Source organism: Ovis aries, chromosome 20, assembly GCF_016772045.2.
Source record: "Ovis aries strain OAR_USU_Benz2616 breed Rambouillet chromosome 20, ARS-UI_Ramb_v3.0, whole genome shotgun sequence".
Taxonomy (NCBI): domain Eukaryota; kingdom Metazoa; phylum Chordata; class Mammalia; order Artiodactyla; family Bovidae; genus Ovis; species Ovis aries.
In genome coordinates, this window is record NC_056073.1 from 8492746 (window position 1) to 8636924 (window position 144179).

Below are 144179 nucleotides of genomic sequence, written 5' to 3' on the forward strand. Positions count from 1 at the left end.
CGTGCATCTTCAAAACACTGTTTCAGCCCTCCCTGACTCCACAGGAGAGCACCTCTGGGTGTGGCTCACCTCTGTTTCCTCACGCCCCTTAGAACATCTGCTGCGGACTCCCTGGCACTGACCCCCTCTGCCTGTCCAGGCTTCATTTCATTCCTCACTTGAATTCCCGCAACAGCAAATTTTCCATGGGCCTACCTCTGATCTCTGGGGCAACTCTCAAGAATCCAGCAGAGGAGGGAGGGGGGATCAAAATGAGACTGATGAAAAGGATTCAAGGAAAACTTCTAGAAAGAAGAGACCAGACATTAAGCAGGGATGTGTGAGAAATACTGGTTTTTATTGATTGGCACAATATTACAACCTACAATTCCAATGCCCTTCCCTCCCACACAGTTCAAGTGGAAAGAAAACTGATTAACACATAGAAAGGAACAGCACACTCACAGGTTAAAGCATTTGTTTTTACAAAAGGAGTGGAATGGAGGGTGGGATTTTAGGGTTAATACCAGGGCTCCATCTAGACTATGGGGGAGGGTTTGCTGTCCTCTGCTGCCAGCATTACATGGGGAATACTTTAGTAAGGGGGCGATTACACATGGCTGGCTGGTTATTACAGGGGGGAAGTGGGACTTGAATCTCAGAGTACCTGTCTTGTACTTTCTTCTTAGCCTTCCTCCACAACTGCCTGCACCCACAGGAAATAGGTGTGAAGGAAGCCGAAGAACAGCCTCCGCGAGAAAGGGAAGCAGGCAAACTCAGTTTCCTTCCGCCTTCTCTGGACTGTCCCCCTCCCCTCGGCCCCTAGGAGCACTGAGAAGGCCTTCCTCGTGAACGCTGTGGAGAGACTGAGAGGCGGCCATATCTGGCCTGGTAGCTCTGAGCAGGTAGAGAGGAAACGTGATTTTCCATACAATACCAAGCAAGGTTGTTTTGGAAATGAAAAAAAATGGAAAACAAGACCATCCCCCGTGGGTTGAGAGCACCGAGGTCCCAGAGCGCACTGGGATTGCAGTAAGGGCAATATTCCCAAAGCCCATTCCACAACGAAGCGCCAGGCTCCTGGAGGTTAAGGGACCATAACCAACCTCTCCTCCCAAACAGGCACCTTTCCTTGGATTCCCCGGTTCTCTTGAGCTCATTCAAGATTATGCTGCCACCTTTCCCCAGAATGTGAGGGCTCAGCTCATTGGTCCTTCCGCTTTCTAACCCCTTCTACAAATACTCAGCACACTCCTCAATAGGTGACCCATTCTCCCTCTGCAGAATGGCCACTGAGGAACCAGCGATCACCGGGAAGGCTAAGCTGTCTGCTTTTCTGTGTGGTCCTGATGGAAGGAGACAAAAGCAGACTTCTGGTGGGGTCAGAACAGTCTGGTTTGGGTGTGTGGGTCCCTGGCTCTCTGTCTCAGTTCTGGAGCCTTGGTCATTTAAACTTCAGACAAAACATATAAGCATGACTGGGGAGGGACAAATACTTTGTCCTTCAGAAAAAGTTAAACTCAACATATCTTGGCTACTTTGCCTCCATCCAAGGGGTTCCTTGGAAATACCTGTTGAACTTGGCCAAAGGGAGACCGCACCTGGACCTGGACCTAGGCTGCAACAGAACACTCGCAGCGAAAGGGGATCAAGAGTGGAGTGGAGGCAGGCATGGCTAGGAAAACCCTCAAACAGGCCTTATGCTGCTTGAGACCACGCTCTGCAGCTCAGAGAACAGGGCTGGGGCCTCACTGCTTCCTCAGAGCCAGGGCCCAATGCCAGGGCCAATGGGCAGGATGCGAGGAAGGTCCCTGAACTGAAGACTGGGCTCTTTACACAGAAGCAAGCATAAAGATGCTACTGACTGGCAGCCAGAGATGCCTGCTTTTCTGTGACAACATCCTTAAATGCCGCTGCCTCCCCAAACACATGGCAAACTGCCTTCCCTTTCTCAAGACAGACGCACTGGCATTTTACTTATTCTGACCACCAACCTTTCGTCCAATCATAAACCAGTCTGAATGCTTTCAGACTATGAAACAATAAAAGCAGACCTGGCGTGTGCACAGCCGCACCCCACTCTGTCTCTTTCACAAGAGTGGACCCACTGGTTTTCTAGCTACGAAACACAGCACCACGCGGCTGCTGGGCCCTGAGTGACCTTGCGCGCCTGTGCCCTGGGCAGCACGCCTGCGCCCGTGCACAGGCGAGTGATAGGGACAGGTTCTCAGAGGCTAACAGAACAGCAGAGGATCCGGCTAACGGAGGATTTTGGAGAAAGTCCCTTTGGGTTCTGAGCAAAAAATGCTCTCAGTCATGTGGGAGGCCGAAGGGCAAGTGTGGGTCTGTGCACGTGGCTCAGACACCTGCCACTCCCTCCTGTATCCAAGCTGTGTGCTGGCCGAGGGAGGGCCCTCAAAGTCCTCCCCTCCCCTCAGAGTTCTGGAAGCTCCCCACGACTCTAACGTCAGCCAGGCCCTTGTGGGGACCCTAGGTGGAGCAGGCCAACCTGTTCTGGTTCTGGGCTTCTCCACAGTCAGCCTGTACCTTCCCTGGCATAAGTCATATCTGTTATGCAAGATCAAGCCTTAACCCTGAAACGCTGTTTTCTACCCAATGGGACAGAAATGAGGTGCAAGAGGCTACATGGATCGACTGCTGCTCTAATTAGCACAAGGTGTTCAGAAGGCCAGGCTCGTATTGGTATCACTTCCTGCAGGCATCTACAGTCAACCTCAATGGAGAAATGACTTCCTAAAGGTGAGCCACTTACCCCACTCTACAGACAGGAGAGTCCCATCTCAAGGCCCAGCATTGGGACTGGGGTATCTTGCTTTTTTCCTGAGGAGTTCCAAAGCCTTAAGGTTTTGATCTTAATGCCTGCCTGGGACCTCAAGCCTGCAAGAGCAATGTTACTGTATTGTTGGAAAGTTCCTTGAAAAGTTCATCTCACAGATAACACAGTCCACAGACAGTGAGCCGTTTAGTAGGTAAGTGTTCCAGACCAGAATTTATGTTTCCCAACTCGAGGATTAATAGAATCTTCACCTCTGGCCTGGTGGCAGTAGGGGTGGGAGGATGGGTAGCACACTGAAATGGAGATGAACCTGGAAAATGACAAGACTGCTTCCTTTTAGAGCCTATCTCCAGGGGGTTAAATGCCTTTTTTGCTGTTCTAGTGGCCCCTGTTTGGGGTTAAGAACTGGGAATGTAAACCGAAGGAAACCTACTTGACTAAACACCCGGTCAGAGGAACAGAAGCAGTGGCTCGCCACCTCCTAGACATTACCCTTGAGCACTTCCCTCTCCTGCAGAGGCCCTCCTGAGGCGCTCAGTTCCGAGCCAAGGCGGCTTTCCTGTGCACTCCCCGTGCCAGGTGGACAGTCCCATTCTCTAAGACAAGCTCAGGCTCACAAATCATCACGACGAACAAAGCTTCAGGGGAGGGACACGCCTTTTCACTCCGAAAGCTTCATGCTGCAGAGACACATGAGATCCATCATGTGACTGCTGGCCTCAGCTCAAGTAGTCTGTTAGATCAACACCAAATGGGATTCTTTCTTTCTGTATTTATTAATTTTTAAGGGGATTAGGAGGACAACAATTTGATTAATCTGAAGGTGAGACGTATCATTTTTTCAGATGGCCTGACTAGGCATTTCCCATCCTGAAAGGTTATCAAGCTAATGCAAAAACACTGTCAGAGTGTGAAGCTGCCCTTCCAGAGGCAGAAGTGGAAGGCTCCTGGCCTCCCAAGGAGAGTCTGCCTAAAATCTCCAGGTTCCCGTGACTTGTGATGACCTCACAGGATGTAGTATAGTCTAAAGATTGCAGTATTTGGCAGTTCACAATTTACCTGAAAATCCAGAATGTCTCATTGCTTCAGGTGACATCTAAGGTGACCCGGAAAACACAGCTCTTGGTGATGGTGTGGACTCTGCTTCAAGCTCACCCTGAGCACCGAGACTGACTCTGGGGTACTTTCCCACCTACTCTAGGTGAAGGGGGTGCCCTGATGGGAGCAAGGCTGGGACCACTAAGTCAAAGGCTGCACAGCCTTGTGGAAACAGGCTCCAACCCATCAGGGCTCAGAAGGAACAACTCCCACCCCAACTGGGCAGGACACACCACACAGCCTCAGGACTGACCTCTTTTAAAGTCTTCAAGAACAAGAACCCGAGGAGCCACCTGCATCATTGAATCCCCAACAATCTCCTATCCCTAGAACTGCTTGAGCTGACTGTCCTGCATGTCTCCTATTTTTTGAAAAGATATGGATGTGCCTGTATTTGGGGGTCAAGATGAAGCTACACTATCTAACTCCTGCTTCTCTCGAAGCAAAAATTTACCCCATGTGGAGATTTCTCCAGGTTATTTTAGTTCTTATTCCACTGTTAACTAGGATGGGCTTAGAGAACACTTCGGAAATATTAAAAAATCATACAGTTGAGGCAAAAATCACATTATGGTTATTAAATCCTTTTCGTAAACTAAACTAAACTAAAACAAAAAAACATGGCTCAGGCTAAGCTGTTTAAGAAAAAAAGATCAGGTGGGGAGATGAACAGAGGTGTTAATATATCCTGGATGGGAATGACAAACATGTTAAGTGTGCGATGCACACCTAGGTTCAGCAGAAGACCCGTCTGGCTGAGGACATTTAGAGCAGCCGCCAAAGAGGCACTGTACGAGGTGAAAAGAAAGGGGAAGAGGAAGCGTGGTTTTGTGGGGAACTTTTCCTTCTACAATTCAGGTGACTTCCTCTAAGCGAGTCTGAGAGACTTTACACGGGCTGACTCCTAACATCGAAACCGCACTATTTCTCTGCCATGAAGCAACCTGACTATGTAGCAACAAGAGTACAAAAAACTGCAAACACTCTCAAAGGGCAGTGACCCTCTCTCCTCACCAAGGCCGCCGGCAGCAAGGACTCTAGGGCCTCCCTTTGAGTAGCTCTCACAACGCAATGCTGGGGGCGGAAGCCCTGTGGCCAAGCCACCTCCCAGGCCTTGCTGCGCCTCCAGCAGGTAATACTTCCCCACCTCTGATCCCTCCAGATGACCTCAGCTCAGACCCGGCGGTGCGGGAGCCCTCTTCACACAGGGCAGATAGGGCAGCAGACATTTGTAAAAACCACAGTCAACCCTGCAACTTTTCCATCCTGTGATGTTTGCTGTGAGAAAAATCAAGACTTCTGTTTCATGGGCTGCACTGTCCTAGAGGCTGCAAAAAACCCAGTGTAGCTGACCCCTGGTAGTCCTTCTCTTTCTAACACACACACAGATACACACACACACACACAGTCCTGTTCCAAAAAAAAAAAAAAAAAGTCATGATCTCACTGATGTTTCCCCAAGGGATTCCAATTATAAACAAATTTAAATTTAAAAAATTCTATTGCTATCTTTCTCCATCTTGAGTATGGTGGATTCCAATGGACTCTCCAGTAATAGCCGGACTCTAAGACATGTCCATTCACTGTAAGAAAGAGACTATGTCTGCCCTGAACACAGGAAGGAATCTGTTTCTGCCAAGCCTGAAGAAGGTGAGTACTTGCAGAATTAATGGCAAATCAGTGTTGCCGGAACATTCTGCAAGTAAGGTAAGCCTGGTGCTTTTCTCTGTTTTCTTTGAGGGAGACAGAAAGGCTACTGCGACCATGCGTCCAAGTAATTTATCACAACAGGGCTGTAACTACACATCAGGAGACAGCCATGGTGTTGATGGTGCCAGGGAGGGAAAAACACCAAGCCCTGATCATCAGAATCCCAGTGCAACAGACAAAAGCACCAGTTTCAACAATTCTGGTGTTGGACAAAGCCTCCTTTTGTCAGCTGAGGAAGCAGCAGCACGATCTCTCCAGTTAACTGCATTAATGGGATCTATTCACGACTGAAAAATACTTCTTGGCACAGTTCCTGACCCAAAGACACCAACAACAATCCAAACTGGATTTTGTAGGGTAGTGTATTATTATACCAGCCCAGTGAAAACGTCAGATCACTAAAAATGCACAAATTATTATTAACACTAACACTGCAGTTCCTATTTCAGGAGTACTAATTGTTTTCCTGCAAAGCACTTTCTGTATCATAAAGGCAGAATTTATTTGGAAGACTGGGTTTTGGGGATTCCATTTAGTGATTAGTTGAATTTATGTTACAGTCCCTTTAATTTATTTGGACAGATCCCCAGAATGCTCTAAATCAGGCGATAAGCAGCAGTGTGTTCATTTCAAGCAGAACACGTGGACAGTGAGTTGGCATTTAGACTCAAATCCCATGGTGCTTTCTATCCACTGGGACCCTTCCGTGGGGACGGGATTCCTTTCCCAGAGGTAGAGTGGTGCTAAGGAAACTGCCAGCCCCGCTTTTTGGCGCTGTGTTTTAAGATTGGGATCAGATGCAAACAGACTTGATAGCAAATTAAAGTCCAACTGACGTTCCCCAAAACGCTGAACATTAAATGACCAGGCCTACCAGATACACACATTTCTTTTAGCGGGAGGGAAGAACAAAAGTTTTTCAAAGTTTGAGTATTTATTAGACTTTTTAAATAAAGAGAACTACGATTCTAATTTCACATCTCAGCTGTGTTTTGACAAAGGAGATGCCACTAACAGTTTAGCAATAAACTCCTGTCCCAAAGCCAGGGGTTGATCAGGGTCCCCCCGCCCCACCCCCAGTCTCTAGACCCTTTTCTGAGCATTTGTCTGCTAAACAACACAATTGGCAAATGAAGCCAGCATCCAGCCATCAGTCTGCAGTGAGCCAATGCATTATGTAGCCGTTCTAGTAAGTGATTAAGCATTCTCCCATACCACTTCTCAGCAGACGATGGACCATTCACATCCTGGTGGGAGACAAATTTAATATTTCTGAGCATGCTCCATGGTGCAATTACAAGTGCTATAACATTACAAAGACAAGCAAACATCTGAATTTTCCTCCTGTGTACTTTTCAGGAACGTAACATGGTTACCCAGAATGGGACAGGGCTGTGCAGCTGCGCCTGCCAAGCACAGCTGGATGCTTCGGGCACAAGGACCATGTCGAGCTCCGCGCGGTGTAAGGCATGGACGCACAGGGAGACAGGCCGCTGTCGGCGATAAGTAGCATTATGGAAAAAACTCCAAACCAGCAGGAGAGAAACAGTGCTCGACGCTCCAGTTTTTTTGATAGTAATCCCAAGAATCCAGTTCAAATCCCTATTGTCAACATGTAGGGAGGAATTCAATTTCTAGCATTGTTTCTCCAGATCTGAGCTGAGGCCATTTGCTCCTGGCTTGGTAATAAGAAAGAAAATAGGTTTCTTCCTGTTTCTTTCTTGGCGTGGAAACACAGCTCGAGAAGAGAAGGCGTGAGTCCTGGGAGACTGAAGGAGCTGAACCCTTCCCGGACCCTATGTACTACACCAGCAACTGGGGAGAGGGGAGGGCGGGGAAGCTCACCTAGCCACTAGCATCAGAGACGAGAAAGCAAATGAACTGTGAGGCTCTCCACTTCAGAAACACCCCGAATTTGAAAAATGAAACCTTGAAAAATTAAAACAAATGCCTTTTCTAAAAGTCATTTATTTACATATTATATGTCCAGTATATAATGTGTAGATAAACGCATCCTACGGTGAAAGTGACCAGCCTACTGGACTGAACAGCACATCATGGGACAAATTCTTGAAAGGTTTCATCTCATAATGGATATCTTTTAATTAAAAAAAAAAAAAATCTGGCCAGGGCTGGGATGAGACAAACAGGAACACTTCAGAATCCAAGGCAGAGGGAAGGCTGTTTGCCTCTTTAGAGAGTTGAAGGGGTGTGAAAAGGGAGAGACAGATCATGCACAAAAGTACTTACAAATTACATACCCAACCCCCACCCCCTCAATAAAAAGAGAAGAAAAAGCCCCATCACTTAACACCAAACAGCAACATTATCAATAAACCCTTTCTCTGCTGCCCATCATGCCTTATTTGAAAGAGGAGGCCTGTGAGGAGAGGTGAAAGAGCAAGGGTGAGAGGGAAGACCTGCACTTCAGTCTCGTTTCCAATTTTCACTTCTCTTACAGGAAATCTTCAGTCATCTGATGCCCGGCATCGAGCTCTGAGCAACTGCGTATGTGGGGGCCACAAGCGGGGTGCCGTTGTTGGCGGAGTAGCCTTGCCTCAACGTTTCAAAATACGACGCCTGCACCGGCTTGTGGCACTGCAGCACTTTTACGGCGTCTTCTATTCTAAACCATTCCCGCTTCCTTCCTGTGGAGGCAGAGAGCGAAAGAAATTAGTGCAAAAGGGAAGCAGCAGCAGGTTCCTGATCCTGTAACTTTTCAGAAAACGCAGGGAGAAACCCACAGAAACTACTGTCATTAACGTTTTTCTTTTCTTTCTAAAAAGTTATTTATTTATTTATGGTTGCACTGGGTCTCGCTGCTGCGCGAGGGCTGTCTCCAGTTGCAGACAGTGGGGGCGATACTCTACTGCAGCGCGCAGGCTTCTCGTTGTGGCCGGTTCTCTTGCTGCAGGGGCTCCAAGGCATGCATGCTTCAGTAGCTATTCCAAGGCATGTGGAGTGTTCCTGGACCAGGGATCAAACTCACTGCCAGAACACCAGCAAAGTCCTCCTTTGCTTCTTTAAACTGAAGTATAAACGACCCACAGCACAGCCTATTGAGTTCCAGGTACACAACACAATGATTCCATGTTTCTGTTTTTGTTCTTGTTGTTCAGGTGCTAAGTCATGTACAACTCTTTGTGACCCCAAGGACTGCAGCATGCCAGGCTTCTCTGTACTTCACTATTTCCTGGAGTTTGCTCAAACTCATGTCCATTAAGTCGGTGACACCATCCAACCATATCTCATCCTGTTGCTCCCTTCTCCCTGTGCCTTCGATCTTCCCCAGTAGCAGGGTCATTTCCAATGAGTTAGCTCTTCTCATCAGGTGACCTCCATCATAGCTCAGTCAGTAAAGAATCTGCCTGCAATGCAGGACACTCGGGATCGATTCCTGGGTCTGGAAGATCCCCTGGAGAAGGAAATGGCAATCTACTCCAGTATTCTTGCCTGGAAAATCCCATGGACAGAGGAGCCTGGCGGGCTACAGTCCACGGAGTCACAAGAGTCGGACACGACTTAGCAACTCAACCACCACCAACCACCACACCATTATTAGGTGGCTGCAGTACTGGAGTTTTGGCTTCAACTTCAGTCCTTCCCATGAATATTTAGTGTTCATCTTCTTTATCATTGACTGATATTTCTACATAGTACAAAAGAGCCAGAATGATTATCAACATTTAATAAATACATTTTTCCTATTTTCTTTTCTAACAAGGGTGATGGAAGCACACTTTGTATGTGTCAAATACTATACAAATGCCTAATGCAGAAAATAGGTAAGAAATCTGAAAACTGAAGAACTGAGAGTCACAGTGTGAAACTCGTACTCTGGAAAGAACCACTGCCAGCTGTTTCTTCTCCAGCTTCTGGGCCTCTGGCCTTCCGTGGCTGACACATGCGTGCCTGGAGCCCAGCCAGCATTCCCATCTCCCATGAAAGCAGACATGAAGCTGATGCAGCTCCCAGAATTACTGGGATGGCTGACCTGTAACCAGGTATTTATTTTAAAAGTCCTATCTAAGAGTGATATATCTGGGATTTCTGTGATTGTTTACTGGTTAAGAATCCACCTTGCAATGCAAGGGACACGAGTTTGATCCCTGATAGGGTATCTAAGATCCCACGCGCCAAGGAGCAACTGAGCCCAAGAACCACAACTAGAGAGCCTGTGAGCCACAATAAAGATCCCACACGATGCAACTAAGACCCGGCACAGCCAAATATAAATAACTAAAAAAAAAAAAAAAAGATTCTACATGCTGCAAAGCAACTAAGCCTGTGAGCCATGGCTACTGAGCCTGTGTGCTGCCACCAGTGGAGCGCGAGTGCCTGGAGCCCGTGCTGCACAAGAGAAGACACCACGGTGAGACGCCCAAGCACAGCATCGAAGCGAAGCCCCCGCTCGCTGCAACCAGAAAAAGCCTGGGCGCAGCAGTGAACACCCAGCGCAGCCAAAAATAAATAAAAAGAATGATGTATCTATAGTAAAGAAGATATTTTCTTAAAAAGAGGAAAATATAATTTCAACACAATCACTATTTTCAGTGTATTTCAAAAATTTTTTCAAATGCAAGTTTTAAAATTCTTTATTATTTTTTCTCTGACAAAGCTACCAAAAGATCATTGGCTAAAACTGGGAAAAACAGAAGCAAGCATAAAGAACAAGATAATTACCTGTAATCTTACAAACTAGAAGTAACTACTCTTAATACCTTAGTGCATTTGCTTATCTTTCACCTTATTTGAAAAAGACACAGCTATCTCAACAATTATAATTGGGATCACGCTTTAAGGTTCTCCAAATTCCTCGGAGGCCCTGAGAGAGTGCTGCTGTTGGGAACATGGACGCTGATGCTAATCTGCTGGGCTCCAGTCACATCAAAGGCTCTAATCAGCCACGCAGGCTTGGGCAAGTTACTGAACCTCTCTGTGCCCCTCTTTCCTCTTCTATAAAACAGAGATAATCAACAGTACTTATCTCTCAAATCTGCTGAGGGGTAATACGTCAAGCATTCGGACAATGCCTGGCACACAGTACGTGCTGTAAGACAACGCGCTGTTACTGTTGTTGCTTCTTTCTCACTTCACACTGCTTCTTAAGCATTCTTCTCAGCATGACACGTAGCGGTTGTGTTACACTGTCTAGCATGGATGTAACGTCATTCACTTAACTATTTTTCCGCCACTGGACATCAATAGCCTGCTATTTTAATTATTATAAAGAATGCTACAGTTTTAAAGATCTGAACCTTATACGGCTAGTGACATGCACTGCCAAGCAGCCTTCCAGGAAGGATGTGCTGATCCCCAGTCCCGCTTCTGTGCTGGAATGTCAGTCCCACCACACTCCTGCCGGCACTGTGAACTGCTGTTTGTCACTGCCAGTTCTTCAGGTGAAAACCAGTACCTCATCTTTGTTTTCATTTCAAATTCCTATTTTGATGTAGTCTTAAATAGTATACATATAATTCTACACCCTGTTTTCATTCACCTACTCAGTCTCATAAGCACTTCTCCGTGGTACACAGCTTTAGTAAGTATGTGTGTAACAGCTGCCTAACATTCCATCAGATGAATGGACCCTGGATCACTTGTCATTCACTGACCTGTATATTTTAAGACCCAATTTTTCACCTGAAAATGGCTTATGTGAAAAGGCTAACAGGCTTATTCCCTGTTAGCTATCTAAAACATATTTTAGATAGTTTCATTAGGGTCAATTCTCAGCAGGAGTACAAGTGACAGGCTTGTCTGGATGTTAACAGAGCAATGGTGCCTTAAAAATCAGTATCACAAGTGTACAACTCTGACCCAGCAGAATAGTCTGAGGACAGGGCCTGCCACACCACACTCATCTCTGGCCCCAGCACCAGCTATCAAAGAGTCTATTTTTAATACCCCCTCACCAAATTTATTTATACTTAAGCTTACTGCATTCTTATCAAATACAAAGCAACTAAAACCTGAAAGGCCCTGAAATGTCCACATCAGCAGTGCTGAGAGGCACGACGGCGAAGCACGTACTAACAATCGAGAGGTTCTGATAAGAAAGTCCTATTTGCCAAATTTATAACAGAAATTAAATCAATTTTACGTTTTCCTATGCTTTTCCTTCAGAGCTCAAAGATTAAAACCATGAACCAATCATTAAATCACCTCACTTTTTAGGTCAAAAGATATATATACACACAACTGATCTGGGATCACTGAAAATGGCTCCTTAGGAGAAAAGGCGAGTTCACCTCAAGGGTAACATGAATGTAAGCGGTAGTTTCCAGTTACTCCCACCACTCTGCACCTACTACACAGCTCTGGAGGGAGGGCTCACACCGCTGAAGTCACAGTTTCCTCCAACAATGTGAATAAGCATCGCAAGAACAGCTGCAGTCCTGCTCTCACTGGGGGTCAGCGGCCAGCAGCAAGCCTAGCAATGTAGAGGCCACGATTAATATCTGCTTGGGAGGATCCAATTTGGTTTTAGAAAAATCCAATTCTGGTTTTATTTTTATGGGCCTTGTCTCTAATTGTTCACTATGCATCCAACTTCAGCTTCCTTTTAAACATTTAAAAATATAATAGTACTTTTCACAAGTTCAAAAACAGACATGCTTATTTAAACACATCCTTCTGTTATTTCTTTTCTTTATCAGGCTCTCGCCTGTGGTTCTGGGTAAAGAGCTGCAGTGTGGCCAAGGCTGGTTGTGAGAGCTCTTGGGAGGCCATCTGGGGACAACTTACCAATGCTGACTGAGTCTTCCCAGTCTTCCAGCACTTCTGTGACAATGAGCACATAGACATACGTTCTATGCTTCCTCTCCTGGTTCTGAAGGGCAGAAAGAGAGGGACAGAGAGTTTCTCCTTAGAGAGCTGAGATTACGTAAATGAAACAGAATCCACTGCATATGTCCAGAGAGCTCAGATCCAAGGACTCCTTTTACTTTTGTCGTCCAACAATCAGAGATGGAATAGCGACAGCTAGCCCACTGAAAACATGCCACGCTTGAATCAGAGGGTGAGCTCTTTGGCTGGGCTTGCAAAGCCAAGGCTTTACCCTGGTTTTTCCTTCTTCTTCCCTAAAAAGCAACTTTTCAAAAATACTGAGAAAAGGATTGGGGACCTCTTGAGAAAAGGTATGAAGCACATTTAACTAGTTATCACAGCAGAAAAATAAGAGACTGTGATGGGTGGAGGGCCCATTCAGGCAAGCAAGCTGATTACCTCACACATGGCCCCTCCTCCTATCAGCCCTGCTCATCTTTATCCTCTGATTTCCGACTTTCTCCAAATCCCTACTCCAGTAAGTGCTTGTTAGTCTCTTCTGCTGCAGTTGCTCACCTCCTCTTCCTCCTGTCTCCTCCTCATTTATCTACCCCTTCTCACATCTTGGGAGGAGAGGAAGAGAGGCAGAGATGGGAAAAACAATTCTTACAAATAATTCTAGCTGTACGGAGGAGATTAATGGGATTTTAAAAGAGGAGACTCTGAACTCCCCGTGCAGGGAGTACAGGCTCGATCCCTGATCAGGGAACTAAGATCCCACATGGCCAAAAGAAAATTAAAACAAAAAAAAGACAGCAATGGACAGTGTTTATGTCCCCGCTAGAAAGCAAAGCGAAGTTGCTCAGTCGTGTCCGACTCTTTGCAATCCCGTGGACTGTAGCCTACCACGCTCCTCCGTCCATGGAATTTTCCAGGCAAGAGTACTAGAGTGGGTTGCCATTTCCTTCTCCAGGGGATCTTCCCAACCCAGGGGTTGAACCTGGGTCTTCCACATTGCAGGCAGATGCTTTACCATCTGAGCCAACCCCGCTAACCCCACCCCAATTTCATGTTGAGATCCTAACCCCCAAGGTAATGGTATTGGGAAGTGGGGACAGTGGGAGGTGATTGGGTTATGACAGATGACCCTCATGAATGGAATTAGTGTTCTTATAAAACAGACCCTAGAGATGTTTGGTCCCGTCTCTGCTTTGCGAGAACACAGAGAAACAGCTGTCTATGAACCAGGAAGGGGGTCCTCACCAGACACTGAATCTGCTTGCACCTTTAATTGGACTTCCTAGGAATCAGTTTCTATTGTTTATAAGCCACCCAATTTCTGGCATCTTTGTTACAGAAGTCTGAATGGTCTAAGGTCAAGATATATATGGTTATTAATATAATACCAATTGCACCAAAGATTTTAACAGATTTACCTCAAAAATTCCAACTAATCTTCCCAATGTCCCTTTTACTCCAGCCTGAAAAAGAAAAAAGAAAAACGTGTGCATTGACATTGCTTGCAGTGCTGGTCTCATTCTGAATCTTCTAGACTAACCTGTAAAACAGAAGTAAATTGTAAAACAGAAGCAAAAAGCAAGAGGACACAGGTCAGGTGGACCCCAGGTCTGTGGGAGCGGTAACAGTGTGTTCTCGGGGTCACAGACTGGAAAGGGCAGGGTATGCTCTGGGGAGAAAGTCCTCCTCTCCTCTCCACGTCTCTCACCACTGCAAACTGGCCAAACAGAGCACAACAAGCAAGGCCACAGCCATACCAAAGATATGCTGAGGTAGGAATTACTTAGGTCATTTACCCATTCATTCACCAATATAAACGGAATGCCTAATCTGAGCCAAACAGTGGTGCAGATGCCAGAGGTACAGTGATGAATACACTAGAACTCAAGTTGCATGAGAATAAGACCCTTATCTGACTTGTTCTTGGCTGTCTGTACACTGTACATCCAGAACAGAGCTCAGCACCCAGCAGGAACACAGCAAAGCGGTCAAGTTAACAAAAACACAGTCCGGGTAATTCTGCTAAATCACCAGTTTCATGACAGGAATGCACAGAGCATGTGATAGACAGAGAATGATGGGGAGAGGGCAACTTTACACAGGGGTTAGGCTTCTGTAGTAAATACAATATTTATCCCATCAGTCTTTTTTTTTTTTTTACTCTGTGTCTTTCTGATGCATTATATGCGAACTTTTCTGTATATTCCAATTTACTAATTTACTTTTCAACCATATCCCGGATAAAGCTATCCATTTCTAGTCCATTTTTTATTTGATATTTTCCATATCTATGTATATCTACCTGTTTCCATTAAGGATACCTTTGTTTCCATGATTTTGTTGTTGTTGTTCTTTTAAAATAGAAGTTATTCCTTTACTTTTTTGAGCATCCTGAACATGTTTGCGTTCTTTATCAGGTCATGCTATAACATTCATTCCATCTGAAGTTAATAAACAATTCACGTTCCAGCTGGTGAAGGGCTTATCTGTGCTGCTGCAGTCAGGGGCTCTCCAGAGTGGCACTTTAGGGCTCCTGCTCCGAGGGGATACAGAGAGCCCTGCAGAGCCGCCCCATCCTGCATGGCATGCTGTGCTGTGCCCTCTCCCTTCCCGGGCCCACACCTTGCCCAGTCTCAGCTCCTGGTGTCCTTTCCATCAGGCCCCTGACCTCCCCCTCACTCCAAGGGCTTCAACCACCAGCCAACCAAGGCCACGCAGGCTGCGACTTTCCTCTGCTCTTCCGCAGGTCTGCTCTGTTTCTGATCTATGGAGGCATCCACTTTGCTTTTGGATCAGGCTATGTCTTTTCAGCTTTTTGGAAATGCATCTAGTAACTTGTTTTTTACTACAACTGCCATATTATTTTGTACAATACATTAAAAGAAATAGGCAAATATACTTTCTAAACACAACAGGTGCTCAGTATGTTTGTACAGAATGAACAAAAATTTTAAATAAGTTCTCCAAACGTTCTTTAGAGATATTTAATAATAGAAACAATAGAAGCCAATTCAAAGGCCTAGATTCCTGGGTGAGCTATATTTTGAAATTAATTTTTGCTAATTATCTGTCAACAAATTATTTTCCTTTCTCTTGCCAACATGCTGGTTTCTTTCTCCATTCTTTTCCCCATGTGGCTTTTGGTCTACTTGAATGCAAATATGTACCTTTTCTTATTTAAACTGCTTTTCTACATTTTCAGAAATAACTGCACTCCACAGCCAGCTAAGACTAGCTAGGCAGGACTGCATGAATTAACCAATGAAGCTGCCTGGACAAGTGGGACGAGCTGGCAGGCTATGCTCATCTGGAAAGCCAGCTCTGGTCTCTGGTCCGAGGCCGGCCAAACGCGCTCAGATCGGCTCCTGAGGAGTCACCTGTGCCTGCCACAGGCCGCCTCTGTCAGGGCCCGGGAGCAGAGCTGCCAGGCTGCAGGCCCAAGGCAGGCTGGGAGAGGGGGCAGCACGAGGACGACTGCTGGAGGCTCACAGAACATCGTTCACATTTCTCTTCTGCAAAGTGGAAAAGAGGTCTCTTCAGCAGTCACTGTTCAATTATTTATTCTTCTTAATGAAAACAAAGTACAGAAAAGGAAATACTCTCCAAATTTTAAGGGCATAAATCATCTTAATATTATGACAATACATATAATTTATTTAAAACTTTTAATTATAGTACTTTATGCATTCAACACCAATATGTTTCTATGATTTACTCTGTGTTAGAGGCAGTTAGGAAACATAAAAGCATTTTTTTCTTAATGAAATAGATGTATTTTTATAGTCTAATGTAAATCAAATAATGCTGTCATCTGCACACTGAAATTCAGTGGCATACATTTTCACTTCTAATTAGTCTAATTAATTACTTCAAATCAACAATAGTTTTATTTGTTCCTTAAGTGTTTCTTTCAAGTTTTATTCTAATACTCAGGAGATCTACTTGGGGGAATTCTATCTAAGGTGATTCTACCTTATCTACAGTACTATCTACATTAAAAGCAAAGAAATGTTCCTATATTTATCAGTTTTTAAAATTTGGCTTTAGCAGTTTTCTCAAGAGGCGGCTCTTCTTTTCTAAGAATAGGATTTTGGTTCTTAAATAAAACCACAGTGCTAGTAAGAGGACGATTCCTCAGAGGCCAAGGTTCTTCGAGACAGCGTTCACTGTAACCACTTTACTTTTTCACAGCCTTCCACAGTCCCACTTTCATATCCTAGCTCTCTCTCTAATGCTGCCACAGGCAACTGGACAGAGATATTTTTATCTCTCACATGATTCTTGCACGCAGGTCAGGATAGGTGTCAGGATCACATTTGACAGATACTTGGCTCAGACATTTGGGGCTAAGACTTGAGTCGGAGTATATGTAATCTTGGTCCAGTCACAGAGCTGGTATACCTGTTTTCCTCATAACCATATGAAAGCAGTTACAATTTCAGTCAGTACTGTCAAAGCCCCCAATCCAGAGAAGTCTTTATTTAAAAGCCGATCTTAGCCAGCAGTAAGAATTTCAAATAAAGTAGCCACGGCCTCTCGTTATTCAACCACATGCAGGCGAGTAGTCTCTCAAACTTCAAAGTTTACAATATCAATTCTAAAACTTTTGAGATCTGGTTAACATAAATAAATTGAGCAACTGTCTACATTTTAAAAAGGAAAAAAATGCAAATGTCTTTTCTCCTTGGCAGTGTTTTACTGGGATTGGAAGTACTTACTGGAAAGGGCTGGAATGACAAGGGACACCCCAGTGTCTCGCCCTTCCCTCCGTTTCCAGGGGCTGTACCTGAGGTCCAGGCAGAGGAACTGATGTGTCAGGCCTCTGAAGCGAACGCTCTGCATGCGCACACTCAGTCGTGACCGACTCTGTGTGACTCCCTGACTGCAGCCCTCCAGGCTTCTCTGTCCATGGGACTCTCGAGGCAAGAATACTGGAGTGGGTTGCCACTTCCTCCTCCAGGGGATTTTCCCGACCCAGAGATCGAACCGGCCTCTCCTGTGTCTCCTGTGTGGTAGGTGGATTCTTTGCCACGGAGCCATTGGGAAGCTCCCCTTGATGGGCCTTTGAACCTCCCCTAAAATGGTGGCCCACCACAAAGATTCCTGGCTTTGTGCTTAAGTTTGGATGGGCAAAGTGTACCATCACCTTCTGAAACCAATTTTTCACTCAGGTGGACGCTGCGGCAGACAGATGGCCACCTAGCCCACAAGCATTCTCCCTTCCTCCCTACTACCAGTAAGACCCAGATTCTGTTCAGGTGAGAACTCTGGCACACCTGAACCACTTCCTTTGGAAGAAAAGTTATGACCAACCTAGATAGTATATTCAAAAGCAGAGACATTACTTTGCCGACTAAGGTCCGTCTAGTCAAGGCTATGGTTTTTCCTGTGGTCATGTATGGATGTGACAGTTGGACTGTGAAGAAGGCTGAGCGGCAAAGAATTGATGCTTTTGAAGTGTGGTGCTGGAGAAGACTCTTGAGTCCCTTGGACTGCAAGGAGATCAACCCTGGGATTTCTTTGGAAGGAATGATGCTAAAGCTGAAACTCCAGTACTTTGGCCACCTCATGCGAAGAGTTGACTCACTGGAAAAGACTGTGATGCTGGGAGGGATTGGGGGCAGGAGGAGAAGGGGACGACCGAGGATGAGATGGCTGGATGGCGTCACTGACTTGCACATGAGTTTGGGTGAACTCCGGGAGTTGGTGATGGACAGGGAGGCCTGGCGTGCTGCGATTCACGGGGTCACAAAGAGTTGGACGCGACTGAACTGAACCACTAAGGGAGGTCTGCTGCCCTCTGCAGTGACAGGTTTAGGGGTACTGTGTGTGACCCAATTCTGGGTCAATGGTTCCCGAAAGAATGTTTCTCAGAGGCATCTGGGAAAGATTTCCCATCATGATAAGAAGAGCTGTACAAAAAGAAACCCTATACCTCCCTGCTTCTCAGGTGGGGATTTGAAACTTGGAGCTGCAACCATCATCTTGTCATTGTAAAGGAAAGGCCTAGAAAATCAATGAGAAGTGAACCAAAGTCCTGACCTCTGAGCCGCTGGAGCAACAGGGTAATGGCCAACCCCTAGACCTCTTACGTCAGGAAAATAACTGCTGCTGTTAAAGCCACTTTTAGTTAGGTGTGCTGGAACCTGTATCTGAAAGCGTTCTGCTACTCTCCTTGATTTCAAAGGCAGCTCTCTGAGGAAAACTCCATATTCCCAAAGAAAAATTCTGAACTCTCAGGGAGCTGTAATATAAAATCTTCCTCTATCAAAAGCAATAAGCCCAGGCCTAAAAGGAGTTCAGGGCAACAACTCTAATGCAAATGTCTGTATGAGGAAACCTATGAAAAAAATAGATGGTCTTCAATACATATAACTTTCTGGTATCCACCAGACTTAGCAAGTACAGAAGGAAAGAAACACAGTGAAGACAGATGAAGTAGATGAGAAGCCAGGGTAAGTCCAGTGAAATTTCAACCCATTTTTTAATTTTGCTTTTTAAATGAAATACTTCAAGCATCAAAAAAGTAAAGAAAATAATGAAACAAACACTCAGGTAGTTGTACCTTTATTCTTCTACATAAATTTCAAAAATCAGTTTCTTAGATCTTTTGAAAACTTCTTGGGGGATATTTATTTTTATTTTTGGATTAATTTGAGAAAAACACACCTTTACAATACTTAGTTTCTTCATTCAAGAATAGACAATCTCTATCCATTTATTCGTGTCTTTTAAAAACCTTTAACGAAGTTTATTATTTTTATTGTAAAGAGCCTGCACTCTATCAGCAAGGTATTTCAGTTTTAGTATAGTTCTGTTGCTATTGTGAATAATACATATCTTTACAAGCTACATATTTTCCAGTTGATTACCACTTGTTTAAAGAAATGCTGCTGGTTTCTGCATGTTGATCTTTGGTCTTGAAACTTTTTTTTTTGGGGGGGTGGTTCTACCTGTTTATTGCTACCAGCCCCCTCATGCATGCGTGCTCAGTCTTGTGACCCTACGGACTGCAGCCCACCAGGCTCTTCTGTCCAAGGAATTTTCCAGGCAAAAATACTGGAATGGGTTGCCATTTCTTCCTCCCGTCTTGAAACTTTTAAAAATGCTTTTATTAGTTCTACTAGTTTCTGTTCTGTTTCTTTGGTTTTTCATAATTAATGATCAGACCATCTGCAAATAATGGTAATTTGCTTCTTCCTTTTGACTCTCTATTTTTGTCTTAACTGAAGTGGCTAGGACCACAGATCAATAATAAATGGCAGAATGATAGCAATCATAAATGTCTTATTCCTATCTGCCATGGGGGATGCTTTGAAAATTTCAAAAATATGATGTTTGTGGGAGGTTTTATTAGATACTCTATCAAGTTAAGGAAATTCCTTTTATGTTTGCTTACAGCTTTTAAGATGAAAGGGTACTGAATTTTAATAAACAATTTTTCTTCATTGACTGATATGGTGATTTTAATTTTAATCTCAATGAAATAAATTACATAAACATATTTCCCAAGACTGAACTATCCTTATACTCTTGGGATAACCGAGTTGTGTGATACTTTGACAAAGCATAAGATTCTATCTGCAGTTATTTCACTTAGGATTTTCGCATCCATGTTCATAGGTGAGAACTGACTCTTATTTCCAAGTATCAAGATCAGGAGTCCAGTTCCAGTTCAGTCGCTCAGTCGTGTTCTACTCTTTGCAACCCCATGAACCACAGCATGCCAGGCCTCCCTGTTCATCGCCAACTGCTGGAGTCTACCCAAACCCACATCCATCGAGTCAGTGATGCCATCCAACCATCTCATCCTCTGTCGTCCCCTTCTCCTCTCGCCTTCACTCTTTCCCACCAGCATCAGGGTCTTTTCAAATGAGTCAGCTCTCCACATCAGGTGGCCAAAGTATTGGAGTTTCAGCTTCAACATCAGTCCTTCCAATGAACACCCAGGACCAGTCTCCTTTAGGATGGACTGGTTGGATCTCCTTGTAGTCCAAGGGACTCTCAAGAGTCTTCTCCAACACCTCAGTTCAAAAGCATCAATTCTTCGGCACTCAGCTTTCTTTACAGTCCAACTCTCACATCCATACATGACCACTGGAAAAACCGTAGCTGTGACTAGATGGACCTTTGTTGACAAAGTTGTCTCTGCTTTTTAATATGCTGTCTAAGTTGGTCATAATTTTCCTCAGTCCATAGCAAACTATGGCCCACAGTCCAAATCTGTCCTACCACTGGTTTCTGTAAATTAACTTTTACTGGAACATAGCCATGGCTAATTCATTTAAGTACTGCCTATGAGAGTGTTCACATTATAACGGCAGAGCCATATTTGTGAGAGAGACCATATGGCTTCTATATCTGAAGTAGTTACTATCTGCCCCTTATAGAAAAAGTGTGCTGTTTGCTGAAATAAGATTATACTGACCTTACAAGAAGTGTGTAGTTATCCTTTCTCTAAAACAGTTCAAGATAAGAATATATATTTTTGGAAATTTCAGTAAAATCCATCTAGTCTAATCTTGGGATCTTTCTGTTGGACAGAGGGGGTGATTACTGCTTAATTTCTGTAAGCATTAATGATCTACATATAGGCTTTCTAATTTTTCTTAAGTAAATTTGAGCTGTTTTTCCTAGAAAATTTTTATTAAGGTTTTCAAAATTTTTTGTTTGCAGCTTTTCATGGCTCTCTTAATTTAAAAGTCTCTGTTATATCTGTGGTTATTTTCTTTTTTATTCCTTATATATTTGTTGTCTTCTCTCTTGTATCCTTGATGGGTTCAGTGAGAGGTTGGTCTATTTTTTTAGATAAATAAAAATGACCCACTTTTGGTCTGTTGGTCATTGTTCTTTTCCCCTACTGATTTCTGCCCTTCCCCTGTTATTTTCATCCTTTTACTTTGAGAGCACTAGTTGTCGTTCTGCTAGTTGCTGTTTGTTGTTGTTTCTGCTAGTTTCCTGAACTGACTGCTTAGCTTATTTAATATCTATTTTGTTTTCTAATAAAATCGTCTAGGGCATCTCATCTGCTGTTTTTCTGCTAGTTTCTTGAACTGACTGCTTAGCTTATTTAATGTCTATTTTGTTTTCTAATAAAATCGTCTAGGGCTCAAAGTGAATGAGCTACACCCTGTAAGTAATGATAGGAAGTACTTTCATAACTGACTAGCTCTATTTGCTTACTAGCTTTGAACTATGATTTGTGCTTTAACTCAAGGATTATTTAGGACATTTTTTTTTCCTGTTTCCAAATGTTTCTCTCTGTTAAGCTGGCTCTGTTGTTGATTTCTAATTTTACTGCACTGTATCACAGCACGTACAGTCTGTATTATTGATGTTGTGGGGTTTTCAACACTATTTTTTATGCCTTAACATAAGGGGTTTTTTAAAATAATTCTTTCACATTTGCTTAAAAACTTACATACTCCTTGTTGGATACAAGGTTATTACTCAATATATGGCATTTGATCAACCTTGTTAACTGTGTTACTCAATCCTTTTTTTGGTTGCTTTTTCTATCAGTTTCTAAACGAGATGTTTTAAAGTCTTCAATATGGCTATAGACGTGCAGCTTTTCCTTATAACTGTCAATTCTGCTTTATGCAGATGAAGAGTTTACCAGGTGCACACAAGTTCATGATCCCTATCTTGTCTTGATAAATTGTTCCTTTCATTATTAAAGGTTCTTCTTGTCCCTTTAATGTTTTTCACCTAAATTCTATTTTGTCTGATATTACAATTACTATCCCAGTTTTCTTTTGGTTAGTATTTGCCTAATATACCTTTTTCCAGCCTTTCATTCTTAGTCATTCAGTATCACTATGTTTGAAAACAACATATGGCAAGTGTTATTTTCTTTTTAATTGAAGTATGTGTCTATTAATGTATCTATTAAGTTACATTTATTGTGATTTATGGAGAAGGAAATGGCAACCCACTCCAGCACTCTTGCCTGGAGAGTCCCATGGACGGAGGAGCCTGCTGGGCTACAATGCAGGGGCTTGTGAAGAGTGAGGCATGACTGAGCGACTTCACTTTTACTTTTCACTTTCATGCACTAGAAAAGGAAATGGCAACCCACTCCAGTGTTCTTGCCTGGAGAATCCCAGGGATGGGGGAGCCTGGTGGGCTACTGTCTATGGGATTACACAGGGTTGGACATGACTGAAGTGACTTAGCAGCAGCAGCATTGTGATTTAACCTGGAAATTTAGCTTTAATACTGAGCCACATGGGGTCTCTTGGAGATGAGTTAGAATCTTTAAATTTACCTCCTATGTAGTAATGTAGAATCTTTAAATTTACTTCCTCTGCATTAGGCAGTTTGCATTTGTTAAGTTCACTGAATTAAGAGGAAGCTGTTAAGTGGCAATTTAGTCAGATAAGTCAGACCTGTCCAGGTCTGGTGGCTGTTCATAGTTTAAAGACTGCTGAGTCTCTAGAGGCAAGGATTGCATTTAGTATTTGCTGAAGCCGCTGTGAATTGTATTGGAGTCAACGGTACATACTTCCTAATGACTAAAAATCCTTTCCTGGAATGTGGAGCTGGATGGGAAAGCAAATACAACTGTTTTGGAAGAGTCATCTGGAATTAATTCATTGAGCAGAAGGGAACTGGCTCCTATCCCAGTAATTCAGTCTCCATTGAGGTTCCAACACAGACCTGCTCAAATACAGTGCTATGTTCTCTAACTTGGCAGATTCTAATCTCTACATTAAACCACTGAATTAACTATTCATCAATGAGTAGCATTCAATTATGTGTGACAATGTAGATAGATAAATTGAGTAAAAAGATATATATTTTTTAATTCCAATTTTTAAAAACAATGGTTGGAGGATAATTTAGGAGTAGTTATTAGCAGTAAGAGAGCTAACCTTTACATCAGGCTCTCCTAGTAAGCCTAAAAAAATAAATAATAGATAAAATGTCAATTCCTTGATTAAAAAGTGATTCTATAAAAAAGCTGCTAGTGTTTAATATAAATTATAAATAAACCCACTTCTTACCAAAGGGTTCACCAAATAGGAGATATTTCTGAGTTCCAACAATAAGGAGCAAAGTTTTCAAGTGTTTACATGGGAGGAATATTTTTGTGATACTGGGCTGCCGTCTATCGGGTTGCACAGAGTCGGACACGACTGAACCAATTTAGCAGCAGCAGCAGCAGGCCTTTCCTCTGTAACACCCAACACCTAAGTCAAGAGTCTTGAGGAAAAGGATTATTCAAGGAGTCTAATAATTTCTTAACCATTCATGTGTGAAGAAAAAAATTTTTTTCAAACATGTAATCACTGTTGTACTTTTCTTATAAATAATTACCCATTGGTTGCCTACAGTCTTCATTATAACTCACCACCAAAGGTAAAAGACTGAACTGAAACATTTGGTAGGTGTTATAGAAACAAATGATACTTTCATTTTTTGAAAGCTCAAGTTTGCTCTCAGTCTTTGCAAGGGCAAAGGCAGACAAGAAACCAGGTCTCAAAGCATGCTCTGGAGCACTGTCACTGGCCAATAAGTAGTCAGTCAACCAATAACACATGAGAAAAAAAGACACAAGAAAGAATACATTTATGGTGGGGTGGGGAGAGAAAGGGAAAATACTGCTCTGACTAATGAAAGCAATAAAAATTACTGGTCTTAAATGTAAATATTGTTGATATAATGAAAGTTAGTCATACAGCCGTGACCGACTCTGTGATCCCATGGACTATAGCCACCAGGCTCCTCCATCCATGGAATTCTCCAGGCAAGAGTACTGGAGTGGGTTGCCATTTCCTTCTCCAGGGGTATCTTCCCAACCCAGGGATCAAAACCGGGTCTCTTGCACTGAAGGCAGATTCTTTACCATCTGAGCTACTAGGGAAGCCCCTAACAAATGATAACTTTTTGTATTTTCAAGGACAATATCTTATCAATAATGATAACCTATACATAAAGCTACAAATTGAAACAAATGAGAATCGGGCAGTAAGAGGATATACATTTTAGATTGGGGTATGTGTGTGTTGAGCAGACTGTTTTGTTTGGTTGGAAAAATAAGTATCTGTTCTAATGTGTTATTTAAAAGTAAAGGAGACTTCTAGTTTCTGGTCCAGCATATATAAGGAGCCTAGAAAGTCCCATGCTGTCATAACAGCAAATAAAAAGCCGAACAAACGCTTCTTAGGTTTATTAGAAAAGTGAAGCCACAGGGCAAGTCACTGCCCGCAAATCAGAGAGACAGACAGATCAGAGAATCTCAACTTACCAGAGCAGAAACCACCAAGGAAGCGAGAGAGGGTAGGGTGGAAGAAACCTGGACGGTAGCTGATGAACCAATGAAGGTTCAAGGACAAGCCTAAAATCTGGCCGGTGGTGGGTGGGGGTGGGGTTGCAGGGAGAAGGAGGTGGGGGGCGACCACGCATTTGTGATTTTAACTCTAGGAGCTCTACCCAGTTTTCATAGTGAACACTGGAAAAAAATCCCCTCCTGCTTCTGGAGAGAAGAAAAATAGCCAATTTTAAATTGTAACATTCTGTTCTTCTTAACAAAGACTACCTTCCCAGAGAAACTATTTTATGTAATACACTGGGGTTTCATCAGAGTCTATCCAACCTGGGAGAAGTGAAATACTCAATTCCAGTTCCTTCACCATCCTGTCTCATTTTAAGAGGGGGTGGGGGGCAAGGAGCTGGAACTACTGAGAAGCACTTGCGAAGTTCATAGCCCGGGCACACAGGCTCACTGAAAGACTGAGGCCTAATCATACGACTGTAGAATGCACATCTCACATCTACAGTTCCTAGTATCCAGTCATCATGCTCAGCTTTCAACAAAAAATTAATCTTACTAAAAGAAAAAAACATTTTGAAAACACATAAAAGCATTACAAGCAGACTTTGATATGGCAGGGATGCTAAAATTATCAGACCATGAAAAAACAACCATGATTAATACGCCAAAGATTCTAATGGAAAAAGTAAGAAACAATGGGTAACACAAGTAGAGAGGCAGAAATTCTAAGAATGAATAAAAAAGCAATGTTCTAGATCAAACACACTGTCAATAGAGAGGACGAATATCACTGATGGGCTCATTAGCAGACTAGACATGGCTGAGAAAAGAAACCTTGAACTTGAGGATATGTCCATAGAAACTTTCAAAACTGAAATGCAAAGAGAAAAAATACTGGGGAAGAAAGCACACGGAACAGAGAGAATATCCAAGAACTGTGGGATATCTATAAAGCACGTAACACTTATAATGGAAACACCAGAAGAAGAAAGATACAGGAACAAAAGCAATATTTGAGGCAATAAGGACTGAGAATTTCCTGAAATTACTGTCAGACACAAAACCAGAGAACTAGAAAACAAGTATACAAAAAGCTATACCTAGCTGGACATATTATATATACAAAGGAGAAAAAGTCTCAAAAGAAGCCAGAGGAGAATGGGAAACAGCTTACCTATAAAGGAACAAAATTAAGAATTATTTCAACTTCTCAGAAACCATGCAAATGTGAGAGAGGAGTGAAATATTTAACACGTTGAAAGGGAAAAATACCATCAACCTAGGTATGGTAGACCTTAAAGTGAAGGCAAAATAAAGGGTTTCCCAAACAAACCAAAGTTGAATTTGTTGCCACCAGGCATGCCTTGAAAGAAATGTTAAAAGGAGTTCTTTGGCAAGAAGGAAAATGACCGAGATCAGAAAGTCTAATCAACATAAAGAAAGGAAGAATATTACACAGAATAAGCAAAATGAAATCTTTATTTTTCTTACTCAATTGAGCTAGCATTGTTGTAACATACTGTACTCAACATGTATGCACATGCAAAAGGGCAAGAGAGATGGGGACAGCAACGACAGGACGGGGAAGGAGGCCTCTTCCACGCGCCTGCACAACATCAACGGTGCTACAGTGCTATCTGAAGGTGGACGTGGGGGACTTCCCCGGTGGCCCAGTAAAATCCACCTTCCAATGCAGGGGACACGGGGTTTGATCCCTGGTCAGGGAACTTAGACTTTAGGTGCTGCAGAGCAGCTAGGCCCATGCGCCACCACTACAGAGCCCGGTGCTGCAACTCCCGAGCCCACGCGCTCTAGAGGCCGTGGCCCGCCACAGGAGAAGTCCAGGTACCACAGCAAAGACCCAGTGAGCCAAACCAAAATAGAAGGAAGAAAAGAAAGTGGACCTGGATTAGTGGTGTATTGCAAGCTCTAGGGCAATCCACTAAAAAAGAAGCATAACTGTTATGCTAGGAAAGAAGTGAAAATGGAATAAGATAAAGGGGTCAATTCTTCAAGAATAGGGCAGAACGATCCTTAAAGTACATGGGTATAACAATAAAGCATCAAAATATGCAAGGCAGAAACTGACAGTACTGCCAGAAGCAGATGAATCCATCATTACTGTTGGGAGGCTTCAATACTCCTCTTCCAGAAATGGACAGATCAGCAGGCAGAGGGGCAACCAGATATAATTGATACTTACAGACCACTTAATCCAATAATTGCAAAACACATTCTTCTAAATTTAATACAGTACATTACCAAGATAGACAACATTATGGACCATAATTGACATCTTAACAAATTAAAAAGTATGTAAATTATACAAGGTATGCTTTCAGATCACAATAGGATTATATGAGAAATCAGTAACAGGAAAGACTGTCAGAAAATCCAAAATGCTTGGAGGTTAAACAATACGACTCTAAGTAACACACAGGTCAAAGAAGAAATCACAAGGAAATTTTTAAAAACTCTGAATTAAATGAAGATACACCCACAACTTATAAAAATCTGTGGGATGCAACAAGAGCAGTGCATACAGGGTACTTTATAGCACTGTGTGTATTAGATCTAAAACCAATAATCTAAGCTTTCACTTTAGGAACTAGAAAGTGAAGCTGCTCAGTCGTGTCTGACTCTTTGCCACCCCACGGACTATAGCCTACCAGGCTCCTCCATCCATGGGACTCTCCAGGCAAGAATATTGGAGTGGGTTGCCATTTCCTTCTCCTGGGGACCTTCCCGACCCATGGAACCCGGGTCTCTTGCATTGTGGGCAGAGGTTTTACCCTCAGCCACCAGGGAAGCTTTCACTTTAGGAACTAGAAAATGAAGGGCAAATAAAATCCAAATAAAGCAAAAGAAAATAAGCAACAGAATTAGAGCAGAATTTTAAAACAGAAGATCAATGGAGAAAAAAACAACAAAACTAAAAGCTCAATCTTTGGAAAGATCAATACAAACAACAAGTTTCTAACAGGGGTAACCAAGGAAAAAGAAGACAAATAACTAATATCAAAAATTAAATTGAGGACACCACTACAAATCCCATGGACATCAAAAGGATAATAAAGGAATAAATCAAGAAATACTATATCCACAATTTAATAACCTACATGAAATAGACCATTTCCTTGAAAGACATAATCTGCCAAAACTCACACAACAGATGACCTACCAAGGCCTATAAGAGAAACTGAATAATCAATAACCGTTCAACACAGAAAGCATCAGGCCCAGATGGATACACTGAAGAATTTTACCAAACATTTAAGGAGGAAATCATTATCAATTCTCTTCCAGAAGACAGAAGCAGAGAAAATACTTCCAAAACTCATTCTATGAAGCCATCACTACCCTAATAACAAAACCAAAGACATTACAAGAAAAGAATATAGGCGACAGGCAATATCTCTCATGAACACAGGTGTAATAAAAACCCTCTAAATATTAGAAACTGGTATCTAACAATTTTTTTTTTAAAAAGTACACACCACAAGCAACTGGGATTTACCCCATGTATGCAGGGCTTGTTCCATATAAAAATCAATTAATGTAATCCATCACATCAACATGCTAAAGGAAGAAAAATCACATCATCTTATCGACAGATGCAGAAAAACCACATGGAAGAGTTCACCTATTTATGATTTAAAAATCTCTCAGTAAATGAACTTGACAAAACTTGATAAAGAACATCTAAAAAAAATCTACACTTAATATCAAAATGAATGAGAAACTAAAAGTCTTCCAACTAAGATCAGCAACAAGGCAAGGACGCTCCCTTCCACCATCCCTCTTCAAAATTTTATTGGAAGTACTGGAATAAAGTCCAGAATAATGAAAAATTAGAATCAAACTAAATGCTCACATATATTATATATCATCTTTCAGTAATTATTCACATGTATATCTATTACCACACACAAAAAAAATGTCCACAATATAATGAGCTAATGAAATGGGTAAATTCCAATACCATTTTTAAAAAGATAAACACATATTTATAGATGTGTAAGCATGTACAAAAAATTATTAAGACGTTAACAAAGGCTATCTTTAGGTGATGGAAATATAAATGACCTTTTGTTGTTTTGTACTGGTTATTTGTTAAGGTTTCAATAACAGAAAAAAGTTATGTGACAAAGCAAGTACGGTGCTACTGGTCAGTCAGTCAGTCCAGCTGCTCCGTCGTGTCCAACTCTTTGTGACTCCATGGGCTGCAGCGCACCAGGCCTCCCTGTCCATCACCAACTCCGGAAGCCTACTCAAACTCATCCCGTAGGTGATGCCATCCAACCATCTCATCCTCTGTCGTACCCTTTTCTTCCCGCCTTCAATCTTTCCCAGCATCAGGCTCTTTTCCAATGAGCTGGTTCTTCGCATCAGGCAGCCAAAGTATTGGAGTTTCAGCTTCAACATCAGTCCTTCCAGTGAATATTCAGGACTGATTTCCTTTAGGATTGACTGGTTGGATCTCCATGCAGCCCAAGGGACTCTCAAGAGTCTTCTCCAACACCACAGTTCAAAACCATCAATTCTTCAGCGCTCAGTTTTATGTTCCAACTCTCACATCCATACATGACTACTGGAAAAACCATAGCCTAGACTATGGTTTTTGTTGGCACTTTGTTCAAAGTAACGTCTCTGCTTTTTAATACGCTGTCTAGGTTTGTCATAGATTTTCTTCCAAGGAGCAAGCGTCTTTTAATTTCATGGCTGCAGTCACCATCTGCAGTGATTTTGGAGCCCCCCAAAAATAAAGTTTGTCACTGTTTCCACTGTTTCCCCATCTATTTGCCATGAAGTGATGGGACTGGATGCCATGATCTTTGTTTTCTGAAGGTTGAGTTTTAAGCCAACTTTTTCACTCTCCTCTTTCACTTTCATCAAGAGGTTCTTTAGTTCCTCTTCACTTTCTGCCATAAGGGTGGTGTCATCTACATATCTGAGGTTATTGATATTTCTCTTGGCAATCTTGATTCCAGCTTATGCTTCATACAGCCCGACATTTCTCATGATGTACTCTGCATATAAGTTAAATAAGCAGGGTGACAATATACAGCCTTGACATACTCCTTTCCTGATCTGGAATCAGTCTGTTGTTGCACGTCCAGTTCTAACTGTTGCTTCCTGACCTGCATACAGACTTCTCAAGAGACAGGTCAGGTGGTCTGGTATTTCCATCTTTAAGAATTTTCTAGAGTTTGTTGTGATCCACACGGTCAAAGGCTTTAGCTTAGTCAAAAAAGCAAAAGTAGATGTTTTTCTGAAACTCTCTTGCTTTTTCAATGATCCAGCGGATGTTGGCAGTTTGATCTCTGGTTTCTCTGCCTTTTTTAAATCCAGCTTGAACATCTGAAAGTTCATGGTTCATGTACTGTTGAAGTCTGGCTTGGAGAATTTTGAGCATTACTTTACTAGCGTGTGAGATGAGTGCAACTGTGCGACAGTCTGAGCATTCTTTGGCACTGCCTTTCTTTGGGATTAGAATGAAAACTGACCTTTTCCAGTCCTGTGGCCACTGCTGAGTTTTCCAAATTTGCTGGCATATTGAGTGCAGCACTTTCACAGCATCATCTTTCAGGATTTGAAATAGCTCAATAGGAATTCCATCACCTCCACTAGCTTTGTTCTCAGTGATGCTTCCTAAGGCCCATTTGACTTCACATTCCAGGATATCTGGCTCTAGGTGAGTAATCACACCATTGTGGCTATTTGGGTCATTAAGATCTTTTTTGTACAGATCTTCTGTGTATTTTTGCCACCTCTTCATAATATCTTCTGCTTCTGTTAGGTCTATACCATTTCTGTCCTTTATTGTGCTCATCTTTGCATGAAATGTTCCCTTGGTTATCTCCAATTTTCTTGAAGAGATCTCTAGTCTTTCCCATTGTGTTGTTTTCCTCTATTTCTTTGCATTGATCACTGAGGAAGGCTTTCTTATCTCTCCTTGCTATTCTTTGGAACTCTGCATTCAAACGGGTATATCTTTCCTTTTCTCCTTTGCCTTTAGCTTCTCTTCTTTTCATAGCTATTTGTAAGGACTCCTCAGACAGCCATTTTGCCTTTCTGCATTTCTTTTCCTTGGGGATGGCCTTGATCACTGTCTCCTGTACAACGTCACAAACCTCTGTCCATAGTTCTTCAGGCACTGTGTCTATTAGATCTAACCCCTTGAATCTACTTGTCACTTCCACTGTATAATCATAGGGATTTGATTAGGTCATACACGAATGGTCCACTGGTTTTCCCTACTTTCTTCTATTCAAGTCTAAATTTGGCAATAAGGAGTTCATGATCTGAGCCACAGTCAGCTCCCAGTCTTGTTTTTGCTAACTGTATAGAGCTTCTCTATATTTGGCTGCAAATAATATAATCAATCTGATTTCAGTATTGACCATCTGGTGATGTCCACGTGTAGAGTCTCCTCTTGTTTTGTTGAAGATGGTGCTTGCTACGACCAGTGCGTTCTCTTAGCAAAATCCATTAGCCCTTGACCTGCTTCGTCTTGTACTCCAAGGCCAAATTTGCCTGTCACTCCAGGTGTTTCTTGACTTCCTACTTTTGCATTCCAGTCCCCTATAATCTTTTTTGGATGTTAGTTCTAGAAGTTCTTGTAGGTCTTCATAGAACCGTTCAGCTTCCTCAGCATTACTGGTCAGGGCATAGGCCTGGATTACTGTGAGACTGAATGATTTGCCTTGGAAACAAACAGAGATCATTCTGTCACTTTTGAGATTGCATCCAAGTAGCATGTTGTAGTGAGTATATCAGTTCAGTTCAGTCGCTCAGTCGTGTCCGACTCTTTGCAACTCCATGGACTGCAGCACACCAGGCCTCCCTGTCCATTACCAAGTCCAGAGTTTACGCAAACTCATGTCCATTGAGTCGGGGATGCCATCCAACCATCTCATACTATTGTCGTCCCCCTTTCCTCCCACCTTCAATCTTTCCCAGCATCAGGGTCTTTTCAAATGAGTCAGTTCTTCGCATCAGGTGGCCAAACTATTGGAGTTTCAGCTTCAACATCAGTCCTTCCAATGAACCCTCAGAACTGATCTCCTTTAGGATGGACTGGTTGGATCTCCATGCATTCCAGGGACTCTAAAGAATCTTCTCCAACACCATAGTTCAAAAGCATCAATTCTTCTGCGCTCAGCTTTCTTTACAGTCCAACTCTCACATCTATACATGACTACTGGAAAAATCATAGCCTTGACTAGATAGATCTTCAGCATAGGTAATAAAGCAGAAATAGATGTTTTTCTCAAACTCTCTTGCTTTTTTGATGATCCAGTGGATGTTGGCAATTTGATCTCTGGTTCCTTTGCCTTTTCTAAAACCAGCTTGAACATCTGGAAGTTCACAGTTCACGTACTGCTGTACTGCTGAAGTCTGGCTTGGAGAATTTTGAGCATTACTTTATTAGCGTGTGAATGAGTGCAATTGTGCGATAGTTTGAGCATTCTTTAGCAATACCTTTCTTTGGAATTGGAATATGGATGCTTACAATAAAATTCTTTCTGTGGCAATACGTTATAATAAAATAGTGGAGGGACTTCCCTGGTGGTCCAGAGGATAAGAATCTGCCTAATGCAGGTGACACACATTTGATCCTTAGTCTGGGAAGATTCCGTATGCCTTGGGGCCACTAAGCCCATAAACCACAACCTCTGAGCCCAAGCTCCACAAGGAGAACCCCATAATAAGAAGCTGGAGCACCTCAATGAAAGTTCACATGCAGCAGTGAATACCCAGCATAGCCATAAATAAATTTAAAAGTGATAAATAAAATTGAAAAATAAAACACCCCCCTTTCTGCTTTGATCTGACACCTCAAAAAACATAGAAAACTCCATATTTTCAATCAGGTGAGCACTTTTAAAAAAGCAACAACAAACCCAATGCCAAAAATATAAATCAAGTTTCTTTCCTAAATATATATTTAAAGCAATCTAAAATGCTCATACAGTTCAATTACCTCACTAGCATCCTCCCAGTGAGGGCAACGGGAGAGGGAGGGGAAGAGATGAGGACTTTAATATGGGTGGTGCGTGCACGGGCTTTGGAATCCAACACTTCTGAGTGGTCAGGTTATGCTCGTGTGTGTGTGTGTGTGTGTCTGTGTGCGTGTGTGTGTGTGTATATGTGTGTGTGTTAGTTGCTTAGTCATATCTGACTCTTTGCAACCCCATGGACTGTAGCCTACCAGGCTCCTCCATCCATGTAATTTTCCAGGCAAGAGTACTGGGTGGGTTTCCATTTCCTTCTCCTGCTCTTTTGTGTGATTCAGGTCAAATCACTCGTCTTTCCCAGTAATAATAATAAGACCTAGTATTTGAGTTCTTACTTAAATGTCTATCTATGAAGTAGGTATTATCATGCTTCCTATGTTCCAGAAAAGAAATCTGATGATTAGAGATGATAAACAATTTGCCAATGCCATGCAGTTAAGCAGCAGCACCAGGATTTGGATGTAAATGTCTTTGACTCCACAGTCCATACACCCACCATACTAATGCCCTCCTCATCTCTACCGCTGAGAGAATAAATTAGGACACCTTTTGGAGGGCAGGCAAGATAAATGGGATCTTGAGTTACTTTTTGTTTTGCAATAGCTGAGGTGTTTTACATAAATCTGCCCTCTAAACTACCTGAGTATCTTTGGGGGGCGGGGGGGGGGGCGGGCAGCGGAAACAGTGTAAGGACTGGCTTTAAAAAGGAGAGGGTTAAGAAAAGCTGGTCTAGCAATTTTAAGTGATCCTTTGCCTGACACCTCAATTTTCTTAACCGTAATCTAGGTTTTAAAGGTAGAAGTGGCAATTTCAGTTTGAAATCACACAAAAAACTTCATGTTTCCAAGTATCACTATAAAAGGGATCTTCTCTTCCTGAAACATTTAAAACTACATATATTTAATTGACTCAACAGAGATGAACAGTTTATTTGAAAGCAGCGAGAAACCACAACTGCATTTCTTACTCTCAATCTACTGCTGAAATGGCATACATTTTAAAATTTTAGCCATTCTAATAGGTGTATAGTAGTTAATTCATTGTTGGATGGCATTAAAGGTAAATTTAGATAAAGTACAAGACTCAGTATCTTTTAGATAAAGTTACAAGAGTTAGTATCTTTCAAAAACACATTAAAAAAAAAAATGAAGGCTTGAAAGGTGTAAAGGCTTAGTTCTGTTTCACCAAAAGTGCGTATTTAAACCAGATAACCTCTTGATGTTCTTTTCAACAATGTGATTCTATAATCCTATAAAAATAAACTCCACTTAACATCATAGTCCCTACATAGACAGGCCCACTTGCAACCTAAAGACCTTCTCAGCGAGGTCCTCGTTCAGTCTCACACCCAGAACTTTGCTGGTCATGGAGCCATAAATAGTTGATCATCTTTCTTTCAGCTCTCATAAATCTCAGTGAAAGTATGTCACGGAGGAACTCTCTTGGTTGAAAATAATACTCTTTCCTTCTTTAACTGCCTTACTCTCCATTCTAAAAAACCACTTCAAAAGTTCAGCCCTTTTCACTGATTTTATGACTTACTTTGAAACCAAAACCATATCTGTTCTGGGGCCTGCCACAGAGCCCTTTAGCTCTTGAGTGATAAAGGAGGCTGTTCAGATGGCATCCTAAGTCTGCCCACTTATGTCCTCAAGTCACTCCTCAACCCTGAAACAAGAGTAAAGAAAAAGGAAAACCAAGCCAAATGAAATGAGTCACTGCCACTCTGTCTAAACGACAGGACTGTTTAGTATGGAAGAGCTCTAAATGAGCATTATGGCAGGTAGACTGATGGGAAAAATATTTCATTTGGCACAGATATAAATGTATAGACCTGCTGGTTAAGTACAAACACATTATAGCTGGTTTTGAAACTGTTACTCTCCCATCTTCAATACTATGGCATTTCTTCACCAACAGAAGGCCATTGCTATATAAACCATTGGGAAGGGAAAAACCAGGAGGATGGATCTCTCTCCTCCCGATTCACTGTCTAAGAATGTGCAGGTGTGCATGCTGATGAGGCAGGGGGAACAGCAAGTCTGCTGCCAGAGGAGCAGCGAGGGCGCTGTGGCGAGGCGTGAAGCAAGTGGGCAAGAGAGAGGAGTGGAGATGAAGTGCCAGAGGAGCCAGGCCACAGGCCACTCTAGGCTTCAGCTTGAAAGGCCTTCAAGTGACATCACCTGACCAGGTTTTTAAAACAGAATCATTTTGTATGCTGTACTGAAAATAAACTTACAAGGGTAAGAGTACAGGGGGGAGAAGAGGAACTGAGGTGACAGGTGATGGTGGCTTGGACGAAGGTGGTAGAGAGACAGATGGCCGAGAAGTGGCAGGATTCTGTATATTTGTATTTTGAAGGTAGGGCCAACAGAATTGACTAATGAACTAAATATTGGGTGTGAGAAAAAGAAATCAAGGATGACTCTTAGTTTTTCTTGAGTTAGGCAACTAGGAGGAGATGAAGTGGACATTTACTGAGATAGAGAAGATAACTGGCTTATAGGTTTGGTTTTATACATCTTGAGTTTCAGATGCCTATTGGACATCCCAATGGAAATGCCAAGTAGGCAGATTAACAATGCTTAGGGATAAATGGGTCATCCATCCACCTACCAACCTAACCACCCACTAACCCAATCACTCACCTACTGTATTTAAATCCTTGAGACTGGATAAGATCAACAAGAAGTAGATCAAAGAAAGAAAAGGAAGAACTTCAGGACATTCAACCTTCAGGAAGGATCAGCAGACACTCAGATGGAGGACAAAAGTCAGAAAACAGTGGTGTTCTGGAAGCCTAACAGAAAAAGTTATTTAAGCTTTTTTTCCCAATAGTGTTCTGTTCCTAGTCTTTTGATTCTTCCTGCTGAGGCGCCAGATACCATGGATAAGTCACCCCTGTTGCACTTTGTCTGAATTCACGTCTCATGGAAACTATGAGATAACATGATTATTGTTTTAAGTTTTGTGAAGCAGCAATGTAACAGTTTCTAAGTATACAACTGTGTCAGCATCACCAAAAAAAAGAGTTCACATAAATCTACCCAGTTGCGATACTCTCAAGACTAGCGCATTTGATGATTCTTCATGGATTACTTCTAGCCATACTCCTTTAAGAATTAACTGAGTCATCTGGAAACAGTAAATGGTCTTGATGATCTCCATATGAACCATCCCTTGGCCCAATAACGTTACCTTCACCATCATTCTAATTTAAAAAATTCTTCAAATGCTAAGAGCGTTTCAAAGCTAAAAATAAGCCTGCATCAAAAGTGAAAATAAAAACAAAAAATGTAACTGAAGCCTTGCCATTTGCCCCCCAGAAATGGCTTTGCTTTCATTTCCTTGGACTCAAGGAGAAGACAGTACAGAACAAAATTTCAGCAGTTCTAACTTTAATCTTTCTGAGCCCTTAGAATTCCTTGGGGGATCATAGCTATGCCGTTAAGCACTTTAAAAACTGACTTTTACAACTATTTGATCTGTTCACATTTCTCCCCAGACTCTGGGGTTGTAAAAAAACTAAAATTAAAAAACAAGAGAGTGAGTGAGTTAGACAAAAGAAAATTTCCAGGGGCTTCCCCTCAGTTCAATTTCCTTCCCCAACAGTTATTTATTTTCTTATATGGTCATCCTCTCTCCAGTGATTTTATTTATTTTTTTTGGCACACCATGCAGCATGCAAGGACTTCCTGACCAGGGATCAAACCCATGCTCCCTGCAGTGGAAGCATGAAGTCTCAACCACTGGACCATCACGAAGTCCCCACCCCAAAGTAACTAAAACTTCATTTAACTAAGCATCTCAGAGGACTTGCCAAGTTGGGATATACAGATTTCCTTTATCTTCTTTAAACTGCTGCTGGATAATACATAATACGAACTGCCACGACTGATATAATCATTCTCCTACTGATGGACATTTAGACTGTTTCCACTTTTTGCTATTATACAAAAGGCTACAATGAACATTTAGTACACGCTTCTTTGCACTCGTGAATAAGCATTCCTTTACATATACTTAGAAGTCAACACGCTTGGCTCAGATATATACCAAGAGGCACAGAAAGTTGTAAGACTTGGTCAAGGCTTCTAAGCCTGTGGTAAGAGAAGAGGAAGAAGGGCTGGGATAACCAAAAATGACAGAGAAGAGAAAAGTTAGAAAACTCTTTGATTTTTTTTAATTAAAAAAATTTTTAAACCTTCCAGTTCACTTTCACGTCTGATATTTGAGGATACCACTGAGAAGCCTATAATCAAGCAGGAAAGCTGACAGAAAATACACCAAAATGTTACTAACAGAGAATATGAACATTTACAATTTTGTTCTTTTTATTTATTTTTCTGTTTTTCAAAATGTCCACATTGAGAATATATGGGGAAAATATACTTAAAACTTATAATGGAAAAAACATTTATAGAAGTCATGAAAGCATTCATAAAATGTAGTAGCCGAGCAGAGAACTCAAAGAGATGTGCCCAGGTAGCAAGGGGACAGGGCAGATTCTCCAGCTGGAGGAAACCATATGCACTGTCAGGTCTGTGGCATGTCCTGAAATGGAAAGCAGCTGGAATGACTGGTGTACAGTTTCCAAATAGTACAGACAGACATTTTTAAGACTCTTAAAATATACTGCCTATTCCTTAATCACCATCAATAGAATAAAATTTCAAAATCTTGTCGAACTTGATAAGATCAAGACATTGGGTTATTTTAATTTTTTTTCTGGTTTATTTTAATTTGCACTTATTTGATGACCAGCGAGATATTTCCCTCGCTCACTGTAGTAAAGCCAAGGGAAGAACAACAGTCAGTTTCTTCCCATCTCTGTTCCAGGAGTCCACGTCACTGAGCTGCACTCCATGCTCGCCGAGGCACCCAGGTCCTATAGCCTCCCCAACTCTGAGTGCCTCTCCACCAGGCTGTCAAGGGCCTCTGCCATCCTGCTATGGTCACAGTCTGCTTTTTCCCTTTACTCCATCTGTGGTGTTCAGGACACCAGTCCCAAAGCTAACCAGACCGATAGTGAGAGGCTGACCAACAGTTACCAATTAAGAATGAGTAAGAAACTAGCATCTGGGGGTGGCAGGGACAAAAGAACTTCCAGACCATTCAAAGTAAGAGTCCCTCCACAAATATAACGGCCCCCAGGGGCACTATGGAGACGAATGAGGACATTTTTGCTTGTCACAGTGATGGACGAGCACAAGTGGCACCAACAGGAAGAAAGCAGGAGAGCTAGATGCCGCGTAACAGGAAGACTGATCTCGCCCAAGAGCTGCCCTACGTGACTTTTCAAAGTCTTGCCACACAATTATGTGGCTGGGAAATCTCATTTTAACTATTTGGACCTAGAATTCAATTCCTTTCTTGTCTATGAACATTAATAGAGAAGACACAGACACACAGAAACATACATAAGTAGGAAAATACTCATCTACTATAGAAAGGAAGTGTTGAGCCTGACAAGGTTGAGAACCACTCTGATTTAAGCGGTCATTTGAAAATGTACAAAGAGAGTTAGAAAATGGTTACCTGTCCATATAAGGGGCCACCCATATAATGCCTACACTGACCCACACAATAAAGGGCTAAAATAAACAGGCCAAAGATTACACAGAAGCAACATGAAAACCTCCCTATCCAGTTCTTCGGTTATGTTTCTTAATTCATTTTACTAATTCCATGTCTGAAAGTGGTTTCCCAAAACAGGGTAAAGAAAAAGTACATTACGTACACTGTAAATCAAACTATAATCTAGGTTTACAAAGAAAAAATAAGTAACACTCTCTTGCTGGTGCCAATTACTTCCTCTTTAATATGGTCTTTACGAATGGTCTTGTCATTCATTTACCACCAAATCAAATCAACAGAGTCAATCCCTAAATAATCCAAATTGTACCAAGAGCTATTCTATTCTACCCATACCAGTACTCTTCCTGAAACCAGAAGGTTCACATTATACAGCTTAGAATACATTCTCAGTCTCTATAAAGCTTCTCCTGATAATATCAATAATGCAACTGACAGTCACATTATTTATAATAATGATAAAGCTTGATGAAAGTGAAAGAAGAGAGTGAAAAAGTTGGCCTAAAGCTCAACATTCAGAAAACGAAGATCATGGCATCTGGTCACATCACTTCATAGGAAATAGATGGGCAAACAGTGGAAACAGTGGCAGACTTTATCACTGCAGATGGTGACTGCAGCCATGAAATTAAAAGACACTTACTCCTTGGAATAAAAGTTATGACCAACCTAGATAGCATATGCAAAAGCAGAGACATTACTTTGCCGACTAAGGTCCATCTAGTCAGGGCTATGGTTTTTCCAGTGGTCACGTATGGATGTGAGAGTTGAACTGTGAAGAAAGCTGAGCGCCGAAGAATTGATGCTTTTGAACTGTGGTGTTGGAGAAGACTCTTGAGAGTCCCTTGGACTGCAAGGAGACCCAACCAGTCCATTCTAAAGGAGATCAGCCCTGGGATTTCTTTTGGAAGGAATGATGCTAAAGCTGAAACTCCAGTACTTTGGCCACCTCATGCGAAGAGTTGACTCATTGGAAAAGACTGTGATGCTGGGAGAGATTGCGGGCAGGAGGAGAAGGGGACGACAGAGGATGAGATGGCTGGATGGCATCACGGACTCGATGGACGTGAACCTGAGTGAACTCCGGGAGTTGGTGATGGACAGGGAGGCCTGGCGTGCTGCGATTCATGGAGTCACAAAGAGTTGGACATGACTGAGCGACTGAACTGAACTGAAAACAAATAATGTTATTAGAAACCAATAACAATGTTATCAGAATGCTGTTAAGAAACAGTATCTTAAGGGAAAAGATACACAAATATTAGGGAAAAAGTTGTTAAATTTGAAATGTAAATTATGATTCTTTTAAAATATGTTTTTTTATTACTATCTACTAAAAGAGCCTAGCAGCAATGACACCCTAGTAGCAGTGAACAAACCCAGCACCGTAACCTTGGTTTCTAAACAACATTCTCCACTAAAAGGGAATTCTCTGGAGAAATGGCTGACAAGCCTGGGACAGGAAAATTCAAGGTGAGCCTGGAAGAATAAAAACAAAATAGAATTTAAAAGTCCCCTAAACAACAAATAACAACAACAACAAAAAGGTGAGCCTGGAATACCTTATTGCATTACAGGGCAAGAAGTACTCAAACAATGAAAGGGCTGTGTCAAAAGTACACAGGAGGCTACCTGAAAGGGTAAACACTGGTCAAATTTGGGATAATTAAAGCAAAGAGAATAAAGACAGTAACTGCTTGTAATATAATAGGAAAAAAAAATAGGAAAATCTATTAGTTCAGTGGGGTTATTTAAAATAAGGGAAAAGGGGGGAGGGAGGAAGAAGAGAACTTTCCTTTAAAGAATTTCATCTTAGAAAAAAAAGAGTTAGAAAACCACTGTTCTTCAGTCTCCGCTATATCATCTGATTTGGTAAGGTTCAGCTGCTGTTGCTGCAAAGTCGCTTCAGTCGTGTCCAACTCTTTGCGACCCCATGGACTGCAGCCCACCAGGCTCCTCCATCCACGGGATTTTCTAGGCAAGAGTACTGGAGTGGGCTGCCATCGCCTTCTGCAAGGCTCAGCAGTAGATGCTAAAACTATTATCTGAAAGATTGTTGGGCTGTTGGGAGACAGAGTACATTCATATAGCCTGGAAGAATTGTTCAACAGATTACTTACCAGTTTTGCTGCATAAGGAGAAATCTACTTCTACAACAAACTGTCAATTATTACCTGATCAAACATTTTATCATTAATGGCAAGGCAGCCTGAGATGATGTGCCTCCTGACTTAAGCATTAGGAAGCACATGACATCACCTACGTGGCAACTCGTCAAAAACGCTTCTCCTCAATCTCATCAAGCCTCTATCTGTGTGCTGTTTAACATGGTGGCCATGATCCACATGTAGCTCCTGAAGTGGAAACGTGCGTGTGACTAAGGAATTGAATTTTAATTTTTATTGGTTTACACAGACATATATGGCTAGTGGCTACCACACTGAACATTGCAGACATGGATCACTTCAGAAAATTTTACCAGATAACACTGCTTTAAGTAAGTTGCTTGAAATACAGAAGAAAAGGAAATAAATTAAAAGACACCTGAAAGAAACAATCAAACAAAACCAGAATGTGAGACATTCTATTAGACAATGTTGCTAGACTGTTAAAAAGTCACCATTACGGTGAGCAGGGTGTGGAAAGGCTTAGTGTATGGTTCTATTTATGGTATAAATATATCTCTATCATAGCACAGAGCCTGAAAAGGCATACCACCAACTGCAATGTGTGAGAAAACAAACAGGTATAATAGACTTTTCATGATAACTGGGGACATTCGAATATGGAGTAAATATTAGATGACATTATGGAATTATTATGAATTCTCAGGTGCAACAATGGTATGTAGTAATGTGAGGGACTGGCCTTAAAGAGATGCATGCTAAATAAAGAACAGAATTCTGAGGTAATGTGCCATGACAGCTACAATTTATTTTCAAATGGCATACTCAAAAAAAGGGTATGGATATAAACACAGAGAGATAAGGCAATATGCAACAAGTCAACAGATATTATATCTAGAAGAAGGGATACACTGTTTGTTTCACTATTTTAAAATTATACTTCAGTTCAGTTCAGTCGCTCAGTCGTGTCTGACTCTTTGCGACCCCATGAATGGCAGCACGCCAGGCCTCCCTGTCCATCACCAACTCCTGGAGTTCACTCAAACTCATGTCTATCGAGTTGGTGATGTCATCCAGCCATCTCATCTTCTGTCATCCCCTTCTCCTCCTGGTCCCAATCCCTCCCAGCATCAGAGTCTTTTCCAGTGAGTCAACTCTTCGCATGAGGTGGCCAAAGTACTGGAGTTTCAGCGTCAGCATCAGTCCTTCCAATGAACACCCAGGACTGATCTCCTCTAGGATGGACTGGATGGATCTCCTCGCAGTCCAAGGGACTCTCAAGAGCCCTCTCCAACACCACAGTTCAAAAGCATCAACTTACATGTATGTAAAATTTCATAATTAAACAGCTGGAGAAAAAAAAATCAGCCACAGAACTAAAGCAACATACTGTCATTTTTGTACTTACAGGTTTTTCATTCTGCTAGGAACATGTATTACTTTTAAAATGAGAAAAATAGGAAGCTGAAGTGGTCACCAAGCTCAATTACTAAATCAAGTAAACCGGCTACACTAATAGCACCACAGAATGTGAGAGGGTGCACTTAAAAGCCCCCATAACAAGAGTCCAGTTCAGATTATACTGTTTCTATTCCTAAGATTAAAATGTCTACAAATCATTCTAATGGAAATTTCTAGTCAAAAGCATCTGTGTATTTAACACAGTCACTAACAAAAAAATGTAATACTGAATCTATTTTCATAAAGTCAAGAGTATCTATTAAATAGCTTTACAAACGCCAAACTGACAGTCACTAAAAATTCTCAACCGTTTTAAGGCTGACTCCAGAAATCATTATGGAAGTAACCTAGGAGTAGCCATTGACTATTTCTTAGCTGCCTGGGAGCAGAGAGGCGCCCTCCTCTGAAAGGAGAGAGAGGCCTTCCTTGCTCTGGGGCCAGAGCTGAATTCGACTCCTGGTCATGTGAGCACAGAGCAAAAACTGAGCAGAGGGATTATCACAGCTGCCTCAGCCAAGCCCTGCACTGGAGGCGGTGTCGATGCCAAGGTCTCCTTTCATCCCTGAACTGTAACTGAGAGGAAAGGCCCTTTCTAAGTTCTCAGCTGCCAGAAACAGGAGATTCAACACGGATTTACTTAAGGGCCTTTGCCAGAGATCTGCGGGATTCAATCTGCCCTCTAACATAAAACAGCTTCAACCCAGCTTCCATCTAAGACATGGTATGTTTTCTCTGTTCGTTTTATATATTCTAAATGATTTTTTCTAAGGAAAAGCTCTTAACTTCTTTCGCTCTTAACTCTTGTGCGTATGATTTTCTAGGAGGGCAGAATAAATATGCTCCCAAACACAAACACGTATGCATGTGTCAGGTGAACAAAGGCTTCCTTGAAACGTTTTATCACTGAACCATATTTCCCACTAAATTCTTGGAGAAGAATAAATGATAAGATAATTATATACAATGTATTAATAGACATGATTCTTACATTTTATAATGCTTTGACCAAAGAAGCTAAAAATAACTACCTTCTTACAAAGTAAAAACAAAGATATGGTAGTACTTATAAAAACATATATTTTCTTGGGGAAAGTGACATCCATCATATTGTTGTACTTCATGGTTTCCTCCTGAAGCTTCTGAGTATAGCTGGCAAATGATATATATGTCTACTTTGTTCCTAACTTTTTATTTTTAAAAATTTCAAACATATAGAAAGATCTTTTGCTATTTTTTAATCTATTTATTTAATTTTGGCCACATGGCTTGTGGGATCCTAGCTCCCAGACCAGGGACTGAACCTGGGCCCTCTGCAGTGGAACTGTGGTATCTGAACCACTGGACTGCCAGGGAATTCCCTTAAATCAATTTTAAAGATAAATCTATAGGTGCACATAGCCATACACTGGAGGAGGGCATGGCAACCCATTCCAGTGTTCTTGCCTGGAGAATCCCATGGACAGAGGAGCCTGGTGGGCTACAGTCTATAGGGTCACAGAGTCGTACACGACTGAGGTGACTTAGCTCACATAGCACATAGCCATACAAGTACATTATTATTGGGAAGTTCCCCTGGAGAAGAGACAGGTTACCCACTCCAGTATTCTTGGGCTTCCCTGGTGGCTCAGACGGTAAAGCATCTGCTTGCAATGTGGGAGACCTGGGTTTGATCCCTGGGTTGGGAAGATCTCCTAGAGGAGGGCATGGCAACCCACTCCAGTGTTCTTGCCTGGAGAATCCCAGGGAGAGAGGAGCCTGGCAGGCTGCAGTCCACAGGGCTGCAAAGAGTCGGACACGACCGAGTGACTAAGCACAGCACACAGAACATTGTTATCAGTATCTCATATTCATGTGATTTGGAGTTCCTTAAAAATTAAGTGACAGAAATTCAGAAAATGCTATCTAAACAAAGCCTGATTTTCAACAAATAAACAGGGTTGGTTTGTGATCGCTCTTGAGATTTACAGTAACTTACATCTGGATGCAGTTTCTCGTGCTGACACTCCTATTAAACAGTGCAATGCTCCCAAGGTTAAAAGCCTTTATTTGCCTTCATTCATCATGCTGTTGTTCCTGTTGTTCAGTTATTCAGTTGTGTCCGACTCTTTTGCGACCCCATAGACTGTAGCCTGCCAGGCTCCTCTGTCCATGGGATTTTCCAGGTAACATTAGTGGAGTGGGTTGTCATTTTCTTCTCCACGTCATTCATCATGTAGGAGACTGAAAAATAAAACTATCTTCTTCCAAAAGTTTGGAGGCTTACCAGTTTACAGTTTAAACTAAAGTAAAAATCTGTAACACAGATCATACACCTAATTAAGAACATGCCTTTTGGCTGGTTTCCGTTATGAGCCTTTCAGCACTATCACTGTTGCTTTAATCTGCTATGCGTATATTAGGGCTTCCCTGGCGGCTCAGAGGGTAAAGCGTCTGCCTGCAGTGCGGGAGACGTGGGTTCGATTCCTGGGTCGGGAAGATCCCCTAGAGAAGAAAATGGCGACCCACTCCAGTATTCTTGCCTGGAGAACCCCATGGATGGAGGAGCCTGGTGGGCTACAGTCCACAGGGTCGCAGAGTCGGACACGACTGAGCAACTCCACTTTCACTATGGATATATTATTTGATTAACACTTTAAAAACAATTTTTAATTTCAATGTCTACATTGAAAGATCAGGAGATCTCACTTAAGAATCCAGTTTTCATGCTTCTCTTAAAATAGCAGAGTCACACTGGGTCTTAATTGCCACATGAATACTGGCTGGGCCTGAGAGAAGCTGCCTCTGGCCTAGGGTGGGCTCTCCCCACTTTATCAGAGCTATACCCACGGTCAAGCACCTGTCTGCTTCCCTACGGGCTTATGAGCTAGAGATCCCTTTACTCTGTTTTATTTACCATGCTGAAATGACTGAAAATATTCTTAGTATGTTATGATACATATTTTATGGTTAAAGTCCTGACACTTTAAAAAAAATTAATGCTATCTCCCTAATAGATTGTATGATACCATATGCCCACTTTCCCTTCACAACTGTTTAGGCTGGGGCCAGAAGTAGAGATGAAACACAGCACAGTCATATAGAGCCTTCACTTTTCTCTCCACTCCACAAAGTCAAACACTATGAGCCAATAAAAGTTGAAAAAACAGCATTTCAAATTATTTCCCAGTAGTCACAGGCTTTTCAAATGTTCTGCTTGTATATAACAAGAAACAGGAAACACCGCTTCTCTATCGAACAGTTCTGAGATACCATAGGGAGCCTTCTGGTTGCTATGTTACATATGTAAGAGCATACAACCTTTTTTTTTTGGAAGGACAGGGAACACAATACAGGAATTAGGATAGAAAGACACAGATTCTTAAAATAAAGTTCACTGTTTCATTTTCCATGTTTTTATCTCAAAATAAAACAAGATCAAGAAGGATTACAATAAATTCTTGATGGGTTTGACTTAAGGCTGAGATAATCAAGAAACAGCTTTGCAACCATGATCCTTGGTACCACATTAAGACATCTAGATGTTCAAAACACTATCTTAAATGAAGGTGAATAAAATCAAATATGCTGTTGAAAGGTTGTTGTTGAATCACGACGCCAGGATTCTTGGCCCCCGGGGGAGAAGAATTCAATCCGGGGCCAGAGACGAGGCTTGATCGCTCAGAGCTTTTGTGTAATAAAGTTTTATTAAAGTATAAAGGAGATAGAGAAAGCTTCTGACATAGGCATCAGAAGGGGGTAGAAAGAGTACCCCCTTGTTAGTATTAGCAATGAGTTTATATACAATCCAATGAATCCAAAGAATGTCTGGAGGTTGTAAAGACCTCACCAGACCTACTCCCATAATTTACATTTTAAGATAACAGAATTAGCCAGAAGGTTTAATCCAGAGACTGTCCTCAGGCATAACACACTGTTGTTACATAATCCTAAGGAATGTAGAGAAGGAAAAAAAACGTTTGTCCTTTCTTCCTCCTTGAGAATTCCAGTCCTCTCTCTCCTTGGGGACCCCTAGACTTATCAACCTGCCTAGGAAATGACTCTCTCACTGTGAAATGTCTATATAAGACAGTGTATCAAAAAATGTGAGGGAATTCTATCCTGGTGATCCAGGGGTTAAAACCGTACATTCAGTGCAGGAGGTATGGGTTCGATCCCTGGCTGGGGAACTGAGATATCACAAGCTGCACGGGGAGCACAGGCCAAAACAAAAGCCTGAAGAATTGCAGCAAGGTACAAGGAGGTTTAAAGTGACATCACTAAGAATCTCCCAAGATTGTGCGTTTGTGTGGCGGAACAACAGATGGCCAGAGCCTGAAGGCGCAGAGGAGAAGCGAGGTGTAAGGACACAGGCGATGAGGTCCGAGAACAGGTTTTTTTTTTTTAAAGCTAGGTCTGTGCCAAAGGTTAATACCTACAGAAACTTTATAGATTATATGCTAGAAATGGAGATGGATATGGACCTTGCCCAGACATGAGGCAGCAGACAGAAGGAACTGGCATTTGACCACACTCTGTCGCCGGCCACATTTCTCTAAAGGCAGAAGGTACCCATCTCTGTCACCCTTGAAGAGAATACAGCTGCAGCTATGCACATAATTTTTCCGTTTCTGTTTTCAGATGTTCTATATCTTTGTGATAACACTCTTGGTTTGCCTGAGGTGACAATGGGTGAAAGAGATGGAAATTTAACAGCTGCACAGAAGACAGAACAGTTTCAGATCCAGCTTCTCTTTCTTCCCTGTCAGCCAGCAGTTTCACCTTTCCCATTGAATTAACAAGAAAGAATAGCTCTGAAAATCACACAAAGAACTGCTTTTCCTTTTTATTCCAGAGAGAACATCACATGGCTGGCTCACACAAGCCTCTACTAGAGATGCACTGGGACCAAGGCCCGTGGCCAGCCCTGGGACAAAGCCTCGTCCTTCCAGCCCTTTGAGGGATCACTCCAGCAGGACTTTTAAGAAAACTGAAAAATGAAGGCAAGTTGCCAAAAGGGAAGCGTTCAGTCCTTTAAAATGTGGTGATTGGTAATGACTCAAGTGCTACAGATTGATCTGTTTCTGAGATTCAGGCAATATGCTAAAAATTTTAAGCTGGGTTGAACCAAGTTTCAGAGCAGGTTGAGTTTTACCGTACCTAAGACTGACTTAATAACCTCATTACATTCACGTTTATTCAGAAAGTTTTCCTAGGAACAAATATATGTTTGATGCAGAAAACTTGATAATCTAAGAGCTAACCCAGTGATAACCACTGTGAACATCTGGTGGACATTCTTTCAAGGCATTATGAGTATGGGTGCTAAGACTACATGTTTTGGATTCAAATTTCACATTGAGCACATCTAGCCGGGCACAGTTAGTTTGCACAAATTACTCAATCTCACTTTTTTCTCACCTATAAAATGTAGATGATAATAGTTACTACCTCATCAGGTATGGTGAAAAAAATGAGGCAACAAATGCGAAATGCTTAAACAGAGCTTGGCACCTGCAATGTTGTTCTCTCTACACAAGTAAATACATATTTATTCTTCACTAAGTGGTTTTCTATCATAAACACTGATTCATAACCTACTTTAATCTCTAGGGAATTTGCTGCAAATATTTCCCTGTGTTAATAAATGTATTATTACACACACAGAACCGCTGGTCCAGTTGCTGCAGGCACTACTTAAGCACAGGCTGCAATGCTTTTAAAGCACATGACCTTGCCATTCTGAGCTCAGTTAGAGGAATAAGAAATCAGTCATCTTCAAATGGCTAGAAATGGATGTGACCTGGCAACTACGCCTGAAGATTGTAACCAATCAAGTCCTCTTCTCAGGAAAGCTGAGTGTGAGACACACAGAGTGAGTCAACAGACAGGTCAGTGGCACACAAGGTAGGGAAAGCAGCGAACAAGAAGTGGCAAGCAGGGCCAAGCCTGGGAGGAGCTCAGGACGGCAGCGCCTCCACAGCGGAAGAGAGGGGTGGCGACCAGGCTCGAGAGCTGCCCTGCGCCCCCACCGTCCATCCAGCCACTGTGAGAAGGCCTGCCTGGGCATCAGGACCTAAGTTTCCAGCTCTGCACAGTCTGACTGGGCAGCGGCTGTGATACTGTCATATTCTTGTCTCTCAGCTAACCGAGGGACCTGCAGATATATGCCTACTCCTGGCCATCCAAAAGGGCCTACCTCAACCACATTTATGCGGCTGCTCGAGTGGTCACCCCCAAAACTGTAGCACTTCCTTTCTTAAGCATTTGTTATGTGTTAAGCACTGGGGATTAAACAGTGACTGAAAAGGAATAGAATCTGGCTACTCAGAATGTAAAGTCTAGCACAGAAGACACCTAGACAAGTGACATGAATAAAACATGATAAAGATGATGCTGGATAGGGTCTTCCCGGTGGTCCGGCAGTTAAGACTCCGTCTTCCAGTGCAGGGCACAGGTTTGATCCCTGGTCAGGGAACTAAGATTCCACATGCTGCATGGTGAGGGAAAAAAAAAAAATGCTAGAAATACACTGCAATGGAAACACACAGGGAGAACAAGACAGAATCACAAAGACTGCAGGGAAGAAGACCTTCAGGGCGAAGCACAAAATCAGCCCGGTGTGCCGGATACTTCAGATGGCTCACTCAATACCCACCACCGCCCAGGTGGACTGCACGTGACCATTCATCTTTGCTTAATTACAGCCCTTCTATTTTTTGGCATGTAGAATCCTAGTTTCCTGACCAGGGCTCAAACCCATGTCCCCTGCAGTGTCTTAACCACAGAGCCACCAGGGAAGTCCAGTGAAGTGGCAGTCCTGACCGAGCTATAGTAACTGGACCAGCTTTTCCTTTCAGGACACTCTGAATCCTGGCCTCATTTAACAGGAAAGGTGAAGGAGGCCAGACCTATTTTATGATTTTATAATGTTTAAAATGATTCGGCTTATTTGATGGTAACCTCAACTATGAAAGTATAATTGAATACCTTATTTCTGACTGGTAATTTTAAGTTGAAAATCTTAGTAAATTTATGTATACTATGGCAGTGGTCCCCAACCTTTCTGGCATCAGGGACTGTTTTCATGGAAGACAATTTTCCATGAACCAGGAGCAGGGGAATTAGGGGGGTGGGGGGCGGGTTGGGATGGTTTAAGAACATAACATTTATTACACACTTTATTTCCATCATTATTACATCAGCTCCACCTCAGATTATCAGGCATTACATACATCCCAGAGGTTAGGGACCTCCGCACTGTGGCACTATTTAAGACTCATCTTAGCTATAAGTTTAACACACGACATCCACAGGACTTTACTGATAAGGAGCCTCATAACATTTTCATTTTTTTTCAGTCGGACAACTAAAGTTCTTTAAAAAGCAATCCAGTTAATTAAATTTATAAATGCAATCTGAAACATCTGAAAGTCTTCAATGAACTGGCCTAGGTATTATCCAAAGGTCCCTTAAAAATGACTAGTAAAATCTCCTGTGCTTATAATACAGCCATCAGATGTATAAGCATTAGGATAAGAACTAAGTTTTTGAATGTCTGCTTTTACAAAGTTATGACATTTTGAAAACTAAATAAATCCCTGAATAGTGATTTCTGCTTACAAAACTACCCTTCAAGAACAATCAAAAACATCTACCTACATCCTCACTGATTCCAAGTTTTATTCTCTGTTAGCAGTCATAGAATTGGAAAAGTCAGCCCCCACATTTTATTTTGATGTAAGCCACTGAAATGCTTGCCTCTACCTACCGAAGGCTGGTATGCCATTCCCAGGAAGCAAAAGGGTGACTGCACATCCTTTCCAGCTCCCTCACTGCAGTCCCTTTTGCAAGCATCTAGTTTTCTACACTTTAGCTGCACTTGCATAGCCGAGGGACATTTCCACCGTGGTACTCAAAACAATCATAGTAGCAGCTGACACAACCTTTCCTGAGAAAGATGCCAAATCCAGATGTGCTCTACAGAGGTAAAGCTGTCAGCTCGTCTCCCCACAACTTCTAAAACCAAGTAGCAAGGTTTGCCCAAGGTCTCGGAATTTTTTCCTTCCTCTCTATTCTAGAACCATCAGTCTATTTCAGGTCTTCCAACAACCTGTGAATCTAAAGAGCTGCAATAACTCTGTCAAACATCACTTTTGCCTTGGGTGCCCGGGAACCCACAGGAGCCAACTGGATTGAAATCGAAACTATGCAGCTTAGGTCCACCAGCTGGCCCTACCACACTTAGCCGAACCTTTGAGATCCTCCAGAAAGAGCTCTGGTAATTTTCAACTGGGGTATTTCTTCAGGATTTTTATGTTCCATTTATCATAGAAGCTTGTATTAATTACTTTCTATTCACCCAGCTGTGTAGTAGGCACAAGAAGGGAGGATTTAAAATAGGAAACATAATCTTAGTCCTCAGAGGTTACAATATAGTTATAGATACTCAAATATATGATAAAATAATAGTGTCACAAGCCAACATAACTGCAGGACTTCAGAGCAAGGAAAGAATTCCTTGGGTATTCTAAAGTGAAATTAGTCTAAGAAGACTTCAGCAAGGGCTAGACCCAAAAGAAAGGCAGAACTCAGACCTTTTCTAAGCTCTGTTTCGTATGTTCTTAGAATCAGTCTTAAGTCCCTTCTGGAACAAGGAGATGGACCTATAAAAAGCACTATGTGGCCAAGGCAAGCAAATGGGGCTGGTGAAACTTACACTACTGAGTCAGGACTCCTAGACGAGATAACATAAGCAGAGCAGAGCGTGGTGTTGCCACAAGAGGCTATGGAGAAACATTAGTTCCTTCCTCCTGGTTTTGAACTGCAATTTGTTTCTCAGTTTCACCAACAAAACTATAAGCCCTTGAAGGAAGAGCACCAAGATCTGACTTCTGACTGTTAATTTTAGAGTATCCAGTAACATACACTGGGCATGGCCCAAGAACTCAAAACATACATGGTATCATGTTACCAAATAAAAAAGAAGATACTGCTGTCTCTCAAGCTGCACCTTTAACAGCTTCTAGCAAACTGAACTTCTGCTTTAGCCACTGCTCTACTGCCAGGACCCAGGGAGCAAAGGAGAACAAACGCTACCTTCGTCTCAAGCAAAGATTAACGAGAATAAGCTGCTTATATCAATACTGCCTACTTCTCTTATTTCTTAGGGCTGATGAACTATCTGATTTTCAATCTTCTGCCACAGGTAACAGAGGCAGAACAGGCAGCGACCCAAGGGCAATCGGAAAGTGCTGTCTGGTGTAACTGCGCATAGTCACTACTATGATCACCCCTTGCAGAGAGAGCCTGGTGAATACCACCATGTCACAACCTCATCGCCTCTCTGATCAAGGAGGCATGCGGTGAGTGCTAAGCGCTTCCTCTCTGCGCCCCTGAGTCTGTTCACGCAGTGAGTGGTGATAAAGTAAAGAACTACAGGGCCATGATGGATGCACGGTGCAGCCACACTGTTCTCAGCGCGTACCTCCTCACAGACTTCTCGGACTGCGGCCACGCCCGGCTCCTCCTCCGGCTCCATGCCCCCTCCAGGGACGATCCACCGGTCTGGATGACGACTGCTGCTCACAAGTAGCACCTGAAAGTCAAAGGTCACGTGGGCCATTAAAACTCAAAAAGCCACACTCACACAAATTTAGAGTTTAAACGCCACACAAATAAAAGTACCTAGGACCCATTCTTTGTTGATAGCTCTCCAAATCACTTTAAGGTAGCTTCCATTTCTGTTTGAAAAAGCAGACACTGTGTCTAGTAACAGCAGAAGGGCATCTGACCCAGTGGCCATTAGGTGTACCCCTCAGATTCTCAGTCACTTGCCCTGTAGACCCTTTCCTTTGTTCCCTTCTCTTTAGCCCTCTGAACACGCAACTGACAAAAACACTCAAAACAAACAAAACAGAGACTTTCACTGATGCACTGATGAGCTTGTGAGCACTGTGAAGAGCTGGCCCTGGCCCCACAGTCCCAACCTTCCCTCCAAGGTTCTCAGTCCTGTGTTTCCCAGTTCCCGATTCGTCTGACGGCCATAGGCTGACACTATTCACAACCCAAAGCTCTAAGCGTGTGCTGAGAACCTGATGCTCTCACCAACATGAGGACTAGGAAGATTTCTTGTTGTCATGCTTTCAGCTGAGGTAAAACTGGAATTCTTTTACTAGGAACCTTTTTATCAAGAAATGACACTTAATGGCCATCGCTAAAACGTATATAAACAGGGCTTCCTTGCTGGCTCAGTGGTAAAGAGACCTGGGTTTGATCCCCGATCTGGGAAGATCCCACATGCCAAGGAGCAACTAAGCCCATGCGGCCACAACTACTGAAGCCCTTGCGCTCTAGAGCACGTGCCCGGCACCAAGAGAAGTCGCTGCAATGAGAAGTCTGCACACCACAACCAGAGAGGAGCCCCTGCGCTCTGCAACTAGAGAAAAGACTATATGCAGCAACAAAGGCCTAGCGCAACCAAAAAAATTTTTAATAATAAATAACTAAATGCTGAAGAAGATGTGGAGAAAAGGGAGCTCTCCTACACAATCGGTGGGAATGTAAATTAGGGCAGCCACTAGGGAAAAGAGTATGGAGGCACCTTAAAAAACTAAAACCAGTGTTGCCATGTGATAATCCAGCAATCCCACTCTTGGCATGCACTCAGACAAAACTACACCTCGAAAAGACACACGCACCCCTATGCGCACAGCAGCACTATTTACACTAGCCAAGACACGGAAGCAACCTAAACGCCCATCCACAGAGGAATGGACAAAGAGGACGCAGGGTGTGTGCGCGCGTGTGTATACATTTACACGCAGACAGTGGTATGGTATTCAGTCCTAAAAGAAGAATGAAATAATGCCATTCGTGTGACATGGACGGACCCAAGATTATCACACTAAGCGAAATACGTCAGAGAAAGGAAGACAGATACCATATGGTATCACTTGTATGTGGAACCTAAAATATGACAAAAATGAACCTATCAGAAGCAGACTCACAGATACAGAAAATAGACTTGTGGTTGTGTGGGGTGGGGGCGGGGGGTCATCGGTGTTGGAGGGGAGGATTAGGAGTTTGGGATTAGCAAATGCAAACTCTTATATATAGGGTGGATAAACAACAAGGTCCTACTGTAGAGCACAGGAAACTATATTCAATATCCTGTGATAAACCATAACGGAGAAGAATATGCATCTGTGTAACTGAGCCACTTTGCTGCACAGCAGAAACTAACACAACGCTGTAAGCGAAATTAATTTTCAAAAAAGAAGTGAAAAGAACCAAACAAACGCAAATACTGATACAGAACATAGGTTACTAATTCAAACTTACGCAGAATTCCAGTCATGGTTAAAATAAAATCTAGAACTTCCCTAGTTCCTTTTCCTTAACCCTCTCTAGGACAGATGTTAAACAAAGTTAGCTTTACTCCTCATTTGGAGATGGAGTTGAGTTGGTATTATTTCCAGAACTAAAGGAATCTTCAACTGCTCCCTAAACAATCTCTTTCTGGTGATGTCTTCTGAGCCTCAGGCCCTATTCCAAACTATATCCTCCATCTGCCCTGCCAGGCCCCAGCACTCACCTCCTACTCTGCTGCCACCTCTGCTGCCTGAAAGAAACCACTCCTTCCTCTCTGGCCCTCCTGGGCCCCGAGACCGACTGCCAGGTAACTCCTCCAGTCATTCCCTCTCTCCCATTTAAGCTCTCTGCAACCATCAGCCCTTGGAAACGACCTTTTTCTTCATCTTTAATCCCTTTCCTCCGGTCATGATAAGATTCTCCTGATGCTGCTCTACAAAATCTGTGATCTGCAGACAGAGGGGATCACAAGCTATAAGAGGGAAATCCATGAATCCGTATACAGTCACAGCCCATGGACTGAGAAAATACTGTCTTAAATTCACAAGCACTATTTTTTTTTTAATGTATATAAACTCTACTTTAAGTAAAACAACATGGAATAACTTAAAATAATATAAAATTGGGACTTCTCTGGCAGTCCAGTTGTTAAGACTCTGCACTTCCACTGCAAGGGACACAGGTTTGATCCCTAGTTGGGGAATTAAGATCCCAAGAGCCACAAGGAACAGCCAAAAGAAAAAGAAAAAAGAAAAGAAAACCCGTAATAGTTCTTGGTTGGTGTGTATGTATGTTTAATCAAAGGAAGTTAAAAGTACAACGTGAGGGAATTCCCTGGTGGCGCAGTGGTTAGGGCTCAGGTTCAATCCCTGGTCAGGTAATAAAGATTCTGCAAGCCTTGCAGCATGGCCAAAAGAAGAACGGTAGTACGAGAGGATGGGAGGAGGGAGGGCGGAAGGGAGGAAGTACCATGTGGCAGTTTACAAAATTATGCTTTTAAATGAGTCCTCACTGGACACTTACTTCACATTATATACAAAAATTAACTCCAAATGGACCAACACCCTAAACCCAAGAGCTAAACCTACAAACAGGGATAAAGCTTAATGATCCTGGCTTTGCTAAGACAGGCCAAATCCTTAAGACATGACAACAAAAACCTGAGATACAAAACAAAAAATGGATGAGCTGTACGTCATCAAAATTACAATCTTCTGTGCATCAAAGGACATTATCAAGAAGGTGAAAAGATGATCTACAGAATGGGAGAAAATTCATGGAAATTATCTGATAAGGGTCCGGTATCCAAAATATACAAGCAACTCTTACAACTCAAGGAAAAAATGACCAACAGCATTTCTCCAAAGAAGATATACAAAGAGCCAACAAGCACGTGAAAAGATGTGATCAACATCATTAGTCGCTAGAGAAGTACAAAGTAAACTCATCAGGAGACACCACTTTACACCCACTAGTATGGTTATAATTTTTAAAGTAACAAGTACTGACAAGGATGCAGAGGACTGGAATCTTCATACACTGCTGGTAGGAATGTCACAGTTTAGGCGCTGCGGAAAACGGGTGGTTTCTCCAAAAGTTAACCATGAAATTACCATCTCATCTAGCAATTCCGCTCCCAGGTATATACCACACCCCAAAGAACGGAAAATAGGTGCTCTAACCCTCAGACACAAATGCTCATGGCAGTATTATTCATAATAACTGAACAGTAGAAATAACTCAAATGTCCATCAATGCATGAGTGGATAAACAAAATGTGGCATGTACATAAAAAGATTAGTTTCCAGTCATAAAGAGGAATAACATTCTGATAAACGTTACACAGTGGATGAACCTTGACAACATTATGGTTAAGTGAAAGCCAAACTCAAAAAAAAGTCACATCATGTATAATTCCATTTATATAAAATATGCAGAATAGGTAAATACACAGAGACAGAAAGCAGACTGGTGGATGCAAATCACAGCAATTTTTTAAAAGCTTAAATAGTGCCACCACTATCTTGATCAGAGTCTACACTCCAGAGGAATGGCCTTCCAGAAGGCTATCCTTAGTTTCATTATTATATCAAAGCATTCCCATAAAAGAAAAAGGGGATCACTGCCATACCCATTCTCCTCAAAAACTGTGGCCAATCATACATTTTGAAAAATTTGATTAAAAAATAAACCCAAATATAAGCACATTTATTAATTCAAGCCAAAAGTTAAAAAAAAAAAGTCCTCCAAAGACTCTTTAGATAATGTCATAACTATTTAATCTGCAAGGGAGATTTCAGAAGGAAAAGTAGAAAAAAGGGTTAATCCTTCACTGATTTGGTATATAAATAACATGTAGTCTTTCTTCCTACAGTTCTCCCACTTCTTGGCAAAGTGTTTACCAGCCATTCTAAACCTAATCTTTTGTTTCAAAGGCTGACTAGGGCCATCCAATTAGGTTTCAGTTGAAATGAAAGAACTTTATAGAGACATTTCAAAGTTAAAGCAATGAAAAAGAAACTACCACAGAGTATAATTTAATTTCTAAATATCAATCAACGTGAAATATTAGCTAGTAAATCCAGCCAGTGTGATTGCTTTTTACATTCAAAGCACGACTCTATGAGGTAAGACTACATGTAACACTGAGGCTGGAGAAAGCCAGCCACATTACTTTGTAGTTATTCTTCAAAGCAAACACTATTACCAGCAAATAGTTCTTCTCCTCAGAAAGTTTCCTTGACAACCCATTGAAAATTTATTGCAAAAACTGAAAACAAAATATCCTTTATTTTCGCTAGAGACTTTACTTCTTCCTGCCTTACAATAAGTGGTGTTTTGCTCAGTAAATTCTTATTCTGAAGCTTGACTTTTAAATACAAATTATCTAAAATGAAATTAAATGGCAAAGCTCCTAAAAGATTCTGAAAATGACGCTCTAAGGAAAAAAAAAATTGCCATTTATTCAACAAATATTCATTAAGCACTGTAAGGAGCCAGGAACTGGAGATGCAGATTAGAACCTCTGCAATTCTGAGGCAGATCAAAGTGGGGAACTGGCCAACCAAGTATCAGACCTTTTGCGAAGCTCTCTGCATGGAGACAAGTGATATTCAGGCAGAAATGGATAAACAAACCCACAGAACACACCCACCCATATATGAATTCTTGGATTCATGACAACTTAGTATCCTCAAGGACACAGAAAAAAATCAGTGTTGATTAGGGTCAAGTGTGCAGTGAAAAAATATAGAAATGGGTGGGAATGATAAACCTAATCTGGAGAGATTTACATAAAGGGCTGCAGCTAAAAAAACAGTAATGTTTTATTTCTTAAGTTTTAAATTGCTTAATAGAAATTTCCAAAAGAATATAATACAGTGAGAGGAGTGCTTTGGTTGAGGTATGCAGAGAAAATCACAACCACACTGAAGTCAGGTTGCAGGGAGATGGTAGGAGGTGGTAAGGGGAAGATTCTTAAAGGAAGTGATCTGAGTTGAATTCAAGTTGAAGAAGGACACTTGGGGCTTCCCTGGTGGCTCAGTGGTAAAGGATCCACCCGCCAACACGGGAGACATGGGCTTGATCCCCAATCTGGAAAGATCCCGCGGAGCAGCTAAGCCCAGCACCACAGCTACTGAGGTTGTGCTCGAGAGCCCAGCAGCCACAACTGCTGCAGCCCCAGACCCCCTGCTCCACAATAAGAGCTACAACGAGAAGCCCACCCAAGGCAATTACAGAAAAACTTGTGCAGCAACCAAGATCCAGGAGAACCAAAACTAAATAAAACAAACAAATCTGGAAAAAAAAGGACACTCATTCAACAACAACAAAAACCACCAGAAGCCTACCATACGGCTTTGTGCTTAGGATACAAAGCAAGGCAGATACAGGTCCAGCTCTTGAGAAATTTGAAGGTCAACACGAAGTCAGGTGACTGATTACATTTCAGTGACTACACATCATAACGCTCAGTAAATATTTCACGCTCTTGCCTACAGTATCCAGCCTCCTTTTGCTGTTAGGTGGGACCATCTGACTAGTTTTGCATAATAAAATACGAGCAGAAAAGACATGTGTCACTTTTGGGCTGGGACAGGGAGAAGCCAGTGCAGTATCTCTCCTCCTCTGTCACAGTGTTCAAGAATGTGGTGAGTTCCAGTCGGTGTAGATGCAAGCCTGAGCCCCTTGAACAGGAGAGAGTTCCTGTGTGGAGCAGAGCCTTTGAAAGCCCATGGCTGACAGGCAACATAATCTAGTAGATCCTGATTAATGGTATGAAAGGTCAGGGAAAGGTCTAAGGACCGGTGCAGTTGATTGCCTCACACCCAATCCTAAAGTACAGCCCCTGATCCACATATAGAGGTGGCCAAAAAATGTCTGATGAGCAAATGAAAGAATGGACCAGTAACTAAGGAAACAAACAACTGCTTTTAAAAAAAAGGAATGCAGAGAGCATATAGATGAGGTTAGAGAGGTTGAACAAAAAGGCAGGGTCTAGTTATAAAGAGTTTGGACTGAAACCTGAAGATAATAAGTAAGTCACTGAGGCCCTTAGAACAAGGAAATGACATAATCCAATTTGGGTTTTAGAAAGATCACTCTGACTTGGGCTGGATATGGGCAAACCTGGTAAGAGAATTCACTTCTGCAGTTAATTCAGGCTGAGAAAGAAGGAGGATCAAAGTGGGGGTTGAAAGGAAGTGACACATTTCCAGAAATACAGAAGGAAGAGTCCACAGGGCCAGTGACTGACAGGATGTGGGCCAGAGAATGTGAAACGTGGGGTGGAGGCAGGAACCACACGGAAACTGTCCTCTGAACATGAATTTGAGGGTTCAATGAGACATCTAATGGATAATTCGAGAGGAAAATCATATAAGTGTTGGACTGGAGCTAAAAAAGAGGGAAAGAGAGATTTGAGAAACAATGTTCTCAGTCTTTTCCAGCCAGGATGAGACTAACGCCAGGCAGCTCTAGCTGGAGAAGCTATCCATATTCCCTCCATCGTCCACTCCCTTTGGCCTCTGCTAAGTTTCCTTTCGCACAGCCAATAACATAGCAGGGGTAGATTTGTGTTAGGTTCAGTTCAGTTCAGCCGCTCAGTCGTGTCCGACTCTCTGCGATCCCATGGACTGCAGCACACCAGGCTTCCCTGTCTATCAACAACTCCCAGAGCTTACTCTAACTCATGTCCATTGAGTTAGTGATGCCATCGAATCATCTCACCCTCTGTCGTCCCCTTCTCCTCCAGCTTCCAATCCCTCCCAGCATCAGGGTCTTTTCCAATGAGTCAGTTCTTCGCATCAGGTGGCCAAAGTATTGGAGTTTCAGCTTTAGCATCAATCCTTCCAATGAATATTCAGGACTGATTTCCTTTAGGATGGACTGGTTGGACCTCCTCGCAATCCAAAGGACTCTCAAGAGTCTTCTCCAACACCACAGTTCAAAAGCATCAATTCTTCGGCGCTCAGCCTTCTTCACGGTCCAACTCTCACATCCATACATGACCACTGGAAAAACCATAGCCTTGACTAGACGGACCTTAGTCGGCAAAGTAATGTCTCTGCTTTTTAATATGCTGTCTAGGTTGGTCATAACTTTTCTTTCAAGGAGTAAGCGTCTTTTAATTTCATGGCTGCAGTCACCATCTGCAGTGATTTTGAAACCCCAAAACATAAAGTCTCTCACTGTTTCCATTGTGTCCCCATCTATTTGCCATGAAGTGTTGGGACTGGATGCCATGATCTTACTTTTCTGAATGTTGAGTTTTAAGTCAACTTTTTCACTCTCCTCTTTCACTTTCATCAAGAGGCTCTTTAGTTCTTCTTCATTTTGCCATAAGAGTGGTGTCATCTGCATATCTGAGGTTATTGATATTTCTCCTGGCAATCTTGATTCCAGCTTGTGCTTCATCCAGCCTGGCATTTTGCATAATGTACTCTGCATAAAAGTTAAATAAGCAGGATGACAATATACAGCCTTGATGTACTCCTTTTCCAAACTGGAGCTAGTCTGTTTACTCCATGTCCAGTTCTAACTGTTGCTTTTTGACTTGCATACAGATTTCTCAGGGTGCAGGTAAGGTGGTCTGGTATTCCCATCTCTTTCAGAATTTTCCATAGTTTGTTGTGATCCACAGAGCCAAAGGCTTTGGCATAATCAATAAAACAGAAGTAGATTTTTTCTGGAACTCTCATGTTTTTTCAATGATCCAGTGGATGTTGGCTATTTGCTCTCTGGTGGTTCTGCCTTTTCTAAATCCTATTCCATGTTAAAGTTCTAGAAACTTTTTTTTTTTTTTTTGGCCACACTGCATGGCTTCTGGGATCTTAGTTCCCCGACCAAGAATGAAACCCGGGTTTTCAACAATGGAAAAAGCACTCTATATGCTCCGTAAAAGCAGAATCCTAACCGTTACTGGACTGCCAGGGAATTCCCTGGAAATAATTTTCTTAAAAAAAAAAAAAATCAATTATCTATGGTGATAATCTACAACATGGAAAATCCTGATTGGCAAGCTATATATTTTAGATGTATTACTAATTTCCAGAAAACTGCAGGCAATAATGCACTTAATATAATTTCCAACAACGTGATGCCCCTGGCATTTGACAGCCCCTCAACGTCATTACTACCAGACAGCTCTGCTGGTTGCCCAGATGGCACAAGGGCTGCACCCTATCAAATCCGTGACATGCCATGCAAACTGCTTCTACAGTCAAGCCCATTCTAACCATTCATGTGTCCCTTCATAAAAATAAGATCAACATAATAGTGAATGTATATCATGAGAAACACTGGGCTGAAGGAAGCACAGGCTGGAATCAAGATTGCTGGGAGAAATATCAATAACCTCAGATATGCAGACGACACCACCCTTATAGCATAAAGTGAAGAAGAACTAAAGAGCCTCTTGATGAAGGTGGAAGAGGAGAGTGAAAAGGTTGGCTTAAAACTCAACATTCAGAAAACTAGATCATGGCATCTAGTCCCAACACTTCATGGCAAATAAATAGGGAAACAGTGGCTGACTTTTATTTTTCTGGGCTCCAAAATCACTGCAGATGGTGACTGCAGCCATGATATTAAAAGACGCTTGGTCCTTGAAAGGAAAGTTATGACCAACCTAGATAGCGTATTAAAAAGCAGAGACATTATTTTGCCTACAAAGGTCCGTCTAGTCAAGGCTATGGTTTTCCAGTGGTCATGTACGGATGTGAGAGTTGGACTGTGAAGAAAGCTGAGGGCCGAAGAATTGATGCTTTTATAAGCTGTGGTGTTGGAGAAGACTCTTGAGAGTCCCTTGGACTGCAAGGAGATCCAACCAGTCCATCCGAAAGGAGAGATCAGTCCTGGGTGTTCATTGGAAGGACTCATGCTGAAGCTGAAACTCCAATACTTTGGCCACCTGATGCAAACAGCTGACTCATTTGAAAAGACCCTGATGATGGGAAAGATTGAAGGCAGGAGGAAAAGGGGACAACAGAGGATGAGATGGTTGGATGGCATCACTGACTCAATGGACACGGGTTTGGGTGAACTCCAGGAGCTGGTGATGGACAGGGAGGCCTAGCGTGCTGTAGTTCATGGGGTCACAAAGAGTCAGACATGACTGAACGACTGAACTGAACTGAATAGTGAATGTTATCTGCACTTGGATTCCAGATAAATTTACTGTTTTTTTACAGAATGTTTTAAAGAACAGCTACACAAATTATTGGACACAAGGACCCTATAAAATGTTTAAAAGATGAGTAAAGCTGAGTATGAGGTGAAATGACTTGTTCAAATTAAGTCAACAAATTACCATGAGGCCAAGCACTAGTAGCTTCAGTTCTTTGAGTTTTACAGTCATTTACCCTTAAGCTCATTTTTTTTTCCTGCACAGCTCAAAATACTGCCAAAAAGGAACAACAAATAAAGAGAAACAGTTTTCAAAATCCCTTCATTTTCTAGCTAACCAGGTTGTTTATTTAACAAAAGAGGAAATTCCCTGCCAAGTACAAGGACTGTGCTATGAACAGATATTCTACAGTTTTTACTTCTGTAGGAACAAGGTATTTTAAGAACAGATATCACGCCTTAGTATGCATCCCAGGGATGAAGTATACTGCTCGAGTTCTAAGTGACTGAGTGGCCTGCCCTGCCTTTCCAAATGAATGTCCAAATGTTAACACACTGCACTGTATATTACCTGGTTTTCAATGACTTTTTTTAATTTTGAAAAAGATGACTAAAGAAACCCAGTTAACTTGGCTGTATTTACAGGTTATATAAAGAAGACTTAAAGTTGCTGGATCACACTGTACGAACATAACCTACCAGAATGTTTGAGTTGTTCCTGTAAACCTGAACTCCTCCCCATAACTCTTAGAAATATTGAAAAGCTGCAGGAAGTGAAGGGAGACTAACACTAGGGGGAATAAATAAAAACAACAGCAGGTAGTATTTATTCTGTGCCCATTTTGTGTTCAGTTCATTCAGTTCAGTTCAGTCGCTCAGTCGTGTCCCACTCTGCGACCCCATGAATTGCAGCACGCCAGGCCTCACTGTCCATCACCAACTCCCAGAGCTTACTCAAACTCACGTCCATAGAGTCGGTGATGCCATCTAGCCATCTCATCCTCTGTCGTCCCTGTCTCCTCCTGCTCCCAATCCCTCCCAGCATCAGAGTCTTTTCCAATGAGTCAACTCTTCACATGAGGTGTCAGAAGTACTGGAGCTTCAGCTTTAGCATCATTCCTTCCAAAGAACACCCAGGACTGATCTTCAGAATGGACTGGTTGGATCTCCTTGCAGTCCAAGGGACTCTCAAGAGTCTTCCCCAAAAAAAAAAAAAAAAAAAAAAAGAGTCTTCTCCAACACCACAGTTCAAAAGCAGCAATTCTTCAGCGCTCAGCCTTCTTCACAGTCCAACTCTCACATCCATACAGGACCACAGGGAAAACCATAGTCTTGACTAGACGGACCTTAGTCGGCAAAGTAATGTCTCTGCTTTTGAATATGCTATCTAGGTTGGTCATAACTTTTCTTCCAAGGAGTAAGCGTCTTTTAATTTCATGGCTGCAGTCACCATCTGCAGTGATTTTGGAGCCCAAAAAAATAAAGTCTCTCACTGTTTCCACTGTTTCCCCATCTATTTCCCATGAAGTGATGGGACCGGATGCCATGATCTTCGTTTTCTGAATGTTGAGCTTTAGGCCAACTTTTTCACTCTCCTCTTTCATCAAGAGGCTTTTTAGTTCCTCTTCACTTTCTGCCATAAGGGTGGTGTCATCTGCATATCTGAGGTTATTGATATTTCTCCCGGCATTCTAGATTCCAGCTTGTATTTCTTCCAGTCCAGCGTGTCTCATGATGTACTCTGCATAGAAGTTAAATAAGCAGGGTGACAATATACAGCCTGGACGTACTCCTTTTCCTATTTGGAACCAGCCTGTTGTTCCCTGTTCACTTCTAACTGTTGCTTCCTGACATGCATATAGGTTTCTCAACAGGCAGGTCAGGTGGTCTGGTATTCCCATCTCTTTCAGAATTTTCCACAGTTTATTGCGATCCACACAGTCAAAGGCTTTGGCACAGTCAATAAAGCAGAAATAGATGTTTTTCTGGAACTCTCTTGCTTTTTCCATGATCCAGCGGATGTTGGCAATTTGATCTCTGGTTCCTCTGCCTTTTTAAAACCAGCTTGAACATCAGCAAGTTCACGGTTCATGTATTGCTGAAGTCTGGCTTGGAGAATTTTGAGCATTACTTTATTAGCATGTGAGATGAGCGCAACTGTGCGGTAGTTTGAGCATTCTTTGGCATTGTCTTTCTTTGGGATTGGAATGAAAACTGACCTTTTCCAGTCCTGTGGCCACTGCTGAGTTTTCCAAATTTGCTGGCATATGGAGTGCAGCACTTTCACAGCATCATCTTTCAGGATTTGAAATAGCTCAATAGGAATTCCATCACCTCCACTAGCTTTGTTTGGTGGGATGCTTTCTAAAGGCCCACTTGACTTCACATTCCAGGATGTCTGGCTCTATATGAGTGATCACACCATCGTGATTATCTGGGTCGTGAAGATCTTTTTTGTACAGTTCTTCTGTGTATTCCTGCCACGTCTTCTTAATATCTTCTGCTTCTGTTAGGTCCATACCATTTCTGTCCTTTATCGAGTCCATCTTTGCATGAAATGTTCCCTTGGTATCTCTAATTTTGTGTTAGGTGCTACCATTTTACATTCTACTTTTAATGTACTATCCCTAATTTTGAAACCACCATACAAGTCAGGCATTATGTAATTTTTACCATTACAGTGATGAGGAAACCAAGTTTTAGGTGATTTGGTAATGTGGTGAGGGGTACAAAAGGGTGAGCACTGAGCCAGGATTCAAACCAGTATATATGCCTGACTCTGACTGCCAGATGACTGAGTAGTCCTCCCAGAGATCACATGACCCACAAAGCCAAAAATATTTAGTATCTAGTCCTTTATGGAAAAAGTTTGCCAACCCTTGATCTAACAAAGGGCCCAAGCAGCCACAGCATCATGTTGGTAAGTACTATTACAACGGAAAGAAGATTCTGAGATGATTCCAGAATACTTCTCAAGGGCGAACATTCGAGCTGAACCTAGAGGAGAAATTTACTGAGCCCAGAAAGGAGAGGTTTCCAGGCAATGGGCACTGCAATCACACAGCCACACATGCAGGAAACAGTATATTATAGCCAGAGAATGCTGAGAAATTCAGGCAGTTTAATATGGTGAAGGGTGCAAGATGGGAAGGAGGAAGAGGGCAACAGAGGAAGCTGATAAATTAACTGAGACTAGTATAAAAAGTTCATACAGGAAGCACATCAAAGAGTTACAGTAACTGAACGCAACTGGGAATCCTTGGTTTTTGAGGAGGGAGACGGCAATCTCACTTGTGTTTCAGAAGCTTGAATCTGGAAGCTGGTAGGAGAAACAGTCTGAGATATTACAGGAAAAGTTAAGCTTCCTACACTCTCTATATATTATGGGAACTTCTAAAAGCTCAACTTAAACATTGATTTGAAAGAATTCACCTGAGAAACAATGGCTGCCTCTGTACAGTACACTTGGCGACACTGAGGAGGAGGAGGCATTGCACATTAAAACCTTGTGTATAGCTTGAATATTTTAGAACAAGCATTTCAGATTTTTATAACTGGACAAAAAGAATGCCAAGCATTATTCCCAAGGAAATTTCTGACAGCCAAATGGAGTGAATGAAATATTTAGAATGCCTGAGTTTCTTGAGTTCATTAAAAATAAATAGAGCTACAGGAACAGCATTTCTGATATCCATAAACTACATTATTTTCCCACACAGGCTCAGGACTATATGAACACAGTGTGAAAAAGCAGGTACTATGTCCCCAAAGTAGCATCAACATATTAATCAAATTTCCACCTAATATAAAAAGTTGAAGTTTAAAACACAGTTATACGCTGTCTACTTTTTAGAGGAGGACAGTAAGGAGACACGGATCACAGGTATGCCTTATACCAATTAGCCACACAACTGGGGGAAAAAAAGCTATACTTCATCTTTCTCAGTTTTAAAATGAGGTACTCCAGTTAATTCCTAAACCACTTCCAGCATTAATATTCTATTATTCTAAATGTACACAGTTGTGTGTCTAAAATTATAGTTTTCAATTCCACTTTTCTTCAATGATACACACTGCACAAGCTAAAAAAAAAAAAGTACAAGAGGACAGACAGTTGAGAAGCAAGTCTTCTCTTTCATCTCCCACCTTCTCTCCCACCTCTGTCTCCTAATTGCTTCCTAATGAAACTTTCTTGAATATTTTCCTCCCTCGTTATTAACACAGATAGTAACTCATCATCAGAGTTCCACCTTTTTTCACATACACCATGGAGATCATTTCATCACTACATACCAAAGAGCCTCCTTTTTTTTAATGACCACGTGGTATTTTAAAAAACTTATTTTAGCCTTTTCATGAAGATGGTGCCAAAGGCGAAGAAGGAAGCCCCTGCCCCTCCTAAAGCTGAAGCCAAAGCAAAAGCTTTGAAGGCCAAGAAAGCAGTGTTGAAAGGTGTCCACAGCCACAAGAAAAAGAAGATCCGGACGTCACCCACCTTCCGCGGCCCAAAACGCTGTGGCTCAGGAGGCAGCCCAAATATCCTCGGAAGAGTGCCCCTAGGAGAAACAAACTTGACCACTATGCTATCATCAAATTCCCCCTCACCACCGAGTCAGCCATGCAGAATATAGAAGACAACAACACACTGGTGTTCATTGTGGATGTCAAGGCCAGCAAACACCAAGTCAAACAGGCTGTGAAGAAGCTCTATGACATTGACATGGCCAAGGTCAATACTCTGATCAGGCCTGATGGAGAGAAGAAGGCATATGTTCGACTGGCTCCTGACTATGATGCTTTGGATGTTGCCAACAAAATTGGGATCATCTAAACTGAGTCCAGCTGGCTAATTTCAAATATAAAAGTTTTCACTATAAAAAAATAAAAATAAAAAATAAATAAATAAAAACTTATTTTAGAAAATTCCAAACATACACAAAAGTAGAGAAAAAATACAACGAACCTCCAAGTATCCACTGTTTGCATGCTCAGTCACTCAATCATGTCCAACTCTTTGCAACCCTATGGACTGCAGTCCATCAGGCTACTCTGTCCATGGGACTTTCCAGGCAAGAATAATGAAGTGGGTTTCCATTTCCGTCTCCAAGGGATCTTCCTGACTCAGGGACAGAATCTGCGTCTCCTGCATTGGCAGGTGGATTCTTCACCCTGAGCCACAACCCAGGAAGCAATATAATAAATACTGATGATAAAATTTACACAAACAAAAGCTTTTGGGGGGACCTTCAGTAATGTTTAAGAGTGTAAAAGGATTCAGAGATTTAAAAAAAAAAAAGCTTGAGAACTGATGCAAAGGCTAGGAGAGTTTCCAGGTCACGATGGTAAATAACAAGTATGGAGGATGTAGGGCTTTAAAAAAATATACCACAACATCACTATTATACCCAGCAAAATTAATAATTTATTATAATCATCTAATGAACAGGCCATATTCAACTATTTCCAATTGCTTCAAAAATGCTATTTTACAACTGGCTTATTTAAATGAAGACCCAAACTAGGTTCATACACTGCATTTGTCTTCTAGGTCTTCACAGAACTGTTCAACTTCAGCTTCTTTAGCATTAGTGGTTGGGGCACAGACTTGGATGACTTGAGATGCTGAATAGTCTGCCTTGGAAACGAACAGAGATCATGCTGTCGTTTTTGAGACTGCACCCAAGTACTGCATTTTGGACCCTTTTGTTGACTATGAGGTCTAATCCATTTCTTTTAAGGAATTCTTGCCCACAGTAGTAAATGTAACGGTCACTGAGTTAAAGTCACCCATTCCAGGCCATTTAGTTCACTGATTCCTAAAATGCTGATGTTCACTCTTGCCATCTCCTGTTTGACCACTTCCAAATTTATCTTGATTCATGGACCTAACACTGCAGGTTCCTATGCAATACTGTTCTTCACCAACATCAGACTTTACTTTCACCACCAGACACATCTACAACTGGGCGTTGCTTCCACTTTCACTCAGCCTCTTCATCTCTTCTGGAGGTACTGCTCTGCTCTTCTCTGGTAGCATATTGAGCGTCTACTGACCTGGGGAGTTTATCTTTCAGTGTCATATCCATTTGCCTTTTCATACGGTTCATGGGGTTCTTAAGGCAAGAATGCTGACGTGGTTTGCCATTCCCTTCTCAGGTGGACCACGTTTTGTCAGAACTCTCTACCATAACTGGTCCATCTTGGGTGGCCCTACGTGGCATGGCTCATAGTTTCATTGAGTCAGACAAGGATGTGATCTATGTGATCAATTTGGTTAATTTTCTGTGATTGTGGCTTTCATTCTGTCTGCCCTCTGATGGATGAGGATAAGAGGCTTGTGGAAGCCTCCCTGTGGGAAAGGCTGGCTGTGACTAAAACTGGGTCTTGCTCTGCTCTGGTGGGCAAGGCCACGGTCAGTAAATCTTTAACCTAATTTTCTGCTGATGGGTGGGGGTGTGTTCCCTCCCTACAGTGGCCTTACATGTAAGATGGCAGAGTAGGACAGGCGCCATCTTCTCCTGCGAGAACACCAAGATCCACAACTAGCTGCTGAACAACCATCGACAGGAGAATGTTGGATCCCAGCAAAAAAAGATACTCGGCATCCAAGGGCAAAGGAGAAGCCCCAACAAGATGGTAGGAGGGGCAAAATAGCACTTAGTACTTCATTATAAAAGTTTTTAAACATACAACTCAGTTCAAAGAATTATATGGTAATCACTTATGTGCCCACCACTAAGATTCTACCAGTAATTTTTACAAATTTTATCTCATATCTTTTTGACATAAATCTTTAATCTCAGTTTTCTTGCTTTTTGTCATTGTAAAGTATCTCAGGCTCGTGTTAAGTTATTTCTTGTTCCAGATCTGAATTCAGCTATTTCTCTAAGAAGCCTTGGCTCCTTTTAGTGGGAAATAATACTTAGAGACCTTGATATGAGTAATGGCTGCCACTGTGTTGTCACTGTTCCTTAACATCACTGTCACTTTTTCAATAACAGACAGGAAATATGTATTATTAGAGAAAAAAAAAAAGAATAATAATTGAAAAGAAAAATAAGTTACAGGTCATATGAATATTTCCATTTCATATTTAAAGCCTCAGTTCAGTTGCTCAGACACGTCCGACTCTTCGCAACTCCATGGACTGCAGCACACCAGGCTTCCTTGTCCATCACCAACTGCCGAAGCTTACTCAAACTCAAGTCCATCAAGTCGGTGATGCCATCCAACCATCTCACCCTCTGTCGTCCCTCTCTCCTCCTGCCTTCAATTTTTCCCAGCATCAGGGTCTTTTCCAATGAGTCAGTTCTTCGCATCAGGTGGCCAAAATATTGGAATTTCAACTTCAGCATCAGTCCTTCCAATGACTATTGAAGATTGATTTCCTTTAGGATGGACTGGTTGGATCTCCTTGCAGTCCAAGGGACTCTCAAGAGTCTTCTCCAACACCACAGTTCAAAAGCACCAATTCTTTGGCGCTCAGCTTTCTTTATAGTCCAACTCTCACATCCATACATGACCACTGGAAAAACCATAGCTTTGACAAGAGGGACCTTTGTTGGCAAAGTAATGTCTCTGCTTTTTAATATGCTGTCTAGGTTGGTCACAGCTTTTCTTCCAAGGTGCAAGCATCTTTTAATTTCATGGCTGCAGTCAACATCTGCAATGATTTTGGAGTCCAAAAAAAAAAAATTTTGAAGCCCCCCAAAATTAAAGCCTACTAAGCTTTTTAAAGGACTTCCCAAGTGGTGCTAGTGGTAAAGAACTCACCTGCCAATGACCTAAGAGACATGGGTTTAACCTCTGGGTCAGGAAGATCCCCTGGAGGAGGAAATGGCAACCCACTCCAGTATCTTTGTCTGGGAAATCCCACGGACAGAGGAGCCTGGTAGGCACCAGTTCATGGGGTTGCAGAGAGTCAGACATGACTGATTTTAACTTCTTGTATTTTATGCTGAAAATAATAAGATAATTATCTATTTGAGTTGTCCTATAATAGTTTCAAATTAACAGTACCATTAACCATAAAACAACTAAGTACAATTTAAGATTTCTCTGAAGTCACATGAAAGATTTATTTTTCTGTAAAATGATGCCACTAATTGATAAGACAGTCAAATTCATATTTCTGTCATTTTGATTATTAACACTGTGTGTTTTGTTGTAAGACATATAATTCATGCACACTGGAATGTATAGATCATCAGAGTACTGACTCTGATGACTCTGATTCATACAAGACTTGAACCCACACACCTACTAAGATGCATGTTTCCATCTCCCCAGAAAGTTCCATGTGCCTCTTTCCTGTCTATATCCCTGACTCAAAGACAGTCACTGTTGTGAATTATACTATCACAGACAGCTTTGTTTGTTCTGGTCCTTCACGTAAATGATATCTCACAGGAGCCACTGGAGAATTTTATAGTATACAGATGTACCATAATCTATTTAACCAGCTCTCCTGATAGACAGTTTGGGCATTCCCAGTTTCTGCTGCTAAAACTATGCTACAGGGCTTCCCTGGTGGGCTCAGTGGTAAAGCATCCACCTGCCAACGCAAGAGGCGCGGGTCCTGGCTCCCGATCTGGGACTATCCCACACGCCGCGGAGTAACTAAGCCCGTGCACCAGGACTGCTGAGCCTGTGTTCTGGGGTCTGGAGCCGCAACTATGGAAGGCCATGTGCCCTGGAACCGGTGCTCCTCAACAGGAGAAGCCACCGCAGTGAGAAGCCCGTGCCCCACATAACCCCTACTTGCCACAACTAAAGGAGAGCCAGTGCAGCAACGAACACCCAGCACAGTCATAAACAAATAAAATCATTTTTAAAATGCTACAATGAATAGCCCTATACAGGAACCATTTTCCATATGTGAATACACAGGTAGAATTCATACACTCCTCTACTTTCATTCAATGAATATTCACTTAATACCTACTTGGTGCCGATCACTGAGGCACTGTGGGTAGAGCAATGAGCAAAACAAAGACCCTGCTTCTGCGGAACATACAATCCAATAGATTAATCTGGGGAGAACTGTAATGTCTTCTACTCTGTAACTAAGGTGTAGCTTTCCACATACACAGTTCCTTCAAATGGTTCCTTGTATGGCTTGAATCAGATAGCATAATTGAAAGGTCCGAGCCCAGTCCAAGACTGCAGCGAAATTATCTCATGCTTTCTTCTAGTGATTTATGGTCTTTTAAATGTGACACTTCCTATCTATAATGGAAATTATCCTGACAGTGAAAAATCCAATTTTATTTTTTTCTAGATGACTGGTTGTTCCTACATTCTGTTCTGTTGATTTGTCTATCTACTCATGATCTAGTTCAACAGTTTTATATATATATATATTTTTTTAAATTTGGCTGCACCAGGTCTGAGTTGGGGCACATAAGATCTTCAATCTTCACTATAGCATGTGGGATCTTATACTTTCAGCATATAGGATCCATTTCCCTGACCTGCAATGCAGGAGAGACCTGGGTTTGATCCCTGGGTTGGGAAGATCCTCTGAAAAAGGGCATAGCAACCTACTCTGGTATTCTGGCCTGGAGAATTCCACGGACAGAGGAACCTGGCAGGCTACAGTCCATGGGGTCACAAAGAGTCAGACATGACTAGGCAACTTTCACTTTCCCTGACGTGGGTCCCCCTGTGCTGGGAGCTCGGAGTCTTAGCCATACACCATCAGGGAAGTCCTAGCATTCTATTTAACTATTATAACTTTGCAATTTGGTTAAATGGACTAGACATCACCACTCTCAAACTTTACTTTTTTTTTTTTTTTTCAGAATTTTACTGGCTATTCCTCTATGTTTGCTTATCCATTTGAACTTTAGAAATTGCTCTTGTGGTTTAAAGAAAACTGCTAGTAATTTCTAAAAAAATCAAGTCCTATTCATAGATTAACTCACCAAGAATTTACATCTTATGGTATTGAACCTTCCTACTTAAGAATATTTATTCAAATCCTCTCAATAACACTTTTATTTTCTTTGCACAGATCCTGCCCATTTCTAAAGGTTATTCTTTCCTGTTATTGATATAACTCTATCCTATTGCTTAGGCTTCCTAAGCGGCTCAGTTCAGTTCAGTTGCTCAGTCGTGTCCGACTCTTTGCGACCCCATGAATGGCAGCACGCCAGGGCTCCCTGTCCATCACCAACTCCTGGAGTTCACTCAGACTCACATCCATCGAGTCAGCGATGCCATCCAGCCATCTCATCCTCTGTCATCCCCTTCTCCTCCTGCCCCCAATCCCTCCCAGCATCAGAGTCTTTTCCAATGAGTCAGCTCTTCGCATGAAGTGGCCAAAGTACTAGAGTTTCAACTTCAGCATCATTCCTTCCAAAGAAATCCCAGGGCTGACCTCCTTCAGAATGGACTGGTTGGATCTCCTTGCAGCCCCAGGGACTCTCAAGGGTCTTCTCCAACACCACAGTTCAAAATCATCAATTCTTTGGCGTGATGCAGAAGATGTAGGTTCAATCCCTAGGTCAAGAAGATTCTCTGGAGAAGGGAATGGCAATCCACTCCAGTATTCTTGCCTGGAGAATCCCATGGACAGAGGAGCCTGGCGGGCTACAGCCCATGGTGTCACAAGAGTCGGACATGACTGAGTGAGCATGCATATTTATTGCTTACTATTTTTAAAAAAGTCAAACTTTTACCGGTTGGTTACTACTAAAATAATATTAATTCCACACATAAACACAATTATAGGACTAAGAAGAAATTTTTAAAAACAAGAAAGAAATGTTTACTTTACACTAATTATTGTAAACCAGGATGGTTCATTCAATTGCCGTATCTTGCCCAGCTAAACCATACTGCCCAGATAGAGACATGAACAGATGGACAGGAAAGACACGCCTTACAGCGGGTTCAGAGGAGCAATAAGCAGGGGCAGGCAGGTCACAACAACTGTTCTTTTGCAACTGTGACTACATATGTGTGTATTTTAACTTATCATTCTTACCAAAATGAGAACAACAAAAAAAAAACGGGCCAGATATACATGGTGCACCAGGAACAAAACAAACATTTAACTATACCAAAGTTAAGATGGAAAGACAATTTTTAAAAAGAAAACAGTTTTACATAATTTCACATACTATATTTCACCAAGTTTTATGTTCCTGACTGAACTAAATTTAACTGTTAAACTTTCATTTTACTACAGCTTACACTTTATTTACTCTATTTAGGAAGATCAGGGAGTTATCACTAGAAACCACAGAGGAAAACGATGCAGCAGCTTCACTGAGACAGAACGCTCAGCTAAGAGTCCTTTACTTGAAGACAATCCAATGCTTTAAAACTCAGAATAAACAGAAGTAAATGTGGAGAGAAGGGGTTCACTACAGACCCAAGATGTTTTAATTACTCCAAATCTATAGAAAATGAGTATAAATAAATCTTACATAATCAAACATCTACTCTAAGAGTCATAAGAAACTGATAACACAGGTTGTCTTATGAGGAAAGAAACTGAGTACCTGGGGGATAAGTATAGAAGGATGAGTTTCACTGTATCCCACTTACACCTTCTGAATTTTAAACCATGTAAATATACTACCTTATTCAAAAATAAATTTAACTTAAGAGCTCCTTAAACATTATAAAATGACCAAATGAAGAGCCACTCTGAGTCTTCTACAAACCACATTTAAAGGCATTGCCATTATACACTCACAATTCCTACGTATGATAATTGGCTCTATAAACGCATCTTAAAATGTAATGTCAGGAAAAATCTATTTCTGTATGAACTTACATGTATTCTTTTATCAGTCATTAAAAAGCCATTACTCCTACCACCTCTTTTTTTTTTAAGCTAGCCCATAAAAGAGCTGGATTTACCAGCCAACTGCCCATTCTTGGAACATCTCTTCCAGAGATCTTTTTTTTTTTTTACTTACTAGACTACTGATTTATTATAAAAGGATATAACTCAGGGACAACCAGATGAAAGAGACAGCATACAGTAAGCTATGGGAAAAGGGCACAAGCTTCCACATCAGTCTGGAAGTTTTCTGAACCCTCTCTTTTGGGGTGTTTATGGAGGCTGCATTACATAGACATGATGGAGTAAATCACTAGCTGTTGGTGACTGAACTCACTCTCCAGCATCTCTCCTCCCCAAAGATGAGGTCAGAGATTTTTTCTTAATTTTTAACTGCCCTGTTTCACATATTTTTTAATTTAAAAAAATTACTTTTTTGGTCATATTCAGGATCTCAGTTCCCCAACCAGGGACTGAACCCATGCCCCCTGCAGTAGAAGCTCAAGTCTTAACTGCTGGACCACCAGGGAAGTCTCTGTTCCATATATTTTTAAGGAAAGTTCTCTTAAATCTAAAGAATTCTCTTAAACACAAAGCAAATCAAAATTATAAATTAATCTTGACATTCCTTTTTTCAACCATCAAAAAAAGGCCAAGTCAAAAATTACTCTGCCCAACTTTGGAAAATCATCATTCCTAAACAACTAATCTGGCCACATTTCTACAGTGCCTCTAAAACTTTTACTTTAACAATCTGATCCTAAATGTGTCTCTCAGTTAGACTTCAAAGCATCTGAAGAATGAAATGGCCTCCAAACACCCACCCAATGAAGTATGTAGAAAACAAAGTCTTTTTATTCATGAAATCATAATGAATTATCATTCATTTGCTATTTAAAACAGACAACTCTAAATTTTTTAAGAGAAAACTTAAAAAAATTACTACAGTCTTAAAACTAGTGTTTAAAAAACTGAAGTACATGTAACAAAATTAACCATTTTAAAGTGAACAATTAGGTGGCATTTAGTATATTTACAATGTTGTGAAACCATGACCTCTAGCTCCAAAACATTCTTGTCACCCCAAAATAAAACCTCATAAGTACTAAAAAGTACTAACAGCATAAACATTAACATCACCAACTCAATGGACATGAGTGTGAGCAAGTTCCTGGAGTTGGTGATGGACAGGGAAGCCTGGCGTGCTGCAGTCCATGGGGCCACAAAGAGTCAGACATAACTGAGTGACTGAACTGAACTGAAGCATTAACAAGTCACTCTTCACTCCAGACCCCAGACCTTCAGCTTCTGTTAACCATCAATCTGCTTTCTGCATCTATGGATTTGCCTATTTTGCATATTTCATATAAATGGCACCATACAATATGCAATCAGAGGTCTGGCTTCATTTACTTAGTGTGAGTCTGAGGTTCATCCTCAACGTAGCGAGTGTCAGTACTTCATTCCTTTCCGTAGTTACTAACAGCCCATTGTATGCATACACTACTACTGAATTATCCATTCACTGATGGACATTTGGTTGTTTCTGCCTTCGGCTATCGTGAATAGTGTTGAACATCTGTGTAGAAATATTTGAGAACCTGTTTTCAGTGTTTTGGGTGTATACTAGCAGTGGAATTGCAGGGTCAAACATAATTTTGTTTAGCTTTCAAGAACCACCAAACTGTTTCCATAGTGACTGAACTATTTTACATTTCCATCAACAATATACAGGTATCCAATTTATCCACATCCTCATTAACATTTGCTATTTTCCATTTTTCAAAGTGATGAGGTGGCAAACTAGTTTTAAGAAGGTCCTGAAGAGTTGACTCATTGGAAAACACTCTGATGCTGGGAGGGATTGGGGGCAGGAGGAGAAGGGGACGACAGAGGATGAGATGGCTGGATGGCATCACTGACTCGATGGACGTGAGTCTGAGTAAATTCCGGGAGTTGGTGATGGACAGGGAGGCCTGGCGTGCTTCGGTTCATGGGGTCGCAGAAAGTCGGACACGACTGAGCGACTGAACTGAACTGAACTGAACTGAACTGAATAATTACCTAACTTCTGAAGGAAGGCAGAACACCCGGCCAGTAAGAGTGGGAAGCGGTAAACTCACTCCCACCACCGCCCCCCAAGAAAACCCTCAACCAACCACACTCTTTCCCCCAGGAAATAAGTAAAAAAGGATTGGGCGTCAGGAGAATGACAAGACAAGGTGCAGACTGGGAGATAACATCTGCAAAAGACTTATTTGATAAAGAACCTATGCAAAATATACAAAGAACTCTTAAAATAAGGAAAAGAGCAACCTAATTAAAACATGTGTAAAAGACCTGAACAGTCATCTCACCAAAGAAGATACACAGATAAGAAATAAAACATGATAGATGCTCAACCTCATCTGTCATTAGGAAACTGCAAATTAAAATAAAAAAAAATTAGATACCATGACCCACCTATTACAAGAGCCAAAATCCAGAATAGTGAAAACACCAAAGGCTGGTGAGAATGGCGAGCAAACCACCGGAATTCTCATTCAATGCTGGTGGGAATGCAAACTGTGCAGCCACTCTGGAAGACAGTTTGGTGGTTTCTTAAAAAACTTAGCATACTCTTACCAAAGGATTCACCAGTCATGCTCCTTTGTGTCTTCCCAAAGGGGCTGAAAACTTGTGAACACAAGGTTGTAAGTACGTGGGGGCAGAGGGTGTATGGGTACGCTGTACTTTCCATTTGACTTTGCTGTGAACCTAAACCTGCTTTAAAAAATAAAGTCTATTAGAAAAAGTGTGAGAGACTTCCCTGGCAGCCCAGGGGTCAACACTCCACGCCTCCACCGCAGGGGCACAGGTCTGACCCCTGGTCAGGGAGCTAAGAGGCAACACGCTGCACAGCGCGTCGGTGCTGCCCTGACAGTACCTCCCCCCACAAAAAAAATCAGTGTTAAAATATTTTTCAAGGTATTAGATACATTTTAAAATGCTATTGCTGGATTCCTTTAAAGTACCAGTTAAAGCTCAACTTGAACTCACAGAACTATTAGTAATAGTCGTAACAAATATTTCTATTGTAATTTAGACTGTCTCAAGTGCTATGAATGCAAATATAATACAACGCACATCTCACAATGACCCAAGGAATGAGATGATGTTAGTGGACATATTTCTATTTTACACTTGAATGCACTGTGGTAATTCAGACATGAACTACAGATGTGACTCTAAAACCATGTTCTTTCCTCCACACCCAACTCCGTCTGACTGCCATAGCGCCATCCACCATTAGCGCACATCCATGAAAGTTCGGCAAGTCTGCAGCTGAATGAGGGGCGAACTACACTTGCTGCAGTTTCACTTCTAGAGCAAGTGGTTTAAGTGTGCAAAACAAGCTCAACATACACAGGAACAATCACAACACTCAGAATCAGCAAAAATATCACCTTCCTCTCCACTCTTTTGGGTAACTGGAAGCCAACAGATGTTGATAACCCGTTTATGGTCTGTGAGCCTGCATTATATAGCAGCAGGTGTGCCAAGGTTCATTCGATGCCAAGGCAGCCTGGCCCAGGAGTCCGCCAGATCCACACACTTACCTCAAGAAGGGGAAGGGGTTACCTGGGCCCCTTTGCAAGCTAACAAATACTGGCATTTAGTCACTTCCACTAGAGGAAGGTAGCTATGCAAGATACCTTTGCAAAAGTGACAAACAGACAAAGGGAAATAAAAAGACAAAGGGCAGACATAACTCCTCATTCACTCACAGCACTGATAAAGAACCGAAGTTTTATCCTAGCCCATTAAAAGGAGGGACAGAGGGCAGCAGGCTAGTCACGTAAGGGTAAGCAGCAAACTCAGCAGTTGTGGGAGATTAGAGTCTTGGCAGTGGGAAGTGGGCCCAAAATAGATGCATTAAACACAACGAGGTGAGCGTTCTGACCAGCACATATTTTTAGTAATTGCACATTTATAACTTTCACGTGTCCAGTTCAAAATTAGTCTAGCTATCAGTCTCTTGAAAGGCCAGTAAAATGATCCCTATCCCACAATCACCCTCACAAATAAATAAAAAATAATGCAGTCAAAGGCCAGCACCAATTCTGCGCTGCACTGGATGGAACCCTACAACTCATCTTGATACTTACAGCTGTCACACTCGCCTTCACTCACCCTACACCCACGCCTCCAGGCAAAAGGAACTTGCTTCACACTCTCTGCTTGATTTGTGGGTGGTGGTAAGGGGGTGGCAGTCCAGAGAAAGCAGGAAGGGAAATGTGGCAGAGATTCCTGACTGTCTCCCAATATCTCTTTCCAGCTTCATCCTTGGGAAGCTACATAAGGATCCATTTGCTAACTAACCAGATGGAGTCAAGTTCTCAAGAAAGACTAAACTTCACCACACCTTGTTTCAGCTCACTAATGTCTCTGCTGGTATTTTCTACTGCTGTCAAATTACTATATTACCAAGGATGATTTTATCTATCTCTGTTGGACATCAATTAACAAGTTTAGATGACTGTAAAAACTCAGAAAACATGTAAAAATTCAGAAAACAAGACTGGCATAGGAAACTGTAATAGCTCTTAAGTTGTCTTAATTGTCAGTCATTGCAAATATAACTGAATTTAAATGAACTAAGGTTTTGCTCAAAATTCTCCAAGCCAGGCTTCAGTAACACATGAACCATGAACTTCCTGATGTTCAAGCTGGTTTTAGAAAAGGCAGAGGAACCAGAGATCAAATTGCCAACATCCACTGGATCATCGAAAAAGCAAGAGAGTTCCAGAAAAACATCTATTTCTGCTTTATTGACTATGCCAAAGCCTTTGACTGTGCAGATCACAATAAACTGTGGAAAATTCTGAAAGAGATGGGAATACCAGACCACCTCACCTGCCTCTTGAGAAACCTGTATGCAGGTGAGGAAGCAACAGTTAGAACTGGACACGGAACAACAGGCTGGTTCCAAATAGGAAAAGGAGTACATCAAGGCTGTATATTGTCACCCTGCTTATTTAACTTCTATGCAGAGTACATCATGAGAAACGCTGGGCTGGAAGAAGCACAAGCTGGAATCAAAAATGCCGGGAGAAATATCAATCACCTCAGATATGCAGATGACACCACCCTTATGGCAGAAAGTGAAGAGGAACTCAAAAGCCTCTTGATGAAAGTGAAAGAGGAGAGTGAAAAAGTTGGCTTAAAGCTCAACATTCAGAAAACGAAGATCATGGCATCTGGTCCTATCACTTCATGGGAAATAGATGGGCAAACAGTGGAAACAGTGTCAGACTTTATTTTTTGGGTTCCAAAATCACTGCAGATGGCGACTGCAGCCATGAAATTAAAAGACACTCCTTGGAAGGAAAGTTATGACCAACCTAGATAGAGTATTCAAATCAAAAGCAGAGATATTACTTTGCCAACAAAGGTCCGTCTAGTCAAGGCTATGGTTTTTCCAGTGGTCATGTATGGGTGTGAGAGTTGGACTGTTAAGAAAGCTGAGCGCCGAAGAATTGATGCTTTTGAACTGTGGTGTTGGAGAAGACTCTTGAGAGTCCCTTGGACTGCGAGGGGATCCAACCAGTCCATCCTAAAGGAGATCAGTCCTGGGTGTTCTTTGGAAGGAATGATGCTAAAGCTGAAACTCCAGTACTTTGGCCACCTCATGCGAAGAGCTGACTCATTGGAAAAGACTCTGATGCTGGGAGGGATTGGGGGCAGGAGGAGAAGGGGATGACAGAGGATGAAATGGCTGGATGGCATCACCAACTCGATGGACATGTGTTTGAGTGAACTCCAGGAGTTGGTGATGGACAGGGAGGCCTAGCATGCTGCAATTCATGGGGTCGCAAAGAGTCGGACACGACTAAGCGACTGAACTGAACTGAAGGTTTTGCTCTCACCCAGAAGCTCAGGCCTTGTTCTCCAGCACTGAAAAAAACTCCTGCATAATTTTCAATATTTCCAACAAAAGTTTAACCTGTTCTTTCCCTTCTGTAGCAGCTTTTAAAAACATAAGTACTCATATTTTAAAATATGTATTTTTACTAATAACAATATCAAAATTGCTGACAGTGTATAAATCTAATTAACAAAAAATCAATATGTAAGTCTAACCCATTGTTTGAGATCCTATCCATCAACACAAATGACTACCATGTCACACCCTGTAATAGATCACTAGCTGAATACAGGATAGAGAAGGAATACCAGTATAAAAATATAAGTTTACAAGGAACATAGGCATATCTCTGCAGATTTATTTCAAAATTATTTCTACCTGGACTTCCCTGGTGGTCCAGTGGTTAGGAATCCACCTGCCAATGTAGGGGACACGGGTTTGATCTCTGGTCCAGGAAGATGCCACAAGACACAGGGCAACTAAGCCCATGCGCCACAACCACTGAGCCTACGCTCTAGAGTCCACGCTCCACAAGAGATGCCCGGGCACCGCAAGCAGAGAGCAGCCCCCACTCACTGCAGCGAGAGAAAGCCCACACAAAGCAGCGGGGACTCAGAGCAGTCACTAATAAATAAGTTTAAAAAATTATTTCTATCAGATTTGCACATTGCATTCAGCTGATGAAAATCTGTATGTAACATGTTGTCCCCACACTTCAAAAGCTCATATTCAAATATTGAAGGTGTAAACACTCTAAGTATTCAGTAAGCCACTGCTTTGTTTTTACAAAACCTCTATCTTTTAATGGGTGATACCTCAAGAGTTTTGAAAACAAAACTGTTGTATTTGCTTTCACTATATTTTAAATATTCAGAAGTAAACTACCATGACTGCCACCAAAAAAAGCTAATAGCAAAAAGAAAAATATGATGAATGATAATAAAAAATGATAAATCAAGTTCCATCTTAACTTTTTATTAGTGGGAATGAAAGGTTACTCATATCTTCAATGTTATATACTGAAAGACACTTGCAGAAAGTATCCTGAAATCTACTGACTTTCATCACTTAGAAATAAAATTGCTCTAAAATAATGAAATAAACCAGTAGTTTTTAAAAATTTTCCCAAACATCATGCCATATAAGCAAGTTTTGTGTTATTTCGTAAAACATAATGCATAGTTACATCTCATTGTGCATTTTAATATGCACTGGTATCAAACTATTTATTTGTTGACAAATCATGGTTTTCTTAGGCAATTACTTAAAACTATGTGAATTATCTGGTAAATGAAAGAAAGGTGGAAATATATACTGACATTCACTGAGTCATTAAAAAACTCTCTCTTGAGAATGGGTGTGTCAGACTCCTGTCCAGGCGCTGGGCCACACTGTGAGCGAGAGAGCGGAGACAGCTGCCCGCAGGGCCTCTGTGTTAAGGGCGGGAGCCGTGTAAAGGGGAGCATGGTGACATTAGACAGCAAGAGGTGCTAGGAAGAAGAGGACAGAGCGTGGTGTGACAGCATGCGACTCGGAGAGCTGCGTTAAAGGGAGCCAGGGAAGACCTCTCTGAGAAAAACCAATGAACTGATCTAAAGTGATTCATCTTTTTTACTTAAAATATTTAACACATGCCACCTCAGAATGGTGGAGAAGGCAATGGCACCCCACTCCAGTACTCTTGCCTGGAAAATCTCATGGACGGAGGAGCCTGGTGGGCTGCAGTCTGTGGAGTCACTGAAAGTGGACACGACTGAGCAACTTCACTTTCACTTTTCACTTTCCTCATTGGAGAAGGAAATGGCAACCCACTCCAGTGTTCTTGCCTGGAGAATCCCAGGGACGGGGGAGCCTGGTGGGCTGCTGTCTCTGGGGTCGCACAGAGTCGGACACGAATGAAGCGACTTAGCTTAGCAGCAGACCTCAGAATAGTAAAGAGATTATTTTAATTTCTAAAGATGATTACAGCTAGCCATGAATTGGGCAGAGGCCCAGAGGGTCTTCTCAGGCAAGTGTAAGCAGCATCAAGCAGCTAGCTGGTAGAGGATCCAAAGATAGGAGACTAATCCTGACTTATTCCTGGAAGGACTAACTCACACGCCTGTGCTAAGATACATAATACTCATAATCTCAGAGGCAAATCCAAGATTTCCTAGAGGCAGTTTATTGTAAGTCTTTTACCTGCAAGATTAAAAAGAAAAGGAATAATGATTGAATAAGGCCCCAAAACAATATTTAGAAAGAATTATATATTTTTTCTAGTTTATTTTAAAGAATTGGTGACTCCTCCAAGAACATGGCAAGTGTTACTCAAAGTCCAAAGAAAATGCTTCTCGCTGCCTATGCCTGTCCATTAGGACAGACTTTGCTGCCTTCTTGGCACCACTGTACGGGACATCTTCAGGACATTCTTTGAACCCAAACATGACTATACCCTTTGCTCTGAAGAAGGGATAAGAGAGCACATTTCAAATTCAGCCTAGTTCTTTGGCCTCAGGGTGAGAAGCCATGCTGTCATTTAGCCTGCGGAAAGCCACAAAGTCTGCGGAGCTGGTAGGAGAGCAAAACTGGTAGCCTTCCTTCTTCCCATGTGGTCTTCACACTGTGGAACCACCAACCATTCTTCCAGTTCAGGATCCTTCAGGCATCCTAGGTTCAAGTCAGAAACCTAGAAGTCATGAGAGCCAACTTCTCCGTCTCAGTCACCGCTCACATCTGACCTGTCACTAGGTCTGGGGTCTTCCTCTCTGCATCTCTGAACTCTATCCACCTTTCTCAGCTCCTCTAAGTTGACTCCAGGCCTTTACTTGGACAGTTCTATAGTAACTGCCTAACTCATCTCCCAACATGTGTACTCTTCCTGTCCAATCTGCTCCCTCTTCTGCAGTCCAAATCATCTTTTAAAACAAAATCTAGTCAAGCTTCCCACCTACCTCTGCTCTTATTAAACCCCTTCAAATGCCTTCTATTACTTTTAAAATTACAACTATAATCAGAAAGGTGAAACTATAGATGAAACAGGATTGACCAAGTACTGATGAAAGCTAGGTAGGTACACCGAGTGTCTCTCTTCTGTGTATATTTGAAATTTTCCACAATAAAGTTAAAAAATAATTAACAACCTAAAAAAAAAAAGAAACAAAGACAGACCATGGCTGACAAAGATTCCATGGTGTGGCCCCCCGATCTCACTTCGCCCTTGTGCTCTGCACCTGGGAAGCACTGGCTTAATTTTGTTCTTCAACTGCTCCATGGGCCCTCTCACTACAGAGTGCTCTCACATGCTTCTCCCTCAATCTGGAATGCCCTCATCAACTCCAACTCAAAGATAAGGGTAACCTTCCTAAGTCATCCCTGCCCACCATTCCCACATCAAGGCCTTTTGTCAAATGGTGCCCGCTAACTGATGGCCTTTTCCTAGACAATGACACCAAGTCTGCAGTCAAACATTTCTGAACGTGACTGACTATATATTTCATTAGAGTGGAGTCCATATTTCTGCTTATCAAGTGGACACTAAGCATTCTGTACAGCACCTGGCAGGAAGCCAGCATTTTAAAAGTGGTTGTTGAATGATTACTATCTGAGACTACCAGGGGAATTGTTTTCAAATTCTTATAATAAAACACATAATAAATTTAAAAGAAAACTGTTTATTATTTTAGTCTCAATTTCCTGCAAGTTGCTACACAGAAATCATTCTTATTTATTCCCTTTTAGAGAGTCTTTCCTTTGAGATAGTGGAGTACTCAACATTCCCATGATAGAAGTATCATGATTACCAACCAAAAATAACAGCATAAATCCACTCCCTGGTCCTGTCTCATTCTTCTTTAATGGCTGCTTCTCCTCTTGCCTCCCGCAAATCAGCATCAAAGGACTGGAAGACACTTGGGGATAAAGTCCCTGCCAAACCCCAGGAACCCGCTTTCCATTCCCGCTCCAGATGGCAGGCCAGTGGGCGTCTATCAGGGATGCCTCAGCAGAGGCCCCAGGGCTTCGCTCCATTCTGCTTCCCTGGTGATCACCACAAGCAGCCCTTCTGCAACGCGCTCCGCCACCATCACAGGGCCATTCACTGTGCCCTGCGGCAAACTGACACTAAAAGAGCTCGTCTTTTTATTTTATCGAAGCTTCTCGGTGACAGGCATAAAGCAGAAGCTGGAAATTAAATCTGATTGAAATGACAGTGTTTATCATTCAGTGTAACAATTCATGTAACTAGAAAGTGACATCATTCAGTATTTCTTAGAACGTCATTAAGACCCTAAGAAACAAATGGCCAGCAAGGAGACTAAATTTATCAAAATATCTTCTAAACAAAAAAGCACATGAAGCACTTGGCATGGGCTTCATGAATTATTCAGACATCATTAATCCAAGTTTATAACTGAGGAGCCAAGTAAAAGTTAACTTTTATTCTATGCCCTGCTAAGTAAATCAACAGTAGAGTTAAAACAAAACAGAATAAAAACAGTGAACACCCTCAAGCACTTGTTCATAGGAAAATAATCTGTGTTAACTACAGTTCACTTTTGCCAGGTAAAGCCAAACAGGGAGGACCCCCCCACCCTGCCAGGAAATACTCTAATGCTGTATAAATATGTACCTGTGAATCAAGAAAGCCCCATGATATGTTGTTCCAACTGATAACTGGCATCATTACTGGCAGATAAGCCTGAATTGCAGAGAAGGCAATGGCACCCCACTCCAGTACTCTTGCCTGGAAAGTCCCATGGACGGAGGAGCCTGGTAGGCTACAGTCCATGGGGTCGCACAGAGTCGGACACGACTGAAGCGACTTAGCAGCAAGCCTGAATTAAGAAGGTTCTTCTTAAGGAAAAAAAAAAAAAAGAGGTCCTACTATACTTTTAAATCATATTTTTAAACATAAAATTGGCCACTAACACCAGAGCAGGAAAGTAAACAAATTTTAGAATTCCTTTTAAGGAATTTCTTTGCAGTAACTATTCTTCAGAATTACTAAAATCATAAGAATAAGACTATCTACTCAAAAGCTGAATAAGGCACTGAAATTGCCAAGTTCAACTAAAGAAAAGATTTAACAGGAATTATTTTTTAATCTAGTAAAGCAAGTACTTAAGACTACTTTATCATTTGCTAATTATAAAACCAGGGCTAGAGGGGAGACTTTCTGAACACTAGATCATTCTCTACCTGCGGGAAAGGCTGCAATTCAGTTTTAGACAGCTGGAGCCCATCTTTAAGGAAAGACTTGATAGCCTATTACAGTGTTTATTTGCCAACTGTCACTGGTGTCAGATGTTTGCCCTTGTATTTAACTAATTCCCCTGCTACCATTAGCCCCATTCTGGTGTATCGAATGCTGAGCAACCTGCCTACATACACCAGACCACTCATTACGTAATCCCTCTTCTGTGGCTCTTTACCTGGTAGTAACTAGAAGACTTGAGGTGGCACCCTGTACTGTCAATTAATCATATGCACGGTGACACTGACCAAATGTGTAAATAGGTCACTCGGTGTGTCTTACACTAGCCTCAAGTATCACAGCCCTTGAGAAGGCTTTCATGTCTATCATTCCACACAGCTAACTTTCCTTTGGTAGAGATCTTGGTGTCAAATTCGTTGTATGATTTGCCTGCCAATATCTTAAAATGTGTATAGACTTTTTTTTTTACATCGGTCATCTACTTCTTTATCTGTCAGCATATGGCCTATAAGTGGAATTAAGTGACACCTTCCAGTTCTTCTGTACTCCCAGGGAAAAGCTTTGCTTATACATGTGGCTCTTCTGGTAAAGTCTAAGCTTTAACCCCAGCCATCTTCAGAATTATTAGTCCAAAATGCAGTGCCAATTCTGCAAAATGGGCTGTGATCTTCCTGTGCACAACCAAGACAACTGCCATTACCAGGAAGTTCCATTACCAACCCAGGATGCAAAAGGAACACCCTAAGGACACTAGAACTCAACCTACAAGAGTCTAAGAGCTGGGACAGGCAGGGAAGCAACTGCGACAGCGAGCTGACTGGTCTGACCACTCCAGCAGGGCTAGGCAGCTCCTTCTGAGCGCGGTCACTGCCTGCCTCTAAGAGGTGACACCACCAGGACGAGCGCCACAAATCCCGACTCAGCCATGCAGGAAAGCTCTCTCCATGTGAGAGAGAGAAGGGGTCATCACCTATGTACCATCTTTTCAAACTGACCCATGAAATAAGACCAGCAAACTGAGGCACTCTGCTGAACAGCAGAAACCCAACACTGTGAAGCAACTGTAAGTAAGTAGTAAGTGAGGTCGCTCAGGCGTGTCCAACTCTTTGCGACCCCATGGACTGTAGCCTACCAGGCTTCTCCATCCATGGGATTCTCCAGGCAAGAATACTGGAGTGGGGTACCATTTCCTTCTCCAGGGGATCTTCCCGACCTAGGGGAGGACCCGCATTGGAGGCAGACCCTTTAACCTCTGAGCCACCAGGGAAGATGCAAAGCAACTATACTCCAATAAAATTAAAAACAAAAACACAAGTCTACAGCACCATTTGCAAACATAAAAAAACCATGACGATGTATGTACGGCATGCTGAGGATCAAGGGCAAAGAAAGAACTGCAAAAGCGTGGATGATGTGGAATTGGTTTCTGTCGTATTTTATTGCTTCTCCTAAAGTTAACTGTTTGAAGGCTTTTGCATTGATTACACTCTAATAATGGAGATAAATTAGGGTTTCATTCAAAAGAGTAAATATTAAGTAACATAATTTCAAATGTATTAAAAAAAAAATCATGGATTAGGCAAAGTCCTGAAACAGTTGCAGGAATGGATGACTTGACAAAAACGTGAGTTATGAATCTGTCTGCATTTCTTCCTTATTAGCAATCATTTGAGGGAGTTCCCTGGTGTTCTAGTGGTTAGTATTCAGGGCTTTCACTGCTATGACTCAGGTTCAATTCCTGGTCAGGAACTGAGATTCTACAAGCTGCACAGCTCAGCCAAAAAAAAGAAAGAAATTATTTCATCTTTTACAGATTCGCATTTTATATCCAAGTTAAAAAACACATTTTATATAATTGATGGTTGCTGATTTCATTAGTGTTATCAGCATATAAAACGCTTCATGTAATCAACTGGTTTTCAGTTCAGTTCAGTCGCTCAGTCGTGTCCGACTCTTTGCGACCCCATGAATCGCAGCACGCCATGTCACCCTGTCCATCACCATCTCCCGGAGCTCACTCAGACTCACGTCCATCAAGTCCATGATGCCATCCAGCCATCTCATGCTTGGTCGTCCCCTTCTCCTCCTGCCCCCAATCCCTCCCAGCATCAGAGTCTTTTCCAATGAGTCAACTCTTCGCATGAGGTGGCCAAAGTACTGGAGTTTCAGCTTTAGCATCAGTCCTTCCAATGAACACCCAGGGCTGATCTCCTTTAGAATGGATTGGTTGGATCTCCTTGCAGGCCAAGGGACTCTCAAGAGTCTTCTCCAACACCACAGTTCAAAAACATCAATTCTTCGGTGCTCAGCCTTCTTCACAGTCCAACTCTCACATCCATACAGGACCACAGGGAAAACCATAGCCTTGACTAGACGGACCTTAGTCAGCAAAGTAATGTCTCTGCTTTTGAATATGCTATCTAGGTTGCTCATAACTTTTCTTCCAAGGAGTAAGCGTCTTTTAATTTCATGGCTGCAGTCACCATCTGCAGTGATTTTGGAGCCCCAAAAAATAAAGTCTGACACTGTTTCCACTGTTTGCCCATCTATTTCCCATGAAGTGATAGGACCAGATGCCATGATCTTTGTTTTCTGAATGTTGAGCTTTAAGCCAACTTTTTCACTCTCCTCTTTCACTGTCATCAAGAGGCTTTTGAGTTCCTCTTCACTTTCTGCCATAAGGGTGGTGTCATCTGCATATCTGAGGTGATTGATATTACTCCCGGCATTCTTGATTCCAGCTTGTGTTTCTTCCAGCCCAGCGTTTCTCATGATGTACTCTGCATAGAAATTAAATAAGCAGGGTGACAATATACAGCCTTGACTCACTCCTTTTCCTATTTGGAACAAGTCTGTTGTTCCGTGTCCAGTTCTAACTGTGGCTTCCTGACCTGCATGCAGGTTTCTCAAGAGGCAGGTCAGGTGGTCTGGTATTCCCATCTCTTTCAGAATTTTCCACAGTTTATTACGATCCACATAGTGAAACGCTTTGGCATAGTCAATAAAGCAGAAATAGATGTTTTTCTGGAACTCTCTTGCTTTTTTGATGATCCAGCGGATGTTGGCAATTTGATCTCTGGTTCCTCTGCCTTTTCTAAAACCAGCTTGAACATCAGGGAGTTCACGGTTCACGTATTGCTGAAGCCTGGGTTGGAGAATTTTGAGCATTATTTTACTAGCGTGTGAGATGAGTGCAATTGTGCGGTAGTTTGAGCATTCTTTGGCACTGCCTTTCTTTGGGATTGGGATGAAAACTGACCTTTTCCAGTCCTGTGGCCACTGCTGAGTTTTCCAAATTTGCTGCCATATTGAGTGCAGCACTTTCACAGCATCATCTTTCAGGATTTGAAATAGCTCCACTGGAATTCCATCACCTCCACTAGCTTTATTCGTAGTGATGCTTTCTAAGGCCCACTTGACTTCACATTCCAAGATGTCTGGCTCTAGATTAGTGATCACATCATCATGATTATCTGGGTCATGAAGCTCTTTTTTGTACAGTTCTTCTGTGTATTCTTGCCACCTCTTCTTAATGTCTTCTGCTTCTGTTAGGTCCATACCATTCCTGTCCTTTATCGTGCCCATCTTTGCATGACATGTTCCCTTGGTATCTCTAATTTTCTTGAAGAGACCTCTAGTCTTTCCCATTCTGTTGTTTTCCTCTATTTCTTTGCCTTTCGATTTCCTGTTAATAAAATTTTCTAATACCTTTAAACATTACTTAAAAAATTAAAAAACCTGTATGGTATAATATGACCATTAAAACAAGGATAATTCTAAGGTAAAACTGTCGTGAAACCTAATCATTCCAGCACATATAAAACATCACACCCTAATCAGAGAGTACATTTAAAGATGCTCCTTAACATGGAGGATGCTGCTGCTGCTGCTAAGTCACTTCAGTTGTGTCCGACTCTGTGCAACCCCATGGACGGCAGCCTACCAGGCTCCCCCAGCCCTGGGATTCTCCGGGCAAGAACACTGGAGTGGGTTGCCATTTCCTTCTCCAATGGGTGAAAGTGAAAAGTGAAAGTGAAATCGCTCAGTCGTGTCTGACTCTTTGCGACCCCATGGACTGCAGCCTACCAGGCTCCTCCATCCACGGGATTCTCCAGCCAAGAGTACTGGAGTGGGTTGCCATTTCCTTTTCCACATGGAGGATAAGAGGTTATAAATTTAAATAAACTTGAAGAAACTTAAGTATATCTCATTCACTGAGAATCCTGAACAAAAATGGAAGCTCTGTAATGATTAACCTTAGAATTCACTTGAGATAACCAAATGTGAAAGTCATAAGGAGCCTGTATTACATTAGCCCAGACTGTCCCTTTGCAGCTTCTCTGCCATTTCACAACTATAAATGACATTGTGTGTTATCCTTAAATACACAACCCTCAATCTCTTGACATGTTTTGCTGGGAATACAGAACATCCACGTGTTTCCATCCCTACGTTCACCTACCTACCAGCATCCATGCCCATGCGCCCTGCCTCTCCTCCTGGTCTACAGAGGCAATGTCTGCACTCCAGCCCCTTCATCTGAGCGTGAGATCTCTGTGCCCTACTTAAGAACACTGCTCCAACAATTCTCCCCATTCTCTTCTGCGTCATATTTTACTTCTCTCCCAGATCAGATCATTTCCATCAGCATAAAACATGCTTTAATTTCTCCCTTAAGAAAAAATAAAACAAAACCCTCCCTTGACTCTACATCCCTCGTCTATCTACTGGTCCTCTTTATAGCAAAATTATTCAACAAAATTGTCTATAATAACTGGTATATTTTTTTACCCACTCTCCCCTTGAACCCACCATAAACAGAACTTCATTCCCTTATCACGGTCACCAATTAACGTCAGCTGTCAGTCTTCACTCCACAGGCATCATCGGTAGCCCTGTCACGGCCACACCGGCAGCCCTGTCACGGCCACACCGGCAGCCCTGTCACGGCAACACTGGCAGCCCTGTCACGGCAACACTGGCTCTGCACTGAATCACTCTTTCCTGGCTTTCGGAACACATTCTCTTCTGATTTTCTTGCTCCCTTGCTTGCTACTCTTTCCATAACTCCTCGCCTCGATCATGCAGTGCTGCTGGACTCGGTCCTCAAGTTGTCTTCTCTTTTATACCTACACTCACTCTCTTTGTGATCTTGCCCAGCACTGATTTAAAACACAACAGATAGGCTGACAACTTCTAAATTTGTATCTCAACCCATACTCCTCCTCTGAACACCAATTTCTACCTTGATCTGATCTTCTCCCCATCCCAAACCTGCTCCTTCAGTAATATTCTCCATCTCAAGAAAGGTACCTCCACCCTTCCAGTTACTCTGGTCAAAAACCTCAGAGCCATCCTTGACCCAACTCAGATCTCACACTCAACCAATTAACAAAATCTCACTTTCAAATATAATCCAATTGTGACCTCATACCACCTCCACTGCCCACATCCCGATCTAAGCAATCCTGAGCTCTTACTTTGATTAAAGCAACAGCTCTGAACTGGTCTCCCTGCTCCCATCACTGCCACTTTGCCCACATAAAGCTATTCCCAACACAGAAACAAGGGGTGCCCCCCTTTAAACTCAGACCATATCCTTCCTCTGCTCAAAACCCTCCAATAATTTCCCACTTGACTCCAGATCCAAATCCTCATATTTCATGGCCAAAGTCCTTACAAAGACCTGGTTAAATGATATTGTATCTTGTAAAGCTCCTAACACAACACTTGGCTAAAAAAGCCCCCGACTAATAACAATGCCCTTCCTAAAGCCACCGGAGCTTCACACCAGGCTACATTTAGAATCACTGACAGCAGCAGTTCTCAAAGACTCCTGAAGGGCCACAGGCCTCTGAGGAGCCATCACTATTTTCATATCAACACTAGGATGTTGTCTGCCTTTCCACTCTTATTCTCTCATGTGTACACAGTGGAGTTTTCCAGAGGCTACATGACTGGCAAAGATGCCATCACTCTGACAACTAATGGCAAGTGTACTTGTACAGTCTTGTGTTATCTGGAATTTTCTAAGATAACAGGTTAAGGGTAGAAATACGGTTTTCAGAGATTAGCTCAGTTTAATCTCAGTTTTCCAGTCTTATCAGCTATCATCACTTACACATACTATAATTCCTATAAAGTGAATAACATATCATTAATTTCAAATTCAGAAGCTTTGCTTATACCTACACAAAAACACAAGTACATTTTGTTGTTTTCTTTTGCAATGTTTTTAAATTTTTTAAACTTTTATAAATTTTAAAATTTTATCTAGAACTGCTAACACTTTATGCCTGCAACATTTTATTCCAAAACAGAGAAAATGTATCTATAGTAACTTTTCTAGATTAAAGGATGAATTGTTTTCTTAAAAAAGGAAGGTTGAAAGACTCAATTTCTCAACCCACAGCTGTACCATTCATGTCTAAAGATGCTGAAAAAGATGAAACTGACCATATCAGGGAGTTGTCTGATTCATGAAAGAGAAATCTATGCCAAGAAAACTGGATGAAACTGAAATAAGAAACAAAAATACGATGTTTTGATAGATATTAATTACTTATCTTATTGTGTCTTATACAACAAGACATTTTCTAGTATTACTACTGAGGAAACATTCTGGGACTGATCATTCAAAGTGTTTATTTAAAAAAATAGTATTTTACACACCATGATCGAGTGGGATTTATTCCAAGGATGCAAGGATAGCATAACATCTGCATATCAATCAATGTGATATACCACATTAACAAAATGAAGGGCAAAAATCTATATGATCATCTCAACAGATGAAGAAAACACACTTGACAAAATTCAACATCTATTTATGATAAAAAGTCTCAACAAAGTGGGTATAGAGGGAATGTACCTCAACATAATAAAGGCATATACGACAAACCCACGGCTAACATCATACTGAATGCCAAAAAACTGAAAGCTTATCTTCTAAGAACAGAAACAAGAGAAGAATGCCTACTCTCACCACTTGTATTCAAGATACTACTGGGAGTCTCTTAGGCAATTAAGCAAGAAAAAGAAATAAAAGGTATCCATGTCAGAAAGAAGTAAAACTGTGACTATTTGCATTCTAAACACTATACTCTATGAAAGTTCTATAAAGTTCTAGAACTCTAAAAACACCACTAAACAAATTCAGTAAAATTGTAAAGTACAAAATCAATATATAAAAATCATTTGCGTTTCTATACAATTGCGTAACAATCAGAAACACCATTTACAATTGCATCAAAAAGAATACCTAGGAATAAATTTAACTAAGGAGGTGAAAGATCTGAACACGGAAAACTGTAAGAAACTGAAGAAGACCCAAATAAATGGACAGTTATCCCATGTTCATGGATTAGAAGAACACTGCTAAAATGTCCATTCTACCCAAGCAATCTACAGATTCAATGCAATGTCTATTAAAATTCCAATGGCATTTTTCATAGAAATAGAAAACAACAATCCTAAAATGTACATGAAATCACAGGAGACTCCAAATAGCCAAAGCAATCTTGAGAAAGGAGAACAAAACTGAAGGCATCAAGCTTCCATTTTCAAACTATATTACAAAGCTACAGTGATCAAAAGAGTATGGTACAGGCATCAAAAGAGACACAGATCAACAGGAAAGAAAGTCCAAAAATAAATCCATGCATTTATGGCCAATTAATTTATGACAAAGGAGCCAAGACCATAAAATGGGGAAAGGACAGTCTCTTCAATAAATGGTGCTGGGAAACTGGACAGCCTCATGCAAAAGAATAAAACTGAGACACCATCTTATCCCATACATGAAAATCAACTCAAAACAGATTAAAAATCTGAAACCATGAAACTCCTCAAAGAAAACACAGAAGACAGCTCCTTGGCATCGATCTTAGTGATGAGTTTTTAAATCTGATATCAAAAGCAAAGGCAACAAATGCAAAAATAAACAAATAGAACTATATCAAACTAAAAAGCTTCTGCTCTGCAAAGAAAATCAATAAAATGAAAAGGCAGTCTATTCAATGGGAGAAAATATTTAAAATCATGTATCTGATAAGCGGTGATATACAAAATACATAAAGAACTCATACAACTCAACACCAATAAAAAATCTGATTTTTAAAAACAAGCAAAAGAAACATTTTTTTTCAAGATGACATCCAAATGGCTAGCAGGTACAGGAAAAGGTGCTAATCATCAATAAATGTCACTAATCAGGAAAACACAAATCATGAGACATCAGTTCAGATCTGTTAGAATGGCTGTCATTAAACAGACAAGACATAACAAGTATTGGATGTGGAGAAAAGGGGAATCTGAGCACTGTCTGGGAATACAAATGGTTTAGCCACTAAGGAAAACAGTATGAAGGTTCCTCACAAAATTAAAGATAAAACCACCATATGATCCACCAATCGCACTTCTGGGTATTTATCCCAAGTAACCAAAATCACTATCTTGAAGAGATACCTGCACACCTGTGTTCAATGCAGCACTGTGTACAATGGCCAAGACACAGAAACAACCCGAGAGTCCACGAGTGGATGGACAGGGAAAAGGTGACACGCGCACACACAGGAAGGCCATTCAGCCATAAACAGCAAACCCTGCTCTTTGTGAAGCCAGTCTGAGACAAATACTGTATGATTCCACTTACATGTGAAATCTGAAAAAGCTGAGCTCGTAAAAACAGAACAGATTGGTGGCTGACAGAGGTGGGGGTGGAGTGTGACTATGGCCAAAAGGCACAAATTTTCAGTTTTTTGTTTTAGGGGTTTTTTTTGGCCACACCACATGGCTCGTGGGATCTCAGTTCCCCAACCTGTCACTGAACCTGGGCCATGGCAATGAAAGCCTGGAATTCTAACCACGAGGCTATCAGGGAACTCCATAAACTTTCTGTTTTAAGACAAATTCTAGGGATGTCATGTACAGGATGGTATAATATTGTATTATATATTGGAAAGTTTCTGAGAGAGTAAATCTTAAAAGTTCTCATTACAAGAAAAACCAAGTATGACTATGTTACAGTGGAGAAACCAGAAAGACCTCACCATTATCAGGTCATCAATAACATCAATACTGATGTCCACCAGTACTAAGACACATGGACATCAAGGACCCTTTCATATGCTGCAATGACCAGGGCACATGACTTCTGTGATATTGCTGCCAAAAATGCATGACCTCAATCTAATCAGGAGAAACCACCATCAGACCCAAGTGAAGGGACATTGTGCAAAATAACTGACTACATACTCTATGTGAGACTCAGTTTTCTTCAGATACTTCAAAACAAAACACTGAAAGAGTCTGAACACAGAAGCAGTAATGAAAACCCAGCTATCTTCCATTTATCCAGACACTAAAGGGATTCGTAAAATACCACCACTCTTTTCACTAAATCTCATATTTGCTTCTCATTAGTGAGCACTGGGGGAAGAGGTGGTAAACGGAGGACGGTCGTCGTTTAAGATGGTTAGCTGCCATATTCTAAAAAAAATGTCTTCAAGAGAATGGAGAAAGACAGCCCAATCATTACTGTGGTTGACAATACTACCTTTTACGATCTAAAGTGTCATTTACAACAACAGAGCCACATTTAAATAACTTTTCCATCCCCTCAATGGGTATACAGACATTAAAATGTATACACAGAGTTCAGATTATTAAAAATGTTTATTAGACAGGAAAAAATAGATTATAAAATTGTATTTAAATAAGTTATAATGTTAAAAAAACTAAAAACCATAACGATTAACAGAAAATAACTTCATCCTTATGTTTTAGAGGAAATTATTTGGCAGTTGAATGGTATTCATCCTCACAACAACTGCAGGCCTACTATGTGAAGAGCAACATGCAGGTACCATGGAAGATAAACTCTGAGAAACACATTCAACTCTAATTATAATCTTGTGGGTTCAAAACAGGGGATGTTTTTCCCACATTTGCTATGGTGAATGCGAAATATCTTTATAATGGAAGAAACCTAATAAAACTGCCTTCAAAAATATTTGGTTTTGGTATTCAGAATTTGCCCCAAATATTTATGTTTCTGATAAATTCAGCTTTTTCCCATAACACACATGTGCTAGCGCCAGGATGCGTGATCAGCTGCAGCTAAGGGTGACAATGAGCAACAGATGCTGCTGAATTTGGTACAGATTCTTCCCTGGTGGCTCAGAGGTTTAAGCGTCTGCCTGCAATGTGGGAGACCTGGGTTCGATCCTTGGGTCGGGAAGATCCCCTGGAGAAGGAAATGGCAACCCACTCCAGTATTCTTGCCTGGAGAATCCCATGGACGGAAGAGCCTGGCAGGCTACAGTCCACAGGGTCACAAAGAGTCGGACACGACTGAACGACTTCACTTACTTACTTACGCATGCTCCTATAACTGCATTACAACCTCTCATTCCACCTGCTTTTTGATTTGAATGCTGGCGTGAGGAGTCAGTTTTAGAAACATTTTTATTCAGATTTCTCCATTCCATCCATTTAGATCCTTTTGTGGATCTGTCAGGAGAAATCTGTGTTATTTCTACCTTTGTACATTATTTTACCAGAAATAACACAATAGACAGATATGAACACCCTTCTGGTTTCAGGCCCCTTATCTCCCTGAAGTGACTGGATAGACCATGTCTTAGGTTACCTCTATGTCCACAAATTTAAAGATTCTACTTGGTTGGTGCAAAAGTTCACTGCAATTTCGCATTGCTGAACTTGGCCATTTGATATCATAATACATTCTTAAATAAATGTGTTTATGTTATTCATCACTTTAATGCACCTTTCTCATTTTAATTTTTTTTTTGCTAATGACATTACTTGCTATTTTATATTTATTTTAGACTATAGAAATGATGTTAGTCAAAAAGCAAATCTGAGTGATTTTTTTATTCAAATTCAAGATGGGTCGTAAAGCAGTGGAAACGACTCGCAACACCCACCCATGCATTTGTCCGGGAACTGCTAATGAACGTGCAGTGCAGTGGTAGTCCAAGAAGTTTTGCAAAGGAGATGAGACTCTGAAGATGGGAAGCATAGTGGCCTGCCATCAGAGGCTGCCAGCCACCAACTGACAGCATCATCGAAGCTGGCCCTCTTATAACTACCTGAGAAGTTGCCAAAGAACTCAACGTCAACCATTCTACGGTCATTCAGCATTTAACGCAAATCAGAAAGGTGAAAAAGTCTGATTAAGCGAGTGCCTCATGACCTGACTGAACATTTAAAAAATCGTCATTTTGAAGTGTTGTCACCTCTTATTTGACTCAACAAGGAACAACTTCTCCACTGGACTGGGACATGCGATGAAAAGTGGATTTTATAAGACAACCGGCAATGAACGGCTCAGTGGCTGGCTGGACTGAGAAGCAGCTCCAAAGCACCTCCCAAAACCAAACTTGCACCAAAAAACACTCACGGTCACTGTTTGGTGGTCTGCTGTCCATCTGACCCGCTACTGCTTTCTGAACCCTGGCAAGACCATTACCTCTGAGAATTATGCTCAGCAAATGAATGAGATGCAACACCTTCAGCCAGCACTGGTCAACACAATGGGCCCAATCCTTCTCCACAACCCCCCACCACACATCATACAACCAATACTTCAAAATTGAACAAACTGGACTACAAAGTTTTGCCTCATCCGCCATACTCACCTGACCTCTCACCAACCAATTTCCTCTTCTTCAAGCATCTCAACTTTTTGCAGGCAAAACACTCCCACAACCAGCAGGAGGCAGCAAATGCTTTCCAAGAGTCTGTAGAATCTCGAGGCATGGATTTTTATGCTACAGGAATAAATAAACTTATTTCTTGTTGTCAAAATGTGTTGATTGTTAATAGTCCCTATTTTAATTTAAAAAGATGTATTTAAGCCTAGTTATAATGATGATGCTGTGAAAGGGCTACACTCAATATGCCAACAAATTTGGAAAACTCAGCAGTGGCCACAGGACTGGAAAAGGTCAGTTTTCATCCCAATCCCAAAGAAAGGCAATGCCAAAGAATGCTCAAACTACCGCACAGTTGCACTCATCTCACACACTAGTAAAGTAATGCTCAAAATTCTCCAACCCAGGCTTCAGCAATACGTGAACCGTGAACTTCCTGATGTTCAAGCTGGTTTTAGAAAAGGCAGAGGAACCAGAGATCAAATTGCCAACATCCACTGGATCATCGAAAAAGCAAGAGAGTTCCAAAAAAACATCTACTTCTGCTTTATTGACTATGCCAAAGCCTTTGACTGTGTGGATCACAATAAACTGTGGAAAATTCTGAAAGAGATGGGAATACCAGACCACCTGACCTGCCTCTTGAGAAACCTGCATGCAGGTCAGGAAGCAACAGTTAGAACTGGACATGGAACAACAGACTGATTCCAAATAGGAAAAGGAGTACATCAAGGCTGTATATTGTCACCCTGCTTATTTAACTTCTATGCACAGTACATCATGAGAAACGCTGGACTGGAAGAAACACAAGCTGGAATCAAGACTGCCAGGAGAAATATCAATCACCTCAGATATGCAGATGACACCACCCTTATGGCAGAAAGTGAAGAGGAGCTAAAAAGCCTCTTGATGAAAGTGAGAGAGGAGAGTGAAAAAGTTGGCTTAAAGCTCAACATTCAGAAAACGAAGATCGTGGCATCCGGTCCCATCATTTCATGGGGAATAAATGGAGAAACAGTGGGAACAGTGTCAGACTTTATTTTTTGGGGCTCCAAAATCACTGCAGATGGTGACTGCAGCCATGAAATTAAAAGACGCTTACTCCTTGGAAGGAAAGTTATGACCAACCTAGATAGCATATTCAAAAGCAGAGACATTACTTTGCTGACTAAGGTCTGCCTAGTCAAGGCTATGGTTTTTCCAGTGGTCCTGTATGGATGTGAGAGTTGGACTGTGAAGAAAGCTGAGCGCCGAAGAATTGATGCTTTTGAACTGTGGTGTGGGAGAAGACTCTTGAGAGTCCCTTGGACTGCAAGGAGATCCAACCAGTTCATTCTAAAGATCAGTCCTGGGTGTTCATTGGAAGGACTGATGCTAAAGCTGAAACTCCAGTACTTTGGCCACCTCATGTGAAGAGTTGACTCATTGGAAAAGACTCTGATGCTGGGAGGGATTGGGGGCAGGAGGAGAAGGGGACGACAGAGAATGAGATGGCTGGATGGCATCACCAACTCGATGGACGTGAGTTTGAGTGAACTCCAGGAGTTGGTGATGGACAGAGAGGCCTACCATGCTGCGATTCACGGGGTCGCAGAGAGTCGGACACGACTGAGCGACTGAACTGAACTGATAATGATTTTGAAATTCACAATCTGAAATCACTATTACTTTTTCACCTAACTAATACAATCTTCAGAGAAGGCAATGGCACCCCACTCCAGTACTCTTGCCTGGAAAATCCCATGGACAAAGGAGCCTGGTAGGCTGTAGTCCATGGGGTCGCTGAGGGTCGGACACAACAGAGCAACTTCACTTTCACTTTTCCCTTTCATGCATTGGAGAAGGAAATGGCAACCCACTCCAGTGTTTTTAACTGGAGAATCCCAGGGACAGGGTAGCCTGGCGGGCTGCTGTCTATGGGGTCGCACAGAGTCAGACACGACTGAAGTGACTTAGCAATACAACCTTAGGTCCTACCTCTTTCCACATAAAACCCCTTCAAAGTAAAGCCTCACAGCTCCATTTATGGATTAAGTACTTTCTTTCCCAGCTCCTGTATTTTTGGATCACATTACACACTGAAGTCTATCCTACACAGTTGTGTTAGGCTGTTACAATCAGAGCCTTTTCTCAATGCCTGCACAATTTGTATTAAAGCAGTGACAGCAAACTTCTACTCACCCTTCAATACCCAGATTTACTTCTTTCCCATTATTTCCAACTTCCCAATTCAGCAATAGTCACTCCTCTGTTCCTAGAGCATTCTGGACAAGGTTCTTTTACAACACAGCTATATGCTGATCACTGTGATTCCTTCAGTGGTTCTGGCCTTAGTAACAATGGCTAACAATTCCTGAATGCTCAAAATGGACCTGGGGCACTTTATCTTTCTTCACTTGGGTTTCACAATAACTACAGTAATTCAGTTCAGTTCAGTCGCTCAGTCGTGTCCAACTCTTTGTGAGCCCATGAATCGCAGCACGCCAGGCCTCCCTGTCCATCACCATCTCCCGGAGTTCACTCAGACTCACGTCCAGTGAGTCGGTGATGCCATCCAGCCATCTCATCCTCTGTCGTCCCCTTCTCCTCCTGCCCGCAATCTCTCCCAGCATCAGAGTCTTTTCCAATGAGTCAACTCTTCACATGAGGTGGCCAAAGTACTGGAGTTTCAGCTTTAGCATCCTTCCTTCCAAAGAAATCCCAGGGCTGATCTTCTTCAGAATGGATTGCTTGGATCTCCTTGCAGTCCAAGGGACTCTCAAGAGTCTTCTCCCACACCACAGTTCAAAAGCATCAATTCTTCGGCGCTCAGCTTTCTTCACAGTCCAATTCTCACATCCATTCATGACCACTGGAAAAACCATAGCCTTGACTACACTACAATAATTAGGCACTATTTATTACCATTTTACAGATGATAAGACTCTTAAGTCAGGTTCCCACTCTTCCTATCCTATACAATATACTCCCAAATCAGTCCCCAATCTTGGAACATCTACTCTGTTCCCTTTCCCCTCTCTAGCTCCTCTTTGAAAAGGGATAAGGAAATGTACAAAGCAAACACCATATATTTCATCCTCTTTTGAACCCACTAGCTTATAAATTACCAGAGCCCTACAAGTGTCTCTCCTGCTCACAGTTTATCCTCTGTGGTGCTCTATACACAGTTAGGCCGACAACTGTTTGTAAGGATACACACCATTCAACCCCCAACCTTGAAAACTACCATTTCAATCAAAACCAAACCACAGCAACTCTTCCAGACTTCTTGCCTCTCAAATTCCTATCACCAGACCACTTTCAGTAAATACACTTCACTTCTCTTTCTCAGAAGGATGGGGTCATCTGGGAGGAGTTTCCTCAAATTCCCACCAGTACAATTCAGGCTCTAGGTTTCGTCTTTTATCCATCCATAATCTCAGAAGAAAGTAAGTGCATTTCTTTTCTTAAACCTGTCCTAATCAACCAGACCTACACGCCCCCGGTCACTGGTGCCCTGGAGCCGCTTTCTAGAGGCGCTGTCCGGCCTACCTCGGGTCTCTCTGCTCCGGGCCTGCCACTACTGCCTGCCATTCGCCTCTGAAATGCCCTGCTGCCTCTCTGGCTGCAGCGCGGCCCGGGCTCAGGCCTGCTGCCATGGCTCTCAGTTCTAGGAGAGAGAAGCATTTCCCCATCTCAAGACTTTCCACAGCAGCTCTTTGAAGGACACTTATGGTTCCCCAAAGTCCCCAAACCAAAGTCCTAATCCTCGCAAGTCAAGGTTGCAGACTCTCAACCTTCCCCTTCCTCACCACTAGGCCCACCCGAGGTTCAGAGACTCAGTCTCAGACACGCAGTGAGCTCGCCCCCCAATCCCAATCCCAGTGGGCCCCGTTCTCCTAACATACCTTTCCCTGCCTTCCTAGCTATCTAAATTCCATCCATTTCGTAAAGCCCAAGATTGACTCTTTCAGTATTTTGCCTCCAACCTGAGGTACTTGCAAAGCACAGCCGGGTTTTTTTTTTGTTTTTTTGGCTGTACCCCCATGGCTTGTGGAATCTTAGTTCCCCAACCAGGGATTGAACCTGGGTCCCAGCTGTGAAAGTGCTGAGTCCTAACCACTGGACCACCAGGAAAAGTGAAAATGAAAAAGCTGTTCAGTCGTGTTTGACTCTGCGACCCCATGGACCTACAGTCCGTGGAACTCTCCAGGCCAGAATACTGGAGTAGGTAGCCTTTCCCTTCTCCGGGGATCTTCCCAACCCAGGGACTGAACCCAGGTCTCCCGCATTGCAGGCGGATTCTTTACCAGCTGAGCCACAAGGGAAACCCAAGAATACTGGAGTGGGTAGCCTATCCCTTCTCCAGCAGATCTTCTCCGACCGAGGAATCGAACTGAGGCCTCCTGCATTGCAAGCGGATTCCACTCCACTGCCAGCGACTGCCAGGAAAGCCCCTCCTTCTCCTTCTGTCTGCTCTAAATGCTTTAGGTTCTGCCTTCTCGGTTTTTCTATCTGATTCCACCCAGAATACACAGCTGCCATTTGTTCAACTGTACCGACACGGCTAAAAGAAATTTAATCAATCAGTTTAGAAAAGCATATTCCTGAAGACCAGGGAACACGTTCACAGTTTTAAAAATCATCCCTGCACCTAGAATACTGTGTATAAAGATGCAATAAATTCTTGTTAACAGACACAGAACCTGGAGACTACAATGTGCATTTTAAGAAGCATCCTACCGTTTTCATAAGCTTTCATTTTTAAAATTCAGTTTTTATCTGTTCCTTGACACCCAAAAGGTTTAAAATATAAAAATTCACACATTCTCAAATATTCTTTAGATTAATTCTTAAAAAAAAGAAGCCATAGGCATCAAGGGTAGGAGGGTATGATGAAGCTGGGAAGTATTTCATAAAAATATCAGTTCAGATCAGTGTTAGTTTCACTTGCTCTAATTTGACTAGATTATTTTTTGGCCACTTAAAATAAATTTTACAAACTTTAGCATGAAAAAATTTTTACCACACACACACACAAAAGGCGGGGATATTAAAATCTGCTCCATAAATAAAATGAAAGAGCTCTCCTAGAAAAATAAATACAAATTCTGACTCAACACATAGACGTCTCTTCCAGGGCACAGGATTAGTAAGGTTAACTTAAAAAAATGACCCAGGAGATGTATTAGACAGAGTTCTTGGGTTGCTAGAACAGAAACCAAGTCTGGGTATCTGTAGCCTACTGGAAGAAACATCAAAGGGTCAGAAAACTGGAGTGACAGGGACTACAGGGCCAGGCTTGGAAGATGGGCCTATACCCTGGCACTCTAGGGCTGGCAGCAAGAGGCACGACCTGGCCAACAACACGGACATGTGCTCAGCATACAGCTACTCCGCTCCTCACCTCCCTCAGCGGCCTCCTCAGAACCCAGTCCCAAGGGCTGAGTGGCCGACCTGCAGCGCCTGAGTCCTGCACCCACATGGGCCCATCAGAGAAGGGAGAGGGCACACTGGCCCATTTGGTTTCTGAGCTGTTGAATGGCCTCCTTCTCCTCTCCAAGAGGGGCTTTCTCCAGAAAGGAGAGAATGCTCTGAGGAAGGAGGAGCTGGCCAGAGATCCTAAAAATAATAAACACCTACCCTTCTCTCCACAGACACCCACTTCCAAAATTATTCACAGAACGACACAATATTAATCCATACTCTTGATTTTCTGCCCGAAAAATCAATCCTTCAGGACACTCAGAACCCTGCGCCACAGTCCCAAGTTCTCCTACAGATGCTCTACTGTGAACACTGTTGCCTCAACGGCCCTTGGCCACCTCTGCTCAGTCTGACCCCAGCATACTCTCCCCAAGTCCCCTGCTCAAGTCCTCTGCGCCAAGTCCTTCCAAGCCTCACACCTTCTCAAACCCAAGAAGAATTCACCTCCCTTACTCTTTCTCCCACAGCACTGTATCTGTACTTAAAAAAAGTTTTAGCATCAAAGCAGAGCAATTCACAGGGATTATTTTTTAAATAAATATAAGTTGCCTTATTACTTTTATGCATTTAAAATAATTTCCTCAATATGCAATAAAGTACTAATTTTTAATGGTACATAGTACTTATATCATGAAATAAAAAATAAAAGTCGGATCTTGAAGGATTTTTCTGGTTCCAGTGGCAGCCCCAAGTTCAAAACTGGTAGGGTTCTCTGTTGATTTTTTTGTTTTCAAGTCCGTGGGAATGAGGAGGAAAAATATCCTTTTCCTTCCCTCAGACACTAGTTGGGTTGGTCTCCCCTCTTAATTTTCTTTTTCCCAGCACAGACTGGAGTGGGGGCAGAGCAGGGAGAGAGGAGAGGATAAGAACTATCTTCATCCAGAGAAAGGCTTCTTTCCTGTTCTTCTGCTGAATCAATGGTAGCTGCCCCACAGCGGATGATCTGAGGAAGGCAAGGTGCCGGGCCACCTACAGCGCCGCCATCGCCGAGTACGCTGTCTGCCCTGTCCGGCGCCTCTCCTAACACTGAAACTGCCACAAATGATTAAAGATCACTACTTTAAGATCAAATACTTCAAATATCACACTGTACTGTAACTCCTGCCTTAGTTATCTAACTCGGTGCCAGACCTCACGAAAGTCGGGGCCTTATTCACTGAACACAGCACAGTGCCTAGCTGAATTAACAAGCAAACAACTGAGGTTCAGAAATTTCCCCAAACCATCTTCTTACTACAATTTCCTCCAACCTCAAGTTGCAATGAAGTAGAAATTGCCTTTTTCTGGGTTATATATTTACATAGCTGACACTGAATACTGATTTGTGCCAGTCCCTAGACTAAGCGTTCTATATAATAAATAATTTCACTTAACCTTCCCACAGTACAATGAAACAGGAGAAGACGAGGTGTAAAGTAATTTGCTCAATATCAGAGACTAGTGAGTGTAAGAGCCAGGGCCCCCGCCGACTGACTCCAGGACCCAAGCTCTTCACTACCTCAGACACCAAACCTCAAACACCACCCAAGGGGCCTGGGCAGTGCCTACGTGTCTGAAGTCCATCAGATCATTCTGAGAGAGACACATCATGTTTCCAAAGTAAAGAGGTAATAACATTTTCATCTCCACAAAGAAATAGGCACTCTTCCATTTTTCTTGAAACATGGAACCCTTTTTCTCTTCTTTTCATTTTTGAGAGAAATTTACAAGGGTACAAGAAACACTTCCTCCTAACTCTACCTTCAAAAGGGAGAACATGATTTGGGAGAATGGCACTGAAACATGTATAATATCATATATAAAACGAATCGCCAGTCCAGGTTCGATGCATGATACTGGATGCTTGGGGCTGGTGCACTGAGACGACCCAGAAGGATGGTACAGGGAGGGAGGAGGGAGGGGGGTTCAGGATGGGGAACATGTGTATACCTGTGGCGGATTCATGTTAATGTATGGCAAAACCAATACAATATTGTAAAGTAATTAACCTCCAATTAAAATAAATAAATTTATATTTTTTTAAAAAAGGGAAGAACACCTTAGCCACCACAATAAATGGGAGCTGACCCTGGGCCCTGGTATCACAGAGATAAAGACAAGATTCCTTATTTGAAATTTTTCAATATTAGTATATTGGATACTAATATTTTTTAAATTCTTAATCGTCTTGCAGCCCAAACACAGCCATGAGCCAACAGTCTGTAGTCCTCAAAATGTTTCAGGACAAACAGGCTTTCAAGGGCTATACATCCAGGCATGCCCTTCCATGACCTACCTGGCCCAATGTCTCCCACCTGGAATATTTTCATCGGCTACCCAAATCCAACCAAGACATTCAGGTGTGGTGTCACGCACCTCAAACAGCTGTCCCTAATATTCCACCTCATTTTCAGTCTCCTTCAAATTCCTCTCCATCACTTCTCTAATCTTACACTCTAATCTGCATCTTGTAACAGTTTACAGCTCCTCAAGAGCTCAGATTCTGCATTCTACACATCGCTTTCTTTTTTTTAATTGGAGGATAATTACTTTACAGTATTGTGATTTCTGCCATACATCAACATGAATCAGCCACAGGTGTACATACGTCCCCTCCCTCTTAAACTTCCCTCCCCAACCCACCCCTCCAGGTTGTCACAGAACTTTGGACTCCCCGTGTCGTACGGCAAATCCCCACTGGCTATCTACTTTACATACGGTAATGTATACGTTTCAATGCTGCTCTCTCAAATCATCCCACCTTCTCTCTCCCCTACTGTGTTATTCTACACAGCTTAAACCCCTCAGTTTGAAGTATTCTTTATAGACACCACAATTACTTCTGTACTTAAAAAAAAAAATCCTTTTTGAAAGAAAAAGTCACTCAAGAGTGGCTAGCTGAAGGATGATACCAAGTTAGTTTCTTATTAAACAGTTGTCCAACCAATGAAAATACCATAGAAATATAGTTATTACATATAGAGACTAACTCATTTTACCAATAAAATCTAAAGGTTTCATCTTACTATTATTAAACACAGTCTATCCAAACTATAAAATCTCCAGGGAAGAAATCACCATTGCAGTGATAAGTGTAAAAACCTTGAGTCAGGGCTCAGCACACTCAGTAAATGATGACTGAAGTTATAAGTCTGGTAAACAAGTCATTTAGTAAACAAGCAAATAATCAAAGTTCCAATAACTAAAAATACATTAGCTCATGGTATTCATTATAAAAAGTGTTTTACAAAAGCATATAACTTTTCTTAGGGCATATTTTACTAAGATTCTTAAATATTCCAAGAAAGATCACCACCCTTCCTTTTTATAGAAGTAGCAGCACTGTATGCATGAGTTCCTATCCATTTCTGTTCATTGCTAAGCTGCTGTCATAAAGCAAATGAGAAGTGTTAAACAACAGACTTCTAGGCAGTTCTTGGAGAAGGCAATGGCACCCCACTCCAGTACTCTTGCCTGGAAAATCCCATGGACGGAGGAGTCTGGTGGGCTGCAGTCCATGGGGTCGCTAAGGGTCGGACGCGACTGAGCGGCTTCACTTTCACTTTTCACTTTCATACACTGGAGAAGGAAATGGCAGCCCACTCCAGTGTTCTTGCCTGGAGAATCCCAAGGACGAGGGAGCCTGGTGGGCTGCCATCTATGGGGTCACATAGAGTTGGACACGACTGAAGTGACTTAGCAGTAGCAGCAGTAGGCAATTCTTTAAAAGGACTTTTTTCTTTCCTCTTTTACAAACAAAGAGATCAACTAACTATATACAAAGAAAGTCTACCTAAGGGATCATTTCTTTTTTATGTTTATAATACTCTTTTCTTCTTCTCTTTATAACATTTTGCTTCCACTTGCTTTAAATTTTTATTCTTTCTGTAATAAGCTTTATCCTGGAGTAGAAATTCACTCTCTTTATCTCCTTTTGGAAGTGCTCACAAAATACCACAACATAAGATAATGTTTTATGACACTTGAGTTACTAATTTCCCATTTTAAAGGGAGTTAAAAAGCATCCTGCACTGCCTACAATTTGTTTTATTAAGTGCATTTGGACAAAGCGCACAAAAAAATACGCTCTTACTGTGCCTCAGATACGTAACTAGATTCACAGAAACAGCCCGCTTTTGGTTAACTGCACTAAGCAAGCGGCGGCAGAACATAACTTGAACAGTAAGATGTCAAAAAGAAATTTTAAAAATCACTTCATGTTTGTTTTGCAAATACTTTTGGTGCTCACACTTGAATATGGGCGTTTCATTTGTTTCTATTTCAAATTAAATCAGGAGGTTACACGGGCAATGACCTTTTTCAGTCATACCTTCCCACACCCAGCTCTCCCTGTGAGGGAGTGTTAGAAAGAGAGAGAGAAGTTTAAGGCCTGGTCTGTGAGAAGGGAAAAAAACAGTTTTCTTTCTTCCTGAGTAGGAAAAACCCAGCTCTTCCCTACTGTGTGCTTCTTCCCTGTGAGTCTCTACTGCTCACCCAGAAGGCTTCTGATCAGTAATACTTGGCTCTGACGTCTAAGACTTCTGATCAGCAAATGTGTGTGGGGTTTTCCACACCAAGCCAAGTCTCTGCAATGCCAGCTGGGTGTTCCACAGTTTAACTCAATTCTGCCACTATCCTCCCAGAGAAAGTGTCCACCTGGAGATCCCACAGGTTACGGTCTCAGTCCTACCAGACTGTCCCTGTCCCCCTTCAGATGTATAACCTGTGCTTCTGACCAACCAGCTACAGATCAGAGATGCCAATGACCCCTCTCCTTGGGTTCCTCCCAGACCTCAGGGAAACACTTCCTTACATTCACAGTTTATGAAAGAACACAGGTGAAGAGCCTGGTGAAGAAAGGTCCTATCCGGTCAGAAGGGTCCTGCTCGAAGGAGGCTCTGCTCCCGTGGAGTCTGGGCGCATCACCCTCCCCGTGTGGATGTGTCTGACCACTGGAAGTTCTCCCAGCCCCACAGAGGCTTCACTATATAGGCATGATCAAACATTTAACTCCATTTTCAGATTTTCTCCCTTCTCAAGAGAACTGTGGGGGGGAGGGGAGGGGTTTGCTGAAAATTTCAAGCTTCAAATCATGGCTTGGTCTTTCTGGTGACCAGTTCTCATCCAAGAACCATTCAGGAGCCCACCCGGAGTTGCCTCGTTAGAAAAAGACACTCCTATCACACAGGTAATTACAAGTTTCAGGAGTTCTGTGTCAGGAACAGAAGTTAAGGACCAATATTAGAACAAGAGACACTCCTTGTGTTTTTGTCACTTTGGAAATTAGAAGAGTTTAAGGAGCTTTATGCCAGGAACCAAGAACAGAGATCAATATATATATATTCTATTATCTCACTGTCTGTCTCAGGAGGAGCTGAAAAGCCACAGCTCCACTCAGAATTCTCCCTCCTCCCCACTCCACAGCTGGGGACAAAGGCACACAGCTAAAGTGAACAGCTGCCTACCATACACCATCCTGAGAAGAAGACACTATGGCTTAAAAAGTCAACTCTGAGTAGTCTAAAGAATGAGATTTCAGAAATGAGAAAATACACTATGAACCAGAGGACTGCTGAGCTGCTTTTCAGAAGCTTGAAGGCAAGTAGCTTCCATATGACAGCACTCTCCTGACACACACAGCCCACTGACAACACATCCCCCTCTCGAAAGAACTGATCTCTCTCTCTCTCTCACAAACACACACACCCACACACACCCACTAGATTCCCAGAAGTTCCTCACTCTAGAAGGATCCCTGGCATTTAAGGTAAACAAACCTCAATAAAATTAGGTAAGTATTCAAAAATCATAGGTATTCTAGTGGCCTGGGTTCAAATACATTTCTGGGAAAAACTGGCAAGCTTTTGCTCTATTAAACAAAGAATGTCCTCCAACCTTTTCCTTGCAATGCACTGCAGTACTAACTCGGATAAGCTAACTACGTGACTTGTGTGCAACAGCCTACTGCACACACACGTGCACACAGAAAACCTCTGAAAGAAGGAGTGAGGAACAGGGTGGCTAGAGAAGACGGGTGGGAAAGAGATTTCACTCCATGCCCTTTGCAAGTTTTGAATTGTGTATTGTGTGCATAAGCATTACCTATTCAAGGTAGTCTTTCTGAGTAAGTCACCCTAAAAAGAGTATAAAGAAACTTTAGGGTCTTGACTTCACATCCTTTCAGACCTACCTCTTGAAAAGACTACAGTATTTTATCTCTACCTGTACAATACTTAAATACACTGGTATTTTTGCTCGTTTACTGGTATTTACATCAGATGCTTCACAAAAGCAATGGCTTCCATTCTGTCTTGTTCATGAACAGTATCCAACCTGGAAGTAGGCACTCAGTGAAAGTTTGTAGGACAAAAGAATAAATGAATGAATAAATCTAAGAATGAACACCTGGATCTCCCGGGTGGTACAGTGGATGAGAATCCGCCTGCCAATGAAGGGGACACAGATTCAATCCCTGGTCTGGGAAGACTCCACCTGCCATGGAGCAACTAAGCCCAAGAGGCCCAACTACTAAAGCCCGTGAGCCTACAGCCCACCCGCGACGAGAGAAGCCGCCGCGACGAGAGAAGCCCGCACTCTGCACCTAGAGAAAGCCTGCCCGCAGCAACGAAGACCCAGTGCAACCAACGGTTAATTGATTGATTAAAAAAAAGAAACTGAACACCTTTTCCTATTCAAAAGGTCAGGAAGAAAAGGCTTCAAAAAGGCTGGGAAAAAGATTGAACACTCGAGGATCTATGTTACCTCAACGCAAAAATTCTCAAAATGGATTCAAGTTTTCATGAGTGTTGAGAGTATTTTACTCAGCAACTCAGGTGTATATGTTTTATTACTAAATTTTCAGTTTGAACTTTATTTCCAAATTCAATTCCTTATTCTTTTACCCATATATTATCTTTTTTTGTCCATGATGATTTCTTTGTCCTGTTTCATGTTAACCACCATCAACCAAACCCTTCCGACTCAGCACCCATAAACTCTACGCCTTGTTTCCATTACTCTGACCCACATAACGAAAAAAGGGATGATGGCAGGAAACTTTTATGAGCGTCCCTATTAATCTTCATCTTCAAATTAACTACTTTAATATTAACAAAACTTCAGAATCCAAATTTGACATACATTTTTGACAATGAACCACTATCGACAAGTCATTAAAACAGTATCACTACTTGATTATAGTTTGTTGGTGTGTTTATTTAATTGTTAATAAAACTTTCCAGGCCATGAGCAAAATGAAAATCCTTTTCCCTAGGCATCACTAGGGTTGGGGATCAGTACAGCACATCAAGTGCCCAACACAAATCCTGTGAGATGGCACAGACTTTCAAGTTCAACATCTAAATGTTTAACTATGATAGATGTCCTATGATAGAATCACGCAAAGAGATTCTGAAAAGATTTACAACCAAATACACATACCTTCTGTAAGCTGATACTCAAGATTATCAGACACCTTGTCACTGGTGGTGGTTGGTTTAGCCGCTAAGTCATGCCCAACTCTTGTGAGCCCACGGACTACAGCCTGCCAGGCTCCTCTGTCCATGGGATTCTCCAGACAAGAATACTGGAGTGGTTTGCCATTTCCTTCTCCAGGGGATCTTCCTGACGCAGGAATCAAACCAGGTCTCCTGCATTCCAGGCAGATTCTTCACGGACTGAGCTATGAGGGAAGCCCACCTTGTCACTAAGAGTGGAAATAAAATAAGAGCTGGGGAAAAAAAAAAAAAAAAAAAGAGCTGGGAGACTTCTCTGAGACCTATCTATCAACACTTTACTGGTAGACACCAGCATTTGGTATCTTTTGGTTATTTTCGGTTCCTCCACTAGACTGCAAGCTTCCTGAAAGTAGGGGCTATATGTTCACTCATTCATTCATTCATTCACTCACACAGTCAACAAATAATATTGAGCATCTACTACCATTCTAAGCACTGAGGACACAGGAGTGAACAAAGAAGATAAGAGAGACACACATCCCTATCCTCAGGGACTAGCCTGCGCGCAGGTGAGAGGAAACAGACAGTGCACAGAACGAATACACAGTGTGTCTCGATGTGATATGTGCTGCCAAGAAAAAAGCATCAACCGATGCACAAAGGATGCTGTTATCTTATACAGGGTGGTCGCTAAAGACCTGTCTGATAAATCTAGCAAAGACCTCAGGTGGAGGAGGGAGCCATGCAGACACCACCGGGGAGAATCAGTACAGAAGCTAGCGGGCTGGAAGAGTGGCGTGAGAGAGAGGGAGGGTGATGAGATGAGCTCAGAGCTATGGCAGGGAACCAGATCACCAGAGCACTGGTTAAGACTGTGGATTTGCTGAGACAGACCACCACTGGAGCAGAGGAGTGACAGAATCTGACTTCTGTGTCAGAAGAATCGCTCTAGCACTGTAGCCATGAAGACTAGGGGGTAAGGGCACAAGCAGGGAGACCAGTCAGGAGGATAAAGTCATAATCCAGGCAAGAGGCAATACCGGGTTAGGCCAAAATAATGCAGTGGAGGGAATTCCCTGGCAGTCCTGTGGTTACGACGCTGTGCTTCCACCGCAAGAGGCAGGGGTTCAATCCCTGGTTGGAGAACAAAGATCAAGTAAGCAGCACAGCACAGAAAAAAAAAGAAAAGTGTGCTGAAGGAATAAATAAACAAATGTGTTCTTGAACAAGAGCCTTGCCTTTTGCTACTATTTCTACTACCGTTTCTACTAAAGCAGATACACAACACTTTATTTATTGAAAAATGAGACTCACCCAAAAGCAAAAGATTAGGGCAAGAAGTACAAAAGAATAATGAAGATCTCAGTACAATTTCAGACTAGAATACACAACTTGGGAAGCAGGTATAAAAGTAGGTAATGGGAGAAACATCTAACTGACTAACTTGTATTTATTAGGCAGGCACAACGGAAAGAGTATGGGGATGCCCACAAGTGTGTGCACGCATGCACACATACACACACGCTCGCGCGCTCTCTCTCCCCCCTTCTCTCTCTCATACACACACACACACACACACAAAGCCTCAGGAAAGATGTAGAAACACAAGGATCAGAAATGTCCAGTCAGCTGGATCCATGCACTTGTGGTGACTCTAGAGCAATGTGATACTAGACAATCCCCTAGATATGCTACAAAAGGACTCCCCAACGGCCTGGGCTCCACAGGAAGCTCTTCACCATGGTTCTCATCCCTGGGAGTGCCACCTGAGCCTTACTTCCCACTCTGGAGCCTGGGGGAAGGTCCTTTCACGTGCTCCCTTGGGGGCATTTTTACTGACACTCAGGCTACCAGAGTCTCCACTCACTGAGGGTGTTCAATGTCAGGCATCCCCTCACCCAACCTAGTGAGCTCAAGGATCTGAGGAAATGAGAACCAGGAAGCCCATGCCACAAGAGGCAGGGCTCCTGACGGAAAAGCTCAACAAACAAAACTAAGACCTTTAAGGACAGTTTTGTTCTTGGTTTTTAAAAAGATATATATATATATATATATATGCACACATATATATATACATATACACATACACATATGCTGCTGCTGCTAAGTCACTTCAGTCATGTCCGACTCTGTGCGATCCCATAGACGGCAGCCCACCAGGCTCCCCCGTCCCTGGGATTCTCCCCACAAGACACTGAAGTGGGCTGCCATTTCCTTCTCCAATGCATGAAAGTGAAAAGTGAAAGTGAAGTCGCTCAGTGACGTCTGACCCTCAGCGATCCCATGGACTGCAGCCTTCCAGACTCCTCCATCCATGGGATTTTCCAGACAAGAGTACTGGAGTGGGGTGCCATTGCCTTCTCCCATATATACACATATATGTTTTTAATAAAAAAACAAGGAAATCTGAGATGATCCAGTCAATACTTACCTTTCTGCCTCAGTAAAAAAGACCCCTGAGGAGCAACTTCAACTTTCCCAAGCACTGCGATGTCACCCCATGTACAGTCAGTATCGCTAGCCTTTCCAGGAGAGTATTTCACATTGCTGGATATTTCAACCATCTAAAACGCCTGTGTCACACTCCCCTACCCCAGGCCAGGAAGGGCAGAGTACAAGCAAGCCCACCCCTAGTCTCTCTCCCTTTCTGTAATCACAGAGGCTCCAAAGAAGAAAAGGAATGGGTCTAAGAGAGAAGATTTCACTGGAAGTGCTTTAGGAAGGCCCCAGGTGAATACCATGACAAAGACGAATGTCTTAATACCCAATTTAGTGAAATAAAGTCTTAAGAAATACGTTTCAGTCTTCTGTAGTGTTTATGATAAGATATTAACTGGAAGATATGGCAGATTAAAAATATAAATGCAGAACTTTCTGGCAGTCCAGCGGTTAGGACGCCATGCTCCCACTTCAGGGGGCACAGGTTCCATCCCAGGTCAGGGAGCTAAGAATCCACCATGATGCACAGCTTAAATAAGTAAACAAATAAAGTGTATTTATTTGCTAATCTTTGTCAGTCACGATGTAGTCAGTCCATGATCTTGACTCTGGGTCTACTGTTGAAATGCAAGTTGTCTTTCATGTACTATGCCCACCATGTCTGACCTGTATTTTTCAGCTCTTGACTTTAAGAAGAAAAACAAAAACCTGAAAACATTCATGAAGTGATCTATATGCAGGGTCCATCTAAACTTTTAAGACTTCTTTTCCATCTTTTTTAGTTTTCTAATCCATATTAATCGATCAGCAATTTTTTTTAGTAACTTGAAATTACTGGATCATTCCAAAGCATTTGAAATATTTTTCACAAAACCATTCTTTTCGAACTCAAATTTCACCAACTGGCATATTTAATTATACTGCATAATTACAATTTTCAGTGTATTACAAAAAATATATACAGATATAGAGATACATACAATGCATATATTTCAAAAAACATAAATACAGGGATCGATACAACTGGCTGGGAGCCCACGTGGTCTGGAACCCGTCAGGACCAGCAGCTCACAGAGCAGAAGCAAGTGCTCAGTGTATCGAGTGGTTAAAGCAGAGGCTGGGCAAGAGACTGTCCACTGTACCTCAGGTGCACTGTAAATGTCTAAGTGTCACCAACGCCCCAACCTAAAGGTTTTATCGAAATGTCACCATAATTAGTAAAACATCTACGGAGGGGAATTTTCCTGCTACTGATGATGCTTGTTTATCAACAGGAAAAGCAGACAGAGATTTAAAGGAAAGAGAACTCATTTTCATCATGTTGTTGAGTCTCCCCCTCTAGGCTTCCTGCCTGCCTGTCTCCTTTGTAACTGTATCACAGAGCCTGACATTTAATGAGTGCTCAATAAAGCTGCTCAGTAAACTTGCTGAATATGTTCACACACCCCAACCTGGATCAGTATCTCAGCTGCTATCACTGCTGGCCTATAAATAAAATTTTCTGAGGCTGGAAAATGGAATGCTAGAAGGTTAGACTCATGGTCTATTATCTGCTAATACTTTCCATCTTTTTCTTTACATTGTATGTATGTTTCTTGACACTGGTTAACTAAATTTATAAATCAGGGTCCTATTCATACTTACATTATTATTGTTTTAATGCTAATATCGATAGTATTCTGTAAATTATTCTATCTTGATTAAAGCCATTAGTGCTCATTAAAAAATAAAATTGGGTTGAATGTCCTATTGAGTTTGAATTTCACATTCCCACAATGCGTGGCGGCTAATACTTCCAGTTTCTGGCACTACTACTGAGAACATACAAGTTCTCCTGGAACTAACAAATTACTTCCCTTCCAACACAATTATATAATCTGAGAATTGAATGGCACCCTAGAGATTATTCCGTGGTCCAAAATCCCTCCCAATTAAGGGTTCCAATCAAAAACCACTCAACTTTTTGGGACAAGGAGGGATGTTTATCTTTAAATCCCATGTTACAGAATGCTGCACCGATATAGTAGGCTCTTAACATATATTAGTTTAAACAAATCTAAAATACACCCATTTCATTAATTTTATTCTTCCTAGGCTTTAGCTGTATTATCTACTGAATCTGTAATTAAAGGTCTGCATGAATCTTCTGCTCATTAACCAATGTTCAAAAAAAATTCAGTAGAGGAAACTTCCTGATCAGTCAAATGTTTTAACATCAGTGCTGCTTGTACTGGTACATAATAAATCTTTAACAGAAAATAGAAAACTAAGTCTTCATTACTTTGCTTATTATGCATAAAGGGTTTCCAATTTATCCAAAATATCCACGTGTTCTCAATTCCTTATGATTTATTTAACATGTAAAGTTAAATACGATTTATTTAAGATGTAAAGTCTTTCATCATTCATACAATTATATACCCTTCTCCTTATAATTGGGGTTCCCACAGATTTAACCATTTTACTACAGTAAGACATGCTATTATGCTAATTAGTTTTCCCTCCAATTAACAGCCTGTGATCCCATCTGATTTCCCACAATATGACATGATAATGGAGAGAACAAAGCCTCTGGGGCAGTAAACATCGCCAGTCATTTTACTTTATGCAAGCATGTATTCCAAAACAGTACACAATTTACAGCAAGGCACTGCCCAGCAGCTATTACAATGCATCGGTTTTGAGTACTTTCACAATATATTCTTGGACACAAAGTATACATTTCCAAATCTAGTTTCCTACTGTTTCGCTGAAAGGGAACACACAAAATCTCTCAACAGAACCATTATAGTGCTTTTATTAACTTTTTTTTCCCCAGGCAATAAATTTCCACTTCCTCCTAAATATCTTTGGACAGCAACTTCTGGCAACCCATCTGTCTTTCATCACAGCTTCTTTTCATAACTAACGGGTCAAGTTCTTTTCTCTCCATTTCAACACGATGTACTGTACTTGCAGCCCTGCCACGACAGCCCACTGCTGCCTGCTGGAATACAGCATATTGAATTTCACTGTCCTTCACTGTTTCCAGTTTAACTGCCATTTTCCCACCGTACACACGAGAGGAACGCGTTCCCACAGGCATCTTATGAATTTCCAAAGCAGCTATTCTTTGAGGATTTACAAAAAAGAAAAAAAAATTACCTTCTCTGAATTCCCTTTATCACCAGAGAAACGGCTTTGAGGAGTTTAGTGATTTTTTTTTTTAAAGTACCCTATGCAAAAAGAAACTGATTCTAAGCATTTCTATTTTGCAAGCAAATTTAATCCTAAAGATCTTCCTAGGGCAATGGAGGAATGTCCGGGCAAAGAATCTTAAAAGACCGATTTTGGCTTTCCCAGTTAAAATGAAAAAATTTTCAACCCACAAAGATTATCTTATCAAATTGTCCTTTCTTCTCAGGCTTATACCATATGGACTACCCAGCGCAGTGGCAAATAAACAACTGGCTTTGGCTTTTGCACAACGCCCTAAATCTTCCTAAGACTCCCCCCACCGCCTCGGGCTCCCAGACGTACATAATCCCTCGGCAAACCCCGAACCTGCCAATGAAGTGGATGCTTTCTCCGCCACAAAGGGCCGGCCCCGCGCCGCGTGCACGGCGGCTCCTGCACACACACATGTGCCGGGCTGGCCTGACACAAGCGCGGGGCTGCCCTCCCCGGACCCCAAGCCGCAGGCCCGGCCCGAAACCCGCGCGCTCTCCGCGGCCACCGCCTTCTGCCCGCCGCCCCTCTCTCCTCAGTGACAGGAGGCCCGCTCGCGAGTGCCCCGGCCGCGAGCTGCCGTCCCCGTGGCCCGAACCTCAGACCCACTTCCCCTCCGCCCAGCGTCCTCGTCCCTCTCCCCCTCGCCCTCGCCTCAGGAAATTCCGTCGGAACTTCACTCGGGCCGAACCGAGCGGCCGGGCCCGGGCCGCGCCCCCCACCCCGCGCCTCAGTCCGAGGTGACCACCGACCCCGGAGACCCCCGGCCGGCCCCGCGCCTCACCTCCTCCTCACTCTCGCTGCGGAAACACAGGCACGCGGCCCGCTTCTTGTAGCCGTCGCCGTCATAGGTGCGGGTCTGGTTCGACTTGAGCTTCATCATCCTCCGGGCCCGGGTTGGGGGGTGCGGCGCGGGTCTCGGGAGTCGAGGGTGGGGAGCCCGCTCCGGACGGCCGCGCGCGCGCGCGCGCCCCCGGCTCGGCCAAGAGAAGCAGGGAGGGGGAGCCGCTACTCCGCTACACGGCTCCGCCGCTGGCTCGCCGCGGCCGCCTCATTCCCCCCGGCCGAGGCCCCGCTCCGCCGCCGCCGTCACGGCTGCCGTCGCCGCCGCCGCCGCGGCCGCCGCCCCCTCTGCCGCCGCCACCCCCGACGACGACCGCGCCGCCATCTTGGGCGCGCTGCGTCAGCGGCGTAAGGCCGCGCCGGCCTGCGGGACGGCCGCGCGCTCGCAGCGCCGGCCGCGTTCGGGAATCGCGCCCTCCCAGTCCGCCCGGCGTAAACGAGCGTCTGGGATGAGAGGGCGCCGCGGCTCGACGCGGCCACTACGCCAGTAGCGTAGGGGCGGGGACGGGGAGCCGCTCTGGGAGGAAGCGAAGGGGAAGAGAGTGCGGGTGCTGGGCTGCCCCTCTCTGCTAAGGAGGCGGAAGCCAGAATTTGCCCAAGGTCACGCCGCCTGGTCCTTGGCCTTGCTCATCCATCAGGGAGCGGGTGAGAGGGAGGTCTAGAGGTAAAAAGTAGGTTGCAGTTAAACGCAATGGAGAGGGCAACCCGAGATTCCTGGGATTAAGCACTGAACAGAAACGGGGCAGAAGGTGGTGCACGTTGCCTTGACATCCAGGATCTCTGACAGTCTATGGGCTGGATCATGTAATTCATTGAAAGGACAGGTATTTTACCTTACATCTCTTTATCGTGCAAAAAGGCAAATGCTTCTTCTTTAGGTATACAGGAGGGCTAGAAAGGAGTGAGAAAGACAGTGTGCAAATCATAAGGCATCATCATTTGGGCAGTAAAAGAGGATACACTGTGGATGTCAAATAGATTCTCCAGGGAAAGACAGCCAGACGCCCTCCAGCAAGGTAAAAGGAGTGTGACTTGTTCTTAATAGCCCACACCGAAAGTAGTCCATGTGGATGCCCCGGAGGTTCTGAAAATCCTCTGTGGGATTTGTTTGTGAATTGCTTATTACCCTCCCCCCTTTTTTTTTCTTTTTTTGAATTTGGGTGTATTTAGCGTAGTCCAACCCACTCCAGTGTTCTTGCCTGGAGAATCCCAGGGACAGGGGAGCCTGGTGGGCTGCCGTCTATGGGGTTGCACAGAGTCAGACACGACTGAAGCGACTTAGCAGCCCCAGCATAGTCCAAAAAGATCAGGATTTGAAGCCAAACAAACCTAAATTGGAATTCATTTACATAATTTATACCCCTCTAAAATAGAAATAAATGCATTTGACACCTGGCACATAGTAGTCACATAATACATTGTAACTACAAATATACCTCGATTTATTTTACTTTGTTTTTGTCTTTTTACAAATTGATGGACCGTGGCAATCCTGCATTGAGCAACTTTTTTCCAACAGTATTTGCTCACTTATCTCTGTGTCACATTTTAGTAATTCTCAAAATACTGCAAGCTTCTCATTATACTATGATCAGTGATCTTTGAAGTTATTGTCATAACTTGCTGAAGGCTCAGATGATGGTTTGCATTTTTTAGTAATGAGGTTTCTCTTTTTTTTGGTTGCAGTGGGTCTTCATTGCTGCTCACAGGCTTTCTCTAGTTGCAGTGAGCAGGGGCTACTCTCTTGCTGCGGTGTCTGGGCTTCTTATTGCAGTGGCTTCTCTTCTTGCAGAGCACAATGCTTTCCTGGTGGCTCAGATGGTAAAGAATCTGCCCACAATGTGGGAGACCTGGGTTTGATCCTTGGGTTGGGAAGATCCCCTGGAGAAGAGAATGGCTACTCACTCCAGTATTCTGGCCTGTAGAATTCCATGCACAGTATAGTCCATGAAGTCGCAAAGAGACACAACTGAATGACTTTCAGTTTTTCTTGTTGCACAGCACAGGCTCTAGAGCTTGGGCTCAGTATTTGTGGCTCATGGGCTTAGTTACCCCGTGGCATGTGGGATCTTCCTGGAGGAGAGATCGACCTGGTCGATGTCCCTTGCATTGCAAGGTGGATTCTTAACCACTGGACCACCAGGGAAGCACATGAAGTACCTTTAAATTAAGGTGTATGCATTCTTTTTTAGACATAATGCTATTGCACACTTAATAGATTATAGTATAAAGAGAAGACTCTACACATGGACATCACCAGATAGTCATCACCGAAATCAGATTGATTATATTCTTTGCAGCCAAAGATGGAGAAGCTCTATACAGTCAACAAAAACAAGACCGGGAGCTGACTGTGGCTCAGATCATGAAGTCCTTATTGCCAAATTCAGACTTAAATTGAAGAAAGTAGGGAAAATCGCTAGACCATTCAGGTATGACCTAAATCAAATCCCTTATGATTATCCAGTGGAAGTGAGAAATAGATTTAAGGGTCTAGATCTGATAGATAGAGTGCCTGATAAACTATGGAATGAGGTTCGTGGCATTGTACAGGAAACAGGGATCAAGACCATCCCCATGGAAAAGAAATGCAAAAAAGCAAAATGGCTGTCTGGGGAGGCCTTACAAATAGCTGTGAAAAGAAGAGAGGAGAAAAGCAAAGGAGAAAAGGAAAGATATAAGCATCTGCATGCAGAGTTCCAAAGAATAGCAAGAAGAGATAAGAAAGCCTTCTTCAGCGATCAGTGCAAAGAAATAGAGGAAAACAACAGAATGGGAAAAACCAGAGATCTCTTCAAGAAAATTAGAGATACCAAGGGAACATTTCATGCAAAGATGGGCTCAATAAAGGACAGAAATGGTATGGACCTAACAGAAGCAGAAGATATTAAGAAGAGGTGGCAAGAATACACAGAAGAACTGTACAAAAAAGAGCTTCATGACCCAGATAATCATGATGATGTGATCACTAATCTAGAGCCAGAAATCTTGGAATGTGAAGTCAAGTGGGCCTTAGAAAGCATCACTACGAACAAAGCTAGTGGGGGTGATGGAATTCCAGGGAGCTATTTCAAATCCTGAAAGATGATGCTGTGAAAGTGCTGCACTCAATATGGCAGCAAATTTGGAAAACTCAGCAGTGGCCACAGGACTGGAAAAGGTCAGTTTTCATCCCAATCCCAAAGAAAGGCAGTGCCAAAGAATGCTCAAACTACCGCACAATTGCACTCATCTCACACGCTAGTAAAATAATGCTCAAAATTCTCCAACCCAGGCTTCAGCAACACGTGAACCGTGAACTCCCTGATGTTCAAGCTGGTTTTAGAAAAGGCAGAGGAACCAGAGATCAAATTGCCAACATCCACTGGATCATCAAAAAAGCAAGAGAGTTCCAGAAAAACATCTATTTCTGTTTTATTGACTATGCCAAAGCCTTTGACTGTGTGGATCACAATAAACTGTGGAAAATTCTGAAACAGATGGGAATACCAGACCACCTCACCTGCCTCTTGAGAAATCTGTATGCAGGTCAGGAAGCCACAGTTAGAACTGGACACGGAACAACAGACTTGTTCCAAATAGGAAAAGGAGTGAGTCAAGGCTGTATATTGTCACCCTGCTTATTTAACTTCTATGCAGAGTACATCATGAGAAACGCTGGGCTGGAAGAAACACAAGCTGGAATCAAGAATGCCGGGAGTAATATCAATCACCTCAGATATGCAGATGACACCACCCTTATGGCAGAAAGTGAAGAGGAACTCAAAAGCCTCTTGATGAAAGTGAAAGAGGAGAGTGAAAAAGTTGGCTTAAAACTCAACATTCAGAAAACAAAGATCATGGCATCTGGTCCCATCACTTCAAGGGGAATAGATGGGGAAACAGTGGAAACAGTGTCAGACTTTGTTTCAGGGGGCTCCAAAATCACTGCAGATGGTGACTGCAGCCATGAAATTAAAAGACGCTTACTCCTTGGAAGAAAAGTTATGACCAACCTAGATAGCATATTCAAAAGCAGAGACATTACTTTGCCGACTAAGGTCCGTCTAGTCAAGGCTATGGTTTTTCCTGTAATCATGTATGGATGTGAGAGTTGGACTGTGAAGAAGGCTGAGCACCGAAGAATTGATGCGTTTGAACTGTGGTGTTGGAGAAGACTCTCGAGAGTCCCTTGGACTGCAAGGAGATCCAACCAGTCCATTCTGAAGGAGATCAGCCCTGGGATTTCTTTGGAAGGAAGGATGCTAAAGCTGAAGCTCCAGTACTTTGGCCACCTCATGCGGAGAGTTGACTCATTGGAGAAGACTGTGATGCTGGGAGGGATTGGGGGCAGGAGGAGAAGGGGACGACTGAGGATGAGATGGCTGGATGGCATCATGGACTCGATGGACGTGAATCTGAGTGAACTCCGGGAGATGGTGATGGACAGGGAGGCCTGGCGTGCTGCCATTCATGGGGTCGCAAAGAGTCAGACACGACTGAGCGACTGAGCTGACATAGTATAAACATTTGTCCTGGGAAACAAAAGTTCCCGTGACTTCTGCAATATTTGCAATCTTGCAAAATTGCTTTATTGCAATATTTGCTTTATTGCATGGCCTGGAACTGAACCAGCAATATCTCCGAGGTTTGCCTATAATGTTATTGGCATTTCACTAAGCCCTGAACACAGAAGATATGGAATTTCAGTTAGTTGTAGTTAATCTTCACAGATTAGCAGAGTTCCCCAAATCCTGGTCATTTTGGCTGTCTTTCTAGCTTCCTCCTCTGCCATTTTGTCTCTAATTTATTTTTTAAAGATTTATTTATTGGGGTGCCTCAGGTAACATGTGGGCTTCTCATTGTGGTGTGTAGGCTCAGTAGTTGGTGGCATGCAGCTTAGTTGCCCCGTGGCATGAGGCATCTTAGTTCCCTGACCAGGGTTTGAACCTGACCAGGAATCAAAGTCATGTCTCCTGCATCAGAAGGCAGATTCTTAACCACGGGACCATGAGGGAAGTCCCAAACACCCCAATTTTTAAAAATGGAACATGTAATTGAACAGATACTTCACAAAATAAGACCCAAGAATGCCCAAGGAACACACAGAAAAGTGCTTAAGATCATTATTATTAGGTAACTATAAAACTGCAAAAAGATACAATGTCACACTCATTAGAATGAATAAAATAAAAAAGACTTGCAATACTAAATGTTGGCTAGGATATGAGCAACTGAAACTCTGATAGAGTGGTTGTGTGCCAGTTGTACAATGAAACACCACTCCGAAGAAACTTTTAGAAAATTCTTACTAAGTCAGACCTAACTTGCTGCTGCTGCTGCTGCTGCTAAGTCGCTTCAGTTGCGTCCGACTCTGTGCAACCCCATAGACGGCAGCCCACCAGGCTCCCCCGTCCCTGGGATTCTCCAGGCAAGAACACTGGAATGGGTTGCCATTTCCTTCTCCAATGCATGGAAGTGAAAAGTGAAAGTGAAGTCGCTCAGTCGTGCCCAACTCTTAGTGACCCCATGGACTGCAGCCTACCAGGCTCCTCCATTTAAAAGGTTAAAAATCAGTGATTCTTTAATATCCCAGGAGAAAACAATGAGAAAATCAAATTAAAATACAATTCCATTTAAAATACCATAAGAATCCTTAGGAATAAATTTAACAAAACATTTTCCACTAAACATTATAAAAAGTTGTTGAGAGAGACTGAAGAAGATCTAAATGAATGGAGAGATAAACCTTATTAATCCATTGAAAGATTTGAGAGTGTTAAGACGTTAATCCTCCCCAACTTGATCTGTATATTCAGAGCAATCCCAATCAAAGTCATGCCCACATTGTAATCCCCAGAATTTACATAGAAAAGGGGACCCTCCAGATATGATTAAGGATCTCAAGATGAGGATATTAGCCTGCATTATCTGGGTGGGTCCAAAGTAATCAAAAGTGTCCTTAGAAGGGAAGGAAGGAGACAGTGGGTATATTAGCCTGCATTATCTGGGTGGGTCCAAAGTAATCAAAAGTGTGCTTAGAAGGGAAGGAAGGAGACAGGAGAGCCAGAGTCAGAGAAGATGATGTGAGGACAGCAGTAGAGGTCAGAGGGAGAGAGATCTACAGACACTGGTTTTAAGATGTTGGAAGGGGCCATAGATGCCAGTGGCCTGCAGAAGCTTAGAGAAAGCAAGAAAGAGATTGTCCCCAAAGCAGCCAGGGGAACAACTCTCCTGACCCATGTAGGACTTCTGACCCCTGAAACAGTTAAGATATTAACAATAAATTTGTGTTGTTGTTGTTTTCCTCTTTTGGCTATGCCCCGTGGCATATGGAATCTTAGTCCCTCACCAGGGATCCTCCCCTGCGTTGGGAGCGTGGAATCTTAACCCCTGGACCACCAGGGAAGTCCCTAAATTTGTGTTGTTTTAGACCCCTAAATATATGTGGATTTGTTTCAGCAGTAATAGGAAATGAATACACCTGGCAAAAAATGAAAACATATGTCCACAAAAAGACTTGTACAAAATGTTCACAGCAGCTTTAATTCATAATAGCCAAACAACACAGATGTCCACCTGTGATGCAGGGGCGTTCGGGAGTGGTGTAGGAAGGGCTGGGGAGGTGGATTAACTAAAAAGAGACATACGAGAATTTTACCTGAAAGTGAAAAGTTGTACATCTTGATAGGGGTGTTGGTGCCCTCCAGGCAAAAACCAAGCATATACCACTGGTTGAATAAGCTGGGATTTTTGCTTCTTCCAGTAATGGAGAACACATACCAGGGAGGAGCCTAGGGCATCTCAGGTGTTAAAAACAACTTAGTTTAGGTGATTTGGGGCAAGTTTTAAAGAAACAGGGCTTTGTTCTGGATTGGATGCTGTCGGGAAGCAGGGTAGTTCTATGGGTATCTTAAAAAGTCTTCCCTAGAAGGAGGGAGGAGTGAACATGGCTAAAGTCATAACTGGTGCAAAAGCAGTCTCTCATATCAGCTAGGAGAGAGGTGGTTTTATATTTACTGGTTTACTGTGAACTTGTTTTTCTCTGTGCTTAGATAAGATTATAAGGGCTTCCCTCATAGCTCAGTCGGTAAAGAATCTGCCTGCAATGCAGGAGACTGGGGTTTGATTCCTGGGTCGGGAAGATTCCCCTGGAGAAGGAAATGGCAATCCACTCCAGTATTCTTGCCTGGAAAATCCCATGGACAAAGGAGCCTGGCGGACTACAGTCCATGGGGTCGCAAGAGTCGGACACGACTTAGCGACTAAACCACCACAGACACAATTATAAAGTTTTTTGACTTTGAGTCACAGTGTCACCCTCTCTGATGCTGATGTTAGATGACATCATTTACATCCAACAGGAGAGTGACTTGGCCTCACTGTGAGCGCCAGGCAACTTCCAGCATGCCAAAGCCTGCTTGTAAGGGTCAGGCCAGTTCCTGGATGTCAGGAGCTGCTTTTCTCTTTCTTAGGCAAGTGAGTTAAATGATTGCATCCATTTGTCCAAAGGGTAGAGTTAGGATTTGCATATTACATTGTCAGGTGGTCCCCAAATGCGTCTATAAAGAAAATAAAAATCAATAAATTGCAGTACCTCCACACAGTCGAATACTACTCAGCAACGGAAAGGAATAAACCACCTATGCAGGCAACATCATGGATGAATCTCAGAGCCATATGCTGAGCAAAATAAGTCAGACACAAAGGAGGACATACTGTACGGCCCCAGTGTTGTTTAACGTGTATATGTGTGCATTTATATGACCGCACCAGGTCTTAGTTGCAGCTTGTGGGATCTAGCTCCCTGACCAGGGGTTGAACCCGGGCCCACTGGACCACCAGGGAAGTGCTCTGGTTCCAGTTTCCTGATATTCTGGGAAGATTTAATGATGAAGAAAGTGTTGGCCACACAGGGGCAGCACAGCGGACCTTTTCAGGGTGATGGAAAGGTACTATAGCTTTGCTGTGGTGGTGGTTACATGCCTGTGCTTAGTCGCTCAGTCATGTCTGATCCTTTGCGACCCTCTAGACTGTAGCCCACCAGGCTCCTCTGTCCATGAGGATTCTCCAGTAGGCATATTCTTTACCATCTGAGCCACCAGGGAAGCCCAAGAATACCGGAGTGGGTAGCCTTTCCCTTCTCCAGGGGAACTTTGTGGCCCAAGAATTGAACCAGGGTCTCCTGCACTGCAGGCGGATTCATTACCTGCTGAGCTACCTGGGAAGCCTGGTTACATGCCTATTTTTATCAAAACTCAGAACTGTATCCCTGAAACGGGTGAATTTTACTGCATGTAAACGTGACTAAAAAATTACCAAGTTAGGGGTAAGTGAGTATAGGGATCAATGTAACAAGTGTGGCAGATTGTTGACTGTTGAAGCTTGGTGGTGGGTATATGGTAGCTTATTACACTGTTGTGTTTATCTTTGAGATTTTCCATATTTTTTTATTTTAATGGAAAGGGAAATCTCTGTGTGATGACGGCAAAGATGTCAGAGTCATTTGACTGTTTGTCCCTCCCCGCTCCAGTCCCCCTTCCTGTACTCTCTTTGCATATTAATGAGCTGGTGACCCTAGATTCTCAAACTGACCTCCTGCCTCTCCTGCGCGGAAATAAACTAGAGCCATTTACTTTGACATTTCTTGGTGGTCCTCTTCAGAAATTTTTAATACCATTTGATCTGTGACTTTTACAAGTTTTGCTCCATTTTGAGGTCTCTTAATTCCCTCCGCTTGGGGCTCCTTTCCCACTTAATACGTATTTTTATTTATTATCTTTCCTTTAATATGTATTTTTAAAGATGCCCTTCTCCTCACAATGGCCTCTTTGATATGTCAGTAAACCATGCAGGGCTCATTTTTTTTAAGTGGCTGTTCTTTTGGATTTGTGCCATGCATTTATCACAGGCTTCCAATAAAGCACTTTTAACAGAAATGGGCTCCAGGCTTTCTATGGGCTGCAACTTTTTTAACAATTCCTTTCATTTCTCCCCCTGCTAATGCCCTCACTCTGTCCTAGTTTCTCTTTCTAAAACTGAGCAATCCAGTGATGGATTTCCCCCTCCCTTCCCCGTTAGCAAGCTGAATGTGTATTGTGGTCACTATTGACTGAGTGGTTTACCCGTGACCACTCAGTGCCCCTGTGTGGCCACTGCACAGACCTAGATTCTGTTTACAGTTTCCTGCAGTGGGGCTTCAAGTATTAATATTTGCCAAGCAACCGCACTCCTGGCTATACCAATCCTCACCATTACGTTGTCAACTACTCACTCGCAATCTACAGGATAAAATCCCAACTTTCACACCTATTAGAGTGGCTAAAATAAAAAGACCAAACAGCCCAAATTTTGGTGAAGATGAAAGCAATTCAAAGTCATATGCTACCAGTGGGAAATGTAAAATGGTGCAGCCACTTGGGAAAACAGTTTAGCCATTCCTCAAAATGTCACAAAGTTGCTGTGTGGTCTAGCAACTCCATCCCTAGGTATGTACCCAAGAGATGTAAAAGTATGTGTCCTTACAAATGAACAGGAATGTTCACTGTAGCATTAGTCACAATTCCCAAAGGCCCACTAATAGGTAAATGGATTAAAAATGGTGCTGTATCCCTACAATGGAATATTACTTTGCAATAAAAAGGAACTTGATACCAGGCAACGACTGTAATGAATCTCAATGTGGCTAAGAAGCCAGCCTATAGAAAAGTGTATATTGTATAACCCCATCTTTATAAAACTCTAGAAAATGCAAACTAACCTATATTGACAGAAAGCAGATCAGGCACAAAGGCTGGGGATGGGGCGAGGAATTACCAGTCATTATTTTGATTTCATGGGCTTATACATATGTCAGAATTTATCAGACTGTACACTCTAAATAAGGGCGTATCTCATTTATACCCCTTCATAGATACTGAGTTTTTTTTTTTTAATAAATTGAGGGCTGGTGGCAACCTGGCATCAAGCAAGTCTATATGTGCCATTTAAAATTTTTATTATTATTTTTAAAAAAGTATTTATTTGGCTGCAGCAGGTCTTATTTACGGCACTTAGTTGTGGCATGCGGGATCTAGTTCCCTGTCCAAGCATTGAACCTGGGCCCCTTGCATTCGGAGCACCATGTCTTAGCCGTTGGACCACCAGGGAAGTCACAGAGCCATTTTTTTAAATCAAATTTTACTGGAGTATAGTTACTTTACGATAGTTGTGTTAGTTTCCATTGTACAGCAAAGTAAATCAGCTGTATATATACATGTAACCATTCTTTTTCAGATTTCCTTCCCATCTAGGTCACCACAAAGCACTGAGTCCCCTGCGCTCTACAGTAGATTCTCATTAGTTACCCTGTGCACCGTATCATCGGCATATATGCGTCAGCCCCAGTCTCCCAACTCATCCAGCCTCTCCCTTTCCTCCCTCAGTGTCCATACGCGTATTCTCTATGTCTGTGTCTCTGTTTCTGTTTTGCGAATAAGATCATCTGTCATCTACCATTTTCCAACAGCATTTGCTCACTTCATATCTCTGTTATATTTTCTTAATTCTTGCAACACTTCAGACTTTTTCATTATTATTTGTTATGCTGATCGGTGCTCTTTGATGTTACTACTGTGACTCGCTGAAGGCTCAGATGGTAGTTAGCACTTCTCAGCAGTAAAGCATTTTTACATTAAGATATGCATATTGTTTTCCAGACATAATGCTGTTACACACAACAGTGCATCGTAACTTATGAAAGGGAAGTTGCTCAGTCGTGTCCGACTCTCTGCGACCCCATGGGCTGTAGCCTACCATGCTCCTCCATCCATGGGATTTTCCAGGCAAGAGTACTGGAGTGGGTTGCCTTTTCCTTCTCCAGAGGATCTTCCCGACCCAGGGTTCGAACCCGGGTCTGCCGCATTGTAGGCAGACGCTTCACCATCTGAGCCACCAGGGAAGTCCTATGCTAACTTATATGCACCGGGAAATAAAAAATGTGTGTGACCATTTTACTGCAATCCACTTTTACTGCAGAGGTCTGAAACTGAACCAGCCATATCTCCAGGGTCTGCCTGTGTGTGTACTTTATGTCAATTATACCTCAATAAAGCTGAAAAAATAAAAAAGAATAAAAACAGGGACTTCCCCGGCAGTCCAGTGGTTAACACTTCGCCTTCCAATGCAGGGGCACAGGTCTCCATCCCTGGTTGGCACACTAAGACCCCACATGCCACTCAATGTAACCAAACATAAGAAATAAAAAGAATACAGACTCCTGGGCTTGGGGAAGGGAGCTCCAGGCTGCTTCTCCGGTCACCGTGACCGGCGCCCAGGCCGGTCTCATGCCACTCCAAACTGTCCAGTGGAGCTCAGACGCTCGCAGTGGCCCACTGCGGGAGGCCTTCCTCTTGACGACGTTTGCGCCCCTCACCCCCAGAAGCCACCAGCTCACTTCCAGCCCCAGCCACTGGGCCGCTTAGTGTCGCTGGCCCATGGTCAGGATGTATCAGCGTCACAGTCGCTTCTGCATTCCCAGTCTAGGTTCCCGCACCACACAGCAGGATAAGGAAATGGCAGCCCACTCCAGTATGCTTGCCTGGAGGATTCCATGGACAGAGGAGCCTGGCAGGCTACAAGGCATGGAATCACAGTTGGACACGACTGAGTAACACACACACACACACACACACACAGCAGGAATGTGGAGTCTTCGTTCACCACATGCACGCACACACACACACACGCACACACACACACACACAGAGCAGGAATGTGGAGTCTTCGACTGAACCCCAGGCACACATCGTTCGCATACACACACACACGCACGCACACACACACACAGAGCACACACACACACACACACACACACACACACACACACACAGCAGGAATGTGGAGTCTTCGTTCCCCAATCAGGGACTGAACCCAAGCCACCCAAGTGGCTGAACCCAAGTCTTAGAAGCATGGAGCCTTGACTACTGGACAGCCAAAGTCCCTTCCGCAGAGACAGTTTTTTTTCCACCAGTGTCCTTTCTACAGAAGGGGATGGCTCTTTGGAGACCACTCCTGCCAGGACATCATTCACGCAGCTAACAATTGTAAAGTAGCTACTACTCGGTATAAGACCCTGGGCTACGACCCTGGACAAGGTTGTCAGAGAGAAAATCGTCTAGCACCTGAGCAGCTTCCACACAGCCTGGAGAACTTTGGCGCCCAGGGCATACCAGGAGAAACCTCTACCTGGACTTTGCAGTAGGGTGGGTTCTACCAAGAAAGGCTTCTCAGAGGACATAATTTAATCTGAAGAATGAAAAAGACCCCTGAGTGGATGGGGGTGGGAGAATTTCCTCCCACATGGAATACCACAGGCAAAAAAGCCTGAAGTTGAGAAAGGGCATCAGTGTAGCTGGATTCTGGAATTTGGAGCTTTGTTTTGGTCGAAAGATGAAACTGTTAGGCCATGCACGGAGCCTGCCATTGCCTAGATTCTAGAAGGCTCTGGAAGGCAACATGTAACTTTGGAAGGATTTTAAGATGAAGAGTACCTTTGTTTACATGTGTCTCTCAAAACTAACTGTGACTAGGGTGGGGAGAGCAATGGAAATTAGAGCAAAGCTACAGGCAAGGGCCCTCTTAGGGCATTGCACTGGTTCTGGGGGAGGTCCACAGTAGCACAAAGCGAGGAGCAGCAGAAAGGGCTGGGGCTGTGGGGTGTCTTGCAGTCCTGCCTCCACACCCAGCATCATCACCTACTTCCAGTAGACCGCCGAATAATCTCCTGAGACTTTGTCCTGAAAGCCCACTCTAAAACAGTCACCGATCCATCCTCTGAGAGCCAGGAGTACTTTATGTTCATTGGAAACAGGCAGACCAGGTCCCAGGACAGATTAAACCAGGTCTCCACCTGTGGGCTTTGAGACAATCGGTCTAGAAGTGCTCTCAGCGAAACTCCTTCCTCCCAGGCCTTAGAACCGATGAGTGCATTCTGAGGCAGACAAGGAGGAGCCTGTGAGCCCGCATTGCTGTGGGGCTACTCCAGGCTGCATTCCCAAAGCTTGGAGACAGTCTGGGCACAGGTGTCTCTTGTCTCTTAGTCCTCACTTAGCAGGTCTGGCTTCTGGAGATGAGGGCAGAATTGGGGAATTCCTAGGGCCCACACTGCCCTGCTGGAGGCCCAGGCCAGGCACTCATGTAGGGAGGGCCCAGGCAGGCCCTCATGTCTTTAGGCCCAGAGGATGTATCCTTCTCAAAAACATTTTCATCTCCCAGCATCTAACATAGGCATGTGGCAGCTGCTTCTCGAAGGTTCATTTATTAATCAAACCAGTGTGGACTTCTAGAGAAACACAAGACGCTTAAAGCTGTTATTGGCATTCCCTGTAAGGGGACTGTATTTTTCAGGGAAAGGGGATTTGTGTCCATATAGGGAAGTTTGTATTAGGAAAATGTGCCTTCAGCTGTCAGCTTCAAAAATCCCTTAAAAATCCTCTGGAGCCTGTTTTGCTGGTAGTGGTGGTGGGGATTAGCTGGTGAGCCAAATATGGGGCTGGTGGGCAGGTGCCAGGCTTTCACGGGCCTCAAAACCAACCCTGGAAGAAAGGCTCAATCTTCTCCAAAGCTTCCACCCAGTGATGGATGTGCCCAGGGGGGGCCTGTGCCCCTTATACTCCATTCACCTCAAGTGACCTTCTCAGGCACTTGTATTAGCAAATATTTGTTTTTCCCAAACTTATTTTTTAAAAACCTTAATTTTTATTGTTTAGTTGTGGCATGCGGGATCGAGCCCCCTGCATTGGGAGCACTGAGGGCCCCCAGGGAAGTCTCCACAGCCTTAAATTGTGACGTGTTTCATAACCTGGCACCACCTAACATCTTTGTTCTCCAGTCCTGATTGGTCTCAGCACCAGCCCCCTCACGGGACACATGCACCTCTGGGTCACTTCAGCCTTCACTCACTCACCACTGCCTCTGCCCTTCATTTCCTTCGTCTGGACTAACGATTTGCCACCTATATAGTATCTGGTATTATGGTCTCAATGTAGAGCTTTGGTTTTGCTTTCCTAACTGAACAGTGAGGTCCTTAAAGGAAAATTTCAAGCCTTCAAGCCTTCCCAGAGCATGTATCAGCATCGATCCCAAGCAGCTAATCAATCAGTGACTATTGATAGGCAGGGGTCACTCAATTTCCAACATAGGGGAAAGGAGGAGGGAGACCGGCAGGCAGCAAGAACACCTCCAACTGTGGGTTATCTGTAGTCTGACTCTACCCTGTAGATGCCTCGGGTTTTCCCAGAGTGCATGGGTGATCTCGGAGAACACATTCTGGAATGAATTTGAATCATGAGGGAAAGGGCTGGCAAAGAGCCCAAGCTGAGAAAGTGACATTTTAGGGCCAGAAAATCACCAAAGCTATACAGGAAACCCATCTGCTCCCTTGCTGGCCTCGGCGGCTAACAGTAAAGCTGAGAGCTAACATTTCACAGCAGAATCCAGGTTAAACAATCACAAGGCGTGCGAACACAGGCAACCACTTGACATCGCTCGCGCCAGCAGAAAAATTGGATAAAAAGCAATCTTTGGCAAGGCAGCCAAGGCTGCTCTGAAACAGCTTCCCCCAACAGTGCCGCTCTGCCAAGGCAAGCTTCTGCTCATTGGTGGTTCAGAATACAAAGTTCACCTCCCAGGGCCAAGTGCACACTGAGGGCTGCTGTCGGCTGCCACCCTGTGGTCTAAATTACAACAGCCTGTCAAGACTGAAACTGGTGGTTCAGCTTTTAGTTCAGTTCAGTCGCTCAGTGGCCAGCTCTTTGCAGCCCCATGGTATGCAGCACGCCAGGCTTCCCTGTCCACCGGGCCAGTGATGCCATCCAACCATCTCATCCTGTCGTCCCCTTCTCCTCCTGCCTTCAGTCTTTCCCAGCATCAGGGTCTTTCCCAATGAGTCAGTTCTTGGCATCAGGGGGCCTAAGTATTGGAGCTTCAGCCAACAGGTGTCGATATGGCTTTGCGGTTGCCAGCGCAGAACCACTGACGCAGCTCAGGAAACTACCAGTGTCACCTGGCTATCACTCTCCCTCTCCATGTAAAGCTGCAGAACGCCACCAATGATCCCCACGTTCCCATACCCCTTAAAAGCCACTTCCAGCTAGTCTTGCTGGCTTTCCTTGGTGGGCCTGCTGGCTGACCCAGAGTTGCTCCTCAAAAGCTGACCCCTGTGCAGGAAGTCCTGATTATAATCATCAGCAGTCCTTATTTGATCTCCAAAGCGAAGTTGGCATCTCACCCAACAAACTTGCGTGCAAGCCCATGCCCCCTGGCACTGCGCCAGGAAGATGGTGTTTGTAGTGCAAGACCATAGCAATTGTCCCATCAATCCTCTCTGGGTACTTACAAGATGGCACTCTGGTTAGAGGACTCTGCATTTTCATTGCCCTGGGCCCAGGTTCATTCCCTGGTGGGGGAGTGAATTTCCAGCACGCCAGGCAGTGTGGTCAAAACGGGAAAAGGTGTCATCTGGCCTCACCAAGAACCACCACCACTCACTCATGTCGTTTTATGCTGGGTCACCACCAACAAACTTCAGGAAAACAGTGCATTTCCTGTTTTGCAGGAACCCTGGGACAGCAAGAACTCTAGCTGTCTATTATTTTTCTGATTATGCAGAGATAAAAAATCCCAGGGTTGGGTAAGGGGCCTTCAGATGGCTGAGCAGTCCTTTGGGGATATTTTTGTGTTTTTCTGTTTCTTATAAACCCCGAGCTTTGAAGATTAGTAATTCCAGCACCAACTGAACAGCAGCTTTCCCACCAGACAGCCAAGCCAGCACCGTCGGTTTGGTCAAGACACTCAACTTTCCCACAACCTCCCAGAATGGTGACCACACTGGACAGGACTCTACAGGGAGCAAGTGCTGGAACAGGGAGGGCCCAGGTCGAAGCCAAGCACTACAGCGCACACAGTGACAAGTGATATCACCCTGTAAAATGACAATTCCCAAAACCAATACGGTCCTGCCCCACTTACACTCTAACCCTTAAACCTGAACCATTCCTGTTTAGGCTACATAATGCAAACAAAACAGGGCACACAAGATTAATTTTTTCTGTTTACAGGTTTATTCAACATAAACAACCCCTTTCAACTTTACTGAGGTGGCTGACCACGTCCACGACCAAATCCGCCTCTCTGCAAGAGAAAGTACATATCAGCATCAGTGGTGTGCCGGGCGCTGGAGAGGCTCCCAAATGTAAGGGCTCAGGGGATCCAGCCCTGCCTCTTACAGACTCTTGGGGTCACCTCCGTAAACTGGGATTAAGGACACGCACTCTGGAGCATGCCCATATACACACATGGAAGCACCTAGGAACAGGACGTGATCCTGCGTCGCCACATACACTTTTTCATAAAGGAGACCTAGTGAACAATAGTGTCCTGTCAAAAGCTGCTCAGGGGCAGCAGCCGTCCTGACAGTGATACACCATGCCGGGGCTGAACACTCTACTTGGATTAATTAATCTCACAACTAGCTCGAGATAGCTATGATCACCAGCTCTATTTTATACATGGGGCACTGGGGTCTAGAGTCTGCTCAATCTCCAGTGTCCAGTTCTCAGCTTAGTTCACGAAACTAACCCCGGGGGATAATGCTGACCGTTACTGAACTAGAAAATACCACTGTGCCTCATGGAGTGTTGATTTGTGAGACTCTCAGTAATTGCTTTCTTTACAGAAGACTGCAGGCTATGCCTGAATATAAAAACCTGTTTAGAATTTGTGGTTAGGACATCCCTGAAGAAGCAGATCCAAAGGGTTGAGAGCAAAAAGGGGACACTTACAAACTGGAATTCAGTTGCTGACCCAGCTCCGGCCTCGGCTTTCTTGTCAGCACCAGCTGAAACGAGAAACACAGATTTAGATGCATCATCTGGTCTGATCTACTACAGAACAAGGGCAGACAAATGCCCCAAGCCCATTTTGCAAGAAAAGTCATGTCAGCAAAGAATGAAGTACGAGCAAATTACACCCTGCAGTGGGGAAATATCTTCTGAGCCACCTTTGCTCCCGCCTTCTCCTGAGCTAGGCATCTTTCTAAACTCCCAGCCCAAACTATTGCCTCCTCCAGCAAGGCTGCCTTGACCACAAAGTCTGGACTATGTGCCCTTTCTATACGGTACTTCCTATCACTGAGTTATTTCCATGATTCAGACCAGCACCCAGCTCACAGGGGGAGCTCAGTGAAGGGAGATCTAAGAGGTAAAGGTGAAACAAGATGAAAGACCTAGTACCGCTCTGCCCTATACAGCAGCCACCAGTCCAAACTGAGATGTGTGCAAAATACGACGAGACTTCAAGACTTGCGAGAAGGCAAAGGATCCCACTAATGTACATATTAAACTAACAGTTTAGGGCCTCCCTGGTGGCTCAGTGGCAGAGAATCCACCTGCCAATCAATGCAGGACACATGGGTCCAATCCCTAATCCGGGAAGATCCCACATGCCTCAGAACAACTTAGCCCGTGAGCCACAACTACTGAGCCCGTGCTCGAGAGGCCACGTCCCACGAGAAGCCAGTGCACCGCGACTGGAGCAGCTGCAACTAGAGAGAAGTCCACACGGCAGTGAAGACCCAGCACAGCCATCAGGAGTCATTTTTCAAAATTCAAGGTAACATTTCGGAGAAGGCAATAGCACCCCACTCCAGTACCCTTGCCTGGAAAATCCCATGGACGGAGGAGCCTGGTGGGCTGCAGTCCATGGGGTCATGAAGAGTCGGACACGACTCAGTGACTTCACTTTCAGGCATTGGAGAAGGAAATGGCAACCCACTCCAGTCTTCTTGCTTGGAGAATCCCAGGGACGGCGGAGCCTGGTGGGCTGCCGTCTATGGGGTCGTACAGAGTCGGACACAACTGAAGCGACTTAGCAGCAAGGTAACATTTAAAAATATACTGGAATTAGCTGCTGCCTACTCAGCAGCACCCCCCAACCAGCGAGCCACTGTATCTTCCCATCTTCACACCTGATCATGCCCATCTCGCCCTGACATGCTCACTTCCCCACCCTCAACTTCAGGACCAACTGTCACATCCCCTGACTCATTTCCAGTGTACCTTGACTTCTAAAAAGAGCAACCACGAACTTTCTCTGAACCAAGAGCCCGTCTGCTGGAGGAATTCTTTCTTAGGAGGATTTAGTTCAAGTGCTCACTTCCATCAGGATTTCACATCTGAAGAATCAGGTACCACAAGTAGGAGACAACAGTGAAGTCAAAGTCCTCCAGTTGCGTCTGACTCTTTGCGACCTCACGGACTGTATGTAGCTTGCCAGGCTCCTCTGTCCCTGGGATTCTCCAGGCCAGAACACTGGAGTGGGTTGCCATTTCCTTCTCCAGGGGACCTTCCCCAGGTTGCCTGAATTCCAGGCAGATTCTTTAACCATCTGAGCCACCAGGCAGGAGTAGTAAAAGTATACATTCCCTTTTATACCTTGCTTTTATATCACAAATTATTACTTCTCCAACAAGGACAGTCTCTTTAAACCCAGCTGAATGGCTCCCCATCTTATTTCAGAGTAAAACCTCAAGTCCTACCATGGCCCACAACTACAAGACACCCTCATCCAACACTCCTGCCACCTTCTGTTCAGACAAGCCAGACGCCTTCCCCCAGTAGCCTCACTACCTCCAGATGTTTGCTTCTATTTCACTTTGACAGAAGTTTTCCTGCAAATCCTACTGGAAGTTTCAATACCTACTCCCCTGCTTTAATTTTTCCCTGTGGCACCCACCATGGACATAATTATACACTTATTTTTGCTTATTCATCTCCTAATACCAAAATGCAAGTTCAAGAGAGAAGAGCATCTCATCTTTTTATGTCCACTACTACCCACTAGCTCCTAGATGGTGTCTGGCATAAACCATAGGCACTTAATGTATCTATTGTATGAACAGACATCTGTGGTTCCCATCAATGTGAACACCTGCTATTTAAAAACAAGATTTTGCATTATTCTGGCAATAAAAAGAAACAAACGTGACGGGAGGGGGCCCTGCCCTCAAGTTACCACACAGGAACACAAAACAAAGAAAAGCATGTTGCTCTCCTGAAAGTTTTCAGTTTTGTTCCAGTTATAGGTCTTTAAAGTGTTTTGTGTCCCCAGCTCAGAGTGTCCCTCCTAACCCCCACCCCTGCAGAAGGCAAGACACACAATGGACTCCAGGTGGTATGATCTGAGATGAACCCAAGGATCTTCACTGGTCACCTTGGGATCTTCAAGGGCCGAGCCCCAGGCAGGGGAGAATCCTGAGACTCCACCCCAACACCAGATCCACATGCCGATACTCACGGGGCACGGCGCTTCGTCTGTAGGTGTCTCTGTCGGCTTCCCCTCGCGTGAGTCTTGCAGGTCGCTCTCCCTCCAGACCTGCACAGATAAAACCACAATATGAACACAGGGTAACATGGGAACTCTGCTCCTTTCAGGCCTAGAAAATTCAAAACTGCCCTCTACTTTCGCTTTGCAAAAACTTGGTTTATGATGCGTTAATGGGACAGGAACTCCTACACCCAGAACTGTCAGTTAGATACTTGCCATCATTGACATTCTGACCCCTCAAAGACCTAGGAAGATGCACATCCTATTAAAAATGTTATACATGGCAACCCACTCCAGTATTCTTGCCTGGAGAATCCCATGGACAGAGGAGCCTGGCAGGCTACAGTCCACTGGGGTTGCAAGAGTTGGACACAACTCAGCAGCTACACCACCACCACACCTGCAAAAGGTCTGCTTTCTTCTGTTTTATTTCTCAACATAAATTTCCCAAATATCTGGCAAATAAAGAAACCCAGTCATTTCTACAAACATAAATAGCCAAAATTTTGAACTTGACCCATCTCTGAAATAGAAAACTTCTAGTGCAAACAGGAAAGGAGTCACCATAAGCAGCAAGCCTCACCTCCAATGTAAGTATACAAATAGAAGCCACCAAGAATCCTTTAATTCCGCTCAGGCTTTGCCTTATACCTCACTAGGCTGTGAAACGTACGTTATTAAGGCAGATTTTAAAAAAGCTACGTTAACATTCCAACACTGGAAGGTTAATCTAGCAGTCTCTCTACCTTGTTACTCCACAAAATTATCTATAGCATTTATGATTCTTCAAATAAAAGTAAGACTGATTTCCAAGGTGCAATGAAGAACCTTTGCTCTAAACATATGTAATCCTACCTAACCACTAGAATACCCTCGTGAGTTTTCATAAAGAATACAAATTCCTGAGCTCCATGACGTCTTTCCAGGGAACCTAGGCAGTCTGATGATCATGTTTTTAGTAATCTCTGCATTTCATTATTCAAACTCATAAAACCTCCGGTGCAGGTTTTTGTTTTTAAAGAAAATAAGGGAACCATAAACTTGACAAATGCCAACTGTGAGCCAGGAATGATCTCAAGTCAGAAGGTAACTCCCTGCAAACAAGATCCTTTCACAGTGTTATCTGTGTGTGTGTGTATACATATATACGTATATATACATACACACACTCTCTCTCTACATCCGTTCTGTCCTATTTGGCTTTTATTTTCCTCCCTTTGCCAAGAAATCTTTTCATTTCTTTCACATGTGGTAAACGGCTTTGCTCTCGACTTCTTGGGGGATAAACACCTTGGTCTACTTGAACTCTCAACACCCTGCCACATGTATCTGGCCTGTGTTTAATACTACTTCTTGGGATGGCCTGAAGACCTGTGTTCAATTCCGTTCGATGTTCTAGGACTTGACTTAGATCTTGCATGCCAGAGTACCCCAAAAGCTGATTCCACTCCTTCACCCATCCTGGATCCTGTGGAGTTCATGCAGCTAAACTGTGAGAGCAAACACGTGAGGCCTGCTGCAAACAGGGACTTCTAAGATGACAAATACATCTACAAGTCTGTGGTCCAAGGCCATTTTTGGTGGTTATAAGCAGCATTTACAAAACCAGAGGGAGCACACAGCTCACCTGAAAACTGAAGGTGTATATGCTAGAGATGAAACTGAATTCTATCCAGGTAAGAGATGTGCTTATGTATACAAAGCGAGGAGGAAAGGCTAACAAGACCAGAGTTATCTGGGAAAAGACAACCTGCGCTCACAGAAAACAGTCGCATGATTAGTGCCAAATTTCAGAGCAGTCTTCCTGCTGAGGTCATCAGAATTACACAAGTATGACTTTGTTCCCCTGTATTTTTGTAAAAAAAAAAAAAAAAAAAAAGATTCCAGTGGTGGTGTATTAATAAGACCACCTCCTTGCTCACACAAAACCCCACCATTTCACCTCTCCCCGCAGAAAGAACTTCAGAAGATGCCCTTGCAGACATTACGTGAGCACTGTACCTTTGGGCCGTGGCCGGCCAGTCTCAGGACGGCTGCGACGCAGGGTGGCGGGCACGATCTCAGGGGGCAGGTGGAGGTAATCACGGAGATACTGGATGCCCTCGTTGGTGAGGTACCAGTAGAAATGTCTCCAGGCAAACTGTTCCTTCACGTAGCCTCGTGACTTGAGAGACTGTAAGAGGGAAAACCACCGTTGAGACAGAACTAGAGGCTTGAAGCTAGGAAGGCAGCGCCAACGGGAAGCTAAACTGCACAGCATGCAAGCTTCCACGGTGTATCTACCTTACGGCCCTTTAAGGCCGCAAGCAGCGCTGGGAGTCCTGACTCCGCCTTGAAATTTGCCCTGACCACCAGCGGAAAAGCCCCTCCACCCGCACCCCAGCTACCTGCATGGCTTTCATGACGTGAAGATTGGGCACATTCTTGTCTGCCAGCTCCGGGTGCTTGGGCATGTGGACATCCTTCTTGGCCACCATCACCCCCTCCTTAAAAAGGAGTTCATAAATGGCAATCCGGTTCTTCTTGGGCATCAACATCTGCAAGAAGAAAGAAATAAGCAAGAATACTTCTGAGCACTGTGGCCAGAGGCCATAACCCAGTTCATCACCCCCAAAGACTGAACGCACACACACGAGTCACTATCCAACGGGTAGAAGTCTCAAACATTCCAAAAAACATGCAGGAAAACAGGAATTTAAACTCCTGCACATTTAAGCCCAACAGTTACTAGTTCCCTCCTCCACCCTCAAAAACAGGATTAAGAAGTTGTCAGGACTTTAAGATAAAACGAGGGTGGGGCTAGGGGGACATTCCTGCCCCTGATTTTCACTCTCACAACGCAGTATAAACGGGGCGGGAGTCAGACCCTTATAGTGAAAGTCACTCAGTCCTGTCTGACTCTTTCAGAGTCCATGGAATTCTGCAGGCCAAATACTGGAGTCGGTAGCCTTTCCCTTCTCCAGGGGATCTTCCCAACCCAGGTCTCCTGCATTGCAGGCGGAACCTTTGCCAGCTGAGCCACCAGGGAAGCCCAAGAATACTGGAGTGGGTAACCTATCCCTTCTCCAGCGTATCTTCCCGACCCTGGCATCGAACCGGGGTCTCCTGCATTGCAGGCGGATTCTTTACCAACTAAGCTGTCAGGGAAGCCCCTCAGGCCCTACACCCTTGGGAGTGTTTGGGGCGCATCAGCAACTGTACCTAATGCGGCACGCGCGGCGGTGCCTTCTGGCGAGCGAGAAGGGGCCAGAAGAAAGCCTGTCGATCCGTGACGGGCCTCTGACCCCCAAAGCAAAAGGCTGAGGCCCTCACAGCCCACCCCTCTACTCCTAAACCTGAGATCCATGGCCGAGCAGGGAGGCAGCCCGGAGTGAGGGTTCTACCCCGAAAAAAAGAAAAAAGCGTGCGGAAGACACGCAGTCTCCCGTCTCGCCCGGACGGTCCCCGCCACGCTAGGGCTTCATCTTCCCCTCCTCCATCCGGACACCAATCTTCGCCTGCCAGGGCCCCACTACTTCCCCCCCCCCCGCAAGAAATGAGCTTCTGGGCGCTGCCTGCTCGGAAATGGACGTGCGGGGAGCGGGAGAGGGCCCCCGCCACCCTAAACCCGGCGAGGCACGACGGCGGCGGCGGAGACAGGGCCAGGATGGGGGCCGATGGCACCGCGGCGCCGGAGGGACTCACCGCGACGGTTGCTGTGTCCGGGGCCGGCGCTGGAAAGGAAGGGGCGTGCGCGGCGCGGGGCCTCTTCCGGGCTGCCGGGCCCCGCCCCTTGTCAGGACCCACGAGCTGCCTGAGGCGGCCTCGGCGGTGCCTGAGAGACTGGCGGCCCCGGCGGCCCCTGCGGCCGCGAACCCCGGCCGGCCTGAGGCAGCGCGGGAGTGGGAGCCCGCGTGCTTATCAAGAAATGATCAGCTTCGTGCCTGGTCGGGTCCTTTAGAAACACGCTACGTCTTTATTTTCTCCGTTTCCCGCCGGTTAATTTAATTTATTATTATGTAAGGAATATATGCTCTTTGAGCAGGGAAAAGGAGATACCTTCTGCCTACAAAATAACAGTGACGGCAGTACCAATAATGGAAGAATAAAATTCCGTCAACCGATGAGTCGCTGTTAACGTTTTGGTATAAACTGAGAGAAAAGTGTTAGAGTTGCCTAGCTCAGTCGAGTCTGGCTATTTGCGACCCCTCCTCTGTCCATGGGACTCTCCAGGCAAGAACGCTGGAGCGGGTTGTCCTTCCCTTCTCCAGGGCATTTTCCGGACCCAGGGATCAAACGTGGGTCAAAGGAAATGTATTTTTTGATAAAAATGGGATGATTTGTACGTATGTTGTGGTATGATATGTGGAAACCTGTTTTGTTTTTGCTTTTTTCGTTTACAGCTATATCATGAATCTCTCTTCAAGGTAATTAATACCTACAGTTTTAATGACTAGGTGGTAGTCCACTAATGGATGGTTTAATCAACACTCTGTGATGGGATATATATATGTATATATATTAATCCTTCAGTGTTATAACCAATGGTGCCACACACTTATCTGCACACTTGTCACCGTCTCTTTAGGACAAAGCCCTGGCGGTGTAATTGTTGAGTTACAATGTTAGCGCATACCAATAATGAAAGAATAAAATTCCATCAACCAGTGAGTCGCTATTAACGTTTTGGTGAAAGAAAAGTGAAAGAAAAGTGTTAGTTGCCTAGTTCAGTAGAGTCCAGCTATTTGCGACCCCATGGACTCTAGCCTGCCAGGCTCCTCTGCCCATGGGATTTCCCAGGCAAGAATACTGGAAAGGGTTGTCATTTCCTTTTCCAATGTTATGTATATTTTATCACAATTTAAAAAAAAATAAGATTCATGTATACAGATTTTTTTGTTTAATATCTTGAACATTTGGACAAAGAACAACATAATCTAGGGACTGGTCAAGCAGATTTGGAAAAGAATACCGTAGAATTCCTAGCAATAAAAACTAAAATGATTGAGATTTGAAAGTTAATTTTAAAAAATAAACAACAGATTTGATACACTAGAATAGAAAAATCATGAAATAGAAGACAGAAGTAAAATAAGAACAAAGACAAAAAGCATTCACCATGTAGTCCAGAGACTAAAAGAGGCAGGACAAGTGAGGGCAGGCAGGGATAAATTAGGAGTCTGGAGTTAACATATACACACTTCTATGTATAAAATAGGTAAACAGCAAGGACCTACTGTATATGGCACAGGAAACTCTACTCAGTATTATGTAATAACCTATAAGGGAAAAGAATCTGAAAAAGAATATATAACTGAATCACTGCTGTGCCCTTGAAACTGACACAATATTGTAAGTCAACTATATTTCAATAAAATTTGGGGAGTCATGGAGCAGGGCATGAGGTCTCTTAGTTCCTTGACCAGGGATCAAACCAGTGTCCCCTGCAGTAGAATCTTGACCACCTGAACCACCAAGGAATTCCCAACACAATTTTTTTAATAAAGTAAAAAATATATAATGGGAAAAAATAAAGGAGATGGAATAGTTGGAGGAAAGGATTTGAGGTGGGAAGGATCAAGAGGGAAAGTCTAATATATGTCTATGTGAAATCACATAAGGAAATGATAGAAAACATGGGAGAGAGACCCTCCAGAATTCTTGGAAGACAGCACACTTCAGATGTACTGCTATCTTCAAATTCCAACTTGGATAAATAAAAACAGATCCATGCCTAAACATGTCATAATGAAGATGCAGAACATCAGAGATAAAGAGAAGATCTTGTAACTAGCCAGCAGGAAGAGACAGGGGTGATGGCTCACTTCCCAGCAACAGCACTGGAACGCATTTTACTGAAATACAGCCTCACAGGTCTCTTCCCTTACCAGAGCTAGAGCGATCCTGCTACTATATCAGACCAGGTCACTCCTCGGCTTAAAATCCTCCAATGACTCCCAGTTCATTTAAAAGTCTTTGCTGCTGTTCAGTTGCTAAGTGAAGTGAGTGAAGAAGTAAAGTCACTCAGTTGTGTCCTACTGTTTGCAACCCCATGGACTGTAGCCTAACAGGATCCTCTGTCCATGGGATTTTCCAGGCAAGAATACTAGAGTGGGTTGCTATTTCCTTCTCCAGGGGATCTTCCCGACCCAGGGATCAAACCTGGGTCTTCTGCATCGTAGGCAGCCGCTTTACCGTCTGAGCCACCAGGGAAGTCCAAGTCATGACCAACTCTTTGTGACCTCATGGACGGCAACATGCCAGGCTTCCCTGTCTTTCACTATCTCCCACAGTTTGCTCAAACTCATGTCCATTGAGTCAGTGATGCCATCCACCATCTGTCACCCCTTCTCCTATCCTCCATCTTTCTCAGAATCAGTCTTTTCCAATGAATCAGCACTTCACATCAGGTGGCCAAAGCATTGGAGCTTCAGCTTCAGCATCAGTCCTTCCAGTGAATATTCAGGACTGACTTCATTTAGGATTGACTGGTTTGATCTCCTTGCTGTCCAAGGGATGTTCTAGAGTCTTCTCCAACACCACAGTTCGAAAGCATCAATTCTTTGGCTCTCAGCCTTCTTTATGGTCCAGCTCTCACACCCATACACGACTACTGGAAAAACCATGGCTTTGGCTAGATGGACCTTTGTCAGCAAAGTAATGTCTTTGCTTTTTAATACAGTGTCTAGGTTGGTGATAGCTTTTTTTCCAAGGAATGAGTGTCTTTTAATTTCATGGCTGCAGTCAGTATCTGCAGTGATTTTGAAGCCCAAGAAAATAAAGTCTGGCACCGTTTCCATTTTCCCCCATCTATTTGCCATGAAGTGATGGGACTGGATGCCATGATCTTCATTTTTTGAATGCTGAGTTTTAAGCCAACTTTTTCACTTTCCTCTCTCACCTTCATCAAGAGGCTCTTTAGTTCCTCTTCACTTTCTGCTATTAGGGTGGTGACATCTGCATATCTGAGGTTATTGATATTTCTCCTGGCAATCTTGATTCCAGCTTGTGAGTCATCCAGCCTGGCACTTCCTATGATGTACTCTGTATATAAGTTAAATAAGCAGGGTGACACTGTACAGCCTTGATGTACTCTTTTCCCAATTTTGAACCAGTCTGTTATTCCAAGTCTGGTTGTAACTGTTGCTTCTTGACCTGCATAGAGATTTCTTGGGAGACAGGTAAGGTGGTCTGGTATTTCCATCTCTTGAAGAATTTTCCAAAGTTTGTTGTGACCAATACAGCCAAAGGATTTAGCATAGTCAATGAAGCAGAAGTGGATTTTTTCTGGAATTCTCTTGTTTTTGCTATGATTCAATGGAAGTTGGCAAGTTCAACTTTGGTTCCTCAGCCTTTTCTAAATCTAGCTTTTACATCTAGAAGTTCTTGTTTCACATACTATTGATGGCTAGCTTGAAGAATTTTGAGCATTACCTTGCTAGCAGGTGAAATGAGCACAGTTGTATGGTAGTTTGAACAATTTTTGGCATTGCCCTTTCCAAGATGGCAGACAAGTCAACTTCAACTAAATCTCGATATACGCTCATTGTAACATAGTTAAAGTGTTATCGCTCAGTCGTGTCTGACTCTTAATGATCCCATGGACTGCAATCCACCAGGCTCCTCTGTCCCTAGAATTCTCTAGGCAAGAATACTGAAGTGGGTTGCCATTTCCTTCTCCAGGAGATCTTCCTGACTCAGGGATTGAACCCAGGTCTCCTGCATTGCAGGCAGATTCTTTACTCTCTGAACTACCAAGGCACACATTATAACATATCAGCAAGCTAAATGACACCCAGAGGCTCTATTACAGTTCTAAGGCTGCGGTTTAGTCGCTAAGTTGTGTCCAACTCTTGGACCGTAACCCACCCAGCTCTTCTGTCCAAGGCCATCAAAGATCAAAAGGTGAGCAGTGACCCACTTCCTGGAAATCTCTGCCTCTTCCCCAAAATAGTTGGAATAAACTTCCTACTCATTAGCCTATGAAATTACCCAACCCATAAAAGCTAGCCACATCACATTTTGAGGCCACACTCACCCTCTGAGATGGCCCACACTCTGTGGAGTGTGTTTCTCTCTGAATAAATCCACTTCTTACCTGTCACTTTGTCTCTCACTGAATTTTTTCTGAGATGAGATATCAAGAATCTGAGTTTCATTAGGTCCTAAAACCAGGTGTTGTGATCTCCGTTGGAAGACTGTGGGTTTTGTCTGGGTTCAAGTCTCAGTCTGAAGTGAATGGTTTGCCAATGTAGGAGACTCAGGTTCGATCCCTGGGTCAGGAAGATCCCCTGGAGAAGGAAACGGCAACCCACTTCAGTATTCTTGCCTGGGAAATCCCATGGACAGAGGAGCAGTGGGCTACACTCCGTGGGGTCACAGAGTCAGCCGACTGAGCATCACCATCCATATCTTTTATCTTCTCAGCATGTCTTCTGATTTAAAAATTTTCCCTCCAAAGGATTAGCTGATCTCTCAGCATCATTTTCTCAATAAGCTATGCTTCTTTTTATCTGGAATCTCACTAAGTTGTTTATGAGAGATGGATTCAGTTTTAGATTTTGTTGTATTTGTGCCTGTGAGACACATTGGTGAAAAAAATCCAAGATTATTTTAGATAAAGTGCTCAGAATTTGTCCTGTGTGAGAGATCTGGGCTAGATTAGGTCAGGGAACCATCTAAGACGCTGTGAGTTTCTGAGATCGCCTAGAGAGGATGTGGAGTGAGAAGAGGATGTGGAGGGACCCTAAAGCACGCCCGCTCGCCCTTGTTCCCATGGTGTCTCCATCCCTGGATGCAGCCTTCTCGGGGGCAGGGGCCATGCCCTGCTCCTGTCTGCATCCTCTCCAGCAGTTAGCACAGCGTCTCTCACGTGACTGGAGTACTTAATAAACATTTCAGGAATAAACAGCAACTTCACGGTAAGCAGAGGAGGTGGGAGTTTAGTGAGTCAGGAAGGAGGACAAATAACAATAGCCTCTGGCACTTAGAGAAAATTTCTCAGATGACAACAGATCATTGAGTTCACTGAATTCGTTTAGCAGCAAGGCACTGAGCGGCTGGAGCAGGTGGTGGGGCAGGAACGGGGCAGGGACATACTCCCATCCACCAGGCAACAAATACCTCTGTTAGGTGCTGGGCGCTATGAAGAGAGGATCAGGGCATGGTGACCCAGAACTTGGGTTGAGAAAAGCCTGGAGGAGCACCCAGTGAAAAGCCCTGCTTCAGAGGAGGGCTTGAACTGTAAGGCAGCTACCACGGCCACATGGTGAGCACGGTGAACCTGGACAGCTACAGTGGCCTCAGGAAGGATGCAGGACTTTCTTCCAAGTGCAGTGAAGAGCTGCAGAAAGGTGGATATTTTAAAGAGATTGCCTTTGTGTGTGTGTGCTTAGTCGCTCAGTCATGTCTAACTCTTTGCGACCCCATGGACTGTAGCCCACCAGGCTCCTCTGTCCATGGGGATTCTCCAGGCAAGAATACTAGAGTGGGTTGCCATGCCCTCCTCCAGGGGATCTTCTCAACCCAGAGATTGAACCCAGACCTTCTGCATTGCAGGCGAATTCTTTACCAGCTGAGCTACCAGGAAAGGCCGAGATTACCTTTATCAAGACCAATACCATTTTTACCCCCCCATGCTGTATTAAGCATGAGATATAGACCTATTACTTGCCCCATGTTAAAGACACACACACAACCCGCCCCCCCCCCAAAAAAAAATAGGCTTAGAGAAATAGATGTTTTTTGTTCAAGGTCACAGGACACAGAGGTAGGAAGTAATGGTGTAACCAAAAGTGGGTCCTGCTTGCTCGCCACTCAAGGCCACTTAAAAGCCATTAAAGAGGCCAGGTTGGTGGAAAGGAAAGTTTGCTTTATTTTGGATGGGTAATTGCACATCTGTCCAAAGGCCAACTCTAGCCACCCTATCCCCGGCAATCAGTGGGCAATAGCTTTTGTAAGCTGAGTGACTTGTAGAAACAGTCAGCTCTGACCATCATCTTAAAATTGGCCATCCTGATTGCTTTAAGTAGTCAACCTTCAGTTCCAGGGTTGGTTTGTCTCC

The 144179-nt window shown here is 43.0% G+C and overlaps 2 protein-coding genes and 1 pseudogene across 3 annotated transcripts; 1 reads left to right on the plus strand and 2 right to left on the minus strand.

Moving 5' to 3' along the window:
* Positions 1–316: 316 nt before the first annotated feature.
* On the minus strand, positions 317–115141 carry NUDT3 (nudix hydrolase 3). The gene is made up of 5 exons (XM_027958423.3): positions 114738–115141; positions 51317–51427; positions 13789–13833; positions 12332–12416; positions 317–8232 (listed from the first exon to the last, which is right to left on the minus strand). Exons 1-5 carry the CDS (start codon positions 114834–114836, stop codon positions 8057–8059), a joined length of 516 nt encoding a protein of 171 aa, XP_027814224.1. The 5' UTR covers positions 114837–115141; the 3' UTR covers positions 317–8056.
* Positions 42360–65695, plus strand: LOC121817348 (large ribosomal subunit protein uL23-like; annotated as a pseudogene).
* A 15711-nt stretch (positions 115142–130852) lies between the features above and the next one.
* Positions 130853–137862, minus strand: RPS10 (ribosomal protein S10). 2 transcript variants are annotated; one of them, XM_015102661.4, is made up of 6 exons: positions 137822–137862; positions 136525–136674; positions 136139–136310; positions 134108–134185; positions 131596–131651; positions 130853–130945 (listed from the first exon to the last, which is right to left on the minus strand). In XM_015102661.4, exons 2-6 carry the CDS (start codon positions 136672–136674, stop codon positions 130904–130906), a joined length of 498 nt encoding a protein of 165 aa, XP_014958147.2. In that variant the 5' UTR covers positions 137822–137862; the 3' UTR covers positions 130853–130903. The 2 variants fall into 2 exon arrangements, with proteins under 2 accessions (XP_014958147.2, XP_060259566.1); XM_060403583.1 differs by having other exon boundaries at positions 130853–131651.
* Positions 137863–144179: the final 6317 nt, after the last annotated feature.

What these genes read in the sequence shown, in the direction of transcription:
- NUDT3 (XM_027958423.3), bottom strand. Translation starts at nt 114,836, where the DNA reads ATGATGAAGCTCAAGTCGAACCAGACCCGCACCTATGACGGCGACGGC. An exon ending in GCAGCGAGAGTGAGGAGGAG is followed by an intron (nt 51,428 to 114,737) that starts GTGAGGCGCGGG and finishes TTTGACTTTCAG; the next exon opens with GTGCTACTTGTGAGCAGCAG. An exon ending in GATTAGTTGGAATTTTTGAG is followed by an intron (nt 12,417 to 13,788) that starts GTAAATCTGTTA and finishes TCTGCCCTTCAG; the next exon opens with AACCAGGAGAGGAAGCATAG.
- RPS10 (XM_060403583.1), bottom strand. Translation starts at nt 136,674, where the DNA reads ATGTTGATGCCCAAGAAGAACCGGATTGCCATTTATGAACTCCTTTTT. An exon ending in ACGTCATGAAAGCCATGCAG is followed by an intron (nt 136,311 to 136,524) that starts GTAGCTGGGGTG and finishes TCCCTCTTACAG; the next exon opens with TCTCTCAAGTCACGAGGCTA. An exon ending in CAGACGAAGCGCCGTGCCCC is followed by an intron (nt 131,652 to 134,107) that starts GTGAGTATCGGC and finishes TTCTCGTTTCAG; the next exon opens with CTGGTGCTGACAAGAAAGCC.